Source organism: Salmo salar, chromosome ssa09 (assembly GCF_905237065.1).
Source record: "Salmo salar chromosome ssa09, Ssal_v3.1, whole genome shotgun sequence".
Taxonomy (NCBI): Eukaryota; Metazoa; Chordata; class Actinopteri; order Salmoniformes; family Salmonidae; genus Salmo; species Salmo salar.
This window is the reverse complement of record NC_059450.1, coordinates 979,071-1,123,249: the sequence shown is the minus strand read 5'-3', so window position 1 is coordinate 1,123,249 and position 144,179 is coordinate 979,071. Positions and strand designations below refer to the sequence as shown.

General features: G+C 42.8%; 1 protein-coding gene across 6 annotated transcripts; it reads left to right on the top strand.

The window, feature by feature from the left end:
• Positions 1 to 28,543: 28,543 nt before the first annotated feature.
• Positions 28,544 to 140,121, top strand: LOC106610626 (echinoderm microtubule-associated protein-like 1). 6 transcript variants are annotated; one of them, XM_014210048.2, is made up of 24 exons: positions 28,544 to 28,744; positions 88,988 to 89,170; positions 93,152 to 93,287; positions 95,091 to 95,147; positions 96,425 to 96,556; positions 96,850 to 96,878; positions 98,320 to 98,346; positions 100,633 to 100,762; positions 103,793 to 103,942; positions 104,915 to 104,984; positions 105,100 to 105,210; positions 105,356 to 105,451; positions 105,655 to 105,789; positions 106,109 to 106,208; positions 106,761 to 106,912; positions 107,307 to 107,432; positions 107,726 to 107,857; positions 113,051 to 113,118; positions 113,320 to 113,408; positions 114,526 to 114,623; positions 135,699 to 135,786; positions 135,916 to 136,011; positions 136,798 to 136,928; positions 137,027 to 140,121. In XM_014210048.2, exons 1-24 carry the CDS (start codon positions 28,711 to 28,713, stop codon positions 137,150 to 137,152), a joined length of 2,496 nt encoding a protein of 831 aa, XP_014065523.1. In that variant the 5' UTR covers positions 28,544 to 28,710; the 3' UTR covers positions 137,153 to 140,121. The 6 variants fall into 6 exon arrangements, with proteins under 6 accessions (XP_014065523.1, XP_014065519.1, XP_014065518.1 ...); XM_014210044.2 differs by lacking the exon at positions 28,544 to 28,744 and adding an exon at positions 44,809 to 45,385 and having other exon boundaries at positions 105,103 to 105,210; XM_014210043.2 differs by lacking the exon at positions 28,544 to 28,744 and adding an exon at positions 44,811 to 45,385.
• The last annotated feature ends 4,058 nt before the right edge of the window (positions 140,122 to 144,179 follow it).

Here is a 144,179-nt window from a genome sequence, read left to right as displayed (position 1 = left end):
AATTTGAACTAATAGCATATTCTATTCTTGTTGGTGTCACTATAGGAATTAATCTGCTCTATACCCTACTCCAACCAATCACACATCACACAATGTGTGGGCATGTGTATGCACTCCTTTCAGCCCTCTCTTCCCACAACCTGTTACCCATTTCAAAGGGGGGAGATCCCAAGCCATACTGTGCTCTGCAAAGTTTACAAAAGCCCAGGGAATGCATGCCAATAATCACTTGCCGGGTCATTATGGGGCTTAATTAATAGATGTAAATGTTACTTGTTTTCAAGCTCTTTCTCATGGAACAGGCCCATAATACAAAGGAGCACTAAGAACAATTCAAGTAAATCTCCTTTTAGCACACGAATGGGACCAACCATCTGCCCTGTTTCGGGGAGCTCCATTGAGTTCTATTGAGGTGTGTAGGTATTGATGATATTGCAGAGCCAGAGATAAGCTAAAATAGCTACAGCCTGGGGTTGGCCTGGTAGGTCAGGTTCTGGAGGGCTAAGGTGGGGGACAGGAGTGTCTCATTGTACCCAACCCTGGCCCCCTACTGTCTAGGTCAGAGGTGGTTGAATTGATAAGGCCTTGGGGAGATAAGCTTAATTGAATGACTGACTGGGCCACTGCTATCTGGACTGACCTGAATGTAAAGTAGTACTCAATATACTGTAGTACTTGGCTGCGTTCAGCAGGGCACAACATTGTTGACGTGAGGTCTCAAACTCACGGAGGAGATGGCTGCCATTTTACAGTGTCCTAACCAATTGAAATGTTATTGGTCACATACACATGGTTAGCAGATGTTAATGCGAGTGTAACGAAATGCTTGTGTTTCTAGTTCCGACAGTGCAGTAATATCTAACAAGTAATCTAACAAAAATCACAACAACTACCTTATACACACAAATGTAAAGGGATGAATAAGAACATGTACATATAAATATATGGATGAGTGATGGGCGTGCGGCATAGGCAAGATGCAGTAGATGGTATGGAATACATTATATACATATGAGATTAGTAATGTAGCATATGTAGACATTATTAAAGTGACTAGTGATACCTTTATTAAATCCATTTATTAAATTGATTAAAGTGGCCAGAGATTTGAGTCTGTATGTTGGCAGTAGCCAATCTATGTTAGTGATGTCTGTTTAACAGTCTGATGGCCTTGAGATAGAAGCTGTTTTTCAGTCTCTCGGTCCCAGCTTTGATGCACCTGTACTGACCTCGCCTTCTGGATGATAGCAGGCAGTGGCTCGGGTGGTTGTTGTCCTTGATGATCTTTTTGGCCTTCCTGTGACATCGGGTGCTGTAGGTGTCCTGGAGGGCAGGTAGTTTGCCCCCGGTGATGTGTTGGGCAGACTGCACTACCCTCTGAAGAGCCTTGCGGTTGTGGGCGGAGCAGTTGCGTACCAGGCGGTGATACAGCCCGACAGGATGCTCTCGATTGTGCATCTGTAAAAGTTTGTGAGTGTTTAAGGTGCCAAGCCAAATTTCTTCAGCCTCCTGAGGTTGAAGAGGCGCTGTTGCACCTTCTTCACCACGCTGTCTGTGTGGGTGGACCATTTCAGTTTGTCCATGATGTGTACGCCGAGGAACTTGAAACTTTCCACCTTCTCCACTACTGTCCCGTCAATGCGGATGGGGGGGGGGGCTCCCTCTGCTGTTTCCTGAAGTCCACGATCATCTCCTTTGTTTTGTTGCCGTCGAGTGAGGTTATTTTCCTGACACCACACTCCGAGGGCCCTCACCTCTCTGTAGGACGTCTCGTTGTTGTTGTTAATCAAGCCTCCCACTCTAGTGTCGTCTGCAAACTTGATGATTGAGTTGGAGGCATGCATGGCCACACAGTCATGGGTGAACAGGGAGTACAGGAGAGGGCTGAGAACACATCCTTGTGGGGCCCCAGTGTTGAGGATCAGCGGGGTGGAGATGTTGTTTCCTACCCTCACCACCTGTGGGCGGCCCGTCAGAAAGTGCAGGACCCAGTTGCACAGGGCGGGGTCGAGACCTAGGGTCTCGAGCTTAATGACGAGTTTGGAGGGTACTATGGTGTTAAATGCTGAGCTGTAGTCAATGAACAGCATTCTTACATACAGTAGGTTGTCTCTTGTCCAGATGGGATAGGGCAGTGTGCAGTGTGATGGCGATTGCGTTGTCTGTGGACCTATTGGGGCGGTAAGCAAATGGAGGTGATATGATCCTTGACTTGTCTCTCAAAGCACTTCATGATGACAGAAGTGAGTGCTACGGGGCGATAGTCATTTAGTTCAGTTGCCTTAGCTTTCTTGGGAACAGGAACAATGGTGGTCGTCTTGAAACATGTGGGCACAGCAGACTTGGGATAGGGATTGATTGAATATGTCCGTAAACACACCACCCAGCAGGTCTGCGCATGCTCTGAGGACACGGCTAGGGATGCTGTCTGGGCCGGCAGCCTTGAGAGGGTTAACAGGTTTAAATGTTTTACTCACGTTGGCTACGGTGAAGGAGAGCCCACAGGCTTTGGTAGCGGGCCATGTCAGTGGCACTATATTGTCCTCAAAGCGAGCAAAGAAGTTGTTTAATTTGTCTAGGAGCAAGACGTCAATGTCCGCGACGGGGCTGGTTTTCTTTTTGTAATCCGTGATTGACTGTAGACCCTGCCACATATGTCTTGTGTTTAAGCCGTTGAATTGCGGCTACACTTTGTCTCTATACTGACGCTTTGCTTATTTGATTGCCTTGTGGAGGGAATAGCTACACTGTTTGTATTCGATCATGTTTCTAGTCACCTTGCCATGATTTAAAAGTGGTGGTTCGCAGTTTTAGTTTTGCGCGAATGCCAGACCACATCACCCATGCACTTGCTAATAAACTCGCTCACCGAGTCAGCGTATACATCAATGTTATAGTCTGAGGCTACCTGGAACATATCCCAGTCCACATGATCGAAGCAATCTTGAAGCGTGGAATCTGATTGGTCAGACCAGCATTGGATAGACCTGAGCATGGGCGTTTTCTGTTTTAGTTTCTGTCTATGGGCAGGGAGCGACAAAATGAAGTCATGGTCAGATTTGCCAAAGGGGGGGCGGGGGAGGGCTTTGTATGCATCGTGGAAGTTAGAGTAGCAATGGTCCAGAATGCTATCAGCTCGTGTCCCGCATTCAATATGCTGATAGAATTTTTGAAGCCTTGTTCTCAGATTAGCTTTGTTAAAAGCCCCAGCTACAATAAATGCAACCTCAGGATATATGGTTTCCAGTTTACATAGAGTCCAGTGAAGTTCTTTCAGGGCCGCCGGGGTATCTGCTTGGGGGGGGGGGATATACACGACTGTGACTATAATCGAAGAGAATTCTCTTGGTAGATAATGCGGTCGTCATTTGATTGTGAGGAATTCTAGGTCAGGTGAACAAAATAACTTCCTGTATGTTGTTATGATTATACCATTAGTCGTTAATCATAAGGCATACACCCACGCCCTTCTTCTTCCCGGAGAGATGTTTACTTCTGTTGGCGCGACGCACAAAGAATCCAGGTGGCTGTGCCGACTCCGATAGCATATCATCCCGAGTGAGCCATGTTTCCGTGAAAAAGAGAATGTTACAATCTCTGATGTCTCTCTGGAAGGCAACTCGTGCCCTAATTTCATCCACCTTGTTGTCTAGAGATTGGACATTGACGAGTAATATGTGGTGGATGATGTGCTACCTTCTAAGTCTGACCAGTAGGCCACTCCGTCTGCCTCTCCTGCGGCGACTGCGTTGTTTTGGGTTGGCCTCTGGGATAAGATCCCATGTCCAGGGTGGAGGTCCGAACGAAGGATCTGCTTCGGGAAAGTCGTATCCTGGTCGTACTGTTGGTAAGTTGATGTCGCTTTTTTATCCAGTAGTTCTTCCCGGCTGTATGTAATAACACTTGAGATTTTCTGGGCTAACAATGTAAGAAATAATGCATAAAAAAAACAAATTACTGCATAGTTTCCTAAGGACCTAAAGTGAGCGACCATCTCTGTGCTATTTTGTGTGTTTTTCTGCGTTATTTGTAACTTATTTTGAACATAATGTTTCTGCCACTGTCTCTTATGACCGAAAAGTGCTTCTAGATATCAGGACAGCGATTACTCACCTCGTATTGGACAAAGATTCGTCTTTAGCGAGTCGGATGCGAAGGATTTACTAAGACACCCAACGAGGCCCAAATCCCTGTGATTCATATGAGAAAGAGACGTAGGTCAGGGTGCCTTGTAACGATCCGACGGCAAGTGAGTAATCTGCCTCTACCATCAGTCCTACTGTATTAGCCAACGTACAATCCTTGGATAACAAAATAGAAGAACTACGATCACGTATATCCTACCGACGGGACATTAAAAACTGTAATATGTAATGTTTCACCAAGTCGTGGGTGAACGACGACATGAGTAACACAGTTGGCGGGGGTTACACTGCATCGGCAAGATAGAACAGCCGCCTCCGGTAAGACAAGGGGTGGGGTCTGTGTATAGTTGTAAACAACAGCTGGTGCATGAAATCTAATAGTAAGGAAGTCTCGAGGTTTTGCTCGCTTGAGGTAGAGTATCTCATGATAAGCTGTAGACCACACTATTTAGCAAGAGAGTTTTCATCTATATTCTTCGTAGCTGTCTATTTACCACCACAAACCAATGCTGGCACTAAGACCACACTCAATGTATACGGCCATAAGCAAACAGGAAAACGCTCATCCAGAGGCGGCGATCCTAGTTGCCTGGGACTTTAATGCAAGGAAACTTAAATCAGTTTTTCCTCATTTCTACCAGCATGTTAAATGTGCAACCAGAGGAAGAAAAACTCTAGACCACCTTTACTCCACATACAGAGATGCGTATAAAGCTCTCCCTCGCCCTCCATTTGGCAAATATGACCATAATTCTATTCTCCTGATTCCTGCTTAAAAGCAAAAACTAAAAGGAGGAAGCACCAGTGACTCGCTCAATAAAGAAGTGGTCAGATGACGCAGATGCTAAGCTACAGGACTGTTTTGCAAGCACAGACTGGAATATGATCCAGGATTCTTCCGATGGCATTGAGGTCACTGGCTTCATCAATAAGTGGCTTCATCAGTCACTGGCTTCATCAATAAGTGCATCGATGACGTCAACTGTACGTACATACCCTAACCATGGATTACAGGCAACATCCGCACTGAGCTAGAGGGTAGAGCTGACACTTTCAAAGAGCGGGACTCTAACCCGGAAGCATATAAGAAATCCCGCTATGCCCTCCGACAAACCATCAAACAGGCAAAGCGTCAATACAGGACTAAGATTGAATCATACTACACCGGCTCGAACACTCGTCGGATGTGGCAGGGCTTGCAAACTATTACATACCACAAAAGGGAAGCACAGCTGCAAGCTGCCCAGTGTCACGAGCCTTCCATCCGACGAGTGTCTGAGCCAGTGTAGTATGATTCAAGGCAAGCAACACTGAAGCATGCATGAGAGCATCAGCTGTTCAGGACGACTGTGTGATCACACTCTCCACAGCGTGATCACACAGTTGACCTGTTTAAAGTAAGACCTTTAAACAGGTCAACATTCACAAGGCCGCAGGGCCAGTCGAATTACTAGGATGTGTACTCCAAGTGTCTTCACTGACATTTTCAACCTGTCCCTGACTGAGTCTGTAATACTAACATGTTTCAAGCAGACCACAATGGTCCCTGTGCCCAAGAACACTAAGTGACTACCTGCCTAAATGACTACCGACCCATAGCACTCACGTCTGTAGCTATGAAGTGCGTTGAAAAGCTGGTCATGGCTCACATCAACACCATTATCCCAGAAACCCTAGATCCACTCCAATTTGCATACCGCCCCAACAGATCCACAGATGATGCCATCTCTATTGCACTCCACACTGCACTTTCCCACCTGGACAAAAGGAGCACCTATGTGAGAACGCTACTCATTGACTACAGCTCATCGTTCAACACAATAGTGCCCTCAAAGCTCATCACTAAGCTAAGACCATGGGACTAAACACCTCCATCTGCAACTGGATCCAGGACTTCCTGATGTGCCACCCCAGGTGGTAAAGGTAGGTAACAACATATCTGCCACGCTGATCCTTAACACGGGAGCCCCTCAGGGGTGCGTGCTCAGTCCCCTCCTGTAGTCCCTGTTCACTCATGACTGCATGGCCAGGCACAACTCCAACACCATTAAGTTTGCAGACGACACAACAGTGGTAGGCCTGATCACCGACAACGATGAGACAGCCTATAGGGAGGAGGTCAGAGACCTGGCCGTGTGGTGACAGGACAACAACCACTCCCTCAATGTGATCAAGACAAAGGAAATTATTGTTGACTACAGGAAAAAGTGGACTGAGCACGCCCCCATTCTCATCGATGGGGCTGTAGTGGAGCAGGTTGAGAGCTTCAAGTTCCTTGGTGTCCACATCACCAACAAACTATCATGGTCCAAACACACCAAGACAGTCGTGAAGAAGGCACGACAAAGCCTATTCCTCCTCAGGAGACTGAAAAGATTTGGCATGGGTCCTTAGATCCTTAAAAAGTTCTACAGCTGCACCATCGAGAGCATCCTGACTGGTTGCATCAATGTCTCTTATGGCAACTACAGAGGGAAGTGCGTACGGCCCAGTACATCACTGGGGCCAAGCTTCCTGCCATCCAGGACCTCTATACCAAGCGGTGTCAGAGGAAGGCCCTAAAAATTGTCAAGGACTCCAGTCACCCTAGTCATTGACTGTTCTCTCTGCTACCGCACGTCAAGAGCTACCGGAGCGCCAAGTCAAGGTCCAAAAGGCTTCTTAACAGCTTCTACCCCCAAACCATAACACTCCTGAATAGCTAATAACATGGATACCCAGACTATTTGCATTGTCCCCCTCAGGTCTACACCTGTTGTATTCGGCACATGTGATGAATACAATTTGATTTGATTTAAGCCACATCAGGCCCACAAACGTTCTATTTGTGGCCTGCTGGTTTGAGACCACTGATGTTTGAGACCACACTGTGTTAACAAACCTCCAAACGAGCTTCAAAGCCATACAACACTCCTTCCGTGGCCTCCAACTGCTCTTAAACGCTAGTTAAATTAAATGCATGCTTTTCAACTGATCGCTGCCCGCACCCACCCGCCCGACGAGCATCACTACTCTGAACGGTTCTGACTTAGAATATGTGGACAACTACAAATACCTAGGTGTCTGGTTAGACTGTAAACTCTCCTTCCAGACTCAAATTAAGCATCTCCAATCCAAATTTAAATCTAGAATCGGCTTCCTATTTCGCAACAAAGCCTCCTTCACTCACGCTGCCAAACATACCCTCGTAAAACTGACTATGCTACCGATCCTCGACTTTGGCGATGTCATTTACAAAATAGCCTCCAACACTCTACTCAGCAAACTGGGTGCAGTCTATCACAGTGCCATCCGTTTCGTCACCAAAGCCACATATACCACCCACCAGTGCGACCTGTATGCTCTTGTCGGCTGGCCCTCGCTACATATTCGTCGCCAGACCCACTGGCTCCAGGTCATCTATAAGTCATTGCTAAGTAAAGCTCCACCTAATCTCAGCTCACTGGTCACCATAACAACACCCACCTGTAGCACGCTCACCAGCAGGTATCTCACTGGTCGTCCCCAAAGCCAACACCTCATTTGGCCGCCTTTTCTTCCAGTTCTCTGCTGCCAATGACTGGAACGAATTGCAAAAATTGCTGAAGTTGGAGACTAATATCTCCCTCACTAACTTTAAGCATCAGCTGTCAGAGCAGCTTACCGATCTCTGCAGCTGTACACAGCCTATCTGTAAATAGCCCATCCAACTACCTACCTCATCCCCATATTGTTTTAATTTGCTTTTTTCTGCTATTTTGCACACCAGTATTTCTACTTGCAAATCATCATCTGCACATCTATCACTCCAGTGTTCATTTGCTAAATTATAATTACTTCGCTACTGTGGCCTATTTACTGCCTTACCCTATTTGCACACACTGTATATAGATTTTTCTATTGTGTTATTGACTGTACTTTTGTTTTTTGTCGCACTGCTTTGCTTTATCATCTTGGCCAGGTCGCAGTTGTAAATGAGAACTTGTTCTCAACTAGCCTACCTGGTTAAATAAAAGTGAAATAAAAAAAATACAAAATAAAAATTGTAAATAAGAATTTGTTCTTTACTGACTTGCCTAGTTAAATAAATGTTAAATAAAAAAATAAAAAATGTAGAACGAATATGCCTCTCTGACATACAGGAATTATGTAAGCTCTATTCATGACTTATCAATCGCAACGTTCCACAACGTTTGCCTATTTTTATTTAACCTTTATTTAACAAGGCAAGTCAGTTAAGAACAAATACTTTTTTTTACAATTACGGCCTACACCGGCCAAACCCTAACCCGGACAACGCTGAGCCAATTGTGCGCCGTGACAACAGTACATGGGCCTGATCTTCTGGAAGGAGAGCCCTGAATCTGATATAGTCAGGTGTTGTTCGTTGTTGGGCAGATGATGATCATGCCTCAATGTCTTCACTTTCACCAAATGACAAGAAAAATGCATTTTAAACTCAAGCTGTAAACCATTGAATTTTAGGACCCCTTTAAAAATACAGTGCATTCGGAAGATATTCAGACCCCTAAATTTTTTTTTTTTAAATTATCTATCTACACACAATACCCCATAATGACAAAGCAAATAAAGGTTTTTAGAAATGATTGCAAATGTATTACAAATAAAAAACAGAAATACCTTATTTACATACAGTACCAGTCAAAGGTTGACACACTTACTCATTCAAGGGTTTGTCTTTATTTTTTACTATTTTCTACATTGTAGAATAATAGTGAAGACATCAAAACTATGAAATAACATATATGGGATCATGTAGAAACCCCAAAAAGTGTTAAACAAATCAAAATATATTTTATATTTGAGGTTCTTTATAGTAGCCACCCTTTGCCTTGATGACAGCTTTGCACACTCTTGGCATTGTCTCGACCAACTTCATGAGGAAGTCACCTGGAATGCCTGGACTCTGGGATGCTGGCCTTCTAGGCAGAGTTCCTTTGTCCAGTGTCTGTGTCCTTTTGCCCATCTTAATCTTTTATTTTTGACCAGTCTGAGATATGGCTTTTTATTTGCTACTCTGCCTAGAAGGTCAGCATCCCGGAGTCGCCTCTTCACTGTTGACGTTGAGACTGGTGTTTTGCAGGTACTAATTAATGAAGCTGCCAGTTGAGGACCTGTGAGGCGTCTGTTTCTCAAACTAGACACTAATGTACTGTCCTCTTGCTCAGTTGTGCACCGGGGCCTCTCACTCCTTTTTCTATTCTGGTTAGAGCCAGTTTGCGCTGTTCTGTGAAGGGAGTAGTACACAGCGTTGTATGAGATCTTCAGTTTCTTGGCAATTTCTCGCATGGAATAGCCTTCATTTCTCAGAACAAGAATAGACTGACGAGTTCCAGAAGAAAGGTCTTTGTTTCTGGCCATTTTGAGCCTGTAATCAAACCCACAAATGCTGATGCTCCAGAGACTCAACTAGTCCAAAGAAGGCCAGTTTTATTGCTTCTTTAATCAGACAACAGTTTTCAGCTGTGCTAACATAATTGCAAAAGGGTTTCTAATGATCAATTAGCCTTTTAAAATGATAAACTTGGATTAGCGAACACAACTTGCCATTGGAACACAGGAGTGATGGTTGCTGATAATGGGCCTCTGTAGATATTACATTAAAAAAATCTGCCGTTTCCAGCTACAATACTTATTTACAACATTAACAATGTCTACACTGTATTTCTGATCAATTTGATGTTATTTTAATGGACAAAAAATGTATTTCTTTCAAAAACAAGGACATTTCTAAGTGACCCCAAACTTTTGAATGGTAGTGTGTGTGTGTGTGTGTGTGTGTACTTAATTATTATTTATTTTTTACATGAACCGCCCCAGGAGAAGGCTGCATTTTTTGTATTCTCCTTAGGGATTGTCTGTTTCCTCCCTTTTTCTGCTTGTTGTTTGTTTAGCTTGAATTATACATGGTTTCAAGGTCGAGCTCTGCTCTTTTGGGGTAGAGCTTGAAAAGTGACTTTTCATTTTAGGAGTTTTTTTGGCTGGATCATGTCCACAAAAAAAACAAAGATAACGATTAATTTAAACCCCTGTCACATAACATACAGAACGTCTCTGTTCCTATGTTCGAAACTGACAAATTTGTATTTTTCAGGGAGATTGCTTACTTTCCTCCATTGCTGCTGCTTCAATTTCCAGTTCCACTCACCTTGTTTTTATTTATGACCTCCATCTGGACATAATACGTTCAGATAAACAACTCATCAGCAGTCGTGAGATGTGTGAAAGGCATCAGTGAGCCTCGTTCGTTTTGGGTTTTGTCTGTTCTGAGAACTGCTAGTGAGGGGTTGAGTGAGTAGCTCTGAGGGCTATGTACTGAGTTCTCAGATCGTGTTGTTATGTAGAGAGTATACGCTTTGAAATGGAGTGACACAGGGATGTACATAGCTGAACTTTTTCCAATAAGAACACAGATTTTTGTTTTCAGATGTAAAATGTTTTGCAACATTGTGCCCTCCTGAACGTGACCCTGGGCTATCTGCTGACAGAGCTGTTCCTTTGGGTAGCCATAATGAACTTCACAGGCCCGGGGAGAGAGAGAAGGGCCATGGATCATGTTTTTAAAGCCCCCAAGTTTATTCCGCCTCATATACCCATGGAGCTACCATGGAGCCAAGGTAGCGTTTCACCATGGCGTCCAGTGACTATGCCCGTGGACCATGGATGGACTCAGTCCACCAAAGGTTCAAAACCTAGCTCTTAAAATTTCTTGAAACTGAGATGGCTGGGACTCAGTCAGGACAGCCCTGAATCTCATTCAGTTAACATATCCCCATGTGCACTTCAGTCCGTGCAAGATCAGAAGTTTGGGCCTGGATCAGCTTTCCTTTTGAAGCTTCTCACCCCCATCTTCCCCTGAGCCCATCCATCACACTGGAGCTCCAGCAGCCTCTCCTACCCACCCTCCACCTCTCCCCAGTCCAGCACCTCTGTAAGTCATCCGTGACTGCCTGGCCCTTTCTGCTGCAGCCTGAGGGCAGGACTGGGGGAGGGGGAGTGGAGGGGAAGGGATTCTGGCTACAGGAGTGGCCCGGTCTTGTCACTGCTGGAGTTCAAATCAAAGGCCTTTGCCTTTTGTTCTGGGGTCTCATATCCATCCTCCTCTTGTATCTTCACAGCTATTTCTCAGTGGAGCTAAACCTCCAGGAGCCCAGGACAGAATTAACATGTTCCAATATCCACACTAGCGTATCCATTACAATGCATGGCCACTAGCTGCATAGCTTAGTAGTATGCAAGTCTAGATATTGAAACAGTCACAGTCAGTTTCAAATTGATTAGGGTCTTTTGGTTAATTAAATGTGTTATTCCAAACTAAAAGGCCTACATACAGGCTAAAAAGGCATTGTCTACTTGATTTCACTTGTCTGCTCGAGAGTTTGCAGTATGACCTTTAGCAAGTGCAGTTTACTACTCTATAAAGATACTTTTCATTCCTTTGACGCAAAGCGTAACACCTGGAACCTAATCATCAGCTTGGCTTATTTGTTACTGTTTTAAAAGCCATTTTACATGCCAAGAAACTGAAAACACAACCAGAAGAATACATTAAAATATTCTAGACTGACATACAGTAGGTGCGTATTCATATTCATTTATTTACTTGTTTTGTTTGTGATTGTGCTCTGACACGCCAAGTGCAGGGTTCAGGAACGCAACCTTGTTGACACCGTTAAACCAAGGTGAGACCTGTGAAATGCTGTGAACAGCCACAAGTCCCTAATTAGCGTATTGCCTCATAAAACAGTTAAGGGAATCATTGTGGTGCTGTAAAAGTTAGCACCATTAGGAGTTAATTAGGGCATACAGTGCTGCATCATTAACATATTGCCAGTAAATGTCCGTCAGTAATATCAATTCAATACAAATCCTTGGCTGGCTACCTGTGGTAATGACTTATGGAGCTGGCTTACTTCAGGCAGACCATTAGAAATGTAAACTAGTATTTAGGCTGTAACTATGATGCAGTAAACACACAGTTTTACAGTTCCTTTACAAACCTACACTGTAATTCCCCTTTAAAGTGCAAGCCAACATAATAGTGAGAAAAACAAATGAGAAGAATCATTCCATATATTACACAGAATTATATTTTTGCTGGGTGCCCAACTAAATTCTGCCCCAAAGTTAATTTGCACAGCGTCATCTAATAACTTTGATATTTGTAAGATCAAATGTATTTTGCATAAGTGGAGGAAGAAATTTGGGGTTGTGGAGTACATTACTTCCAGTGAAAGTAATCTTAAACAATTCGAGAAGTAAAAACAGTCAACGCCGATCCAAAACTTTTTCAGCAAAAAGGGTTTGAGGTGGGGATTATGTTTGGGAGAATTTTTGTAAACAGGGGTTGGAGATCAAAGAAGAAGGCTGATGTGGGGTGGGGATTTTGGTCAGGGTCTTAGCAGGGCCTGGAGAGAGGGAGCCAAGCTAGGAAGAGACAGAGCTGCCCAGAGCGGTCACAACCGACTGCCCCTTCCCCTTCCCCTTCAAAACACAACTCAACCTCCAGCCAGCCTAGAGAAAGTAGGCTACTCATTCTCTGCTGTCGTTTAGGGTCACAGAATTGGTTTGAAGTGGTTGACAGACTGTATTCCTTTCCTGTCTCTCTAAACGTTATCTTTGGCAACAGCTCTCCCCTGGCCTCCACAGAAGTGCTGACGGAGAACTCTCTGATCCTAGGAGTACACGTTTGAACTTCCTCAAAAATAAACATCAAGGTGACAGACCAAACACGGCGACCATTATTTAACACAAGACATCAAGTCAGCTGAATGCACCAAAAATCATTGGGTGCTATGACCTACAAGTGACACAGCAACATACTTTTGTAGCTCAAAATAGAAGTAGTTAAGTGCATAAGGACTTATCAGGGTTAGACAAATCTTCATATGATTTTGACTCGATTGACTGATAAGATTTTGTGAGTACATTATTGTAAGTCACCAGTGAAATATATTGCAGTGTCAATCTCTTACTAACCCATTTCACTGCACCTATTCGGTGTATGTGACAATATATATTTTTTTACTAGGTTTGTCTGTCAGCACTGGGCTGTGATCACCTCAGTCCAACTTAGGCAGCCCAGCCTGGATAGAGTCCAGATCTAGGTCTAGGTCTCCAGGTCTTAAAGTGTCAGGTAATATGTAAAGCTTCACCTAACCTCATATCAACACCTCCTCCCTTGCACTCTTGAATATGCTGCAGTAGACTGGTGATGAAATGTGATATGGGGCCTGAAGGAGTCCTAGGTATGTTACCTATCAAATCAAAGCCTATTGGTCCCGTACACAGATTTGCAGATGTTATCGCAGGTGGAGCGAAAGCTTATGTTTCTAGCTCCAACAGTGCAGCAATATCTAGCAAAACAATAACAATACACACATAGTGGGATTAAAATGGATTTAATAGTAATTTTTTGTTAACGATCTACAGAAAACACTCTGTAATGTCAAAGTGGAAGAAAAATGAACATTTGTAAAACATTTATAAAAATAAAACCCTAATAAGCATGTATTATTATTATTATTATTATTATTATTTTATTATAGTTTTTACCACTAATATCTTGATTAGATAAGTACATGTTAACACTTTTTGGTTACTACATGATTCCATGTGTTATTTCATTGTTTTGGTGTCTTCACAATTTTTCTACAATGTAGACGTGGGTCTAGGGTGTCAGGTAAGGTAGAGGTGATATGATCCTTGACTTGTCTCTCAAAGCACTTCATGATGACAGAATTGAGTGCTATGGGGCGATAGTCATTTAGTTCAGTAACCTTTGCTTTCTTGGGTACAGGAACAATGGTGGACATCTTGAAGCATGTGGGGACAGCAGACTGGGATAGGGAGAGATTGAATATGTCCGTAAACACTCCATCCAGCTGATCTGCGCATGCTCTGAGGATGCGGCTAGAGATGCCATCTGGGCTGGCAGCCTTGCAAGGGTTATTAAAACTTCTTCGGGATCGGTGTCCCTTCCACCGGACGGTTGAGCTAATGTAGACTAATGCAATTAACATGAGGTTGTAAGTAACAAGACACAGACATATCTGATATTGGCAGAAAGCTTAACCTCTCTGGGCTAGGCGGGACGAAATCGTCCCACCTACGCAACAGCCAGTGTAATCCCGTGGCGCGATTTTCAAATACCTTAGAAATGCTATTACTTCAATTTCTCAAACATATGACTATTTTACACCATTTTAAAGACAAGACTCTCGTTAATCTAACCACACTGTCCGATTTCAAAAAGGCTTTACAACGAAAGCAAAACATTAGATTATGTCAGCAGAGTACCCAGCCAGAAATAATCAGACACCCATTTTTCAAGCTAGCATATAATGTCACAAAAACCCAGAAGACAGCTAAATGCAGCACTAACCTTTGATGATCTTCATCAGATGACACACCTAGGACATTATGTTATACAATACATGCATGTTTTGTTCAATCAAGTTCATATTTATATCAAAAAACAGCTTTTTACATTAGCATGTGACGTTCAGAACTAGCATACCCCCCGCAAACCTCCGGTGAATTTACTAAATTACTCACGATAAACGTTCACAAAAAACATAACAATTATTTTAAGAATTATAGATACAGAACTCCTTTGTGCAATCGAGGTGTCCGATTTTAAAATAGCTTTTCGGTGAAAGCACATTTTGCAATATTCTGAGTAGATAGCCCAGCCATCACGGCTAGCCATTTAGAAAAAAAATTCTAAATATTCCATTACCGTACTTCGAAGCATGTCAACCGCTGTTTAAAATCCATTTTATGCCATTTTTCTCGTAAAAAAGCGATAATATTCCGACCGGGAATCTGCGTTTAGGTAAACAGAGGAAAGAAAACAAAGCATTCGGTCAACGCGGGCACGCGCCTAAGTCTCACAGTACTGTAACCAGCCACTACCCAAACGCGCTACTTTTTTTCAGCCAGAGCCTGCAAAGCCACGATTCAGCTTTTTGCCGCCTTCTGAGAGCCCATGGGAGCCGTAGGAAGTGTCACGTAACAGCAGAGATCCTCTGTAATGGATAGAGATAATCAAGAAGGGGAAGAAATTGTCAGACAGGCCACTTCCTGCATGGAATCTTCTCAGGTTTTGGCCTGCCATATGAGTTCTGTTATACTCACAGACACCATTCAAACAGTTTTAGAAACTTTAGGGTGTTTTCTATCCAAAGCCAATAATTATATGCATATTCTAGTTACTGGGCAGGAGTAGTAACCAGATTAAATCGGGTACGTTTTTTATCCAGCCGTGTCAATACTGCCCCCTAGCCCTAACAGGTTAAATTCTTGTTAATCTAACTGCACTGTCCAATTTACAGTAGCTATTACAGTGAAAACATACCATGCTATTGTTTGAGGAGAGTGCACAATTTTGAATATGAAAAGTTATTAATAAACAAATTAGGCACATTTGAAATGCAATAGTTCATTGGATCAGTCTATAACTTTGCACATGCACTGCTGCCATCTAGTGGCCAAAATCTAAATTGCACCTGTGCTGGAATAATACATTATGTCCTTTCTCTTGCAAAACAAAGATGGTACAAAAAAATACAAAAGAACGGTTCGTTTTTTCTTTGTATTATCTTTCACCAGATCTGTTGTGTTATACTTTCCTACATTCCTTTCACATTTCCACAAACTTCAAAGTGTTTCCTTTCAAATGGTACCAAGAATATGCATATCCTTGCTTCAGGGCCTGAGCTACAGGCAGTTAGATTTGGGTATGTGACTTTCAGTGAAAATTGGGGAAAAAAGGGGCGGATATATTTTTTATATTTGAGATTCTTCAAATTAGCCACCCTTTGCCTTGATGACAGCTTTGCACATTTTTGGCATTTTCTCAACCAGCTCCATGAGGTACCTGGAATGCATTTCAATTAACAGGTGGGCCTTGTTAAAAGTTAATTTGTGGAATTTCATTCCTCCTTAATGCGTTTGAGCCAATCAGTTGTATTGTGACAAGGTAGGAGTGGTATACAGAAGATAGCCCTATTTGGTAAAAGACCAAGTCCTTATTATGGCAAGAACAGCTTGAATAAGCAAAGAGAAACGACAGTCCATCATTACTTTAAGACAAAGGTCAGTCAATCAGGAACGTTTCAAGAACTTTGAAAGTGTCTTCAAGTGCAGTCGCAAAAAACATGAAGTGCTATGATGAAACTGGCTCTCATGGGGACCACAATAGGAAAGGAGCACCTAGAGTGACCTCTGCTGCGGATGATAAGTACATTCGAGTTTAGCCCACACAAATGCTTCACAGAGTTCAAGCGACAGACACATCTCAACATCAACAGTTCAAAGGAGACTGTGTGAATCAGGCCTTGATGGTCGAATTGCTGCAAAGAAACCACTACTAAAGGATACCAATAATAAGAAGACAGTTATTTGGGCCAAGAAACACGAGCAATGGACATTAGACCGGTGTAAATCTGTCCTTTGGTCTGATTGAGTCCAAATTTGAGATTTTAGGTTCCAACCACTGTGTCTTTGTGAGACGCAAAGTGAATGGATGATCTTCGCATGTGGAAGTGTGCTGGTGTGGGGTTGCTTTGCTGGTGACACTGTCGGTGATTTATTTAGAATTCAAGGCACACTTAACCAGCATGGCTACCAAAGCATTCTGCAGCGATACGCCATCCCATCTAGTTTGCGCTTAGTGGGCCCATCATTTGTTTTTCATCAGGACCATGACCCAAAACACACCTTCAGGCTGTGTAAGCGCTATTTGACTAAGGAGAGTGATGGAGTGCTGCATCAATGACCTGGCCTCCACAATGACCCGACCTCAACCCAGTTGAGATCGTTTTGGATGAGTTGGAACGCAGAGTGAAGGAAAAGCAGCCAACAATTCCTCAGCATATGTCGGAACTCCTTCAAGACTGTTGGAAAAGCATTCCTCATGAAGCTGGATGAGAGAATGCCAAGAGTGTGCAAAGCTGTCATCAAGGCAAAGGATGGCTGCTTTGAAGAATCAAAAATATATTTTGATTTTGTTTAACAGGTTTTAACACTTTTGGTTACTACATGATCCCATTTGTGTTATTTCATAGTTTTGATGTCTCCACTATTATTCTACAATGTAGAAAATAGTAAAAATAAAGAAAAACCCTTGAAAGAGTAGGTGTGTCCAAACGTTTGACTGGTACTGTAGGTATTCCCACCTATGTACAGGCACGGGAGACAGTTAAGTATGTAAGATGATCTCTGTATGTGTGTGAGATCATCAACAAAAAACATGTAGCCTTAAAGAATGTTCTCAGTTAACTTTTATTGAATTCCCTTGAGGAAATGTTTCTTGTGTCTCCCTCCAAACAGCATAGTGTGTCTTCTCTCATACCATTGACTTTTGATAAGAAACATGATCAGATAATATGATAAGCTGAAAAACTAATTTTATAAGAAGATGAGGAGATGAATGTGTTTGGAATATGATATCTTACAAATATGTTAATAATGCATTAATAAGGACTTGTTCAGATCATGTGAGAAGATTTACTATGTCCTCTTAGACTCATTGGAATGCACACCTTCCACTATACTTACACATTCCATCATGAATGTACCCTGCAAATTGTGAAGATTCCATCATTGTATCTGTATATATTATTTAGGTATTTATATTGCCTTCCTCAAGACAATTTGGCTCTTTCTCAATTGTCTAAGAATCCATCCTCACCTACTTATTTTATTTTACCTAGCCTCCTCTCCTTCGTTGAACTGACCAGGTTAAAGACGGCCTAATGATGAGCACCATATTGTATTCACCTATCAAATATGTTCTATTCAGTGCAGATAAAGGGTGGGAGACAAGGAGATGAGAAGATTTTTAAGCAATTGAGATAAAGCCTTTGCTGTGTTGCGCATGGAGACCAATACAGTGTTCAATGAAACATGACCGCCCTCTAGCAGCAGAAAGACACTACTACTACTACTACTACTACTACCGATGTGGACACAGGAGCATGTATTTGGTGGAGCTGCCCACCTGCCTTTCAGCCTTCAACCAGTTGACAGATTTGTGCAGGAGTCTTTTAGACTGAGGAGGTAATAATCATAGAGAAGGATAGAGATCTCTACTTGGAAATAACAGCTACACAGATGAGTCATCTAACTAAGTCTATGGTAACGATCAGGGTCGTCATGCACCCCAAAAATCTGAGGGGGCACAAAATAAGTGAGGTTGGCTGGAGTGTGGCACATTAATTTGAAGAATTTAAACATTTTCAAACACCTGAAACAGCTTTTCCTCCAATCTAGAGCCAGGGTTCTAACTACATATGACGACACCGAGGTCCAGACAGTGGCGTGTATTCATGGATGCCAAGGGATGTCTTGCTTCCCACAAAAAATTCACCAATACATTTTTTTATAAACATGAAATAATTTATCTTCGTCTCTCTGTTTCATAATTTTCCTTCAATTCGTAAGAGGCTGAATGTATCTCACAGGTGAAAGTATTCGAGCGAGTGAAACAGCGCCCCTCTGTCTTTTTAAGTGTAGGCCAGCTAACTGATGCTGTCTGGTCCAATGAGTATGATGTTGTTGCCGCCCGTAGCATTGAAGGCAAGGGAAGCCAGCGAGCATCAGGTCTCCCTTGACAAAAAGTATAAAAAAATAATGTGCCAATGAGCGTTGAGCTAAACTGAGCGAGCTCAACTGTGAATGGTCCTGGCGCACCAAAAGAAAGTGTCAAGGGAAGACAGCTTGGATTTGGCATCACTCCTGTAAAATCCCATTGAGAGCATACGTCATTGACAGAAAAACTTTAATTGTTGCATCTCGTTGTGTTGTTGTCCTCCGGTGGGTAGCTAGCCAGCTAGCTAAAATGGTCCCTTTCCTAAATTAGCCGTGGATGGAGATTGGGATTTTGACTTTTTGCTTAATTCTCTGTACTGGCCAGTGATTATAACAGAGATTCTGATCCAACCATTAATTCATACATTGTTGTGCCCCTGGCCTGAGAGGATGGAAGTTCAATATGTAGCTAGATGTAGAAGGCTAACGTTAACTAGGTAACGTTGCCCATGAATGGAAGTTGGGCTAGCGAGCAAGCATTTTAGCCAGGTAGCCTAGGACCACAAAAAATACAAGCGTGTACTCTATGACAGAGTGATAGACCGTTTTGTCCACATGATAGAGAGGAGGATGGCATTGGCGTTTTTCTACAAGTAGGGTTAGTCAACATGTTTTTCTACATGCATGAACGTGCGCGCACACACACACACACACACACACACACACACACACACACACACACACACACACACACACACACTTAGAAATCAGAACCATGGACAGCCACATATTTAGCTTACGCTGATTGGACTAAATTGTATTTGGTATCTTTTAGTTGTCACTATTTGACTAAGCAGAAGTGATTTGATGATGTTGAAATGGTGCTGGAATAGTGGCGGCAGGGTCTCAACTTACTGTTGAGATTTAAAATACACAAGGTGCTTAGTTGTGCAGCAGCAGTTTTCCTCTTGTTATGTTACTCACTGACAGTCACTCAATTAGCCCATGTCAGTTAAAACATTTTAGATTGGCAAATTAGTCTAGCCATATTTCCGAACAGACACAAAAAACAGACATTGAATATCCCTTTGAGCATTTTGAAGTTATTAATTACACCCAGTCCCTACAGGCGTCCTTCTTAACTCAGTTGCCAGAGAGGAAGGAAACCGCTCAGGGATTTCATCATGAGACCAATTGTGACTTTAAAACAGTTAAAGAGTTTAATGGATGTGATAGGAGAAAACTGAGAACGGATCAACAACATTGTAGTTACTCCACAATACTAACCTAATTGATAGAATGAAAATAAGGAAGCTTGAGCAGAATACAAATATTCCAAAACATGCATCTTGTTTTTTATTTAAAGCAACCCCACATACAGATTCCAATCTGAGTGTATTCCAATTTAGCCACAGGCTTTTCTCAGACAATAGTCTTGTGTTTTTCAACTGAGGGCATCTAAAGGAAAGGAATATCATTAATTTTTTTTACCTTTATTTAACTAGGCAAGTCAGTTAAGAACAAATTCTTATTTACAATGACAGCCTAGGAACAGTGGGTTAACTGCCTTGTTCCGGGGCAGAACGACAGATTTGTTTATCTTGCGGGGATTCAATCTAGCAACCTTTCGGTTACTGGCCCAACGCTCTAACCACTAGGCTACCTGCTGCCCCCCTGTTTGCAACAAGGCACTAAAGAAATACTGCAAAAAAATGTTGCAAAGCAATTAACTTTATGCCCTGAATACAACGTGTTATGTTTGGGGCAAATCCAATACAATGAATTACTAAGTACCGATCCATATTTTCAAGCATAGTGGTGGCTGCATCATGTATGGTTGTAATCGTTAAGGACTGGGGAGTTTTTCAGGATAAAAAAAAATAAATGGAATAGAGCTAAGCACAGGCTATATCCTAGAGGAAAACCTGGTTCAGTCTGTTTTCCACCAGACACAGAGATGAATTCACCTTTCAGCAGGACAATAACCTAAAATACAAGGCCAAATTTACACTGGAGTTGCTTAACAAGAAGACAGTTCCTGAGTGACCGAGTTACAGTTTTGACTTAAATCTTCTTGAAAATCTAAAGGCAAGACCTGAAAATGATTGTCTGGCATTGATAAACAACCAATTTGACAGAGCTTGGAGAATAATGGGAAAATTGACACAATCCAGGTGTGGAAAGCTCTTACTTACCCAGAAAGACTCACAGCCAGTGTAGTGTTCGAGACCACCTAAAGCGAGACTGATTCAAGACCAAGGGGGGGTGGAGACCGAGACCGGGAAGGGGGAAGGGGGACAAGGGGTCCGAGACCGAGTCAAGACCGAGACCAGAAAAATGCGAGTCCAATTCAAGACCATGATTGTAATTTTGTCAAATCCCCACCATAATACGAGTTCAAAATGTCCAGTATTTGAAAAAAATGCATGCTGAGGGAAAATAGTGCCACTCTACAAATTATTGCTAATCCAAACACATTGGGGAACAATGGGCCTTCTACGCCATCAGAGAAGGGCTAAGGATTATAATAATGATAATTATATTATTATTTTCAATTCGGTTCTGATTTAATCTTTTCAGTTTTTGTTGGAAAGGAAAGGGTTACCACTGAAGAGAAAAAAAGATCCAATCAGGATTTTTCTTTGCTGGTCTCTGTGGAGATAAATCTAGCTAGCCAACTCAGCCATTGGCTAAGCCATCAGAAGCTAGATTAAATGGCATCTACCATTCAACGGTATTAGGGACATTCTTTAGAGTGACAGTTGAATCATCCAATCACATTTTGACTTAATGAGTGGGACCGTTTTTACAAAAATGTATTGAAACTTCTGCCTTCTTGAAGGCCAACCGGTCACTGCTCAGGTTATGTGCATGAGTATATATTTCACGTGCTTCGCAATTGTGTATTTGTATTTATTATGGATCCCCATTAGGGTGCTGCCAAAGCAGCAGCTACTCTTCCTGGGGTCCAGCAAAATTAAGGCAGTTTATACAATTTTAAAACATTACAATACATTCACAGATTTCACAACACAATGTGCCCTCAGGCCCCTACTCCACCACTACCACATATCTACAGTACTAAATCCATGTGTATGTATAGTGCGTATGTTATCGTATATGTCTTTCTAAAATTATCCGCCGAAATTGTTGCAACCCCTATTACTAGCCTGTTCAACCTCTTTCGTATCGTCTGAGATTCCTAAAGATTGGAAAGCAGCCGCAGTCATCCTCCTCTTCAAAGGGGCAGACACCCTCGACCCAAACTGCTACAGACCTATATCTATCCTACCATGCCTTTCTAAAGGTCTTCGAAAGCCAAGTTAACAAACAGATAACCGACCCTTTCGAATCCTACCGTACCTTCTCCGCTATGCAATCTGGTTTCCGAGCTGGTCATGGGTGCACCTCAGCCACGCTCAAGGTCATAAACGATATCATAACCGCCATCAATAAAAGACAATACCGTGCAGCCGTATTAATCGACCTGGCCAAGGCTTTCGACTCTGTCAATCACCGCATTCTTATCGGCAGACTCAACAGCCTTGGTTTCTCAAATGACTGCCTTGCCTGGTTCACCAACTACTTCTCAGACAGAGTTCAGTGTGTCAAATTGGAGGGCCTGTTGTCCGGACCTCTGGCAGTCTCTATGGGGGTGCCACAGGGTTCAATTCTCGGGCCGACTCTTTTCTCTGTATACATCAATGATGTCGCTGGTGACTCTCTGATCCACCTATAGGCAGACGACACCATTCTGTATACTTCTGACCCTTCTTTGGACACTGTGTTAACTAACATCCAAACGAGCTTCAATGCCATACAACACTCCTTCTGTGGCCTCCAACTGCTCTTAACTGCAAGTAAAACTAAATGCATGCTCTTCAACCAATCGCTGCCCACACCTGCTCTCCCGCCCAGCATCACTTCTCTGGACGGTTCTGATTTAGAATATGTGGACAACTGCAAATACCTAGGTGTCTGGTTAGACTGTAAACTCTCCTTCCAGACACACATTAAGCATCTCCAATCCTAAATTAAATCTAGAATCAGTTTCCTATTTCGCTAAAAAGCATCCTTCACTCATGCTGCCAAACATACCCTCGTAAAACTGACTATCCTATAGCCTCCAACACTCTACTCAGCAAACTGGATGCAGTCTATCACAGTGCCATCCATTTTGTCACCAAAGCCACATATACTATCCACCATTGCGACCTGTATGCTCTCGCTGGCTGGCCCTCGCTTCATATTCGTCTCCAAACCCACTGGCTCCAGGTTATCTATAAGTCTTTTGCTAGGTAAAGTCCTGCCTTATCTCAGCTCACTGGTCACCATAGCAGCACCCACCCGTAGTACACGCTCCAGCAGGTATATTTCACTGGTCACCCCCAAAGCCAACTCATCCTTCTGCCGCCATTCCTTCCAGTTCTCTGCTGCCCATGACTGGAACGAACTGCAAAAATCACTGAAGCTGGAGACTCATATCTCCCTCACTAGCTTTAAGCTCCAGTTGTCAGAGCAGCTCATACATCACTGCACCTGTAAATAGCCCATCTGTAATTAGCCCATTCAACTACCTCATCCCCATACTGTTATCTATTTTATTTATTTTGCTCCTTTGCACCCCAGTATCTCTACTTGTCCACTCATTTTCTGCACATCTATCACTCCAGTGTTTAATTGCTATATTGTAATTATTTCGCCACTTTGGCCTATTTATTGACTTACCTCCGTTATCCTACCTCATTTGCACACACTGTATATAGATTTTTTCTATTTTATTATTGACTGTATGTTTGTTCCATGTGTAACTCTGTGTTGCACTGCTTTGCTTTATCTTGGCCAGGTCGCAGTTGTAAATGAGAACTTGTTCTCAACTAGCCTACCTGGTTAAATAAAGGTGAAATATATATCCTTTTTATTCAAAAGTGTGTGTGTGTGTGTGTGTGTGTGTGTGTGTGTATATGCATGCATGTCTGTGCCAATGTTTGTGTTACTTCACAGTCCCCACTGTTCCATAACGTGGTTTTTTAAAATGTTTTTTAAATCTAATTTTACTGCTTGTGTCAGTTACTTGATGTGGAATAGAGTTCCGTGTAGTCATGGCTCTATGTAGTACTCTGTGCCTCCCATAGTCTGTTCTGGACTTGGGGACTGTGAAGAGACCTCGTGGGGTATGCATGGGTGTCCGAGCTGTGTGCCAGTAGTTTAGACAGACAGCTCGGTGCATTCAACATGTCAATACCTCTCATAAATCGCTGGACCAGACAGGACTGGCAAAAACTGCTCTTCACTGACAAGTCGCAGTTTTGTCTCACCAGGGCTGATGGTCAGATTTTTTATTTTACCTTTATTTAACTAGGAAAGTCAGTGAAGAACCAATTCTTATTTTCAATGACAGCCTAGGAACAGTGGGTTAACTGCCTTGTCCAGGGGCAAAACGACAGATTTTTTTTACCTTGTCAGCTCTGGGATTTGATCTTGCAACCTTTCGGTTACTAGTCCAACGCGCTAACCACTTGGCTACCTGCCGCCCCGATTAGCTCAGTGGTCGCGTTTATCGTTGAAGGAATGAGCGTTACACCGAGCGTTATGCTAAGATTTTGAAAGTATGATGTTGACACGATCAGTCCAGTCAAAGCTAATGACGTCATTTTATGGGCACTTCTAATGTAAATCTATGGCAGCACCCAAGGGGGCTTGAACTTTCTAGCTCTCCCTGTAGATTTTGTGATGACTTAGTGTCCCCATGAGTGACAGAACACTTAGCCAATCACGGCGCAACTTGGGAAGATTACCAACCCCTACAATGTATTTTCCGCTAGCTGCCCAGTGCCTGCCAAGAATGACGGGTCGCCACTGATGCCCACTGAAATAAAGTGGGTATATGGCTTATACCTGCGTATACCCTCTACTACACCACTGGACCTTTGTGTTTTACAAAAAGTGCATTCTCCTACATGAGTGTGCAGGTATTAAGGTTGCTGTCTTTTCAGAGTCACAACCTGAAGGCCGATAGGTTCGCCACTGCACAAACATGTCTATAATAGATATTAAGGCTGTTAAGATATTGTTTCAAGAAAGGAGTGTATATATTTGGCCGGGCGAAGCGGTTTTATGTGCTGACTGAATGGAAGCTGATAATTATTTGTTTTTTACTCCGCTGGTCTGGACTGGTCTCTGGAAGAGTCCTCACTGTGCGAGACCTGAGTCAAGACCGAGTAAATGTATCCAACACCAAGACTAGACCGTGTCTAGACCGAGACACTCAATATGTGGTCGTCTTGAAAAAGAAATACCTCATTTACATATGTATTAACACAGCGATTACACTGTGAGCGGTGTACTATTTGAGACGGTCTCGAGTACTACACTGCTCACAGCTGTAATCGCTGCCAAAGGTGATTCTAGCATGTATTGACTCAGGGGTGTTAATACATAAGTAAATTTGATATTTCTGCATTTCATTTAACACATTTGCAAAAATATCTAAAAACATTTTCACTTTGTCTTTATGGAAAATTGTGTGTAGATAGGTGAGATGTTTTTTTATTTAATCCATTTTGAATTCAGGGTGTAACAACAAAATAAAGAATACATTAAGGGGTATGAATACTTTGACGGTACTGTATCATATTAACATGGCATAAGTCATGGCATTTGTTAACTTTTTGTTCATAAAATACTTTTCTACAATCAGATCCCACTGTACGTATCAAAATATAGTTTTAATCCCCGTGCTGAGTAAATGTGAGGTAATGTTTTAATTGTGTAGATAACAGGTTATGTGTTTGTAAATCGACTGAGGTGAATGAAGTTACAGCATCCCACATGATAACGGCTGGGGTAATTGTTTTGCCTATTTTTGCTATTCTCCCAATAGTATTTTAGTTTTAAATTGTATGGAAATGCAGTAAATGAGCTTCAACTTTCTTAACATTTCTTGGATGGGAGGGATCATCCCTAAAACTCAGAACCTGGTTACGACCATGTCTAGAGCCATAATCATTTTGCTAAAATTCTATGTAAAAACAAAAAGTATATTCTTCTGCTTCCTCTTGAGCTGTCTGTATCCTCTCTGAATCAATGCATCTCTGATAAAATCTGGGTAAAAGATTGAAAGGAATGCGAGTCTTATTCAGTGCATTTAGTTATTGCTTGCTTTAACAAAGTCTACCAACCTTGCCATCATGCATGCCAGCTGAGATAGTAGCTAGCTTGTCTAACTCTTACTTGATTGAGAGCCTGAAACAGTTTATTGGTAGCTAGTTCTGAGGTTGGGAACCTATCTGGGCTAGCTAAAGCCAACTTCATAAAATTGCTAAGTGGCTAGTAGAATTACAAAGAAAAAAAACAAAGAAAAATGTTAAGTTTTTTTAAAACAGGACAGATCGGAGGTGGCACATGCCCATGTGTCCTCTATGGACATGACACCTCTGGAAACAATCCATAAAGGAACAGCTGTGCTCCAGGATGAAATCCTCTCTCTGTCACGACTTCTACCGAAGTCGATGCCCCTCCTTGCGCGGGTGGTGCTCGGCGGTCGACGTCACCGGTCTTCTAGCCATCATTGATGAGTTTTTCATTTTCCATTGGTTTTGTCTTCCTACACACCTGTTTCCAATCCAATTAATCATGTGTATTTAACCCTCTGTTCCCCCTCATGTCCTTGTCGGTGATTGTTTGTGATGTTATGTGGGTTTATGTATTGGTGTGCGACGGGTATACTTTACCCATGTATTTTGTACTTTGGTTTTGTAGTTTACTTTTTTAATTAAATACTCCATATTAACCAACTTGGTTTCTCCTGCGCCTGACTTCCCTGCCACCTACATACACGAACATGACACTCTTCTGGGTTGCTGCTTTCAGTTTGAAATCGTTTCTCCACAGATGTTCCAGTATGAAAGAACATTAATCTATATATTTGTTTATGTACAGTTAAAGTCAGACATTTACATATACTTAGGTAGGTGTCATTAAAACTCATTTTTCAACCACTCCACAAATGTATTGTTAACAAACTATAGTTTTGGCAAGTTGGTTAGGACATCTACTTTGTGAATGACAAGTAAATTTTTCCAACTATTGTTTACAGACAGATTATTTCACTTATAACTCACTGTATCACAATTCTAGTAGATCAGAAGTTTACATACTGGAGTTGACTGTGCCTTTAAACAGCTTGGAAAATTCCAGAAAATGATGTCAAGGCTTTAGAAGCTTCTGATAGGCTAATTGACATCATTTGAGTCAATTGGAGGTGTACCTGTGGATGTATTTCAAGGCCTACCTTCAAACTCAGTGCCTCTTTGCTTGACATCATGGGAAAATCAAACGAAATCAGCCAAGACCTCAGAAAAAAAAATGTAGACCTCCACAAGTCTGGTTCATCCTTGAAAGCAATTTCCAAATGTCTGAAAGGTACCACGTTCATCTGTACAAACAATAGTAGGCAAGTATAAACACCGTGGGACCACGTGGCTGTCATACCGCTCAGGAAGGAGACATGTTCTGTCTCCTAGAGATGAACGTATTTGGTGCGAAAAGTGCAAATCAAACCCAGAACAGCAGCAAAGGACCATGTGAAGATGCTGGAGGAAACCGGTACAAAAGTATCTATATCCACAGTAAAAACAAGTCCTATATCGACATAACCTGAAAGGCCGCTCAGCAAGGAAGAAGTCACTGCTCCAAAACCGCCATAAAAAAGCCAGACTACGGTTTGCAACTGCACATGGGGACAAAGATCGTACTTTTTGGAGAAATGTCCTCTGGTCTGATGAAACAACAGAACTGTTTGGCCATAATGACCATCGTTAGGTTTGGAGGAGAAAGGGGGAGGCTTGCAAACTGAAGAACACCATCCCAACCATGAAGCACAGGGGTGGCAGCATCATGTTGTGGGGTTGCTTTGCTGCAGGAGGGACTGGTGCACTTCACAAAATAGATGGCATCATGAGGACTGAAGATTCTGTGGATATATTGAAGCAACATCAAGATATCAGTCAGGAAGTTAAAGCTTGGTCGCAAATGGTTCTTCCAAATGGACAATAACCCCAAGCACACTTCCAAAGTTGTGGCAAAATGGCTTAAGGACAACAAAGTCAAGGTATTGGAGTGACCATCACAAAGCCCTGACCTCAATCACATAGAACTTTGTGGGCCGAAAACCTGAAAAAGCATGTGCAAGCAAGGAGGCCTACAAACCTGACTCAGTTACACTAGCTCTGTCAGGAGGAATGGGCCAAAATTCACCCAACTTATTGTGGGAAGCTTGTGGAAGGCTACCCACATTTTTTTATCCAAGTTAAACAATTTAAAGACAATGCTACCAAATACTAATTGAGTGTATGTAAACTTCTGACCCACTGGGAATGTGATGAAAGAAATAAAAGCTGAAATAAAATCACTATTATTCTGACATTTCACATTCTTAAAATAAAGTGGTGATCCTAACTGACCTAAGACAGGGATTTTTTTCTAGGATTAATTGTCAGGAATTGTGGAAAACTGAGTTTAAATGTATTTGGTTAAGGTGTATGTAAACCTCCGACTTCAACTGCATCTTTGTTTCTTAAGAGAATTGATTACTGGTCTAGGAAATTAAATGTATGGACGTTTAAAATCTAAAAGAAACCTTTGAGCTTCAGAAAAAGTTGGAAAAAAAACAGGAAAGGATAAAACATTAGCCTTGTCTATATCATAAGGTGGCGTATCAATATTAATGAGATTAAATTAGTTCAGTCATCCTAATGGGGAGGGCTGCTAACAGATGTACTATCCAATAGCAGCCTGGACATTAATGTTTGATAGTTATGCTTAGCGTCCTGTTGTCATAACACACTCAGAGGGACAGAGTCAGACCCACAGCCTGTTAGATGGTAGCCACTCCACTCAAGGGTCTCACACAGCCAGCAGTGTAGAGGAGGAGCAGTAGCACACACAGTCTGGGAGAGGAGGAGAAGCAACAGGAGTCATCTGACACTGCGGGACGGGAGAATGCCGTTACTAACTGTCCCTCGTCACCATGTCGGACTGCGGATGCGAAGGACGGCCTATTGGTGAGCGTCGGACAGACAGACAAGCAGGCAGGAAGACAGGCACAAAAACAGAGACAAACAGAGAGAGAGGGGAGGCAGAAAGACGAGCAGGAAGGCAGGCAGAGTTGATCAGCTCCATCCTGTGTTGGCCTGAGACCACTGGGACAGCTCGCCCTGCAAATATTCAGCCAGAGGAGAGCTTCACATGAGGCCATATATGGAGATTTATGTTTTCAGGATTTCTGTCACATTTCTGTGACTTATAACTGTGTGTATGTTTGTATTAGAGAGGGAGAGAGGGGGGAGGGTGAGACAGAGTGGAGATGGGTCTTAACAATGGGTTTCTGCTCGACAGTGCTTCACAACGAGTGGCAGATAGTGATTTATGTGCATAATGTGTCACTGAATCTACTCTAAGCAGTGTCCTATTCCAGAGGGCATCTAGTTTTCCCGACATGGGATCAGCTATAACTGGTAATGAGCTGTTCCCAGATGGGGTTGTGCGCTTATGTGTGCCCACATATCTAGTGTGACCGACGGGGCATTGAGTGACGGGTAATTACTTACAAGTAGAGTCAAGTACTGAGAAGAGCTGAAGGTTTCCAGCAGCTCTGGCAGGGGAGGAGAAACAATCAGATATAAATAGGTTAGCACCCCTCCCCCTGCTGTCTGGGACAGTCTCCCACTCGCAGCACACTCACTCCCTAGCTAAGATTAATACAATTGTGTAGCACTTAGGCCCCATCACCACTATAAGAGATGAAGGAGAGTCTGAGGAGCGGAGTGGCTTTCTACTTTTCAATTCACATCCTTGCCTTACCTTTCGTTGTTGCTGGCAAGATGAGAAAGAAAGTCTTTTGTTCTCCATTTTTTCATTTCACCTTTACTGAACCAGGTAGGCCAGTTGAGAACAAGTTCTCATTTAAAACTGCAACCTGGCCAAGATAAAGCAGTAGGACAAAAACAGAGTTACACAAATGTATTGGTCCTCTATTGTTCCTCAAGCAAAAGGGGGGTACAAACAAGTCCAAATGACTATATTGTAAAAATGTATGAAAACAAAAAGTAGCTGTTTGTCTTAATTTAAGGTTAGCATTGTCATTAAGGTTAGGTTTAAAATCAGATTTTAAGAAGATAAATTGTAGAACTAGGCAGGGCTTTGACTTTTGGAACTTGGCCAGATAGTGATGACCAGAGAGACTCATGTGTTATAACTTCCTACCACTAGCTGCCAGTATGCACACATATTTACAATGTTTATACTCCTTCAGTAAGAGCAGAGGCAGGATATAATGACGAGATGATTGAGTCTCCGTCCTAAGAATGGGATTCGTTTTCCACATGGCGGAACAGCGGCCTGTCAAGCACCCACCTATTCCTCTTTGGATTGGTGGATGCATCTCGTTATTTGGATATTCGATGAGGGGTGTTGACATCAACCGCCTGTATTCAATGGAGCGTGAGATGCTAGCCTCATGAATATGCATAGACCGTCTCAAATTTCAACAGGGACAACTGAGCACAGGAGGCTCATAATGTCTGGAATGGAGCAAATGGAAACTATGCGTTTGACGTATTTGATACCATTCCACTAATTCCGCTCCAGTCATTAACTGTTCTCCCCAATTAAGGTGCCACCAACTTCCTGTGCAACTCAGATATAAATGTTTCTCAAAGTTGGCAGGATGTCACGTGCATCACATATCAGTACACTCTTAACCTAAGAATTACAAAACTTCTATTAGATTAAGTGTATCATGTATCAAAATAGCAACACATTTTTATTTTGACAGAATTCGACATTCATTGCCCCCCATACAAAACGCCTAATAATTAATGACCTACCTAACATGGACAAATTTTGGCCGGAGTAAACCCTCTCTGGTATAAGCAAAGGCTGGAAACGCTTGTAGTGACAATCCATAAGAACGAATACTAAACTCAGCAAAAAAAAGAAACGTCCCTTTTTCAGGACCCTGTCTTTCAAAGATAATTGCTGAGAGAGGTTGGACTGAGGGCTTGTAGGCCTGTTGTAAGGCAGGTCCTCACCGGCAACATCGCTTAAGGGCACAAACCCACCGTCGCTGGACCAGACAGGACTGGCAAAAAGTGCTCTTCACTGACGAGTCGCGGTTTTGTCTCACCAGGGGTGATGGTCGGATTCGCGTTTATCGTCAAATGAATGAGCGTTACACCGAGGCCTGTACTCTGGAGTGAAATCGATTTGGAAGTGGAGGGTCCGTCATGGTCTGGGGCGGTGTGTCACAGCATCATCGGACTGAGCTTGTCATTGTAGGCAATCTCAACGCTGTGCATTACAGGGAGGACATCCTCATGTGGTACCCTTCCTGCAGGCTCATCCTGACATGACCCTCCAGCATGACAATGCCACCAGCCATACTGCTCATTCTGTGTGTGATTTCCTACAAGACAGGAATGTCAGTGATCTGCCATGGCCAGCAAAGAGCCCGGATCTCAATCCCATTAAGCGTGTCTGGGACCTGTTGGATCGGAGGGTGAGGGCTAGGGCCATTCCCCCCAGAAATGTCAGGGAACATCTCACAGCAAGAACTGGCAAATCTGGTGCAGTCCATGAGGAGGAGATGCACTGCAGTACTTAATGCAGCTGGTGGCCACACCAGATACTGACTGTTACTTTTGACCACCCCCCCTTTTGTTCAGGGACACATTATTCCATTTCTGTTAGTCACATGTCTGTGGAACTTGTTCAGTTTGTCTTAGTTGAGAAATCTTATGTTCATATAAATATTTACACATTAAGTTTGCTGAAAATAAAAAAGTTCATAGTGAGAGGATATTTATTTTTTTGCTTAGTGGATTTCAAAATTGTATAGATCTTAGGCAAGTAAGACCTGGAAAAGCATCAGAAGACCACAAATTCAATTTAGTGAAATTTAAGGCTTTCAAGAACTGCAATATGAACAGATTGTTTAAGGTGTGCCTTCAAGATTGCTTTTATAGACATATCTTGTCACAGGAATTGCCTGTGACAATTCCTGTGTGTTTCGCCTACTCACCAAAACATGACAACCATTTTAGGCTATAATCATGTCAGCTACATTGAGTGAGAAACCACAGCACACCATATCTACCTTTACACCATGTCCAAGATACATTCTCCATTTGATGCAATACTGTAACGGCTGTCGTAGGAGAGAGAGGACCAAGGCGCAGCGGGTTGCATGTTCATCATATTATTTATTGTGAACACGAGAAACAGAGAACGACAGTTTCACAGGCTACATAATAACAGCAGTGCGAAATACAACTACCCACAAATCCCCAGGTGAAAACAAGCATCTAATATATGACTCCCAATCAGGAACAACGATGTACAGCTGTTCCTGATCGGGAGCCACACAAACCACAGAAATAGACAGACTAGAAAACCAACACTAGAACAATTACTCAAACCCCAGACTACATAAACCAAACACCCCTTAAATAAACACACACAACCCGAACCATATGAAACAAATACCCCTCTGCCACGTCCTGACCAAATATAATACAATTACTCCCTCTGCTGGTCAGGACGTGACAAATACATTAACTCTCAATTATTTGCAGGGCAAGCCCATACCAGTCATCCTGGGGCAAGAAACAAAGCATGAAAAGGTAGAAGAGGTGCAATATAGAGGTGAAGCAGGTTAACTATACCGGTGATGAAACAGTTCTGCATGAGTGACAAATAGCCATCAACTTTAACACCGAGCTGCAGACATTAGATGGGGATGGACATAGGTTCCGGGCCACTGACGTCAGCCAGGCAGCCCTCTATATGTCTTGAAGATGTGAACAATTACCCCTAGCGGTATGATGTTAATTTTAGCCTAGGTTCACCTTACCCACATTTGACTAGTGAGGATTCCCAAATCTTTGGCTGAATTTTGCTTTTAGTTTAGGTATTAAATGGGAGATCCTCAAATTAATCTGACAGTAGTATTTGAGCAAGGTACAGTATTCGACAATATATACAGCACATTAGGATGTCCTCAACTGTTTTCCCATGCGTGTATATTCTTGCCTGCATTGATTAAGTACAGAGTGTGTCATTGATTTTAATTCTAGTTAAGATGACTTAGATTGCTTGCCAAGTGATGGATTCAAAGCCTGTTTCAGATGCAGAATAAGTATTTCTTAGTTATACAGTATGCATTATCAGACTTGGAAGTGGGTGTGCACACATGCCCTTGTAACATGGGGAATGCACCATAAATAACTTTTCCTATAGCCAATACTATGCCACCATTTTTTTTATATGTAAGGTGACGATCTAAACATACGTTTCTTTCTATCAGGGAGTGGCAGCATGGGAATTACCAGTCAGATAAACAAAAATATGGGCTTTATTCACAATTCTGAAGAAACTCAATGAGATTGTTCTCAGACAGAAACTCTCATGGCTTTGCGTTTAATACTCTGTCAACAGAAAAATGTTTTCAGCTCATTATCATAGATCAGCATCATCACAGACAAGTATTCAATCTCAATTATCAGGTAGTTTCAATAAATAGGATGTTCAATCAGAATTAAACATACCTAGCAAGGTACGCCATGGGAGAAGGACAACCAGTGGCTACAGGCACATTTGCCACAAACATACTCACAATCCATTCTCATCATCAATTTGGTCTGGGTCACAGCCATCCGCCCAAGGCACGCCAGCCTGTACACAGTAAGAGAGATCCCTGAATAGGCACAAACAGCACAGCTTGTATACATGGGCATGGCAGCCACGCCCCTAATTGACAATTACAGACATCTGGTGTTGAAAGAGGGTGCGTTCAACAACTTCTTCAGTTTCACCCTGTTACACCCTCGTTCACTGCATATGTGTGTGTCCTGCTATCTCTGTGTGTTCCTATCTGCACAGGAAGTGGGGAGGGGATGGACATGAATTCAAAGCGGCCAAGTCAGATGTGATTATTGTTGTAGTCGCTTCACAGAGCATGAAGCATTGCATGCGTCAGAAAATACAAATGGTATGGACCCATTGGATTCCATTCTACACAGTAATGAATTATAGTGTCCACTGGACTGTAGGAAACATACACACTGTAGTGAGTTTTAAGTCATAAGGTGAAAATGAAATGCATGCCACATGATAGTTGTTGTGAGGTTGAAGTCAGACATCTCTCTCATAATCCAACCCCCACACTCTTAGAAAAAAAGGTGCTATCTAGAACCTAAAAGGGTTCTTTGGCTGTCCCCTTAGGAGAACCCTTTGAAGAACCATTTTTGGTTCCAGGTAGAAGAACCCTTTTGAGTTCAATGTAGAACACTTTATACAGAGGGTTCTATATGGAACCAAAAATGGCTCTTCTATGGGGAACCCTTTTGGAACCCTTTTTTCTAAGAGTGCACTGTTCATGATTACCAGCTCATTTCTTCATCAAATTCTGTGAAATTGGCAGAACTGTGACCAAAACATGATTACACATCCTAGCGATTTAGTCTTTAGAGTTCTTCAGAACATACCCAGGACTATGTGGTGCTGTACCCCATTCTTTTTCAATGAATCTTGTGCTCCATACTCCAAAATATGTGTGGTCGTTGCTATCCAAACTATAGTTTCCCAACTGTCTATTGACCCTCAGTTGTATGCACACTGAAGCTATGCATTGTAGGTAACCAGCCTCACTGCTGAAAGCCTGGCTTAGTGTATGGCCTCTAATCCACACCTCAATGACATCATCATCCAGCTCAGTTGGCCTAAATGGGGAGAGTTCAGCCAGTGACGGGTAAGGTGTGTGTGTGTGTGTGTGTGTGTGTGTGTGTGTGTGTGTGTGTGTGTGTGTGTGTGTGTGTGTGTGTGTGTGTGTGTGTGTGTGTGTGTGTGTGTGTGTGTGTGTATGCACTCCCACATGTGTGTGTGTGAGTTCATTTGTGCGCATGTTGAGCACAGGGGCGGAGAGAACTCTATGATGTTATTGGCTGACTAGACGTACTACACTGATCCACAGAAGCCCAGCCCAGAAGGTACTGTGGAAGTAGGAATTACCTATGAAGGTCAAGACGATGAGATGTGGTGAACAGCAGATACACATTGAAGTTACCCAGTTAAAATAATTGTGTATTGTATCTATGATATTGGCACTCAAAGGGAGATACAGTAGTTGTTATAATTGCCCCTGAGAGATTAATACAGTTTATTCAGTTTAATTGAATTGAATATGACTTCTCAGTACTGCGATTACAGCCAAATCACAACAACATTTAGTGCTTTGAACTTCTTGCTATTTATCACTTGTGATTTGGAGAGATCATCAACCCCATTAGCACATACACAGTCAGAGCCAGACACATGCCAGTGTGGTGTGCTGTGTCTTTGACTACATACCAAATTACACCCTATTCACTACTGATCAAAATAAGTACACTACTAAGGCTGCGTTTATACAGGCAGCTCAATTCACTAGTTAGTCTTTTGACTGATCAGATAAACTCTGAAAAAGACCTGATATGAATATATCTGATGTGATTGGTCAAAAGACCAATTAGTGGGTGAAAAAAGGTCAGAATTGGGCTGCCTGTCTTTTGGGACGCCATTTGGGACGCATTCCTATGCTTTTGGCTGTGTCAGACAAGGCTAATGAGGCTTGTTGGTTCCTGTGGTGGGTCCGTACCAGCCTGACCGACTCACACTATAACAATCTCATCTTCAGAGCTAGAAGATGCTTCAGAGAGCCAGATCAATTATTTATGTTTTCTTCAAAGACCTAATCAATTTCAATTTGTCCATTTTTTTGGACAATTTTTCTTTAAAGACTGAGCTTCAAAGTTGACTTTCAGAATAGCCTAATAACTGTGTTTCACACCCAGATCTTGCTTTGATTGGTGATTTACTGAATCTTACTTTAAGTAGCTCCATTTACAGTAAACAGTATGACGCCTACTGTATACATTAAACGGCCAATATGCAGTTCAAACAATAACAACGCTGGGACACTACCACTGTTTTGCTAAATAGCTGAGAGATGGGTCTTGAGAACCACTCTCAAATTCATGGTGCTATACATCATTTGTTTGCAATTACATTGTTTACAAACAAAAGAGTAAAACAAGCTTATATTTTGTGTTCTGATGGGGTACAGCAGTTGAAATAAACTCATGAGACATTTATAATTGATATTCTTCAAGTATCAATGTGTATATATCATTGATTTATATGTCCAAAAATGGATGTAGCAGCTGCCCCTTTAAATGTTTGGTGATGGCTGCATTGCATTATTGCTGGAGCTAGAGGTAGAGCAGGTAATAGGCCTACCTATCCACAGCCTCTTCAGGATTACCGTCTATTTCCATCCCAGGTTCCTCCTTCTCCATATGCCTGTGGCTGCATCTCAGCGGGGACACTCTTCGGCTACATCTCAATAGTCTTAATAGCAATTTCCTGTTCTCGTCTCTTCATCCCTTCTCCTTCATCTCCACTTATTAAAAAATCCAAAGCAGATAAAAGCTATATGGTGGATCCCTACAATTAACTTTTTGTATTGTTACGGGGAATTGGCATCCTCCTGTCCAATTTCTATCCCATCATTGGAGTTTAAAGAAAATAGAGGAGAAAAATAAGCTATTGAGATACAGCCGAGGACTGTTGTGACAAAGAGCTCACGTGAGAGAGAGAGAGAGAGAGAGAGAGAGAGAGAGAGAGAGAGAGAACCAGCAGGAGACAGGAACCTCTGTTTGAAGCCTCCGAGACGAGAACAATGGCTCCCCCAAAACAGATTTGCTTAACCTTGAATTAGAGAGAACAATGTTTTACTACATAGTCGAACTGTTGGCAGCAGTAGCCATTTTGTTGGTGTTAGTAATAACCACCCGAATCAGGGACAGACATCATGATAGTGAGATAGTAGTAAGATAGTATGAATATGAAATATGAATATGAAATATGCACATAATGCAATTATAGACTGTGACAAAAGACTAAGCCAGAACAAGGGCTGTGACCCAGATTCATAAATCATAAGAACCTTAGCTTCTATGATGAGGCACTATATGTGTACACACAGTACAGGGACAATGTTGCTGTGCTGAAGCTGTGACATTAGAATAAGAACCGATAGAATGAAATCAATAAGAATAAAATGTTCTTATTGATTTCCTCTGTTGCCAGTCCCTTTGTTTGTGACACGAGGCACTGTGGTGTGTAACGATTCTGGCTGGTCATATTGTAATATTGTCTGGTCATGTTATAATACTGTCTGGTCATGTTGTGATACTGGATGGTCATGTTATGATACTGGCTGGTCATGTTTTGATACTGGCTGGTCATGTTTTGATACTGGCTGGTCATGTTGTGATATTGCCTGGTCATGTTATGATACTGGCTGGTCATGTTGGGATAATGGCAAGTAATATTTTGATATTGGCTGGTCATGTGATATTGGCAAGTCATGTGATAATGGTTGGTCATGTGATATTAGCAGGTCATGCTATGATAATGGCTGGTCATATAGTGTGACAGGAATGATACTGGTTGGTTATGTTATGATACTGGCTAGTCATGTTATGATACTGGCTGGTCATGTTATGATACTGGCTGGTCATGTTGTGATACTGGCTGGTCATGTGATATTGGCTGGTCATGTTGTGACAATGGCTGGTCATTTTGTGATATTTGCTGGTCATGTTGCGATATTGGCTGGTCATGTTATGATACTGGCTGGTCATGTTATGATACTGGCTGGTCATGTTATGATACTGGCTGGTCATGTTGGGATAATGGCAAGTCTTTTTTTGATATTGGCTGGTCATGTGATATTGGCAAGTCATATTGTGATAATGGTTGGTCATGTGATATTGGCAGGTCATGCTATGATAATGGCTGGTCATATAGTGTGACAGGAATGATACTGGCTGGTCATGTTGTGATACTGGCTGGTCATGTTGTGATATTGGCTGGTCATGTTGTGACAATGGCTGGACATTTTGTGATATTTGCTGGTCATATGATATTGGCAAGTCATGTTGTGATAATGGAAGGTCATGTGATACTGACTGGTCATGTTATGATACTGGCTGGTCATGTTGTGATATATGCAGGTCATGATATGATAATGGCTGGTCATATAATGTGACAGGAATGATATTGGATGGTCATATTGTGATATTACACTGTAAAAAAATGTGTTGATTTGATTCAACGTACAATTGTAAGGCAACCAGCTGCAATAGGATTGTGAGTTTGGCCAACACAAATTTTCTTCAGCAAACTCACAATCCTATTGCAGCTGGTTGCCTTACAATTTTACATTGAATCAACATATTTGTAAAAGAAAATGTACAGTGTAGCTGGTCATGTTATGGTCATGTTATGATTCTGGCTGGCCATGTTGTATGATAGTTCCACCAGTCACATGCCACTCCTATTATAGATAAGGAAGGTGGCTTTAGCGCAGCTTTAGTCTTTAAATCCATCAGCCTTACGCAATATTCAACTAGTATCTCAGAATCTTTATATATCTGATGGGGAGGTTCTATCTATGGAATTTAAGCCATTTTTGAAAAAGTATATATTTTCAGATTACAACCAAATTACAACCAACATATTCATTTTGTTGTAGTAGGTAGTTTCAATTTAGCTTGTGGGTGGATGAACCCAAAACATGAGAGTGACTGTACAACTGAGCATTAACAGTCCATCATCACATACTGTGACTTCTGTGTCTATGTAGGGCATGATATTTTGCTTGCCGATATTCCACAGTGACAATTATTCTGAGTAATGATTTTAGTATTTATTTTGTTGCTGACGCTAGTTGGTGAGACTTACTGCAAAAAGGGCTTGCCTGGGGCAATATGGATCCAGTCGTGGAGAGATTCAGGCAGGCTCAGGATTTCATTTTCAAAAGAGGCTAAATATAGTAGTCTGAATAACGTTCATAGCACTTCTAAATGTGCCATTCTTTGTTGGAGAATGTACCATTAGGCTTCTCCACTGGATTCCATAGGCATTGAAAACAATGCAATGCACTATCTTTCAAGTCTGTTCTGGACTATTTGATTCTTATTATAAATGTTTCAGTCATAATAGTGAAGTACATGGTGTTTGGTTAATTCTGTTTTTATATTCCTTTAAGTAGTTCATTCTTCTATCCATCATTGGTATAAGTAGAGTGTTCGGTATGTGTCTTGTAATAGTGTCTTGTGATTATACCTGGCCTATATCGTGCAGTATGCAGTATGCATATTGTGGCACAGAAAGAAGGTTATTTTCTCCAATATACACACGCACGTACGCACATGCGCATGCACACACACCCACACACACACTTCTCTCCACCACTATTTCCACTCTCCCATCCATAGATCAGAACATTATGAAGAAAAGAGGTGCTGACCTGCTGTCACCCATTCTATTTCTATGCTGTCACCAACCTTATCATTTTCACACTATCCGACTCTCACAGTCAGATGAGCCAGCGTTAGAACAGAGCTCTATTCTGAGGCTCGTGTGCTGGTGTGCTGCCCAGACCACTGATTAGCCCTATATGAACCTTGGCCCTCTCTTATCGCTCATGAATAAGCACTTGGGGAAAACCCATCAGACTGACTAAAATCACATTGGCTGCCTTTAACACATTTGTGCCCTAAGATCTGCAAACAGCACACTGTTTGACTAAGGCGAGAGGGGTGTGTTGGTGTGACACACCCCAATAACACCCTAATACCTGGGGAAAAACACATCACACAAAGACAGACCATTTTGGCTGCAATCAACCATCTTTTTTCTCCAACTCATTTGGAACACATATTGAGTGCCCTCAGATCTCTCCAAAGCAGACAAATTGGGGTTTACCCCAATGTTTGACTAAGGCTTTGGGGACCTATTTGTGTGTCCCATTGGAGTCATCATCCCCCAGGCAGATGGTAGGTAGATCTTAGAGAGGGATTAATCCTCTAGGATACCCATAACTCTTTTGATTGTGGCTTAAACCCTGGCCCACTGGCAGACTGGCAGGCCCTCTATAATACTGCCCCAAAGCTGCTGTGTGGTTTAAGATGTGCTTCTGTTTCCAGCGGGGCAATGGAATGCACATCTGGAGAAAGCAGTGGTATCATAGAAATAGAATGACTAGAGCAGACATTCCCATTCAAGTCAACGTTGAATGTTCTAGTAATTATATTACAATGACTGGGATATCTTCCACAGAGCAGCATGAATGGATGGAAGCACGCTTCAGGTTAAGTTCCCTGTGAAGGGTTCCTCCGGTCACTGCTGGTGGGTTGTTGTGTGTAGTGTGCTGTCTACCAGTACCTACCCCCTGAGGCCTGAGTATGTGTCTGACTGTGAGTGTGTGCTGGACCGCAGCCAGGGGCGGTGGAGAACAATGAGATTAGTGGGAGGGGGATGGGGTGAGGGAGAAGAGCCCTCCTCCAGCTGCCACCCGCGGGAGGCCCCTGCCTCACGCCCCTCATCCAACCCCCGTATTGCCGCACCCTCTCCAGCCCTAATCTAGAGCTCCAATCTGCCCTCATACAGATTCCAATCTGAGTGTATTCCAATTTAGCCACAGGCTTTTCTCAGATAATAGTCTTGTGTTTTTCAACTGAGGGCATCTAAAAGAAAGGAATATCATTTTTTTTTTACCTTTATTTAACTAGGCAAGTCAGTTAAGAACAAATTCTTATTTTCAATGATAGCCTAGGAACAGTGGGTTAACTGCCTTGTTCAGGTGCAGAACGACAGATTTGTACCTTGTCAGCTCAGGGATTCGATCTTGCAACATTTTGGTTACTAGTCCAACGCTCTAACCACTAGGCTAGCTGCCGCCCCATAACTAGCCCTTTCATAAATCAATCATAACATTGGCATTATAATTTTTTGTTGGTGTGTGCAAATTTGTATTACATACCACTATTCCAGGAGAAAAACAGATCAATATGAATTTGAACAGACAGATAAACACGTTTTTAAAGGGCGTCCCCATCATTCATATTTACTATGATGCAGAAGGAATTTCATGGACAAGTGAAAGCAGAACTGCAACATTGTGATACAGACAGATATATTCCAGTAATATTTCCACTGTCTCTGATTTAGAAGCATTACAAAGGAGAGCCTTGTCTGCTCCTGTAGGTCACTAGAAAATAGGAGTCTTAGGGGGCCTTCATGCTGTTGTGTAATAGGCTAGCTAGATGGAACAGCGCTGAGTGCAGTATAATCCCCTGAGGGGAAATAGAGGAGAACGCTCCACCACCAGTACCCACCTGGGATTACCCTACCTCAGCTGTTCTGTAGGAATCAGTAGGAAAGCCCCTAACACATCACCGCCATGCTCTGAGACAAAGCGGTCTAGGTTGAATCAGATCTGAAATCTGCCTTAACAAATTATTGCCATGCTCCAAGACAAAGCAATCCAGGTTGAAGCAGACCTGAGATCTGTCCTTTCTTCCAACAATCATTAGAGCATTCTTTGTTGTGTTTTTGGCATTGTTTCCTTTCATGAGCCAGAACAGTGCGAGGAGTGTTTGAAAATAAATAAATATAGACCACAGAGTCATCTTTGTGCATATTTTTTTCTTTCCATCCTGCGCCAGGCGCATGAATACTTGAAAGATGTTTTCCACCATGACAGCTCCAGTCAGAAGACCCACAGTAAAAATGAAGAGGCAGTTTCTCTCTCTCCCTCCCTCCCTCCCTCCCTCCCTCCCTCCCTCCCTCCCAGAAACAAATAACTTTCTTCTGAAACTCATCAGTCTATTCTTGTTCTGAGCAAATGAAGGCTATTCCATGTGAGAAATTGCCCAGAAACTGAAGATTTCGTACAACTCCATGTACTACTCCCTTCACAGAACAGCACAAATTGGCTCTAACCAGAATAGAAAGAGGAGTGGGAGGCCCCGGTGCACAACAGAGTAAGAGGACAAGTACATTACAATGTCTAGTTTGAGAAACAGACGCCTCACAAGTCCTCAACTGGCAGCCTCATTAAATAGTACCTGCAAAACACCAGTCTCAACGTCAACAGTGAAGAGGCGACTCCGGGATGCTGGCCTTCTAGGCGTAGTTCCTCTGTCCAGTGTCTGTGTTCTTTTGCCCATCTTAATCTTTTATTTTTATTGGCCAGTCTGAGATATGGCTTTTTCTTTGCAACTCTGCCTAGAAGGCCAACATCCTCGAGTCGCCTCTTCACTGTTGACGTTGAGACTGGTGTTTTGTGGGTACTATTTAATGAAGCTGGCAGTTGAGGACTTGTGAGGCGTCAATAGTCATTGACAATAGTATTTACAACATTAACAATGGCTACACTGTATTTCTGATCAATTTGATGTTATTTTAATGGACAAAAAATGTGAATTTCTTTCAAAAACAAGGACATTTCTAAGTGACCCCAAACTTTTGAACGGTAGTGTGTGTATATATAAAATAGACAACAATAGACAATATAACGCTAATGTTACATCAGAATTTAAATATAGCTTGGTCCTACAGTATCTGACATCTTAAGAGTCAGAATGTCTTAATGTTAACATGACTGGTTTACCTTCAGCCACCTTTTCAGTTTTGCCTTGAAGCTAGCAAAGGTATTGCACTCTCTCACACTGGTTGGCAGGTTGTTCCATAATCTAGACGCTCTGACTGAAATAGCTGTCTGGCCAAATTTAGTGGACCTAAACTGAGTTGAGCAGCCCCCTCTGGTTGAAGCTCTTGTTGTCCTGGTATTGTCCTTGCAATATGTAACAAACTGTTTAAGAGGTGGTGGGGCTAGGTCATGAGTGATCTGAAACAGCAGAGAAGTGTCATCAAGGCATAAAAGCTATCAAAGCTCAGTAGGTATTATGTCTTTGTGATATTGCAGTGGTGATAAGTGTTTGTTTTTTAGTCCAGCACTTTCAGAGTTTGTTTACAAAGCTTTTCGAGTGGTTTCATTTCTGTGATACTAGCATGTGACCCGGTTGTGACACAGTACGAGAGATGGGACAGAATCATTGAGTGCATGTGCAGTTTACAGCATCTGCTGACATTTGGTTTCTGATAAATTAGAAATTCACCAGGTTGTGTTTTGCTGTTCCATGCACTTTTTTAATTGTTTTTTTGAAGGAAAGGTTAGAGTCAATAATTATTCCTAAGTATTTAAAATGTGAAACCACCTCAATCCTCTGTTCCTTTACAGTTCCCTCAGGTTGATGGGTCTCACTGTTCCTGATGGAGAAATACATGCAGAGATTGCAGACAGTTTTTGTTATGTTCAATTTTAGACGTGAGTGGTCCAACCAGTCATCTATTTTGTCAATTGCTGCTGTAAGTTTACGAGCAGTCTGTTGCTTTGTCTTGGCATGGACATAGAAGACTGTGTCCTCTGCATGCATCTGCATTTTGATCTCCGGACATCAAGTCATTTATGTATACATGAATACTTGAAAAAGGTGTTCCACCATGACAGTTCCAGTCAGATGACCCACAGTCTCTTTCAATTTTCCCTCCATTTCTCTCCTTCTCATCCTCTTCTATCACGTATTTGATGGCTGCTGAAAACCCCCAGTCAAAATGAAGAGGAAGTTTTTCCCTCCCTCCCTCTCCCCCTCTTCGTCTTCTTTGATGATTACACTGTCTGCTAAGACAGATAAGGCTGAGAATAATAATGTTTCGCTTCAACACTGATTGTGTTCAACCGCCTTCTTGTTTAGCTTCTTGGGATGATAGAGCAGGAAGATGTGATGTCGCATTGTTTTGTGACTTCGTGGTCCAAATCCCTCTCTGCCCCAGTCTGACTCCAGGGCCAAATGTTGCAGATAAAAATGTCTTGAATAGGGTTGACATTATTCAATGTTCTGCTTGTTAGAGAGGCATGTTTGTTCTACATCATATATCAAATCGTTGAAATGTTGACTGGTAGACTGGGTCAAATCAAATCAAAGTGTATTTGCTGTGTACACAGATGTTAAGGCAGGTGCAGGGAATTGCTTTTGTGTCTAGCTCTAGCAGTGCAGTAAATATCTAACAGTACAATAATAATACACAAATAATCCCAAGAAAAAAAAGAAGAAACAAGAGATTAAGACATATCAGATTGAGCAATATCAGAACGAGCAATGTCAGAGTCCTGATATAAATGTGGTTTGTATAGACAGTATGGACAATATATAAGTAGGAAAAAGGTATGTACAGCTGTAGTTATATAGGATGATGGTGTAAGGTTCTGGGTGTAGCTGGTGCAGAGGAGTCAGGCGCAGGATAGCAGAGATGAGTAACACAATGAACTTTACTCAAAATGTCCAAATACATGAAGTAATACCAAGCCCACAAACACCGGACCGAACTTACAATAAAACAATCACTCACAAAAACCATGGGGAAAACAGAGGGTTAAATAATGAACATGTAATTGGGGAATTGAAACCAGGTGTGTAAAACAATGACAAAACAAATGGAAAATGAAAAGTGGATCGGCGATGGCTAGAAGGCCGGTGACGTCGACCGCCGAACGAACAAGAAGAGGGACCGACTTCGGCGGAAGTCGTGACAGATGGCTCACTGTTCTGCAATAGAAACCCATTTTCTTTGCTAGCCTCAGCATCCCTCTAATCTCTTCTCTGTGTTCCCTCTCTCTATTATTTTTCTCCTGAATGGATTGATTCCTCTCTTCTCTTGGATTCCTCTCCTCTCTTTGAGACTGAGAAAGAGCTTTATTCTATATATATTTATTCATTTCTGTTTCTCTCATATCTGTGGCTCTTTGGGATTATTATTGTCACAAAAAGATTTCTGGCATCATGCCAGAAGAGCTGAACAAGAATATGGTGACTATATCAATATATAATCCCATTCATTTCATTTTATTCCTTCTACCAGCTGCAATCTTTTTTCTTCCTTGTGACCGTTCTATCCCCTTCCTGGTGATCAGAGCCTCTCTCTCTCTCTCTCTCTCTCTCTCTCTCTCTCTCTCTCTCTCTCTCTCTCTCTCTCCTAGGCAAAGGGGATGATCTGTCTTTTGAAAGAGGCCCAACCCCCTCTGCACTTGTCCACAGTTAGTGAAAGTCTGGGGCCGGGGAAGGCTGTCCAAGGTATTATCCAAACACTCACACGCATACACGCGCTCTCGCTCTATTTTTCTCTCTCTCTCTCTCTCTCTCTCTCTCTCTCTACACACACACACACACACACACACACACACACACACACACACACACACACACTGCTGCCAGCCCTCCACTTACAGCTCCAGCCTTTCAAAGCTGTTTTTCTTCTGGAGATGAGCACACGGTTTAAAACCACACAGCTGCCACTGAAGAGACTGAGGGAAGGAGAGAAGAGTGAGTAGGGGAAATAGGAAGCGAAAAGGAGAAGCAGAGCAAGAAAGCCTGTGTTTTCAAATACTCCAGGTTTTTTGAGTTTACTCCTCGGGACCATTCAAAGAAGAGAAGAGAGTCTGAGTTCACATGATATTATCAGAGTGAATGGGTTGCCATGGTAACTGACACTGGCAGCCTGACACGAGAAAACTCGATGTTGAATGGAGGAAGATCCTCGGTGGTGGCAAGCAAGCGAAAGTAACAGGGATTTGAGGGAGGCGAGAGGGAACAAGAGAGGAGTGAGTGGAGGAGCGCGGTGGAAGTCCAGAATGGAGGACGGGTTTTCCAGCTACAGCAGCCTCTATGACACATCTTCGCTGCTGCAGTTTTGTAACGGTAAACTCAACCTCATCCCTGGTTATCATTATGTGTGCTTGACATGACATGTCACCACTGCCTGGTTAAACTAAACACCAAAGAAGTAGTCCCTGCCCGCAGGGCTGTTGCATGTAGGCATGAGGCTATTTTGGAGCTCAAGCTGGACTTGATGAAAGTGAAAGTTTATCCTTTGTGCTGAAAAGATGCAATCTTATGTGACAGACACAGATGGGATCATAGGCTATAAGCTACATGACCCTAATTTAGACATAGCAGGTTACAATATTAAATGTAGAGTTGAACCATGCAGAGATGCAGAGATTTGTCTTTCAAAACCTCCTGAGGAAATGTTTCTGCCAAGAATCTCCGTTGAAGGTCTCTGTGGCTGTTGTGTTCTTATGAAGCATTGTGCCTAATAATAATATGCCATTTAGCAAATGCTTTTATCCAAAGCAACTTACATTGTACATATGGGTGGCCCCAGAGGGAATCAAACCCACAACCCTTGGTGTTGAAAGCACCATGCTCTTCTGACTGAGCCACACAGTCTTCTCCCTGGTGTGCTAATTGTCATCAGTATCTAGTGATCAGTTCAAGTGTGATTTAACCTTTTACTGCAGTGGGCTAAATCAGGGTCACACAGAGTGTTTCTTGGTAGTCTTAAACAAATCTACTTTGAAACAAAAGTACACACCTCACACACATGGTTATAGGCTTAAATAAAAGAAGACACTTCTACCATGTCAGATATAGAGTTGAAATGTATTCAATTTTGAGTTGCATCACAATATTACATTTTATATACATCACAGAAGACTGAAATATAACAAAACCGTTTGAAATAGAAACATCAGATTTTCTGTGTAAAAAATGTAATGTTTATAAATTATGAAAAATATTAATAACATTCCACCTATGATGCCACTAGAGGGCAATTTGGACATTTGACTGCAGAAAAGGGTTTTAAATGCCGAAGGGTGGAAGTGGAGTTGGGGTTGCAGGTTATTAGTGGAGTGAGTGAAGGTGCAGCGTGACACATGACTTTGTCACAACTAATCAATCTATTATCAACAAAGCCTGATGTCTGCTCGGATACAGGAAACACTGTCTGACACTTATTTATAGCTCTGCTGAGCCAAAGGAAGTAGGGTGAGATGCTGGAATTTGGATAAGGAAGCTGATCTTAGATCTGTACCCTGGAGCAAAACAAAGAGAATACTCAAATTGTCTAACGATGTGGCCGATTAGTGAGTTATAGAAGGTTGGCAGTATAAAACTTAATTTCCATGGTTGGGAAATGAGAAAATCTATGACATTTACAAAGTCATGTCCTGAACATGAACTAATAGTGAAGTGTGCTGTGTGGTGTGCAGACATGCTGATAATGTCAATGATGTCACGGATATTCTCTCGGGCATGTTGGATTACCTGAAAAACAGATGTAGGCTGAATGTCAGGTTGGATCAAAATAAATAAAGCTTCATTCTCCAAGGATGAGTTGACCTTTTAGAGTGTTACGAATGATACTGTAATTTAAAGAAAGAAAAGAGGCTACTGCAACATGTCATATTGTTTAATTGCTGTCAACCTCAAGGGTGTTAATTAAAGAATTCACACACATACAGGAGTATTGGGTCAAATTGGTGCAAGGGCCAAGACAAAATCCCTTTTCCCACTGTGTTGTCAAACATAAAAATATTGACTAAAGTCTCTAGGTTTTGAATGTTCTGAAGTCCCCCAATTGGCACCTACATGCATGCCCTAGTCTGACATGGTTGACATTTTGTAATTATGTAGCGGTTAATGATTTTTCTGTGCAAGCGAAAGGCCAGTGAGTGCCTCAAATCACTGCCTTACACTGTTTGTTATTACTTCAGAAAGTCCGGTTAGCTCTTACAAGCCAGAAGACGAAACACGCCAATCTGTTGTGACTCTTGCCAGGGATTTTCAAATGTTCTCTCACTAGAATGACTAAGACTGTCATATCAAGCGAGAGGACCTCATTGTTCCAACATACAACTTAATTGTGTGAGTGTGTAGTCTGGAAGCTCTGAAATCACCCAGTGGTGTGTTGGCCAGCTGTAGCTCTGCCTGTAAAAGTGATGTCATTTGTTCTTGAACGCTTCATGTGTTAGTGATCAGCCAACCAGACTAATGGCAGGGGAGACTGGGTCAGCGACTCAGCAAACTGGAAAAGCATGCTTTTGTCCCGAGGAGATCGGCTACTAAGGGAAATTATCCCCATTAGTAGCCTAGTAGTCCAATTATCAGGGAGTTGCATCTTTAGCAGAGGATCTACAGTATTGAATATATCCACCACACCTTATGAGTGCCTTTAATGTATTTTTTTGTTGCTGTCCCTATCGCTAGGTGTCTGACTTAATACTGACAGTGGACAGTGGATGATCTGGTTGTATTCACTTAGTGTTATGACTGATCAATAGATTATGAATCAAAACAAGGTGGTCAATCCAGAGAATTCACTGTTTTACCCTTCAGATTTAACCAGACATCCTTATCACTTCCCCTCTCCTCTAGGGCCTGCAGGGCTGGCACTACCCGCTACATCACCAATGTCACCAAGAGACTGGTAGTTGGCACACAAACAGTGTGACACGGTTCCCTCTCCTCTTTGTTTTCTGTAAAGCCATTAATTGAAGCACATGCAAAGGGATTAGGGTTTAAATCCTGCTCACGTTACAAACCAACAAAAACAGACAAACAAAAGGTTGGGCCAGGTCGGGTCAGCCCATGCCTGCCCACATTCAAGGAATCCTGACCTGTACCCAAATGTGCTCTCTGAGATTTCAAGTTTTTTGGTTTCCAAAAATTCCTGTTTTGTTGGCCTCTCCATGTTGGAGTAATGTTGACTAAACCAACAGCACTGATCCTACTCTATCTTCTAACAGAGGTGGTTCAGTGACCACACTCTTGTGATGAGTAACCTTGCCAGAGACCTGGGGCCTCATTTATAACCGTTGCATACATTTCACACTAAATATCCTTTACCACATTAAAAGAATGAAGGACAGCTTTTTATTGTTGAGCGAGTATTTCAGTTCTGTGGGTAAGATAACTCATCACTGCTGATCAATTTTAAGGTTGGCCATTGATTCCCTTTAGTTGCATTGGGCTCCCTTTCTGACTCTTCTGGTGATTTGTTTTCTCTGTTTGCTTAGTTGAAGCCAGACTACACTGAAGGATAAAAGTCATTTTCTCTCTTGAATGGAGAGATATTCACAGAGGCAGTTTGGGCTCTTGTGGCACTGTCATGCTGCACTCCTCTGCCAATTTATCTAACCCCCTTTCTCCTCCTCTTCGGAGATAAGAGATCACCGTTAATGTTCTATGCTGTCATTTCTGTTGTAGAATACAAAGCATAAACAGTGGAACTGACAGTTTGAACTACTTTGCAGATATGAAACAAACAGACACTCATAATATCAGTCAAAAATATAAAATTCCTAGTTTATGCTGCAAAAGCAACTTTGTAAGATGTTTAAAAAATAGGTTCTATTTGACTCAAAATTCCATTACGTAGAGTAAGGCATTGTTGGCTGAATAGATGGATGCAGTTCAATAGATGATTAATAAATAGTGAAAATAAAATCCAAAAAGTTTCCACATGCACAAAAAACCTATTTCTGTCAAATTTTGGGCACAAATTTGTTTATATCCCTGTTAGTGAGCATTTCTCCTTTGCCAAGATAATCCATCCACCCTGACAGGTGCGGCATATCAAGAAGCTGATTAAACAGCATGATCATAACACAGGTGCACCTTGTGCTGGGGACAATAAAAGGCCACTCTAAAATGTGCAGTTGTGTTACACAATGCCATAGATGTCTCAAGTTGAGGGGGCGTGCAACTGGCATGCTGACTGCAGGAATGTCCACCAAAGCTGTTGCCAGAGAATTTTATGTTAATTTCTCTACCATAAGCCGCCTGCAGCGTCATTTTAGAGAATTTGGGAGTTGGTCCAACCGGCCTCACAACCGCAGACCAGGTGTAACCATGCCAGCCCAGGACCTCCACATGTGGCTTCTTCACCTGCGGGATCATCTGAGACCAGCCACCTGGACAGCTGATGAAACTGTGGGTTTGCAAAGCCGAAGAATTTCTGCACAAAATGTCATAAAACGTCTCAGGGAAGCTCATATGTGTGCTCGTCGTCCTCACCAGGGTCTTGACTTGACTGCAGTTCGGCGTTGTAACCGACTTCAGTGGGCAAATGCTCACCTTCGATGGCCACTGACATGCTGGAGAAGAGTACTCGTCACAGATGAATCCCGGTTTCAACTGTATCCGGCAGATGGCAGATGGCGTCGTGTGGGCGAGCGGTTTGCTGATGTGAACGTTGTGAACAGAGTGCCCCATGGTTGCGGTGGGGTTATGGTATGGGCAACGAACACATTTGCATTTTATCAATGGCAGATACCGTGACAAGATCCTGAGCCCCATTGTCGTGCCATTCAGACACTGCCATCACCTCATGTTTCAGCATAATAATGCTCGGCCCAATGTTGCAAGGATCTGCACACAATTCCGCATACTCATGCCAATTTGTGCACACAATTTGAGAGAAAGAAGCTTTTTGTGCGTATGGAACATTTCTGGGATCTTTTGTTTCAGCTCATGAAACATGGGACGAACACTTGACATGTTTATCTGGGCACAAGGCGAGACTCAGATGCAGACACTGTAAAGGGGTACGTAACTGGTGGCAGTGAAGTCAGACGCAGGAGAGCAGAACTAGGTAATAGCCGGAGCAGTTTAATATCAAAACCAATGGCATTAAGTAATAACCAATATGGGTACAAAACCCGACACGCACCAGTAAACAAGTGCACAAGCACTTAAACAATTCTGCACAAAGACATGGGGGGAACAGAGGGTTAAATACACAACACTTAATGAGGGAAATGAGAACCAGGTGTTTAGGAAAACAAGACAAATGGAAAATGAAAAGTGGATCGACGATGGCAAAAAGACCAGTGACGCCGACCGCCGCCCAAACAAGGACAGGAACTGACTTCGGTGGAAGTCGTGACAGACACAGGAAGCAGATGGTTGGAGTCTTAGATGTTTATTGATCCAGAAAGGGGTAGACAAGAGAATGGTCATGGACAGGCAAAAGGTCAAAGCCAGTTCAGAGTCCAGGAGGTACAGAGTGGCAGGCAGGCTCGAGGTCAAGGCAGGCAGGTACAGAGTCCAGAAACAGGCAAGGGTCAAAACCGGGAGGACTAGCAAAAAGAGAAGAGAAAAGGCACGATCACAGGAAAAACATGCTGGTTGACTTGGACATACAAGACAAACTGGCACAGAGAGACAGGAAACACAGGGATAAATACACTGGGGAAAACAAGCGACACCTGGAGGGGGTGGAGACAACAAGAACAGGTGAAACAGATCAGGGTGAGACAGTACACCCCCCCCCCTTAGGGGTGGATACCTGGTTGACCGGGGTGAAAAATTGGCGATGAGGGCCAGGATGTCTTTAGCAGGGACCCAGCACCTCTCCTCCGGGCCATAACCCTCCCCGTCAACCAGGTAGTGGAAACCCCTGCCCCATGGAGGCATCTCACCGTATATGCTGGCTGGCTATCGATGACCCGGAGGGGGAGGGATGGGCCTAGAAATAGAAGACAAAGGACTGAGGCACGGGATTAATCCTAGACACATGGAAGGTAGGGTGAATACGGAGGGTACGGGGTAACACAAGACAGACAGCAGTGGAACTAAGCACTCTAGAGATGGGAAAAGGACCAATGAAAAGGGGGGACAGTTTGTGGGACTCCACCCGAAGGGGCAGGTCCCTAGTGGAAAGCCATACCCTCTGCGCAATGCGGTAGCGGGGAGCTGGGGTCCGACGAAAGTCCACTTGTCGACGATACCTGGAGTTAGTCTTGAGAATTACTGCCCTGGCTCTTCTCCAGGTACGTTGACAGCAGTGGACAAACATCTGGGCCGAGGGTACACTAACATCCTGCTCTTGTTCTGGGAAGAGTAGAGGTTGATACCCCAAAGAACACTCAAAAGGAGAGAGTCCTGTGGCCAAACAGGGAAGGGTGTTCTGTGCATACTCCACCCAGACCAGTTGTCAGCTCCAGGTATTGGGGTTGGTTGAGACCAGGCATCTCAGGGTGGTTTCTAGGTCCTGGTTGGCTGGCCGTTGGATTGGGGACGGAATCCGGAGGACAGGCTGGCCGACGACCCAATAAGGGTGCAGAACGCCTTCCAGAACTGAGACGAGAACTGAGGACCCCAGTCGGAGACCATGTCCACCGGGAGTCCATGGATCAGGAAGACGTGCTGCACCATAAGCTGGGCTGTCTCCTTGGCAGAATTTAGTTTGTGGAGAGGGATGAAATGGGCGGCCTTGGAGAATCGATCCACTACCGTCACACGGAACCCAAACCGGCTGTGCGCGTGCGCCATCGTGCAGAAATGTATTTTGTCCCCCTACACCAAACGCGATCACGACACGCAGGTTAAATCTAGACGTTCCGCTAGCGGAACACCTGCTCCAATATCCAATGATAGGCGTGGCGCGAATGACAAATTCCTCAAAAATACAAAAACTTCAATTTTTCAAACATATGACTATTTCACAGCATTTTAAAGACAAGACTCTCCTTTATCTAACCACACTGTCCGATTTCAAAAAGGCTTTACAGCGAAAGCAAAACATTAGATTATGTCAGCAGAGTACCAAGCCAGAAATAATCAGACACCCATTTTTCAAGCTAGCATATAATGTCACAAAAACCCAGAAGACAGCTAAATGCAGCACTAACCTTTGATGATCTTCATCAGATGACACACCTAGGACATTATGTTATACAATACATGCATGTTTTGTTCAATCAAGTTCATATTTATATCAAAAAACAGCTTTTTACATTAGCATGTGACGTTCAGAACTAGCATACCCCCCGCAAACTTCCGGGGAATTTGCTAACAATTTACTAAATTACTCACGATAAACGTTCACAAAAAGCATAACAATTATAGATACAGAACTCCTCTATGCACTCGATATGTCCGATTTTAAAATAGCTTTTTGGTGAAAGCACATTTTGCAATATTCTAAGTACATAGCCCAGCCATCACGGGATAGCTATTTAGACACCCAGCAAGTTTAGCACTCACCAATATCAGATTTACTATTAAAAAAGTTTGATTACCTTTTGTTGTCTTCGTCAGAATGCACTCCCAGGACTGCTACTTCAATAACAAATGTTGGTTTGGTCCAAAATAATCCATCGTTATATCCGAATAGCGGCGTTTTGTTTGTGCGTCCCAGACACTATCCGAATGGTAAAGTAGGGTCGTGCGCATGGCGCAATTCGTGACAAAAAAATGTCTAAATATTCCATTACCGTACTTCGAAGCATGTCAACCGCTGTTTAAAATCAATTTTTATGCAATTCATCTCGTAAAAAAAGCGATAATATTCCGACCGGGAATCTCCTTTTCGGCAAACAGAGGGAAAAAAAATCACAAAGACGGGGGCGGCCAGGGCACGCGCCTAAGCCCACAGTCCCTTGATCGGCCACTTGAGAAAGGCGATAATGTGTTTCAGCCTGGGGCTGGGATGACGACATTCTGTTTTTTCCCGGGCTCTGAGCGCCCATGGAAGACGTAGGAAGTGTCACGTTAGAGCAGAGATCCTTTGTAAAAGATAGAGATGGCAAAGAAGTTCAAGAAATGGTCAGACAGGCCACTTCCTGTAAAGGAATCCCTCAGGTTTTGACCTGCCATTTGAGTTCTGTTATACTCAGACACCATTCAAACAGTTTTAGAAACTTTGGAGCGTTTTCTATCCAAAGCCAATAATTATATGCATATTCTAGTTACTGGGCAGGAGTAGTAACCAGATTAAATCGGGTACGTTTTTTATCCAGCCGTGAAAATACTGCCCCCTAGCCATAACAGGTTAAAATGTCAAAACAAACTCTGAACCAAATGATATTAATTTGGAGGCAGGTCGAAAAGCATTAAACATGTATGGCAATTTAGCTAGTTAGCTTGCACTTGCTAGCTAATTTGTCCTTTTTAGCTAGCTTGCTGTTGCTAACTAATTTGTCCTGGGATATAAACATTGAGTTGTTATTTTACCTGAAATGCACAAGGTCCTCTAATCCGTCAATTAATCCACACATAAAACTGTCAACCGAATCGTTTCTAGTCATCTTTCCTCCTTCCAGACTTTTTCATCTTTGAACTTATACGGTGTTTGGCATCTAAACTTTCATAGTATTACCACAACAACCAGCAAAACAGTTCGTCTTTCAACCACCCACGTGGGTATAACCAATGACTAGATGGCACCTGCTTCTATAAACCAATGAGGAGATGGAAGAGGCAGGACTTTCAGCGCGATCTGCGTCAGAAATAGAAAGGAGTTCTATTTTAGCGCTTGGCATCGCAGACGCTCGTTGGCGCGCGCGGGCAGTGTGGGTGCAATAATTGAATAACATGAATTTCTACATTTATTTTGCGACGCTCGCGCACGCGATGTGTCCGGTCTGGTCAGCATGACAGTGTTGCCATCAGATGGAGGGAGCCCAGAGACAAAGTCCAGAGAGATATGGGACCAGGGACAGGTAGTTGCTGAAGGAGGCCAGAAGGAGCTTGCCGTGGAGTCTTGTTCTGAGCACACACTGTGCATGCGGTGACGTAGGCAGAGACGTCAGGAACCATTGTGGGTCACCAGAAACGTTGTCGGATGAAGGCTAGGCTACGACGGGAACCTGGATGACAGGTCAGCTTTGAGGAATGAGCCCATTCCAGGACCAGACTGAGTTAGGAACAAATAACCGGTTAGCCGGGCCCCCTTCAGGTCCAGGCTGGGAACGTTGGGCCTTGCGAACCAAGTTTTCAATACCTCAATCCAAGCAGCAAGACATGAGGTAGAGAGAATGGTTTCGGAGACCGAGGGTTTGGCAGAGGAACTGTATATGTGGGAGAGGGCATCCGGCTTCACATTTGTGGACCGTGGGCAGTAGGAAATGGTGAAGTTGAATCTGGTCAACAATAAAGCCCACCGGGCCTGCCTGGAGTTAAGGCGCTTGGCTGTACGGAGATATTCCACATTTTTATGGTTGGTCCAGACCACAAAGGGCTGTTCTGCTCCTTCCAGCCAATCCCTACACTCCTCCAGTGACAACTTGACATCCAGGAGTTCGCTGTTGCCAACTAAATAGTTCCTCTCAGCCGGACTGAGACGATGAGACAGGAAGGCACAAGGATGGAGCTTCTGGTCCTGTGCAGATCGCTGGGACAGAATGGCCCCCGCTCCAACATCAGAAGCATCAACCTCTACCACAAATTGACCGGATGGATCCGGATGGGTGATGTGGTGAACCAATGTTTCAGGTCCACGAAGGCTTTGTTGGAGACCATGTGAACGGTACTTTGGGAGAGGTGAGTGCCGAGAGGGGGGCTGCCAGAGTGCTGTAGCCCCAAATGAAACGGCGGTAGAAATTAGCAAACCCCAGGAAACGTTGCAACTGCACCCTGGACGTTGGCCGAGGCAACTCCACCACCGCTTTCACTTTTTCCTGATCCATTTGGACATTTCCATCAGCGATGACATATCCCAGAAAGGAGATTGTTGAGCGATGAAACTAACATTTCTTGGCCTTCACAAACAATTGGTTCTCCAGCAGATGCTGAAGGACTTGTCTGACATGAAGAATGTGTTCTTGGGCAGACCGGGAAACAAAACAGGATGTAGTCCAGGTAAACGAACACGAAACGGTTCAGCATGTCCAAATGGCATGACCTGGTACTCAATGTCCACTGGCTGTATTAAAGGCTGTCTTCCACTCATCTCTTCGCGTTTCCGAACCAGGTGGTAGGCATTCCGAAGGACCAGTTTGGAAAAAAATGGTGGCTCCCTGGAGCGGTTTAAAGGCCGAGGAGAGGAGTGGTAGGGGATAACAATTCTTGATCATTATATCATTAAGACCCTGGTAGTCAATGCACAGTTCAGGATCTTGTCCTTCTCCACAAAGAAAAACCCTGCGCCGGCAGGAGATGCAGACGGTCGGATGCCTCCAGTAGCCAGAGATTCCTCAATATACTCTTCCATGGCCTTGGTCTCCGGGCCGGATAGAGAATGTAGATGAGCACGAGGTGGTGTGGTGCCTGGGAGGAGATCAATGGCACAATCATAAGGACAGTGCAGAGGAAGAGAAGTAGCCCGTGCCTTACTGAAAACCTCCAAGAGGTCATGGTACTCAGTGTGGACGACAGAGACATCCGTGGCTTTGCTCACGTCCTGAGGGGAACGTCTCAAGGATGGCTGTGCCGTTTTAAGGCAATGAGAATGACAAAACGGACTCCAAACCTGGATGGAGCCCGTGGTCCAGTCAATAACCGGATTGTGTTTCTGGAGCTAAGAAAACCCCAAAACCACAGGAACATGGGGTGAATCGATGAGGAGGAGCTGTATAGTCTCACTATGGTTTCCTGACACCCGTATATGAACGAGCACAGTGCTATGGGTGACTCTTCCAATAGAACGACCATTCAGTGCCCTTGCATCCATGGGGACAGAGAGAGGTTGAGTGGGAATACCCAATTCAGAAACTATGGTAGCATCCATAAAACTTTCATCAGCCCCAGAGTCAATGAGCACTCAGTGAGGCTTAGATTGGTCTCCCCACAGCAAAAGCACAAACAAAGGTGTGCATGTGATGGGAATAAAGGAATTCCCAGTCGGGCTAACCAGAGTACTTGTACCGACCAGAGACAGGGGTTTCCTAATAGGGCAGTTAGCTATATAATGTCCTGCCTCACCACAGTACAGACAACAGTTAGAACTCAACCTTCGTGAGCGTTCCCTAACTGATAACCGAGATCTTCCCAGTTGCATTGGCTCAGGAGTATCCAGCTCACCTGTTGTAGATGATTCACGAGGGGGCTCGGGTGGCTTCAGATCCTCTCGGAAAAACTGCCTTCGGAAACTACCGGATTCCTTCGACGGTGAGCCAGCCCTAGCAAATGAACGTGTGTGCCCGAGGCCAGACCTCTTCTCACTCCAGCGTTCCTTTAGACACCCATCAATTCTAATGGTGAGAGCGATGAGGGAGTCGAGGTTCACCGGTAACTCCCGAGCAGCTAGCTTTTGACGTAATTCAAGAAGCTTACTGGCCGCCTCTCTTCCAAATACCGGAGAATCGAATACCTTCCTCACCTCTGCCATGAACTCCTCCAGATGACAACAAAGGGTGGATTATTGCTCCCAAACAGCCGTGGCCCAGGAGAGCGCCCTTCCCGACATTAGCGTAATAATATACGCTATATTCGATCGATCCGAAGGGAATGAAGATGGCTGTAGCTGAAAAATATGAGAACACTGAGAAAGAACCCTGACAGGTACCAGGATTCCCAGAATATCTCTCCGGAGGTGGTAAGCGGGGTTCTCGAGGAACCGGGGTAGGCTGTACCAACTCACCACTAAAAGGAAAAAAATGTACCGGGAGATTGGGGTTTCTCAGGGATGGCAGACAGCCTAAGATTGTAAGTAACAAGACAGACATATCTGATATTGGCACAAAGCTTAATTAGCTCCATGGTAGACTTAAACCTTTGGTCGTGGCATTCCGTCAGGGAACAAAGCCCTTCCAACAGGTGCTGTAGTAGTTCCTCATGCCTCCCAATAGTGGCTCCCTGCAGGGACATACTATATACTATAAGGGCAGAAGGCGAGACCCAGATGCAGACACAGGAGGCAGATGGTTGGAGTCTTAGATGTTTATTGATCCAAAAAGGGGTAGGCAAGAGAATGGTCATGGACAGGCAAAAGGTTAAAACCAGTTCGGAGTCCAGGAGGTACAGAGTGGCAGGCACGCTCGAGGTCAAGGCAGGCAGAATGGTCAGGCAGGCGGGTACAAAGTCCAGAAACAGGCAAGGGTCAAAACCGGGAGGACTAGCAAAAAGTGAAGCGAAAAGGCAGGAGCACGGGGAAAAACACACTGGTTGACTTGGACATACAAGGCAAACTGGCAGAGAGACAGGAAACACAGGGATAAATACACTGGGGAAAACAAGCGACACCTGGAGGGGGTGGAGACAATCACAAGAACAGGTGAAACAGATCAGGGTGTGACAATGTTGCGTTTATATTTTTGTTCAGTATAATAACAGTTTTATTCATCAGTGTCTAAGCGTCCAGTCAAACAGATAACCTAGACTTGAAAAGTGAACATCTGTTTCATCAAACATGGGGCATGATGTGTAATATTATACATTCATACTTACAGAAACAGCATAGCCATGATTTTCCTTTTATTTTTGCATTCTGATTCTGCCTTTTCTTCCGCTGAAAACCAATGACCCATAAAAACAATGAAGCATATATAGAACAGCATAAGTCACGGGGTAAATATATGTCTGAAAAACATTGTGTAAGTAATATTCCCTGTTGTGCCCCACGGTGAGGATGAGTAGTGTGTGTGTCTGTGTGATCGTGTGCGTGTATGTGTGTGTGTACATATGTAAGCCTCTAGCACTGTGAATATATAAGATAAATACAGATAGCGAGGTCATAACACATCCAGGAGAATACAGCTCTTCCACAGATCCTTGAGCTGCATTTGATGCGTATGAATACCAATGGAAGAGAGTGATAAAAATGCTGCTTTCTATTGAATGTGTGGAAGTGTTGGTACGAGAGGTATACTGCTGAGGCTTTGTACTTCAGTACAGGGAGCAGGAGGGGTCATAAATCATCAAACTTTCAGCAGCAGGATTCCAAGGAGAAGCTGTTTAGTGCTCTGGTTAACGTCCTCGGATGGGTGGTGTTCATTAGGCACCTATGGAAGAAAACGGACCGAAACTGAGAGAGACTACCTGGTCCAATAAGAAACTACAATTTTCCATGCACCACTAGGTGCATGTTTTGGTTTGTGCCCTAGCACTACACCAGTGGTGGCACCTTAATTGGGGATAACAGGCTCGTGGTAATGACTGGAGCGGAATTAGTGAAATGGTATCAAATACAACAAACACATGTTTTCCATTCGTTTGATGCCATTCCATTTGCACCGTTCCAGACATTATTGTGAGCTGTTCTCCCCTCAGCAGCGTCCACTGCACTACACAGCTGATTCAAATAACCAACTCATCATCAAGCTTTGATTATTTGATTCAGCTGTGTAGTTGCAAAAACAAAGGCAAAAAACAAAATGTGCACCCAGGGGGGGCCCCAGGACCGAGTTTGGGAAACCCTGTCCTATTGAACACAACCCTGATGTTGAAGATATTCAGCACAACTCTCAAGAGTAGGACAATCAAAGGTGTTTTATAACTAAATCTGGAGCTATCAGGATTATTCAAATCTGGTATTTGGATTTAATATGCAAGTATGCAAATTATTAGACCAGTAGGCCAACTGTGATGTATGTTTCACTGAAAATATTATGACATGTGGATGAATTAAATGAGTATGACAAGCTGAACAACGAGCGGTGAGGGCAATTATTTAATTCTAGTGTAATTATATGTATTTGCATATTTCCCCACCCCAAAGCCATGGCCCATCATATGGCCTGGCTTGCATTTATAATTCAATGCCATGTTTTCAATACCCAGTACTAATCACACTAGATATAATTAACCTTATACTGATGAGAGTATCTCCCTTAGCTGATTGGTTGAATTCTGTTATTAAAGGGGGGAAATGGGGAAAAGCCCAGTTTAGCAGATGGCTAAGAGATATGATTCCTAATTAGATTGTGTGTATATTCACATGATGGAGAAATCTATCAAGATAGAAAACATTCACTATCACAGGTAAGGGAATAAAGAGAATGAGATCAATTAAATTAATTTTCAAAAGCATTTAAGTAGCTCAGTTCACTCTTTCTCTTCAAAGAATAGTATGTTTGACTCAGCTTTTATGCATTCCTTGTGCCCCTATAGGGAAAGTTTTTTTCAACAAGGTTGCATTTCTTACATGAATATGTCACTTTGATTTCTTACCTTCCAGGTCACCTACTTGGTCATTTTGTGAATATATATATTACTTTCTGGAACTACTACATGTACCCATCTCATTGTTATTAAATTATTAGAGATACACATTGTTTTTGCACCCACCATGAGTCATGTCCACAATGTTCATGTGAGGTTAAATGTGTATATTTTGGGAAGTTAGCACTCAGTTTGTTTGACCTGACGAAGATCCGTTTCGGATCGAAACTGTTAAAGTTGCGTCAATTCGTTTCTGGTATCAGAACAAAATAGTCAGCACATAGTAACTTCTGATTTATTTGTACTTTAATTAATGCAAACACGTGTGTGGTAAATAGGTGGTTCGTATATATACGGTCTCTCTGTGACACCTCGCAGGGCAGACAGAGAAGAGAGCGACACATCCTATTGTTCTCTCTTATATACTCTGACAAAGAGTTCCTGCTCAATGCTGGCCTGTCAGAGGGAGGAGGAGCGTGGTTTAAACTTGCTCATCCTATCGTCGGCGTGCAGGCTGGTCCCAGCCTCGTGACGCACTTCCTGTCGCCGGTTGTAGTTCTTGTCTTCAGCAGTTGACTTATCCGTAGTTTATATACTTAATATTGTAGCATAGCTTCCCGGTATATTATATAAGTTATGCAAACAAATAGCCAGTTCAACCCTAACAAAACGTTGTCAATAATTGGGAGCTTTAACAGTGTGCGGGCCTTCTTGTTCTTTACTACCATTCTTCTAAGCCAACACTAATGGAAAACTGTCATTTATATGGTTATTTGGGGTATTATCAACAGCAAAATACTCTGAAACGTTTTACTGCAGCTGTAACGGCTGTCTTCAGGAAAGGACCAAAATGCAGCAGAGTTAGTATTCATCATTCAATTTAATTGGAAAGAACACTATACAAAAACAAGGAAACTGACAGCCAACAGTCCTGTCAGGTGCAACCACACTAAACAAGAAACAATTACCCACAAAACCCAAAGGAAAAACATTCCTTATGTGTGACTCCCAATCAGCAGCAACGAGCTTCAGCTGTGCCTGATTGGGAGCCACACACATGGCCCAAAACAAAGAAATACCAAAACATAGAAAAAGGAACATAGAACGCCCACCCAATGTAACACCCTGGCCTAACCAAAATAAAGAACAAAAAACCCCTCTCTATGGCCAGGGCGTTACAGCAGCATACTGTAAATGATGGTGCATTCTGGGAAAATATATAATGTATTTCCAAATAGTACTGTAATTCAACCCCACAGAATACAGTCCTGTACTGTGTCTTTGGAGCGCCAACAATCTTTTGACCACTAGTGGTGCATGGTATTGTTGTTTCTGGCTCAATAGCATATTTTGAGGCGTGCCTTGTAAGAGGCTATATTTGTTGCACCTGTGAGTGAGAATGCTGTTACAATTTAACTCTTATGTGGTTATAGTGCCCCATCAATTTAAAATGTATAGAGGACAGAATGGAATGGCAGCAAGTCTTAAAACCTTGAGTGCATGATCATTTTGCCATGTCTCTTTGGTCTGTTTTGCCCTGTGGTCGATGCAAGTTTGGAAGCCTTTGTTAAGGCCTCTAGAAGAGCAACTGATATAAAACACCAAGTATTCATTAATATGTTGTAATGTGTAAACACTTTAACTAGCAGCCAACCTGCTTGCACTAATCCCCTGTAATTACAGTAAAACACTGTGAAATTTAAACCCCTCTCGTCAATGAATTTCATTCATCCATTCTTTCATTCATTCATCACGATTTTTTTACAGTATAATACAGTCAATTTTACGGTATTTTACTGTGTCATTACACAGTACTTGCTTTGATACCATAATTATATTACAGTAGGTGTACTGTAATATGAAATACAGAATGTGACTTACCACCGAGCTGCTTGTAAAAGACTGCCAAATTCACTGTAAATTCATATGCTTGACATATGGTCCGCCTCATACACAGTATCTGGCTCGGAACATCCCTGATTGTCCAGTGTTACCCTTCTCATTTGGTTTACACACCATATGTAAATCCTAACTCTTGCAACAATGCTGTCACTTGTCTGAACAACTGGACTGCCCAACGTTCCTAGCTGTTTGTTATTTGTGCACAAGGCCTTGTTTGTGGGAGAAAAGGTTAGCCAATCATGCACACTGAAAAGAGCATTGTGTCAGGGTATGGAATGCCGTTTGGGTCTTTACGTGTCAAAAAAGATACATGTCAAATAACACTATTTGACGTATTAAATAAGCTTTTAATTTGACACGTCAAATAACACAATTCTATTACAATGTTGTGTGTGATGAATTTGCATGTGTAAGCCAAGCGCCACCACTATCAGTAGCACTGTAAAAGCTGTACAAAAAAGTCTGCATACAAGCACACGCTAGCCACGAACGATGTGTTTACAATACCGCAATGGTAATAAGGTATTACTTGTTCGACCGCAACTTCTGGGGTAGCTAGCTAGCTTTAGCTTGGTACCTAGCTAGCACCAATACAACCAGCCTGAAAACAATGACCAGTAGAAACTGCGTCATTTTCATTATCCTTAACAATGATTTAGGAATCCTTGTGAGTAAGTATTAGCTATGTAGCCACTTGTTGTTTGCCTATTGAAATTGAACTTCAGTTCATGAAAATAAACAGCTAGCTAGCTACTTAACCCTGTTGCTCAAAGCTAACGTTATAAGCAGCCAGCTAGCTTCATCTGGCTAGTGACGCTCGACCTGACCGGGTTATGTGTTGTGAAGCTTTTGCGGTTTGCCTTCAAAATAAAAGTACCACTTTAAAAGTGATGCAGAAAGTTACAATTGGTGGAATCATGCCATGTTTAGACTAGATAATGTTAAACAAGGTTGGATTGTGAAGCAATGAAATGGGGTATCAGTCTACTCGGTGACACCCACAGAACACAACTATGAGGAGTTTACGCAAATATTAGGGTTGTAGCTCTTATCGTGGGACTGTGACTGTGTGAAATCACCTCCCAGTCAGCCTATTGTGTGTATTGACATTCATATTGCACTGTACAGCTTTACCTAAGGATTGGGGATCAATGAAATGGGATATCAGTCTACTCAATACCCAAGATATTTTTTCCCAACGTCCTCCTCAGACTCCAAAACATCCACGCAGTATTGTTTTTCCTCAGGAATGGTGTTCAATACACATGGGTTGACAATAAATGTGGCTCAATTCACAGTTGTTTCAGAGTCCCGCAATAAGAGCTATGATGCGAATGTTTCTCTGGGTGTCACTGAGTAGACTGATACCCTATGTCATTGATCCACAATGGACAAAATACATTTATGCACGATGGCGCACGATGGCAAGCGACATCGTGCATAAATGTATTTTGTCCCCCCACACCAAACGTGATCACGACACGCAGGTTAAAATATCAAAACAAACTCTGAACCAATTATATTAATTTAGGGACAGGTCGAAAGCATTAAACATTTATGGCAATTTAGCTAGCTAGCTTGCACTTGCTAGCTAATTTGTCCTATTTAGCTAGCTTGCTGTTGCTAGCTAATTTGTCCTGGGATATAAACATTGAGTTGTTATTTTACCTGGAATGCACAAGGTCCTCTACTCCGCCAATTAATCCACACATAAAATGGTCAACCGAATCGTTTCTAGTCATCTCTCCTCCTTCCTGGCTTTTTCTTCTCTTGACTTCATATTGCGATTGGCAACTTTGATAAATTAGGTGCATTACCGCCACAGACCTCGTTCGTCTTTCAGTAACTCACGTGGGAATATCCAAATCCAATGAGGAGATGGCACGTGGGTACCTGCTTCTATAAACCAAGGAGGAGATGGGAGAGCCAGGACTTGCAGCGTGATCTGCGTCAGAAATATAACTGACTTCTATTTTAGCCCTTGGCAACGCAGATGCTCATTGGCGCATGCAAGCAGTGTGGGTGCATTAATTGAATAATATAGATTTCAAAATGTATTTTGCACCCGACGCGAGCGGTGTAGTCAGCCTGTAAGGCTGTACAGTGAAATAAGTATGCCCCCAATGCAATTCGAAAGTCTAATGCTTCCAGTGTGATTTCAACAGCTTTTTGTCAAATGAACAAATTGTTGTCTTTTGTTGATTTTATATAATAACATTTCAACCTCGTTTAGCATGAACTATTCAATTATGGCATAATTCTATGTGTATTCATTTGCATCACTGTCAATGACTTTTATTTTGAAGGCTAACCGCAAAGTCCACTATTGTGGCTAGCTTCACATAGATGGGTCCAACCACCATTTATCAAATAAGAACTGTTTTATAAATGAGGGGTATTTTAGATGATGACACCTAGCTATATAGTTAGCTAGCTAACTATATAGCTACTGAAACAGATTATGTCATTTTGCTGTGTTTTTGGGGAAGAACATTGTTTGCATCCATGAGCTAGCTAGCTTTCTTTTATGACCAGCACTGTAGGTGCGTGAGACAACTTTACCAGCATCATAGCATGTGTATCGATGAATCGTTGTGACATATGAAATACGAGTTATAGTGTAATCAAGGTGTAATAACTACGTAAAAAACTATGAGCACGTAAAATGATTATGTGACGTGAAGGTATATTCAGGTCCTGATTGGTCAACAAGCTTGTTTGACACATCAAATAGTGTTATTTGACTGTGTCTTTTTTGACACGCAAAAGCCCCACACGGCGCTCCATAGAGGAGAGAGTCGAGCCGACCATTAGTTATAGCACTGATGCTATGCCCCACTTCTTAAAAATCAAAGCGGTGTGTGTGTGCGTGTATCCTTCACAGTGTTGCCATCAGGGTTCTGCTGTACCCTCCTCCCATAGAAACGAGTGATGTTGCCTAATTTATGTGCTGTGGTCTCTCTGTTCTGTCTGGGTTCCATGAGGGAGTGAGTAACTTACCCTAAACTGTGGCCTGGCAAGGCTTTGAGCAGGTCCTAGCGGATGCAGGGCTGATGTACAGTATGTAGAAAGGAGGGAAGGAGTTCTTCATCTTGTTAGAGACAGGATCCCAATATTGTACAATGTTACCAATCCCAGAGTAGCAATTGTAATACATAGTATTAGCTGTGCCTATTTTTGTTGGTGTCCAGTTTTACTAGTCAACGGGACAATTTTTTTCCTTGTTTAATTGGTTGGCATACAGATTCGTTTTTTTAGTTGGTGGCTTTACACCAGTCTGATAAATGTCTCTTCTCAGATGAAACCATATTGCTTTTACACACAATGCCTATAAAACGTGTATTTACTCTTAATAGGCAAGGATAGTAAAATAATTGCATTATAATGTCCTAGCACAGATGTGATTTAGCTTGACCAGTAATCAAGCGAGAAAGCGAACATTTTGTAGCATCTTGCCATTGAATCTTAACCCTTCATAAAGATGGTGCTGCAGCTGATAGTGGCCGTTTTATGGCTCCTGACCAATTCTGCTATTTTGTGTGTTTTTTACGCTAATCTGAACTTTTTTGTACATGATGTCTCTGCCATAATGTCCCATGGACGAACACAGCTTCTGGACATCAGAACATTCAGGAGGCTGAAGAAATTGGCTTGGCCTTTAGACCCTCACAAACTTCAACAGTTGCATCGTCGAGAGCATCCTGTTGGGCTGTATCACCTCCTGGTACAGGAATTGCACCGGCCGCAACCTCAGGGCTCTCCAGAGGGTGGTGCGGTCAGCTCAACGCAGGCAGTGGGGGAACACTGCCTGCCCTCCAGAACATCTACAGCACCCGGTGTCACATGAAGGCCAGAGAATAACATCAAGGACCTCAGCCAACCAAGCTACGGCCTGTTCACCCTAATACCATCCAGAAGGTGGACACAGAACAGGTGCATCAAAGCTGGGACCAAGAGACTGAAAAACATCTTCTATCTCCAGGCCATCTGTCACGTTCGTGTGTAGACAAGGACCAAGGCGCAGTGTGAGTATCGTTCCACATCTTTATTAATATGTGAAACTATGCAAGACATACAAAAAACTATAAACAAAACAACAAACCGTGATGACAGAGGTGCACCATGCACTAAGTCAAAATAAGATCCCACAAACAACAGGTGGGAAAAGGCTGCCTAAATATCATCCCCAATCAGAGACAACGATAGACAGCTGCCTCTGATTGGGAACCATATCAGGCCAACATAGAAATAAGTAACATAGATTTCCCACCCTAGTCACACCCTGACCTAACCAAATAGAGAATAAAAGGGATCTCTAAGGTCAGGGCGTGACACCATCAGACTGTTAAATAGTCACCACAAGCTGGCCTCCACCCAGTACCCTGCCCTGAACGTAGTCACTGTTACTATCTGGCTACCAACCAGTACTCTACCCTGCGCCTTACAAGCAAGGTTTGAAATATGTTCTACCCTCTTGTGGCTTTGAGTCAGTGATTCTTATCACAGCATTATTCTAAAATTGATTGAATTGTTGTTTTTCCTCGTCAATCTTCACGCAATACCCCATAATGACAAAGCAAAAACTGGTTACATTTTTTATTGATGACATTTGCATAAGAATTCAGATCCTTAACTCAGTACTTTGTTGAATCACAGTGATTGGCAGTGATTACAGCCTCGAGTCTTCTGAGGTATGATGCTACAAGCTTGGCACGCCTGTATTTGTGGAGTTTCTCCCATTCTTCTCTGCAGATCCTCTCAAGCTCTGTCAGTTTGGATGTGGAGTGTCGCTGCACAGCTATTTTCAGGTCTCTCCAGAGATGTTAGATCGGTTTAAGTCTGGCTGGGCCACTCAAAGACATTTAGGGAATTGTCCTGAAGCCACTCTGTGGAGTGGTTGAAAAACAAGTTATAATGACTCCAACCTAAGTGTATGTAAACTTCCGACTTCAACTGTAATAGAGTTGAAGTCGGAAGTTTACATACACTTAGGTTGGAGTCATTAAAACTAGTTTTTCAACCACTCCACACATTTCTTGTTAACAAACTATAGTTTTGGCAAGTCGGATAGGACATCTACTTTGTGCATGACACAAATCATGTTTCCAACAATTGTTTACCGACAGATTATTTCACTTATAATTCACTGTATCACAATTCCAGAAGATTACATACACTAAGTTGACTGTGCTTGTTAACAGCTTGTAAAATTCCCGAAAATGATGTCATGGCTTTAGAAGCTTCTGATAGGCTAATTGGCATACTTTGAGTCAATTGGAGGTGTACCTGTGGATGTATTTCAAGGCCTACCTTCAAACTCAGTGCCTCTTTGCTTGACATCATGGGAAAATCAAAAGAAATCAGCCAAGACCTCAAAAAAAAATGTAGACCACAAGTCTGGTTCATCCTTGGGAGCAATTTCCAAATGCCTGAAGGTACCACGTTCATCTGTAAAAACAATAGTACGCAAGTATAAACACCATGGGACCATGCAGCCATCATACCGCTCAGGAAGGAGATCCGTTGTGTCTCCTAGAGATGAACGTATTTGGTGCGAAAGTGCAAATCAATCCCAGAACAAAAGCAAAGGACCTTGTGAAGATGCTGGAGGAAACAGGTACAAAAGTATCTATATCCACAGTAAAACGAGTACTATATCGACATAACCTGAAAGGCCGCTCAGCAAGGAAGAAGCCACCGCTCCAAAACTGCCAAAAAAGAAGCTAGACTACGGTTTGCAACTGCAAATGAGGACAAAGATTGTACTTTTTGGAGAAATGTCCTCTGGTCTGATGAAACAAAAATAGAACTGTTTGGCCATAATGACCATCGTTATGTTTGGAGGAGAAAGGGGGAGGCTTGCAAGCCAAAGAACACCATCCTAACCGTGAAGCACGGGGGTGGCAGCATCATGTTGTGAGGGTGCTTTGCTGCAGGAGGGACTGGTGCACTTCAAAAAATAGATGGCATCATGAGGATGGAAAATGATGTGGCTATATTGAAGCAACATCTCAAGACATCAGTCAGGAAGTTAAAGCTTGGTCGCAAATGGTTCTTCCAAATGGACAATGACCCCAAGCATACTTCCAAAGCTGTGGCAAAATGGCTTAAGGACAACAAAGTCAAGGTATTGGAGTGGCCATCACAAAGCCCTGACCTCAATCCTATAGAAAATTTGTGGGCAGAACTGAAAAAGCATGTGCGAGCAAGGAGGCCTACAAACCTGATTCAGTTACACCATCTCTGTCAGGAGGAATGGGCCAAAATTCACCCAACTTATTGTGGGAAGCTTGTGGAAGGCTACCAGAAACATTTGACCCAAGTTAAACAATTTAAAGGCAATGCTACCAAATATTAATTGAGTGTATGTAAACTTCTGACCCACTGGGAATGTGATAAAAGAAATAAAAGCTGAAATAAATTCTTCTCTCTACTATTTTTCTGACATTTCACATTCTTAAAATAAAGTGATGATCCTAACTGACCTAAGACAGGGAATTTTTACTTGGATTAAATGTCAGGAATTGTGAAAAACTGAGTTTACCTGTATTTGGCTAAGGTGTATGTAAACTTCCGACTTCAATTGTATTACCTCAACTAACCGGTACCCCGCACATTGACTCTTTACCGGTACCCCCCTGTATATAGTCTCACTATTGTTATTTTACTGCTGCTCTTTAATTACTTGGTACTTTTTTTTGTTATTCTTATCCGTATATTTATTTTTTTTTAACTGCATTGTTGGTTAGGGGCTCGTAAGTGAGCATTTCACTGTAAGGTCTACACATGTTGTATTCATGTGACTAATACAATTTGATTTGAAATTTTGATTTGATTAATCCGTACACCTATATGAAATCCCGCTAAAACCTCCAACGAGCCATCAAACAGGTAAAGCATCAACATAGGACTAAAATTGAATCCTACTACACCGGCTCTGATGCTCGACGGATGTGGCAGGGCTTGCACACTATCACGGATTACAAAGGGAAACCCAGCGACGCGAGCCTACCAGATGAGCTAAATGCTTTCTGTGCTCGCTTTGAGGCAAGCAACACTGAACCATGCATGAGAGCACCAGCTGTTCTGGACGACTGTGTGATCTCACTCTCTGTAGCAGATGTGAGTAAGACATTATAATACAAGTTAATTTTTGCAAGGCTGCAGGGCCACACGGAATACCAGGACGCGTACTCAAGGCAAGCGCTGACCAGCTGTCAGGTGTCTTCACTGACATCTTCAACCTCCAACCTATCACTGACCCGGTCTGTAATAGCAATGTCACAACCTGATCTGTTTCACCTGTCTTTGTGATTGTCTCCACCCATCTCCAGGTGTTGCCCTTTCTTCCCCATTATCACCTGTGTATTTATACCTGTGTTCTCTGTTTATCTGTTGCCAGTTCGTCTTGTTTGTCAAGTCAACCAGTGTTTTTGTTCTCAGCTCCTGCTTTTCCCAGTCTCTCTTTTTCTTGCCCTCCTGGTTTTGACCCTTGCCTGTCCTGAATCTGAGCCCGCCTGCCTGACCACTCTGCCTGCACCTGACCATGAGCCTGCCTGCCTGCCGACCTGTACCTTTGCCCCACCTCTTTATTATTGACCTCTGCCTACCCTGACCCTGAACCTGCCAGCCGTCCAGTACCGTTGCCCCACCTCTGGTTTACTGACCCCTGCCTGCCTTGACCTGTCTATTGCCTGCCCCTGTTGGATTATTAAACCATTGTTCATTCAACGTTGTCTGCATCTGGGTCTTACCTTCATTCCTGATAACCAATTTATTTCAAGCAGACCACTTGCCCAAGAACGCTAAGGTAACCTAGCACTGATATCTATAGCCATGAAATGTTTTGAAAGGCTGGTCATGGCTCACATCAACACCATCATCCCAGACACCCTGGACCCACTCCAATTTGCATACTGCCCCAACAGATCCACAGATGACGCAATCTCCATTGCACTCCACACTGCCCTCACCCACCTGGACAAAAGGAATACCTATGTAAGTGTGCTGTTCATTTACTACAGCTCAGCATTCAACATCATAGTCCCCTCCAAGCCAATCACCAAGCTCAGGACCCTGGGACTGAACACCTCCCTTTGCAACTGGATCCTGAACTTCCTGAGGAGCCACCCCCAGACGCTGAGGGTAGTAAACAACACATCTGCCACGCTGACCATCAACACGGGGGCCATCAGCTGTATGTGCTTAGACCCTCCTGTACTCCCTGTTCAACCACGACTGCGTGGCTGCACATGACTCCAACACCATCATCAACTTTGCTGATGACACGATGATGAGGCAGCCTATAGGGAGGAGGTCAGAGACCTGGCAATGTGGTACCAGTACAACAAACTTTCTCTCAACATCAGCAAGACAAATGAGCTGATTGTGGACTACAGGAAATGGAGAGGTGAGCACACCCCCATCTACATCGATGGGGCTGTAGTAGAGCGGGTCGAGAGCTTCAAGTTCCTCTGTGTCCACATCACTATGGAATTAACATGGTCCACACCCACGCAGTTGTGAAGAGGGCACAACAGAGCCTCTTCATCCTCAGGAGGCTGAAAAGAATTGGCATGGGCTCTCAGATCCTCAAAACGTTTTACAGCTGCACCATTGAGAGCATCTCTTACTGGCTGCATCACCACTTTGTACAGCAACTGCAAGGCACCTGACCGTAAGGCGCTATAGAGGGGGGTGAGTACAGCCCAGTAGCAACGGTCATCAAAATTGTTAAAAACAATTCTAACAAATGCAACAGTTGATGAAGATACTCCAAACGTTTTGAATTTAGAAAATCCATCAGATATTGACTGAATTATAACACATAAAACATTTTTGAATGGTGTTCAGGGATTTTGGTGGGAATTCAGGTACATAAAGGGGTGAAACAGGGCTGCAACCACCAAAAGGCCGCTCCAGTCATTACCACAAGCCCATTCTCCACAATTAAGGTGACATTAACCTCCTGTGATCTAGGCCTACATGCACTCACCTGCGTTGTCTAGACTGCCTCATTAATTACTGTTGTTGTCATGGTCTGTTGTGTGTCAATTGCAGGATACCCTCAGATAAAAAAATCAAGACGCTTGGCTCTAGATTATACCTATCTAGTGTATATATACTCTACATTGTTTACAAGATCAGACATATATCACTATAAGCTGAGTGTTCATTTTCAGAAGTTGCATTCACTTCAGTGCATCTAATTTGTAAACATTTCAACTGTGTTAAATTAACAAAATGTACACTGATTAATTAACAAAAAATGTACACCGATTAAATAAAGTTATCTTTCTTCTCTTTCTTGTGATGTAAGTGTTGAGACGATGTGTTAAATCCCAGACAAAGCTTCAGCATTCTTATAGATGCAACAGGAAGACAATGTATTCCATTGAGCCCATTTCAGCCATTTACCGGGGTGTGTTTGACAGGTCATTACAAACATTTCCACTGTGCTAACGTTAATGGGAATAAATGACAGACACAAGCAAGAGTATGAAAGAGTCATACATTTTTGTGCACTAACTCTCCTGCACTGACTCTATGCACATACACTGGACTCTACACACACACACACACACACACACACACACTACATGCGCACACACACACACACACTGACAGACACACACACACTCCCATACACGCTTTCACACTCACCACATACGCTGTTGCTACTGTCTATTATCTATCCTGTTGCCTAGTCACTTTACCCCTACCTACAGTGCCTTCAGAAAGTATTCATACCTCTTGACTTTGTTGTGTTACAGCCTGAATTCAAAATGGATTAAATAATATTTTTTCACTCATCTACACACATTACCTCATAATGACAAAGTGAAAACATGTTTTTTGAAATGTTAGCAAATTTATTGAGAATGAAATACAGTATCTAATTTACATAAGTATTCACACCCCTGAGTCAATACATGTTAGAATCACCTTTGGCAGTGATTACAGCTGTGAGTCTTTCTAGGTAAGTGTCTAAGAGCTTTGCACACCTGGATTGTACAATGTTCGCACATGATTCTTTTTAAAATTCTTCAGACTCTGTTAAGGTGGTTGTTGATCATTGCTCGACAGCCATTTTCAAGTCTTACCATAGATTTTCAAGCGCTTTTTAAGTCAAATCTGTAACTAGGCCGCTCAGGAACTCCTGTGTATTTGGCCTTGTGATTTAGGTTATTGGCCTGCTGAAAGGTGATTTCATCTCCCAGTGTCTGGTGGAAAACAGACTGAACCAGGTTTTCATCTAGGATTTTGCCTATGCGTAGCTCCATTACATTTATTTTTTATCCTGAAAAACTCCCCAGTCCTTAACGATTACAAGCATACACATACTAACATGATGCTATGCTACTATGCTTGAAAATATGGAGAGTGGTACTCAGTAATGCATTGTATTGGATTTGCTCCAAACATAGCACTTTGTATTCAGGACAAGAAGTTAATTGCTTTGCCACATTTTTTGCAGTATTACTTTAGTGCCTTTTTGCAAACAGGATGCATGTTTTGGCAGAGCTTGAGAGGATCTGCAGAGCTTGAGAGGATCTGCAGAGAAGAAATGGGAAAAACTCCACAAAAACAGGTGTGCCAAGCTTGTAGTGACATACCCAAGAAGACTCGAGGCCGTAATCGTTGCCAAAGATGCTTCAACAAATTACTGAGTTAAGGGTCTGACTACTTATGTAAATGTCATATTTCAGTTTTTATTTTGAATACATTTGCAAGAATTTCTATAAACCTGTTTTCGCTTTGTCATTATGGGGTATTGTGAGTAGATTGATTTGGGAAAAAAACAATTTAATCAATTTTAGAATAAGGCTAACGTAACAAAATGTGGAAAATGTCAATGGGTCGGAATACTTTCAGAATGCACTGTATATTTATGTATTATTATATATTTTTTCTATAGTCATTAAAAAAAGTAACCTCTTTAATTGGAAAACTCGTTTTATATGAATTTTAACATGTACTCTTTATGACAGAATGATAAAATTTTGTGAAATCAAACGTTTTTTTATTTTTGGCTTAATGGCCTAAAAAACTATCTCCATTGATCAATATGTAAAGAGTCATTTAAGAGTCCTCTGAAGGGCCAAAGTATTTCTTATGCTGAATTAGGAACCCCTTGACCACCCAGTAGACAAGATTAGCAAAGATACAAATGTACTGTATGTACAGTACCATTCAAAAGTTAGGACGCACCTACTCATTCCAAGGTTTTTTCATTCTTTTTCTATTTTCTACATTGTAGAATAATAGTGAAGACATCAAAATTATGAAATAACACATATGAAATCATGTAGTAACCAAAAATAAAAATAAAAAATCTAAATATATTATATATTTGAGATTCTTCAAAGTAGCCACCTTGCCTTGATGACAGCTTTGCACACTCTTGGCATTCATGAGGTAGTTAATTGGTATGCATTTGAATTAACAGCTGTGCCTTGTTAAAAGTTAATTTGTGGAATTTCTTTCCTTCTTAATGCGTTTGAGCCAATCAGTTGTGTTGTGACATGGTAGGGGTGGTATACAGAAGATAGCCCTATTTGGTAAAAGTCCGTATTATGGCAAGAACAGCTCAAATAAGCAAAGAGAAATGGCAGTCCATTAATACATTAGAGTTACCAGCCTCAGAAATTGCAGCCCAAAAAAATGCTTCAGAGTTCAAGTAACAGACACATCTCAATATCAACTGTTCAGAGGAGACTGCATGAATCAGGCCTTCATAGTTGAATTGTTGCAAAGAAACCACTACTAAAGGACACCAATAAGAAAAAGAGACTTGCTTGGGCCAAGAAACACGAGCAATGGACATTAGACCAGTGGAAATCCGTCCAAATTTGAGATTTTTGGTTCCAACCGCCGTGTCTTTGTGAGACGCAGAGTAGGTGAACGAATGATCTCCGGATGTGTGGTTCCCACTGTGAAGCATGGCGGAGAAGGTGTGATGGTGTGGGGGTGCTTTGCTGGTGACACTGTCAGTGATTTATTCAGAATTCAAGGCACACTTAACCAGCATGGCTACTACAGTATTCTGCAGCGATACGCCACCCATCTGGTTTGCGCTTAATGGGACTATCATTTGTTTTTTAACAGGTCAATGACCCAACACACCTCCAGGCTGTGTAAGGGCTATTTGACTAAGAAGGAGAGTGATGGAGTGCTGCATCAGATGACCTGGCCTCCACAGTCACCCAACCTCAACCCATTTGAGATGGTTTGGAAAGAGTTTTACCGCAGAAAAGCAGCCAACAAGTGCTCAGCATATGTGGGAACCAGTGGTGACCCATCATTCTGGGCAGGTGGGGCTTTGAGACCCACATTTTTTTGCTGAAATACAAAATAAAAATACATATTTTTTGGGGGGGTTGCATGTTATTTTGGCATTAATACGTGTCACATATCAGATTGCAAACAATGTTAAAAAAATATATATATATAATTGAGTTAATAAAGCCGCATACAACCACGTTCTCCTTTTTGTTTTCTTGAGTAAGGCAGCTCCAAAATGCAGGTGTTTCAGCCTAGCTCAGTGCTTTCTGTGGTGGTGGGGCGAACCAGCAGAAAATAGGAGCAGTATTCCGTCACTCATGAGGTCCTTGCACAATCGCCTAGCTTCAGTCCTTTAGTAACCCTTTGGGTCCTACCATACAGTTATATTACAAGTGCCTTTCCAAAAAGGCTCAAGGTCATTGGCCACAGAAATGATGACAAATCACGTTATATTTACAGTAGCTTTGATTGGACTGATCATGTCAACATCTTACTTTCACAATCTTAGCTAGCAGTCATCATCGTGAATCAAGTCTACTGGCAAATCCTTTTTAATCCTTGTCATATGAAGATAAATAATGAAGCGAAAATATAGATAAAACGTATCGGTGCTCGTCGGGCATTGGACATAAACATTACACAACAAGTTGAAAATCACAAATTCAACAATGAGTTGTTTGGAAGGAATCGGTGACAGTGGCTAACCGCAAGCATTGCAACTGGGAAGTCAGACTGGGAAAATACAGTCTGAATGGTCATCAAACTCGGAATTGTTAATATTTTTCTTTGATGACAAAATTTGCCAACGAAGGGCCGACACACACAAGAAGGTTAGTCCAAACGTCTTATATGCTGCTGCATAAATGATGCACTATGCCAGGGAGATATGGTCAACCATAACAGCTATGTTTTTTAAAAAGGCAGTAAATGAGGTTGAATGAATTGTTTCGCTGCCAGACAAGGCTCCGCTGATAGCCAGGTGTAGCGGTGGTAAGGATTCACTCCATTTTGCTGGAAAGAAAGCTCTGCTGTTTGGACAGCTTTATGTAGGCCCAAAACATTTGTGGGCACCACTTGTCACCGTTATAGTGCAATTAATGTATTGTTTAGTGTTGTGTTGTGTAGTGGCTTTGCTGGCATGCATATAAAAAAATATTGGGGGAGTTTGCAACACCAAGATTTACATGCTACAATCGCCACTGGTGGGAACTCCTTCAAGACAGTTGGAAAAGCATACCACGTAAAGTTGGTTGAGAGAATGCCAAGAGTGTGCAAAGCTGTCATCAAGGCAAAGGGTGGCTACTTAGAAGAATATCAAATATAAAATATATGTTGATTTGTTTAACATTTTTTGGTTACTACATGGTTCCATATGTGTTATTTCATACTTTTGATGTCTTCACTATTATTCTACAATGTAGAAAATATGCAAAATAAAGAAAAACCCTTGAATGAGTCGGTGTGTCCAAACTTTTGAATGGTACTGTACATGTACTTGAAATACATGTTAAATATATTGCCATGTATTTTTTTCCATATGGGAAGCACAAAGCCTGAGCTCTGATGTCCAATATAGGAGCTTATCAGTGCCCAAATCTGCCATTTTTAAACTGTATACAGGTACGAGTGTAAAGGGCTACAACCCTTGTATCTAGCCATCCCCCACAATCACCCAACTGTTAGTGTTGTCCCAGAGAAGTAGAAGCTACAATGTCAGTTGAAGTAAACAACACCTGCATCAATGAGAACACAAATCCAGCCCCTCAACCCAACTTGAGCTTATAGGGATAACCAGTGAGCAAGATCAGCTTAGTATCCCCCTACTTAATCCTCTTCCTGCAGTGTGGCCTCTTGCTCTTTGACAGAAGCTTTGGAGAGGAATGCTATTCTCTCCTGTGTTCCTCCTCTGGTCTTGTGCCACTGAGTCTGGTGGGAAAAGGTGTGTGTGTGTGTGTGTGTGTGTGTGTGTGTGCGGGGAGAATGATTGTGTGTGCGTCTTTATATATATATATATATACAATGCCTTGCAAAAGTATTCATCCCCCTCTGCGTTTTTCCTATTTTGTTGCATTACAACCTGTCATTTAAATGGATTTTTATTTGGATTTCATGTAATGGACATACACAAAATCTTCCAAATTGTATGTATTCACCCCCTTTGCTATGAAGCCCCTAAATAAGATCTGGTACAACCAATTACCTTCAGAAGTCACATAATTAATTAAATAAAGTCCACCTGTGTGCAATCTAAGTATCACATGATCTGTCACATGATCTCAGTATATATACACCTGTTCTGAAAGGCCCCAGAGTCTGCAACACCACTAAGCAAGGGGCACCACCAAGCAAGCGGCACCATGAAGACCAAGGAGCTCTCTAAACAGATTAGGGACAAAGTTGTGGAGAATTACAGATCAGGGTTGGGTTATAAAAATATCGGAAACTTTGAACATCCCACGGAGCACCATTAAATCCATTATTAAAAAATGGAAAGAATATGGCATCACAAAAAAACTGCCAAGAGAGGGCCGCCCACCAAAACACACGGACCAGGCAAGGAGGGCATTAATCAGAGAGGCAACAAATAGACCAAAGATAACCCTGAAGGAGCTGCAAAGCTCCACAGCAGAGATTGGAGTATCTGTCCATAGGACCAGTTTAAGCCGCACACTCCACAGAGCTGGGCTTTTACGGAAGAGTGGCCAGAAAAAAGCCATTGCTTAAAGAAAAAAATAAGCAAACACGTTTAGTGTTCGCCAAAAGGCATGTGGGAGACTCCCCAAACATAAGGAAGAAGGTACTCTGGTCAGATGAGACTAAAATTGAGCTTTTTGGTCATCATGGAAAACGTCATGTCTGGCGCAAACCTCTCATCACCCTGAGAAAACCATCCCCACAATGAAGCACGGTGGTTGCAGCAACATGCTGTGGGGATGTTTTTCATTAGCAGGGACTGGGAAATTGGTCAGAATTGAAGGAATGATGGATGGCGCTAAATACAGGAAATTTCTTGAGGGAAACCTGTTTCAGTCTTCCAGAGATTTGAGACTGGGACAGAGGTTCACTTTCCAGCAGGACAATGACCCTAAGCATACTGCTAAAGCAACACTCGAGTGGTTTAAGGGGAAACATTTAAATGTCTTGGAATGGCCTAGTCAAAGTCCAGACCTCAATCCAATTGAGAATCTGTGGTATGACTTAAAGATTTCTGTACACCAGCAGAACCCATCCAACTTGAAGGAGCTGGATCGGTTTTGCCTTGAAGAATGGGCAAAAATCCCAGTGGCTAGATGTGCCAAGCTTATAGAGACTTGTAGCTGTAATTGTTGCAAAAGGTGGCTCTACAAAGTATTGACTTTGGGGGGGTGAATAGTTATGCACGCTCAAGTTTTCTGTTTTTTTGTGTCTTATTTAAGGTTTGTTTCACAACAAATAATATTTTGCATCTTCAAAGTGGTAGGCATGTTGTGTAAATCAAATGATACAAATCCGCAACATATCCATTTTAATTCCAAGGGGGTGAATACTTTTGCAAGCCACTGTATATTATCATGTTTGTGGTAGTGTTGGGAATAGGAGTCTGCTGTGGAGGGTTCTGCCTCAGAGAGCACACATCTTTTGACTCCTCTGGCTGAGATTGGGGGATTAGCCTAATAGCCTATATACAGTAGCTTTAACAACAGTCCGCCAATCTCCCCTGTGCTTGCTACTGGCTCAGGTTTATGGCTCCTTGTACAGACAGAGCGGTTTGACAGAATGGGTGGGGGACAATTAATTGTGCTCCTGGCACTGTATTAAAGATATGCACATGCAAGGTGCACTTTGCATGCTAATAGGGTTTCCTGGCTTTTGGCCTTTTGGCTTTAGCCGCTCTATGGGGGACAGATGCCAAAATTAAGTGGTTCCAAGGACAGCCTGTCAGCCTCTCTTGGTTTTCATCATCAAACCGATTACCTGTTTGTTGTATCCCTTCAGCCAGACCTTTTAAACACCACATAATGCTTCCCTTATCTATTTCATCTCTCCAGACGCACCAATATCCATCTGTGAGGTGACCTAGCCTTGAGTTCCCGGCTTCCTCACGTTCGTCTTGGGAGGTCAAAACCGACCAGTTCCTTATTAAACCCCCAAACCGGCAGGGTGGGAGAGGGGGTGTTCGCGAACGCTTTAACATGTTGACCGCTGTTTGACCTGAGGAAGGATTTGGCAGATGTCAGGAGGATGCTTGGGTAGTCCTCCAAGGACATGTAGTGGGGTCCCAGGAGGGTAGTTAGCCCCTTGATCATCTAGAATCTATATCTCTCTCTCCGTTTTCCTCCTTTCTTTCCTACTTTCCTCTTTTACACAGGTCATCTCTGATCCACCCTGCATGTTAAATCAAATCAAAATCAAATCAAATGTATTTATATAGCCCTTCTTACATCAGCTGATATCTCAAAGTGCTGTACAGAAACCCAGCCTAAAACCCCAAACAGCAAGCAATGCAGGTGTAGAAGCACGGTGGCTAGGAAAAACTCCCTAGAAAGGCCAAAACCTACGAAGAAACCTAGAGAGGAACCAGGCTATGAGGGGTGGCCAGTCCTCTTCTGGCTGTGCAGGGTGGATATTATAACAGAACATGGTCAAGATGTTCAAATGTTCATAAATGACCAGCATGGTCAAATAATAATAATCATAGTAGTTGTCGAGGGTGCAACAAGCACGTCCGGTGAACAGGTCAGGTTTCATAGCCGCAGGCAGAACAGTTGATACTGGAGCAGCAGCACGGCCAGGTGGACTGTGGACAGCAAGGAGTCATCATACCAGGTAGTCCTGAGGCATGGTCCTAGGGCTCAGGTCCTCTGAGAGAAAGACAGAAAGAGAGAAAGAGAGAAAGAGAGAATTAGAGAGAGCATATTTAAATTCACACAGGACACCGGATAAGACAAGAGAAATACTCCAGATGTAACAGACTGACCCTAGCCCCCCGACACATAAACTACTGCAGCATAAATACTGGAGGCTGAGACAGGAGGGATCAGAAGACACTGTGGCCCCATCCGATGATACCCCCGGACAGGGCCAAACAGGCAGGATATAATCCCACCCACTTTGCGAAAGCACAGCCCCCACACCACTAGAGGGATGTCTCCAACCACCAACTTACCGTCCTAAGACAAGGCCGAGTATAGCCCACAACGATCTCCGCCATGGCACAACCCAAGGGGGGGCGCCAACCCAGACAGGAAGACCACGTCAGTGACTCAACCCACTCAAGTGACGCACCCCTCCCATGGACGGCATGGAAGAACACTAGTAAGCCAGTGACTCAGCCCCTGTAAAAGGGTTAGAGGCAGAGAATCCCAGTGGAAAGAGAGGGAACCGGCAAGGCAGAGACAGCAAGGGCGGTTCGTTGCTCCAGCCTTTCCGTTCACCTTCACACTCCTGGGCCAGACTATACTTAATCATAGGACCTACTGAAGAGATAAGTCTTCAGTAAAGACTTAAAGGTTGAGACTGAGTCTGCGTCTCTCACATTGGTAGGCAGACCATTCCATAAAAATGGGGCTCTATAGGAGAAAGCCCTACCTCCAGCCGTTTGCTTAGAAATTCTAGGGACAATTAGGAGGCCTGCGTCTTGTGACCGTAGCGTACGTGTAGGTATGTACGGCAGGACCAAATCGGAAAGAAAGGTAGGAGCAAGCCCATGTAATGCTTTGTAGGTTAGCAGTAAAACCTTGAAATCAGCCCTTGCCTTAACAGGAAGCCAGTGTAGGGAGGCTAGCACTGGAGTAATATGATCACATTTTTTGGTTCTAGTCAGGATTCTAGCAGCCGTATTTAGCACTAACTGAAGTTTGTTTAGTGCTTTATCCGGGTAGCCGGAAAGTAGAGCATTGCAGTAGTCCAGCCTAGAAGTAACAAAAGCATGGATTAATTTTTCTGCGTCATTTTTGGACAGAAAGTTTCTGATTTTTGCAATGTTACGTAGATGGAAAAAAGCTGTCCTTGAAACAGTCTTGATATGTTCTTCAAAAGAGAGATCAGGGTCCAGAGTAACGCCGAGGTCCTTCACAGTTTTATTTGAGACGACTGTACAACCATCCAGATTAATTGTCAGATTCAACAGAAGATCTCTTTGTTTCTTGGGACCTAGAACAAGCATCTCTGTTTTGTCCGAGTTTAAAAGTAGAAAGTTTGCAGCCATCCACTTCTTTATGTCTGAAACACAGGCTTCTAGCGAGGGCAATTTTGGGGCTTCACCATGTTTCATTGAAATGTACAGCTGTGTGTCGTCCGCATAGCAGTGAAATTTAACATTATGTTTTCGAATGACATCCCCAAGAGGTAAAATATATAGTGAAAACAATAGTGGTCCTAAATTGGAACCTTGAGGAACACCGAAATTTACAATTGATTTGTCAGAGGACAAACCATTCATAGAGACAAACTGATATCTTTCCGACAGATAAGATCTAAACCAGGCCAGAACTTGTCCATGTAGACCAATTTGGGTTTCCAATCTCTCCAAAAGAATGTGGTGATCGATGGTATCAAAAGCGGCACTAAGATCTAGGAGCACGAGGACAGATGCAGAGCCTCGGTCTGACGTCATTAAAAGGTCATTTACCACCTTCACAAGTGCAGTCTCAGTGCTATGATGGGGTCCAAAACCAGACTGAAGCGTTTCGTATACATTGTTTGTCTTCAGGAAGGCAGTGAGTTGCTGTGCAACAGCTTTTTAAAAAAATTTTGAGAGGAATGGAAGATTCGATATAGGCCAATAGTTTTTTATAATTTCTGGATCAAGATTCGGCTTTTTCAAGAGAGGCTTTATTACTGCCACTTTTAGTGAGCTTGGTACACATCCGGTTGTTAGAGCGCCGTATATTATGTTCAACATAGGAGGGCCAATCACAGGAAGCAGCTCTTTCAGTAGTTTAGTTGGAATAGGGTCCAGTATGCAGCTTGAGGGTTTGGAGGCCATGATTATTTTCATCATTGTGTCAAGAGATATAGTACTAAAACACTTTAGTATCTCCCTTGATCCTAGGTCCTGGCAGAGTTGTGTAGACTCAGGACAATGGAGCTTTGGAGGAATACCCAGATTTAAAGAGGAGTCTGTAATTTGCTTTCTAATGATCATGATCTTTTCCTCAAAGAAGTTCATAAATGTATTACTGCTGAAGTGAAAGCCATCCTCCATTTGCGAAGGCTGCTTTTTAGTTAGCTTTGCGACAGTATCAAAAAGAAATTTCGGATTGTTCTTATTTTCCTCAATTAAGTTGAAAAAATAGGATGATCGAGCAGCAGTGAGGGCTCTTCTTTCCAAGCTAGTCGGAAGACTTCCAGTTTGGTGTGGCGCCATTTCCGTTCCAATTTTCTGGAAGCTTGCTTCAGAGCTCGTGTATTTTCTGTATACCAGGGAGCTAGTTTCTTATGACAGATGTTTTTAGTTTTTAGGGGTGCAACTGCATCTAGGGTATTGCGCAAGGTTAAATTGAGATCCTCGGTTAGGTGGTTAACTGTTTTTTGTCCTCTGACGTCCTTGGGTAGGCAGAGGCAGTCTGGAAGGGCATCAAGGAATCTTTGGGTTGTCTGAGAATTTATAGCACGACTTTTAATGCTCCTTGGTTGGGGTCTGAGCAGATTATTTGTTGCGATTACAAACGTGATAAAATGGTGGTCCGATAGTCCAGGATTATGAGGAAAAACATTAAGATCCACAACATTTATTCCATGGGACAAAACTAGGTCCAGAGTATGACTGTGGCAGTGAGTAGGTCCAGAGACATGTTGGACAAAACCCACTGAGTCGATGATGGCTCCGAAAGCCTTTTGGAGTGGGTCTGTGGACTTTTCCATGTGAATGTTAAAGTCACCAAAAATTTGAATATTATCTGCTATGACTACAAGATCCAATAGGAATTCAGGGAACTTAGTGAGGAACACTGCATATGGCCCAGGAGGCCTGTAAACAGTAGCTATAAAAAGTGAGTGAGTAGGCTGCATAGATTTCATGACTAGAAGCTCAAAAGACGAAAACGTCATTGTTTTTTTTTTTGTAAATTGAAATTTGCTATCGTAAATGTTAGCAACACCTCCGCCTTTGCCGGATGCACGGGGGTATGGTCACTAATGTAACCAGGGGTGAGGCCTCATTTAACACAGTAAATTCATCAGGCTTAAGCCATGTTTCAGTCAGGCCAATCACATCAAGATTATGATCAGTGATTAGTTCATTGACTATAACTGCCTTGGAAGTGAGGGATCTAACATTAAGTAACCCAATTTTGAGATGTGAGGTATCACAATCTCTTTCAATAATGGCAGGAATGGAGGAGGTCTTTATACTAGTGAGATTGCTAAAGCGAACACCGCCATTTTTAATTTTGCCCAACCTAGATCGAGGCACAGACACAGTCTCAATGGGGAAAGCTGAGCTGACTACGCTGACTGTGCTAGTGGCAGACTCCACTAAGCTGGCAGGCTGGCTAACAGCCTGCTGCCTGGCCTGCACCCTATTTCATTGTGGAGCTAGAGTAGTTAGAGCCCTGTCTATGTTCGTAGATAAGATGAGAGCACCCCTCCAGCTAGGATGGAGTCCGTCACTCCTCAACAGGCCAGGCTTGGTCCTGTTTGTGGGTGAGTCCCAGAAAGAGGGCCAATTATCTACAAATTCTATCTTTTGGGAGGGGCAGAAAACAGTTTTCAACCAGCGATTGAGTTGTGAGACTCTGCTGTAGAGCTCATCACTCCCCCTAACTGGGAGGGGGCCAGAGACAATTAATCGATGCCAACATATCTTTCTAGCTGATTTACACGCTGAAGCTATGTTGCTCTTGGTGACCTCTGACTGTTTCATCCTAACATCGTTGGTGCCGACGTGGATAACAATATCTCTATACTCTCTACACTCGCCAGTTTTAGCTTTAGCCAGCACCGTCTTTAGATTAGCATTAACGTCGGTAGCCCTGCCCCCTGGTAAACAGTGTATAATCGCTGGATGATTAGTTTTAAGTCTAATACTGTGGGTAATGGAGTCGCCAATGACTAGGGTTTTCAATTTGTCAGAGCTAATGGTGGGAGCCGTCAGCGTCTCAGACCCCACAACGGGAGGAGTAGAGACCAGAGAAGTCTTGGCCTCCGACTCCGACTCGCTTAATGGGGAGAACCGGTTGAAAGTTTCTGTCGGCTGAATAAGCGACACCGGTTGAGCATTCCTGCAGCGTTTCCCTCCAGAAGCCATGAGAAAGTTGTCCGGCTGCGGGGACCGTGCGAGGGGGTTTATACTAACGTTACTATCTGTACTTACTGGTGGCACAGACGCTGTTTCATCCTTTCCTACACTGAAATTACCCTTGCCTAATGATTGCGTCTGAAGCTGGGCTTGCAGCACAGCTATCCTTGCCGTAAGGCGATCGTTCTCCTGTATATTATAAGTACAACGACTGCAATTAGAAGGCATCATGTTAATGTTACTTAGCTTCGGCTGTTTGAAGTCCTGACGAACCATGTCCAGATAAAACCTCCGGGGTGAAAAAGTTGAATGAAAAAAGTTGAGTGAGGGAAAAAGTAAAAATATACGGTAATGAAAAAGTAAAAAACCGTCAGGTAGCAAAGTAAGATCGGCAACAAAACGCACAGCAGCGTAAACAAGTCTGCAAGTTGTGACCGGAAACAGGAAACCCCAACCTACGTAAAGACGACACAAAACACACCTCCAGGCTGTGTAAGGGCTATTTGACCAAGAAGGAGAGTGATGGAGTGCTGCGTCAGATGACCTGGCCTCCACAATCACCAGACTTCAACCCAATTGAGATGGTTTGGGATGAGTTGGACTGCAGAGTGAAGGAAAAGCAGCCAACAAGTTCTCAGCATATGTGGGAACTCCTTCAAGACTGTTGGAAAAGCATTCCAGGTGAAGCTGGTTGAGAGAATGTCAAGAGTGTGCAAAGCTGACATCAAGGCAAAGGGTGGCTACTTTGAAGAATCTGAAATATAAAATATATTTTGATTTGTTTAACACTTTTGGTTACTACATGATTCCATATGTGTTATTTCATAGTGTTGATGTCTTCACTATTATTCTACAATAACCGTTGAATGAGTAGGTGTGTCCAAACTTTTGACTGGTACTGGTATATATATTGTATTCATGTACATTTTTTAAATTCCTTCTTCCTGCAGCTATGGCTACAGCGGTGTTTGTCAACCAGGAGACATCCCGAAAATCGGTCTTCTCAAGAAAATGTCTGTAGTGTCCGAATGGTTTGGACTACAAACTAACATGACCACTCTATGGAAAGATGAGACTCTCACGAACACTATGGTGTTATTTTGCTCTATGGCCCCCACAAGCGTCACAGGACTTGTTGCAAGTCGATACCGCTGATCTGCCAACTTCTGTCTGTAGTGTCCAAACAGTTTGGGCTACACACTAATATGACCCCGCCAACGAAAGGTGAGACTCTCACAAAAACATACATCTCGGTTGTTTTGCTCTAGGACACCCACAAGCTTCACAAGACTCTGAAGACTCTGAAGGTAGCCCAGTACCAGTTAAAACAAACTATGAAAGTATATACTGTATGTAAGTACTTTAGTGACAAAAAAATGGTTAAATATGGGTAAACAATTATACAAATGATTTCCTGATCTTTCTTATATCTCTCAGACATAAGACAAACACTTAAAAACATACTTCCTTTTCATTTATTTTTTGACTACCTGTTGCCATGCATGAATATGTTATTCAATGCATTTCTATGGTCTAATAGCAGTAAGGCCAAATTCAATGTTTCATCAAATAATAATAAAATCTTTACTTGTGTCTTTACTTGGCTCATCCCGCTCTAGCGACTCCTTGTGGCGGGCCGGGTGCCTGCAGGCTGACCTCGGTCGTCAGGTGAACGGTGTTTCCTCTGACACATTGGTTTGGCTGGCTTCCGGGTCAAGTGGATGGATGTTACGAAGCAAGGTTTGGAGGGTCATGTTTTGGAGGACGCATGACTCGATCTTCGCCTCCCGAGCCCATTGGGGAGTTGCAGCGATAAAACAAGATCGAAATTGGGGAGAAAAAGGGGGTAAACATTTTTTGGGGTGATAATTTGTGATATTGAATTGTGTTTGGTTGTCAACGCAACCAAATTTCAACATTTGAAGGAGATGTTGAATTCACGTCTCCTTCTCATCCAAAAATGTAAGTTAAAGAATGGGACTAAATCAAATAAAACTTTATTTCAAGTGCATTTAAAGTTAGTTTTTATTTCATTTCATCCTTTTCTTCAACTTAGATTTTTGAGTTGAGATGGAGACGTGAATCCAACATCTCAATTATTAATTTGAAGACAAACTGACTTAGTCAATGGCACAGATGGAACTCTCCAAGCAGAAGAAAATCTCCTTCAAATGTTGATATTTGGTTGCAATGACAACCAAACACAATTCAATATCACTTTTGAAATAGCCCAATAAATAGCCTATAAACTTGTTGTAACAAATGATATGTTGGATTCACATCTCCAACTCAACCAAATGTTAAAGAATGGGATTAAGCCAGTTGCTCAGATGGATCTACCCAAGTAGTAGATACATCTCCTTTAAATGTGGATATTTGGTTGTGTTGTCAACCAAACACCATTCAATATTACTTTTGTAATACAGTAAAAATAATGTAACATTCAACCTTAAAATGAGTAACACATCCATGGCCACATTGAGGTTACTGTAACTAAACATGTATTCTCATGTAGAGCATCTATAGGTTTACTTAGACATTTTGTGCATTCTTTTCTCATGTGCTGTCTGCTTAACCTCTCTTGGTTAAGCAGTATTTTCACATCCGGATGAAATTTGGATTTGGATAGAAAACACTCTAAAGTTTCTAAAACTGTTAAAAGTATGTCTGTGAGTATAACAGAACTGATATGGCAGGCGGAACCCCGAAGACAAACCACCCCATCCCCCAAAAAATTCAGCCTACCACTGTTTTCAATCGCTGTCACTTTTATTATAAGGTGAAATCCTACCAGATTGCAGTTCCTAGGGATTCCACTAGATGTCAACAGTCTTTAGAAAGAGTTTCATGCTTGTTTTTGGAAAAATTTGCCAGAAATTGTTGTTTTTCTAGGTGGCTCCCATTTTGGCTGTTCTTTGGTATTTTTCTCCGGTAAAGACAATAACGATTCTCCGTCTTAAATTTGATCATTTATTTAGGTATTAGGGTACCTAAGGTCGGATTATAAATGTTGTTTGACTTGTTTGGAAAAGTTTATTAGTAACGTTTGGTATTCATTTTGTATGCATTTTGATGGAGGGAAACTGGGTGGATTATTGACTGAAGCGCGCCAGCTAAACTGAGTTTTTATTGATATAAAGAAGGACATTATCGAACAAAAGGAACATTTATGATGTATCTGGGACCTTTTGGAGTGGAAACAGAAGAAGATCATCAAAGGTAAGGCATTTATTAAATCGCTATTTCTGACTTTCGTGGTGCACCTGCCTGGTTGAAATATGTTTTTCATGCTTTTGTTTGCGGGGCGCTGTCCTCAGATAATCACATGGTGTGCTTTCGCCATAAAGCCTTTTTGAAATCTGACACAGCGGCTGGATTACATTTACATTTACATTTAAGTCAATTAGCAGACGCTCTTATCCAAAGCGACTTACAAATTGGTGCATTCACCTTATGATATCCAGTGGAACAACCACTTTACAATAGTGCATCTAAATCTTTTAAGGGGGGGGGGGGGGTTAGAAGGATTACTTTAACCTATCCCAGGTATTCCTTAAAGAGGTGGGGTTTCAGGTGTCTCCGGAAGGTGGTGATTGACTCCGCTGTCCTGGCGTCGTGAGGGAGCTTGTTCCCTCATGGTGCCAGAGCAGCGAACAGTTTTGACTGGGCTGAGCGGGAACTGTGCTTCCTCAGAGGTAGGGAGGCGAGCAGGCCAGAGGAGGATGAACGCAGTGCCCTTGTTTGGGTGTAGGGCCTGATCAGAGCCTGAAGGTACGGAGGTGCCGTTCCCCTCACAGCTCAGTAGGCAAGCACCATGGTCTTGTAGCGGATGCGAGCTTCAACTGGAAGCCAGTGGAGAGAGCGGAGGAGCGGGGTGACGTGAGAGAACTTGGGAAGGTTGAACACCAGACGGGCTGCGGCGTTCTGGATGAGTTGTAGGGGTTTAATGGCACAGGCAGGGAGCCCAGCCAACAGCGAGTTGCAGTAATCCAGACGGGATATGACAAGTGCCTGGATTAGGACCTGCGCTGCTTCCTGTGTGAGGCAGGGTCGTACTCTGCGAATGTTGTAGAGCATGAACCTACAGGATCGGGTCACCGCCTTGATGTTAGCGGAGAACAAGAAGTCAAGCTTTATTTTGATGTATTACACTTGTGATTTTCTGAAAGTTAAATATTTACAATTCTGTAGTTTGAATTTCGCGCTCTGCAATTTCACCGGATGTTGGCCAGGTGGGACGCTACTGGCAATGGTCCTTCCTCCTTGGGGACAGCTTACATTACAAATATCACTTGAGAAGAGCCTAAATCAGTGTCAGCTAACCTTCTCAGGAACTGGTCAGCATCATCACAGGGAACGGTATCGGTCCGTGGGCTGGATATTGAGAAACAATGAATGTACTGTCATCTTTCACGGAGGAGAACAACATGAGGTATATCACCAAGGTGTGTTTACTCTGATTCAATTGCCTGACTTATTCTCTGTTATTCAGCAGCCTGTTGTGTGTATAAGGAATAGTCAATTCCAGTGAGAGCCCAGGTGACATGAGTGAGCGGTACAATCGGCTAACCAATCGCAGTGGTATCAGGGCTATGACAGGCAGTCATTGTATCCATGCTCGTACCGAGCCCTAAGCAGCTGCTAGCACTGAGACTAGGGCTTTGTACTCCTTAGAGAACATCGCTGTAGTAGCAGCTCTGGCTTTACAGATTAATCTAAAAAAAGGTCCATCAAATGAATCATTTATAACCTTAAAAAAAGCCTTCACATTGGGTTAGGCGACCATTTGTTTGAGTACTGTATATTTAAAAGCCCAGTAAGTAAGATAGGCTTCTTCCTCTGTAAATATTTGTCATTGTGATTGATTCAGCATGCAGAATCTAACCTAGCTACTCAGTGGATGACAGTAGTGCAGATCCAATTGAAATGGACAAGCCATGAAAGAAGACCACACCATCTTGATCTTGATGTTAATTCCCAGATCTATCTATCTAACCATGTAGTCAAGGCTATCTGGCAGTATGGGCCAGTATGAAGTGGTATTGCATTAAGTGGTTTAGCCTGGCCTATCTCTCCAATGGAGCATTAATCAAGAGGGTACAGTAATGGCTGCAATCATTACTTTAGAGATGCCAAGTGAATTTAAAGTGGGGTGACTGGAGGCCACGGGAGGGCATTGGTTCGGTGCGGGGTTGGGGGGATGGGGGGGTGACTTTGTGTGTGGGGGGGGGTGACTGCGTGTGTGTGTGTGTGTGTGTGTGTGTGTGTGTGTGTGTGTGTGTGTGTGTGTGTGTGTGTGTGTGTGTGTGTGTGTGTGTGTGTGTGTGTGTGTGTGTGTGTGTGTGTGTACAGCAAAAGGGTTGGAGTATTTGGTCATTAGCAACCCGCTCATTTAGATATATTTAGTCCAGATTAAAAATGCAAAAACCGTATGACCGAACATATATCTCTACACTGTCTATATGCTTAATTGGTAATGCTCTCCTTAATGCGTGCACCTATTATATTTACCATTACATTACCAGCCATATTAGATTGAGACTGAGATTTAACGTTTCCATATTTTGTTTATTTATAAGAATCTCTGTCTCGACTTAATTCAACACAGATAAAAACACTATTTTGGTTGCCTTATTACCAGCTGCTTCATCCCTCTGCATAATTCATAGGGCGGTTGTTATCAATCTCCAGGGTAACACAACACTGATTCCCATTAATATTTAATCTCACTGACTTCAAAGTCTCAGCAGAGCAGACCCCTGGACTAGGCCAATACATTGGACATGGTTACTATGGTGGTGTTAAGCTCATTTGAACAGACAGATGGACAGACAGACAGACAGACAAACAGGCCGGGAGGATAATAGATGGACTTACAGAGGTATGGACATGTACTATAGACAGAAAGACAGACATGACAGAGAGCTCATTAATAAAAATGTCTTGTACAGAAAGCATTTGCCCATTGTGTTTGAGGAGCGACGCTAAAACCAAAATCATTCAAGGACACAGAGAGAAAGCCATAATCAATATTTCTACAGATACTACTGCAAATTGTACATATTGCAACACTGTAGGTGTTCCACATCCATTGAGCCTGTGAGATACGAGAGCTCAGGCAAGACCACCAGTGTATTTGTGTGTGTTCAACCCATGGTATGTGTGCTCATTCCATGCTAAATTTGTGTCCAACCCATATTAATTGTGTCTTTCTCTCCCATCCCCAGATGACAGTGCGTCGGCAGCCAGCAGCATGGAGGTCATGGACCGCATTGCCTCCCTGGAGCAGCGTGTCCAGATGCAGGAGGACGAGATCCAGCTGCTCAAGTCAGCGCTGGCCGACGTGGTGCGCCGCCTCAACATCTCTGAGGAGCAAAACGCCATGACTAACAGGAGGGGACCCACTAAAGGTAACTGATGTGTCACACAAACAGGCACAGACAGATACACACACGTACATGTGTATGCACACACGCATGCACACACATACAGGTATACACACATCCCAGGGAGGTTTAATTAGCGTTTTGAGAATGGAAATGATAGTTTATTTGAAGGTAATTAAATAATGTTCTGAGTAATAAAACACTGCTGGCTTAGGTTAACTTTTGAAAAACTCCAAGCACAGATAGGACACATGGAAATGAATTTGCTTTCTTTTTTTTTTGTGGCACAGCATCAGTGCGATCCAAACCTATGATCTTCTATCCATGGAATTATTCCACTGGCCACCAGGATGGAGATAGCATGCCATTTTGTTTTTTACTCATACAAAGCTGTTTATTTTAGTGTATTCAATTAGTGGGTGTGGCCAACACACCTGAACACACTTAACAAGAGAGACAATAGAGAGAGTTTTGTTGATGCTTTTTTTGTGTTCTATGTTTTTAAATAAAAAAAATTGAATGTTCTTTAAACGTTACTAATGTTTTTTTAATGTTCTGATAACATGACGTTTAATAAACCCAGAGAAAACCTGCAGTACTGTACTTCCCACAGAAGAACATTAATTTGTAACATTCTCTGAACTATTTGAGAACATTCCCAATGTCAAACCAGTTGGAGAATGCTCATAGGATATTACCAATAATTTTATTAAATGTTACCATGTCTGAACTTTTAGGAAACGTTCTGTTAAAGTAATGAAATACCAAGAAAATATGTTTTTTTGTCAAGTTCCTTAAATGTGCTGAGAATGTTCCAAAGCTAAGCAACTATTCTGCACCATTCTCAGAATGTTGTGGGAAGGTTGTATGCAAAATAACCATAGGACAACCACACTCTCACCAAGCGCTAAGAAACATGTGGTTCTCAGAACGTTATGTGCTAGCTGGGATAGAACATATGATTCTCACACACCCACACACACGTGTAACCTTTTGGTTCCCTCCCATTCCAGTCCCATCTTCTCCTATTGTGTTTCTCCATCTATGGTATCTCACTGTTTACGCTACTCATCCTTTCCTGGACTCTATTGTTGTGGTATGTGTATGTACGGCTGTAGACCCAGCTTTGATGAAAAGGTCCCCATCGTCAGACAGCAATGGTGGAAAGCCAGGTAGGCTCTGTCCCTTTTAAATGGCCTGTCAGGTAGGCTCTGTCCCTTCTAACATCGCCTGCTTTGTGCAACTCTACTGAGCACTACTGTGTCTACTGTGTCTTTTTAGTACGGTTTACATTTTAGGACATCCCTACTCCCTATGACAAAAGTCCATAGTCTCTATGACAAAAGGGAGTAGGGATGTCCTAAAATGTACATGATACTACTGTGCACTAGTGTCTACTAAGCACTACTGTGTATACTGTCTGAGTACTAGCGTCCACTGAGTCTACTGACACTGAGCACATTGTCAATGAAGGACTTTCTGATGTTGTTGCACTAGACTACATGCCACTCAAGTCCCCTTAACTCAGAGTGGGTGAGAGGTGGTATGCTGTGGAAACACTTGCATGGTTTTTCCTTAATTCTAGCATGTCCTGACACCCACACTAAATATCACATTATGTGTCTACAATTCACAGACAAACGTTGAGATGCTAGTTACTTAGGTCAATTTTGTCACACAATGTATATTTTGACTGTACCTCAGTGAGATACAGGGTAAGTAATCGCTCCTCTGCTCTACACAGAGCCGAGCCATGGCACTCAAACACAGTGGTTCGTTTGAAATACACAGTCCCCACTCACTCTGTCACTCTCTGACTGGTGCCCCTGTTTGATCTAATTCTGCTGTATCACACACACACACACACACACACACACACACACACACACACACACACACACACACACACACACACACACACACACACACTCACACTCACACTCACACTCACACACACCACACACACACCAGCTGGCAAAGCAAGCATAACAAACCCCAGCTTCTCTGCAGTGATAAATATTTCAAAGCCACTGTTCTGCAGTCCATACAAATACAGGCCTTGCTACCCTTATCAGTGCTGTTAGCAATTATGCTGAGGAGGTAAAGTGGGCCCCTAATGGCATTAGAATGGAGCGCAGGGAGTCACTCGAGGTGTGAGTGATGGTCTAGCAGTGTGACTGCACATATAGAGGCATGTGTCTATTGAACTGTTGTTTCGATTAATCTCAAATCAATGTTATACCAAATAAAATATAATTGTATTTGGCACATGCTTCGTAAAAACAACAGGTGTAGACAGTGAAATGCTTACTTAAGGGCCCTTCCCAACAATGCAGAGAGAAAAGAAAGATAAATAATAGAAAAAGAATAACACAAGGGATAAATGGTTCCAGACTTGGTGCATCGGCACCACTTGAACAGACTATGACCTGGGTGGCTAGAGTTGTAAAACAATGTTTAGGGCCTTCCTCTGACACTGCCTGGTATAGAGGTTCTGGATGGCTGGGAGCTCGGCCCCAGTGACGTACTGGGCTGTACGCACTACCATCTGTAGTGGCTTGCTGTCAGAGGCCAAGCAGTTGACATACCAAGCGGTGATGCAGCCAGTCAAGATGGTCTCAATGGTGCAGCTATAGAAATTTTTGAGGATCCGAGGGCCCATGCCAAATCTTTTCTGCCTCCTGAGGGGGATGAGACGTTCTCATGCCTTCTTCACGACTTTGTTGGTGTGTGTGGACCATGATAATTCTTCAGTGATGTGGACACCGAGGACCATGAAGCTCTCGACCTGCTCCACTACAGTCCCATTGATGTAGTTGGGGGCGTGCTTGGCCCTCCATTTCCTTTAGTCAGCTCCTTTGTCTTGCTGACATTGAGGGAGAGATTGTTGTCCTGGCACCACACTCCCAGGTCACTGACCTCCTCCCTGTCTCATCGTCGTCGGTGATCAGACCTACCACCGTCCAGTCGTCGGCAAACTTAATGATGGTGTTTGAGTCATGCGCGGCCATGCAGTCGAGGGTGAACAGGGAGTACAGGAGGGGACTAAGCACACATCCCTGAGGGGCCCCGTGTTGAGGGTCAGCTTGGTGGCCGTCAAGAAGTCCAGGATCCATTTGCAGAGGGAAGTGTTGATTTCTAAGGTCTTTAGTTTAGTGATGAGCTTGGAGGGCATTATGGTGTTGAACGCTGAGCTGTAGTCAATGAACAGAATTATCACGTAGGTGTTCCTTTTGTCCAGATGGGATAGGGCAGTGTGGAGTGCAATAGAGATTGCGTCATCTGTGGATCTGTTGGGGCGGTATGCGAATTGGAGTAGGTCCAGGGTGTTTGGGATGATGGTGTTGATGTGAGCCATGGCCAGCCTTTCAAGGAATTTCATGGCTACAGATGTGAGTGCTACGGGGCGATAGTCATTTAGACATGTTACCTTGGCATTCTTGGACACAGGGACTATGGTGGTTTGCTTGAAACATGTATGTATTACAGACTGGTTCAGGGAAAATCTATGTGGTCTCTTAAGTTCTAATCAAGAAACAAAAGCCTTCACACGGTATATGCAGCTCGAAGGGTAACGAACACCATAGCAGCTGAAAAGTTGTATATGTGGGTGCAGTTGTGAATTGACCATTTCTGAAGGCAATGTTCAATACAGTTCGTCGAATGCTTCAGCTCAGTCCCATGAATTTTCCATCAGCCTATTACTCATACACCTCTTGTGGAGGGCAGTTTATTGATTTCCATATATTTTCAAGATTATAGAGGGCGTCTGAAGAGTTTCAAAATGTTGGACACTTTTCCAAAGTTCCCAGGTTTTTCAGAAAAACCCAGGATTTCAGAAAAACCCAGGAACTTTGGGAAAGTTTCTAGCATTTTGCAACCCTATATCTGAATTTGAAAATTCCCAAAAGCTGACCACTGTGAAAAGTGTATTTTCTGCATGTTCCAGCTAGTTCATTGCAAAGCACCATTCACCCTGTTGTACTGTGTGTGTTTGTCTTACAGCCAGACCCATGATGGCTGCCCTGCCTCTAAGGCACACTGTCAGCAACGACACTGTCCTGCCCAAGAAAAGCTGTGGCATGGTGACACCGTCCCTCACCGGCTCCAGGAAGGATGCTGCTGCACCAGCAACCAAAAGGTAAACACAGCTCAAATGCTCCCCGTTACCTTCCCTTACGAAAAAAGATTGCAGTCAGAGAGCAGTATAACTCCAGTACACTGCAGTATAAATACAGTATGCTGCAAATAGTGCGACCAAAATATCTTTTTTTTACGACAGTAATTTTGCAGTGTAACTGCAGTTTTGTAAGGGTTATGGTAAAGGGCTAAGGCCAGGAGTTTTCCTGACCATGTGACCTGACCAGTAGGGCCAGTTTATGAGATATCTCTCAACAGTATTTTTATGTTCTGAGTAAAACCAACTCTGTTTTAGTTTGGGCTTACTAAACCTAGGGGCTTAAAAAAACTGGAGCAGTAATGACTGTGTTTTCTACATTTTGGGTATTAATATTGTAATGTAGTCAGAGTAAATTGTACCCTAAAGCTCAATAAGTGCACACTATTTAAATACACATTTCTTCCTCAACTAAAAATTCCTACAACATAGGAAATCATTGCACCGTTGGTGTGTTTATTTTATTAGTCCGCACAAAGTCAACACATTATTTGATTCCTGCAAACAGGAATCTGTGTGTCTTTCACTGTATTACTACTATCTCCTCTGTGGCCTGTCTGCCTGTGCTAATTTCCCCCTCGCATAAGTGTACCCTCCTCTGAAGGGAGAGCCATTGACATTTTACATGAATAATAAACACAGGTACAGTGCTGTCACAGGCATCCCCATTTACACCACGGTGGCATTCAGAGACGGCATTGATTTACTGATTGGGGTTGACTGGGGCCAAGGGAGTGCAGTTAATAAATCACAACTGGCAAGGGAACAATAGGCACTCCTCCAATGATGTTCATGCCTGGAGTCTAATTATCATAATCCAGGACTGAGGAATGGATGGTATATGGATGAGACTATAGAGTAAATAGGTACGAAGGGGAGGAGAGGGAGGGTGGGAGGGATGGATGGAGTTCCTAACATGGATGCAGTATAGGTGAACCTTCTCCAGACTGAAGCAATAGATATAGAGTGAAATGGAGCCGACCAGGCTAGACTCGGTAACACACTAAGGCACAGGGGAAATGTCAAAGGTCTGTTGTGTATTAATAGGACTAGAAGTGTAAATGGTTTGTCCATGCATGAAAGATAACAATGAATCCCTGGTCGTGTGCACATAGAGGCCACATTGATTCGGCCTCCTTCAGATCTTGACTCCTGAACTTTAAGTCTTTGCACAAAGGAAAGCTCACCCACCCATACTTCCTAACTCTGTGTTATTTTAGGATGAGAAGGAAGGAAGTCTGCAGGAAGCAGAATTGTTTACATTGGAGACTATTATTTGTATTTGTGCTGTGTGCCGATGTTTCCACAAGAGATCCCTGGATACAGGTAGACACACGCATATACTCATATTTGATAATAGACATACGGTATGTATTCCTTTTCATCACAAAACCGTTTTCACCATACCTCCATTCATGCCAGTTGATCTCTATCTCATTTATATGGCACTTTTGCAGTCTTAACCACGGCTCTGTTCTGTAAAGATAATATCTATCAAACGGACAATTTGGTCCAAAACCAGACATGAGACAACCTCTTTGAACAAACTGGTATTGGCAGTTTGTATCCACTAGCCACAATACTGAACTTGATTCAAGTGGATGCAAATGTTATAGTCAACTACTGTATCTACACATCAATTCTCCTAAAAATCACAGAGCGTGATACTGTAAATCACCAGTATTTTTTTGTCTTACCACCATTCACTGTTTCCTTTTCCACTTCCCTGTTTCCCTTCTCGGTCATGCATGCCCCCTGTCTGTCCAGTCTCTCCAGTCTGTCTGGCATACCCACCAGACTTATCTACATCACTTCTCCTTACAGGTGAGAGGGTGGCCAAACTGTGACACCATCACCATCCTCAAAGCTCATAACGTTACCTCAATGTTACCCATCCCTCATAGATCCATGAATCATTGAATTAACAGATCATTTCTATGAACAATGAATAACAACACTCATCACAAAAAACATCTCTCTCCCTGGAAAGCAGTGGCAATTGTTATTGTTACTGAGAGGACTATCCTGGTTAAATATTGATTACTGCATTGTTGGGTTTAGAGCTTGGAAGAAGTGAAACTTGAAACTTAAATGAAATGAATGAATATCTCTCTCTCTCTCTCTCTCTGTCTTTTCTCTCTCTCTTTCTTTGTGTGTGTGTGGTGGGAATTAGATCAACTACAGAAGGTGCTGCTCCCATGCCAACCCAAGTTGGCAAAGAGACCAAAGGTTTCAATAAATCCCCCATTGCCTAATTAACTCCATTCCTGATCTAGGTATGCCTGCTGCATGGCATACACCAACTAACAAAGGTCCCCTCACAAACAAACACACGCACGAACACACACACACACACACACACAAAGATACACATCCCGAACCCTGTTTCAGGGGGATAACATCAGCCACAAACGGGAGGATTGAATGGACTTTGGACTCGCAGGCTGGATTAGACCTGGTAGCCATTCCAGCCAATGAACTGCTGATTGGGCCATTCTTTTGTGAAGGCATTTTAATGGCCCGCTTTTTAACATGTTTCAACCATCTCCTCTAATACCATCATAAATGTGGCCATGAATGAGTCACAGGGGAGAGAGAGGGAAAAATCTCTCTCTGTCATGGATCAGTCATCTGGTTTCCTAGTATAGGGCCTTCTTTGGTGTATTATGATGGTCTGTACTTACAGTGTCATATGAGGACTTGTAGTAGATAGTGTTATTTATAGGTTGCTGGTATGATCTTTGCTTGACCTTACCCCTACACTCAAAATCAAGTTTGAAGTCTTTGATAGTTCCGATGATAGATGATATTTATTATAAGGATTTGCAACTGAAAAATCTCTGAGGGGATACAGCTAAATAACAGCCTATTTGAACACTATTCCCCGGACAATTAAGGCTATGCTTCTTTCTTTCACCATTAGGTAATTGCATCATCCATTTTACTATCTCTCCCACAGAGAGATAAATCTTGGGTACTTATTTTATGAGATTACAAGTAAATAATCAGAATTCCTTAGACAATTTCTTTTAAGCACCTTTATTTATTCAAAATGCACCATTAGGTAGATTTATCCTCCATTTTACCATCTATTCCTCCAGCACTGTGAGGAGAACCAACTCCAACGAAACGATGGGTACACTGACGCGTAAAGACAGCAGCGACTCCAAGAGCAACCGCACCCGCACCGGCTCTACCGGGAGCAACTCCAGCAGCAAGAGAGCCAGCGAAAGGTACAGCCAGCCTAATAGCAATAACTCATCCTACACAGCCATACCCGGGTAGTGTTCAGTAGACCACACCGTAGCAAAATGTTTTAAAACAGAAAACGAAAACAAGCATTTCTTATTGGAAACCTATCGGTTATCGTCAGTTCGTTCCATAATGATTCACCCTACTGCACATGACCCTGGGATCAGGTAGTGTTTGTTTTATTTCAAATACTTTATCTGCACTTGATTAAACCTATCTGGTACAATGCCTGGTTCAGTGTTGACAGTTTTTTTTTTTTTTACTCACTCCGCAGCAAACTTAAGGAGCCCGTTTTCAATGCAGGTAAGAGCCAACTATATCAGTGATGCCATGAACTCAGTGGCTCCCTGTAAATTAGAGATTTAAAGATTTTGAGAGACATACCATAACATAACCCTTGAAAATGTCCTTGCTTTTGTTTTGCATGATCTATAGACATATGATAGATGTTATCAACTGACCATTTGATCCATTGTTCGGTTAAATGGTTGGATTCATACAATTTGTCAGCATTGTTTGTCAGATGTGCAAAATAAATGCAAGGTATGTTACAGGTTAAAGCCAGGCTAAAGCCAGGGCCTGTGTCCCAGCAGGCAAAACTGGTTGCAATGATGTCTTAGTCACATCATTTTTGGTTATAATGATGTGGTAATGAAATCATTTAAACCACTTTTGCCCACTTGGTCAATTCCCAGCTCACAGAGTACCACTCAAGGATGTTCCGTGATGTGCTGTGATGTATAGTGGTGACGTTTGTCTTGTAACGTGTTAAAAATGTTCATCCTTCAACCAATAATCATCCATCCCTCCATAACCACTTCCATCCTCCCATAAGTTCTTATGAAGTATTTCAACCTCCATTGTCATCTATGATTTCCTTTTTCCTTTCCATAACAGGAGTCATGCACATGTGCTATTTATTTATTTTACTGTATGAGTTTGTATACTGCAGTAGTAACAATAAACACCATGAGATAAGATTAATTGTGATGAGAAAGAAGCATCTCCAGAATGGTATTGATCGCTGGGCAAATTAGACTGCTGTAACCCATTAGGTTGATTTACCTGGTGTAATTCTCCCTGATAGATCATCACCCCTCTGAACCTTACTTTGGCTGGGGGTTACTTTGGCTTGAGTGCTGATAAGCAGAGAAAATGTACTGGAACCACGATTAACGTAGTCTTGTTGAAGATTTTAATTCATTATTGTCCTATAATAACCTGATCAAACCAGCATAGTCCCAGGGTACTGTCATCAATGTTCAACCCTAAAGAGAAGTCATTCAGTCAATGTAAATAACTGATTAGACATAACAGCTATTGAGATGATACCTAAATAGTACTCACATATAATATGTGAAATTGTTTACTGTTTCTTAGAATCTATTTATAGATTCTAAGCTAAGCTAATCATAAACTAATCTTCCAATAATCCTTAAAGAAACAAACATGGGACGCAAACGGTACATGCTTAGCCTATGGGAAATCACTAGCTGCTCCTGTTCAGACTGGTAGATCAGATAGATAGATAGATCGATCGATACATAAATAGATAGATACAGAAAAGACTTTAAGCACAATAGCCTAACTGTTGCCAAGAAAAGGCTGAGACAAGGCGCTTGCATAAAACGGAGGCGACACGAAAAATTAAATGGAAAAAGTCACAATGCTGAGTAAGTCCAGGTCAGGAACCAATGCAAAACCTCACCTGGTCCTTCTGTCCCCTTCTCTGTGAACTCACAAGGGATGCGACGAGTGACACACTGCAAAGGTAGGCCTTGGTCCTCAAGCCCCCTTACCTTAGCAGCTCTCTGGACATTGTTCTCCTAAGGCCTTAGAAGAAAGCATTAATATACACATAAATTAGCCATATGTGGCATGGAGGGGTTTTAGCCGACAGACTATCCCACCATCATGGGAATTGTGCCCAAGGATATTGTCTGGTAGCTAAAATCTCTCCATGCCACAATGTGGCGTAGTCGGCCAGATATTACGTTGCACATATCTGCTGCTATTAGTTAGACTACCAGCTATTGTTCTTTTCTCATGCGAGAACGTATAGTAAAGGCTACTGACTCAGAATCCTTTTGCCTTAGTGATTCATAGGCTCAATTCACAGAGAGCTGCCCCATGGTAGGGATGGGGTTGGGTTGACAGTGAGTGTGATAGTAGCCCTTCCCAATATGTCAGCCAACAGTGGACTAATAAACACTCTCTAACACACTGAGAGTTTGAACTGTGTGTGGTTGATTGCAGTGCTGCTTTTACACTAGCTGTCAACCATATTGTGGAATTGCCACTTTCTAGATGTGTTTGCTCACAGCCATGCAGCGCTCTTTTGTCCTTGTCACCATAGAAACCCCACCAAATATTTCCTGCAGTGCACACTGATCTTCTAAGAGGCCCTTTTCAGAGCACAACGAGACGGTTTTATTGTGCTTGTATTATGTATCTTCAAAAGGGCTGTTTGCATTACCAGCCAATGCAATGTCTTTACTTTATAGCTTTTGAAATCTTTAGCCATCTCTTGCATGGCCTTCAGTATGGGGTTTTGATGCACAGCTTGCGGATAATTTCCATAAGCTTGGCTAAAGAAAGATGAATTGAGAAAGAGACATGTTTAGAAGCAGAGTGTTGTGAAACTCATGGTCCTTTAGCCAGGCTGTCATCTTTCACAGTGGAAAAATAAAGAAAAAAAGAAAAGAAATGGCATGTCCATGGTAAATGCTGGGTCAAGTGAAGTGAACATATTTCAATAATTCATGTTATTCACCTTGATGCCAGCAAAAGTAGACCAAAAAGTGTCACTTCATTATGTCAGATTTATCATAGACAATAGTTATATGTTGAGCTACTGATGCACTCTTTTAGTAAAAGTCTCAAACTTGACTTAGAGTTAGAGCCCCAGTAGTTTAGCCCACCTGCGGTTGTTACCCAGTAGATACTGAAGCTTGTCTTGTACCAGTCCCGTGTTTTGTGGTCGTCCATTGTAGCATAGCAGCCAGTTGTCGATCACATCTAACTTGGATATATTCTACCAACCCCTCCTACCCATTCCTTCTGGCCCCTCTCCAATTCTACTACCTCACCTACCTAGTAACCGTGCAGATATATCTGGCCCATCTGTCAAAAAGGACCGGAACCGCTGAGGCGCCCAAATCCACCGCAGCAGCCATGTCTGGCCGCTCCTCCGCTCCCCCCACTGCGCCTGACTCCAAGAGCGCGTCTGTCAAGTCCAATGGAGTCAGGAAGACCCCGACGTTTGCTCTCCCCCTGAGAAAGTCAGTCAGCCAGTCGTCCTACACCCCCTACTCCCCCTTAGACAAGCCAAGCTACAGGAGCCCCATCAAATCCCCCAGCCAGTACTTCCAAATCTGTTACTAAGCTAGGCCTATACCAGCTTTTGGAATTAGGTTGAAAGAGGTAACCGTGGATGTAAAAATGGACTTCAAAAAACATTCCTCTCATGACTGTCATGTTTCAGGTTTCTTTTGTGTGTTTTTCCGTCTTTTTTGTTGTTTTTGGTCACACATTGACATGGTTTTGACTTGTTTGTGTGTCCTCTGGTTGGTTTGTTCAGATTTTGTTTTTCATTCCCCTGCTGTGGCACCATAAGCCTATGTTTTTGCTTGTTTTGTCTTCTCTTGTTTACTTGTGTGTTGTACTGTACGTTAAACAAATGCTATGATGCTACATAACAATGCAAACTGACTGCTTTTCATTTTGCACCATTCATTGTTATTATTCTGAATGTATTTGAAATTACTAATAAAAGGGAATCAAAAGCCTATCCATCTCTGTGTTTGCTAATCTATACTTTTCCTTACTAAATGAATTCACTCCTTTGCAACAAAAAAAGGTGTTGTACGTCAACATCTCATAACCATAACTGTTGATACTTTCTTTCTCTTTGCATCTTCCTCTCACGCATGAGTCTCTAAACCACACTTTCATTGTCACTCCTCTCAAACACTGTTCTCACCATCACAAACACTCCTCCTTGTTACCAATGAGTCATAACAAATTGTCCACTGAAAATGTCTGTTGCTTTTTTTAGAGGAAGGGTATGTGAAAATGTATTTGAAGGGACGACCCATCACCATGTACATGCCCAAAGACCTTGTGGAGACCTACTGCCTGGAAGCCAAATCGGACCTGCCAAACAAAAAGCTCAAACTGGACTGGGTGTATCCTTTTTCCACTGTTGTAGGTTCAGTACTTTTCAGACAGCTAGGTGTATATTTCAATAGATAAGAAACTGTTTGTTACGTGGCATTACAACATTTGAGTTATGTTTATAACAATAGGCTTGAAAGTCCATGCTTTCAGGACAGAGATGTATTGTGACTCGCAAGTGGTATCCCCCTATGTATTGTGAGGTTACACATTCGCCAAAGTTATATTCTTATTGCATTCTATTGCACAGGTGTGAAAGTCACATCTGGATGTTCCAATAAATCTTTTTCCCTAATCAATAAAATGTAATCAATCAAATGTATTTATAAATCCCTTCTTACATAAGCAGATGTCACCAAGTGCTTATACAGAAACCCAGCCTAAAACCCTAAACAGCAAGCAATGCAGGTGTAGAAGCACGGTGGCTAGGAAAAACTCTCTAGAAAGGCAGGAACCTAGGAAGAAACCTAGAGAGAAACCAGGCTATGAGGGGTGGCCAAATCTCTTCTGGCTGGCCGGGTGGAGATTATAAGAGTACATGGCCATTAAGACCAAATCTTTCGTCAAGATGCTCAAATGTTCATAGATGACCAGCAGGGTCAAATAATAATAATCACAGTGGTTGTAGAGGGTGCAACAGGTCAGCACCTCAGGAGTAAATGTCAGTTGGCTTTTCATAGGTTTGTGACAGGTAGAGAGAGAGAGAAAGAGAGAGAGAGAGAGAGAGAGAGAGAGGGTGTCGAAAACAACCGGTCCGGGACAAGGTAGCACATCTAGTGAACAGGTCAGGGTTCCATAGCCACAGGCAGAAACGTTGAAACTGGAGCAGCAGAACGACAAGGTAGCACATCCAGTAAACAAGTCAGGGTTCCATAGCCACGGGCAAAACAACAGAAACTGGATCAGCAACACGACCAGGTGGACTGGGGACGGGGACAGACAGGTACTCCTGAGGAATGGTCCTAGGGCTCCGGTCCTCCGGGAGGGAAGAGATTGAGAGAGAGAGAGAGAGATGGGAGAATTAGAGGGCGCATATTTAAGTTCACACAGGACACCAGATAAGACAGGAGAATTAAACCAGATAGGACAGACTGACCCTAGCCCTCCGGCACATAGACTATTGCAGCATAGATTCTGGAGGCTGAGACAGGGCAGGGGGGGGGGAGCCACAGACAGTGCCAATCAGGCAGGATATAACCCCACCCACTTTGCCAAAGCACAGCCCCCACACCACTAGAGGGATATCAACAGATCACCAACTTACTACCCTAAGACAAGGGTGAGTATAGCCCACGATGATCTTCTCCACCGCACGTAAGTGACTCAACCCACTCAAGTCGAGTATAGCGAAAAAAGCCTGCCACAAAGTGATGCACACCTCCTAGGGACAGCATGGGAGAGCACTAGTAAGCAAGTGACTCAGCCCCCGTAATAGGGTCAGAGGCAGAGAGAGGGGAGCCGGCCAGGTAGAGACAGCAAGGGCAGTTCATCACTCCAGTGCCTTGCCGTTCACCTTCGCATCCCTGGGCCAGACTACACTCAATCATAGGACTTACTGAAGAGATGAGTCTTCAGTAAAGACTTAAAGGTCGAGACTGAGTCGGCGTCTCACATGGATAGGCAGACCATTCCATAAAAATTAAGCTCTAAAGGAGAAAGCCCTGCTTGTGACCGTAGCGTACATGTAGGTATGCAGGACCAAATCGGAAAGATAAGTATGAGGAAGTCCATGTAATGCTTTGTAGGTTAGCAGTTAAACCTTGAAATCAGCCCTAGCCTTAACAGAAAGCCGGTGTAGAGAGGCTAGCACTGGAGTAAAATGATCACATTTTTGGGTTCTAGTCAAGATTCTAGCAGCCGTATTTAGCACTAACTGCATTTTATTTAGTGCTTTATTCAGGTAGCCGGAGAGTAGAGCATTGCAGTTGTCTAATCTAGAAGTGACAAAAGCATTGATTAGCTTTTCTGGAGAATTTTTGTACAAAAAGTTTCAGATTTTTGCAATGTTTCAAAGATGGAAGAAAGCTGCCCTTGAAATATACTTGATATGTTCATCAAAAGAGAGATCAGGGTCCAGAGTAACGCCAAGGTCCTTCACAGTTTTATTTGAGACGACTGTACAACCATTAAAATTAATTGTCAGATCAAACAGCAGATCTCTTTGTTTCTTAAGACCTAGAACTAGCATCTCTGTTTTTTCCGATTTTAAAAGGAAAAAATGGGCCGCAATCACCTCCTTATGTCTGAAACACAGGCTTCCAGGGTAGGCAATTTTGGGGCTTCACCATGTTTCATCGAAATGTACATCTGTGTGTCATCCGCATAGCAGTGAAAGTTGACATTGTGTTTCCGAATGACATCACCAAGAGGTAGAATATATAGTGAAAACAATAGTGGTCCTAAAACGGAACTTTAAGGAACACCGAAACTTACCATTGATATGTCAGAGGGCAAACCATCCACTGAAACCATCCTAATCATTCCTAATGCACACTACAGCACCAACCCAGCTCCCTGCATACAGCAATTGCTCAAGTCCAGAAGCCAGCAGGCTGAGCTGAAAATGTAGTCAGCTCCCTCTTTTCTCCTCTCTTTCCCTGATGGATTCAACCCCCATTTCAGCAAACAGAGGAGATTATAATGCGTATAAAAAAAAGCATATTTTTTTAATCACCAGGATCAGGATGAAATTATGAGTGTTCTGTGCTGTCTAGTGTTTCACTTGAGTTGACTGTAGATTTTCCAACAAAGGAAAGATAAATAGAACTGACTTTCAAATAACGCCACCGTAGTCTATATTTACAACCTATCACCCTCTGTGACCTTTCTGAGTTCCAAATGGAAAATTCAGTAAGATACGATTGGTAAAGGTCACAGAGGGTGCCTGTATGATAGGTTGTAAATATAGACTACAGTGATGTGAGGGGGCAAGCAGCTTTTATTTAAGTGCCTCACTGAATTCAATCAAACTATATTGGTTAATATGTAGGCTAAAGTTGATGTCCTATTGAAGTTATGTGGATCTTGACCTAGATGCCCAGTTATGGGTACAGGGGACGTGACTGTCGCTCTAACCTGTACCTGCTACCCACGGGAGAGACGGTCTACTTCATTGCATCTGTTGTGGTGCTGTACAACGTGGAAGAGCAGCTCCAGAGACACTACACCGGGCACACTGATGACATCAAGTGGTGAGAAGAAACAGAATGTGACAACACTATATTTCTCCTGTACTGTACAACCTTTATCTGTGAAAGAATTTTGACCTGAGCTGGACGTGTGATGCTGTCCTAATATGGACACTGCACTCATCAAACACTGCCCTATTTCACCTAGCTACAGTATAAATCATTTTCACTATCATCCATGTATTCTCAGACCAACAGTACAGTCGAGTAATTTATTAAGCAATACATTTAAAAAAAAATCTACAGTATGTTTCTGGTATCCAAAGTTGGAAGGGCTTTGCAACCCACCTTGTTCCACAACTGTGTCACGCTACCTTTGATATATAATCCTCCCTATTTCAGTACAGACAGAGCTACCGTGACACCACTGTTTTAATCAGTATTGTCGTATAGTCCCATGGAATAACTCCTTCATAATAAGGCAGGCTAGGGTAAACAGGTGGCTGGTCTGCAGCTGCTTTGTCCTCAATGATAGTGTTGGCCAGGTAATTATCTCAGACAGAAAGGGTGGTCCGTAATATAATAAGCTGAAACTCGAGGGGTCGCCCTGGGGTCATGCTCATAATGAATAATTAGAGTTGAGTCAAGACTAGGCATAGAAAGACGTTAGCTTCCTTTTCACTGTAGTACAGATATTCTTGACTTTCACTTATCTCTGTAAGGCATAGTGCCCCTCTGTTGTGCCCTTCTATCAGAAGCTGTCAGTAACAGAAGGGGAAGAAGGGGATAGTCTTGTCAACATCAGTAAGAATCAATCACACATGACTTAGGCTACTGTAACTGAATCCCATAAGCTTCAGTCTGACAGACTAGAACAACATCTATGATATATTAGCAACTCATAGATTCATACTACACAAAACACTTCTCTTTGATATGCTTTGAGGTCTCTGTGGTTTTTCATCATTGTTCAAATCGGCTTTCAGATGTTCAAAGTGTTTGCCGTCTCTCTGTTCCTCTGTTTGTGTTCTATAGTCTGGCTGTCCATCCTGATAAAATCACCATAGCAACAGGACAGGTGCCAGGCACCTCTTCTGAAGGCAAAGTAAGTGACCTCTCATCCTCACATAACTTTGAATCTATGAACAGTTCACGTATTTAATAATAAGAAATAATGTGTGTGTACGTGTGTGTGTGTGTATGTGTGTGTGTACTGACAGCAGTTGGCTCCTCATGTGCGGGTTTGGGACTCTGTGAGCCTCAACACCCTCCACATTCTGGGGACAGGTTTTTTTGACCGCGCCCTGGTTTGTCTTGCCTTCTCCAAGTCGGTAAGCAATGGATCTTGGCCAAAAAAAACATGAATACATATCATATCTCATATGTGAACCAGATTTTGAGTGTGCCTTTACTGGTCAGAAAAGCTTTGCTAAATAACCGAGGACAGGGCTGATCCATCTCTGTTGGTCTGTGCAGAACGGAGGCAACACGCTGTGTGTAGTAGATGACTCCAACGACCATGTGCTCTCTGTGTGGGACTGGCAGAGAGAGGAAAGACTGGCTGATGTCAAGGTGAGTGTCTATGTGTCCGACTGGGGTATTAACCTGTGCGCATCGAGACTTTGTTAGCCCTCTAAACTAAAGCCTAGGCATTAGCTCGGGGATTCAATGCAAGTCTTCAGGTCTCGGGAAAGCTTACCTGGCTTTGGAGTTGCTCTATTGATCCTCATAAACGTTTGACACGTGTAACGATAATTGTTTCTGTCCCATTACAGTGTTCCAACGAGGCAGTGTTCGCTGCCGACTTCCACCCCACTGACACCAACATTATAGTCACGTGTGGGAAGTCACACCTCTACTTCTGGACACTGGAGAGGGGTACCCTTACCAAGAAGCAAGGCTTGTTTGAGGTATGACATGAGACTTCTCATTTATACTGCCTGTTGACTTGCTTGATTAGAGGAAATGTATTTGCCAAAATCAATATAATTTATGCCATTTTGCAGAATGTTTTATCTAAATTCAATGTAGCTTGAACAGGCTGTGTTGCTTTTGCTCTTTAGTTCTTCACCCAATGTTAGAGAATGTCATATTTTCAGGTTTTCAGTAGTTCGTTTCTCTGTCGTGTTATTGAAGCTGCATGTCTGTCTCTGTCTGTTTTCTGACAATACAACTCTGTTTTATCTCTGCTCCCCCAAGTAAATAAAGCCATATTTATGTTCCTTGCAGAAACAAGAGAAGCCCAAGTTTGTCTTGTGTGTGACTTTTTCAGAAAATGGAGACACCATAACTGGAGACTCAAGTGGAAATATACTGGTGTGGGGAAAAGGTAAAACTGTCATTCGATAGAATGAACCATCAAACTCAGAAGGGTTCTACCTGGAACCAAAAAGGCTTCTTCAAAGGGTTATCCTATGGGGACAGCCAAAGAACCCCTTTAGGTTCCTTTTTTCTAAGAATGCAGGTCCCTGTTCAGTTGTGTTTATTACATTTACATTTTAGTCATTTAGCAGACACTCTTATCCAGATAGACTTACAGGAGCAATTGGTGTTAAGTGCCTTGCTCAAGGGGGAACATTGACAGAATTTAAAATTATATAAAAAAGAGCACATGGACAGATTTTTCAGCTAGTTGGCTTGGTCATTCAAACTAGCGACCTTTTGGTTACTGGCCCATTGTTTTTCCCCATTTTGGCTCATCAAAAGACTCTTTATTATGAGAGAGTTGTCAGGTGGCTGGGGTCAGAATATGGTCATGCCTAGGATAGAACAACAAGGCCTGTCTTGTGAGTGAACCGCTCCTGACCATGTGTTGTAGAACAAACAGCTAGCTATCTTCTGCCTTCTCCAATGGTGTTTTGTCTTTCTCTCTGTTTTACAGGCACTAATCGAATTAGCCACGCCATTCAGGGTGCACACGAGGGGAGCATCTTTGCACTGTGTATGTTGAGGAACAGCACACTGGTGTCAGGGGGAAAAGATCGGAAACTCCTCTCTTGGGATGGGAGCTACCAGCAGATCCAATCGGTTGAGGTGAGACACATGCGGATTCGTGTACATACACCCAAAAAAGTAGTCCCATGATATATGCCATTTCCATAGTACACTTTTTATTAATGCATCTACAGTATAAGTGCTTTCGAAGGAGACTGATTCTGCATACTGCAGCCCTGGCAAAAGATGATGCTAGCTTTTTCAGAAATATGGGGTTTTTGGTTGATGCATGTACACAGAAGGTATTTATGTAAACAGTAATACCAATGACTTGTACAAGGAAAACAATGTTCTCTATTACAATTTCCCTTCTCTGTACCCCCCACCCAGCCATCTGTAAAAATCAAACATGGATAAAATAAAGAAAACAACCCTCAAATTTACGGTGGGAGGAAGCTTACCACAATAATCTTTATTTTCCCACCTTTCCCAGGTTCCTGAGTTATTTGGCCCCGTCCGCACTGTTGCCGAGGGCAAAAGGGAGAGTGTGCTTATTGGGACCACCAGGAACTATGTTCTACAAGGCAGTTTATATGGCGAATTTACCCCCATCACACAAGTGGGTAAAATCAGAGCCATATATATATATATATATGGCTGCTGGTATAATTATCTGACATTCTAGTTCATGCAGACCTAGGGTGTTTTCAGTTCATTCAGACATTCTTTAAGCCCATTAGCTGGTTATTTAGTAATGTCCAGCATCTCCTGGCTATCGTGTTTTGTGCATGTAATGGAAACAGATGGACCCAGTTAGAGGAAAGTACAGAATGGGGCTACATTAAGCAAGTATTTGACTCTTTCTAGCAACTGATTGCCAACGATGCTAACTATGCTCCCTAACTCTTCCAGGGTCACACCGATGAGCTGTGGGGGTTGGCCGTGCACCCTTGGAAACCCCACTTCCTCACCTGTGGCCACGACAAGCATGTCAGCCTGTGGGATGCCTCCTCGCACCAGCCTGTCTGGACCAAGACTATGGAGGTAGACAGGCAGGCAGTGCTCCCTGGGGACAACTCTGAGCCTCACACGTTATACTCAGTTAACATGAAATGTATGAGTAGAAGGGCCACAAGCTCAGCTTGTTCCCTGATATGTTTATGCTGTACAGCCAACAACTGTCACTGTATATGCATTCGTAAATCAAGTACTTTCAACCATCGAGCATCTGAGCTTCTGATTGATTGTGGGGGAAAGGGATTGAGTGTGTGTGTGTGTGTGTGTGTGTGTGTGTGTGTGTGTGTGTGTGTGTGTGTGTGTGTGTGTGTGTGTGTGTGTGTCCCACATCTATTGCTAGGGGATAAGGATGTTAGCGACAATATAGGATGAATCACAAAAATAATAATTGCTTCACAAAAATGTAATGCAATGGCAATCCAGGTTATAGGTAACAATCATTTGCATAAACTGTCAAAATTATTATGCATATTAATTGTTAATGATGGAAATTAAGATACGCAAGATTTTAGAATATACTGTATATAGTTTTTTAATGGCCATATACAGTTGAAGTCGGAAGTTTACATACACTTAGGGTGGAGTTATTAAAACTTGTTTTTCAACCACTCCACACATTTCTTGTTAACAAACTATAGTTTTGGCAAGTCGGTTAGGACATCTACTTTGTGCATAACACAAGTCATTCTACCAACAATTGTTTACAGACAGATTATTTCACTTATAATTCAAGTGGGTCAGGAGTTTACAAGTTTACACCCTGGAGTTGACTGTGCCTTTAAACAGCTTGGAAAATTCCAGAAAATGATGTCATGGCTTTAGAAGCTTCTGATAGGCTGGTGTACCTGTGGATGTATTTCAAGGCCTAACTTCAAACTCAGTGCCTCTTTGCTTGAAATCATGGGAAAATCAAAAGAAATCAGCCAAGACCTCAGAAAAAAATTGTAGACCTCCACAAATCCGGTTCATCCTTGGGAGCAATTTCCAAATGCCGAAGGTACCACGTTCATCTGTACAAACAATAGTATGCAAGCATAAACACCACTGGACCACGCAGCTGTCATACCACTCAGAAAGGAGACACATTCTGTCGCCAAGAGATGAGCGTACTTTGGTGCGAAAAATGCAAATAAATCCCAGACAACAGCAAAGGACCTTGTGAAGATTCTGGAGGAAACAGGTACAAAAGTATCTATATCCACAGTAAAAAGAGTCCTATATCGACATAACCCGAAAGGAAGGAAGAAGCAACTACTCAGCAAGGAAGTAAGGAAGAAGCCACTGCTCCAAAACCGCCATACAAAAGCCAGACTATGGTTTGCAACTGCACATGGGGACAAAGATCGTACTTTTTGTTCAACAAAAATAGAACTGTTTGGCCATAATGACCATCGTTATGTTTTGGAGGACAAAGGGGGATGCTTGCAAGCTGAAGAACACCATCCCAACAGTGAAGCATGGGGGTGGCAGCATCATGTTGTGGGGGTGTTTTGCTGCAGGAGGGACTGGTGCAGTTCACAAAATAGATGGCATCATGAGGACGGAAAAGTATGTGGATATATTGAAGCAACATCTCAAGACATCAGGCAGGAAGTTAAAGCTTGGTCGCAAATGGGTCTTCCAAATGGACAATGACCCCAAGCATACTTCCAAAGTTGTGGCAAAATGGCTTAAGGACAACAAAGTCAAGGTATTGGAATGGCCATCACAAAGCCCTGACCTCAATCCTATAGAAAATCTGTCGGCAGAACTGAAAAAGCATGTGCGAGCAAGGAGGCCTACAAACCTGACTCAGTTACACCAGCTCTGTGTAACGATCATCTGAAAGAGGGGACCAAGATGCAGCGTGGTGAGTATTCATATTGAATTTTAATAATACAAAACACTTGAACATAAGACACAAATGACCGCCAACAGTTCTGTCGGTGCAAACCACACAACAGAAACAACTACCCACAAAACCCCAAAGGAAAACAGGCTACTTATGTGTGACTCCCAATCAGCAACAACGAACTACAGCTGTGCCTGATTGGGAGCCACACACGGCCCAAAACAAAGAAATACAAAAACATAGAAAAATGAACATAGAACGCCCACCCAATGTAACACCCTGGCCTAACCAAAATAAAGAACAAAAAACCCCTCTATGGCCAGGGCGTTACACTCTGTCAGGAGGAATGGGCCAAAATTCACCCAACTTATTGTGGGAAGCTTGTGGAAGGCTACCAGAAATGTTTGACCCAAGTTAAACAATTTACAAGCAATGCTATCAAATACTAATTGATAGCATTGACCCACTGGGAATGTGATGAAAGAAATAAAAGCTGAAATAAATCCTTCTCTCTACTATTATTCTGACATTTCACATTATTAAAATAAAGTGATGATCCTTACCGACCTAAGACAGCTAATTTTTACTAGGATTAAATGTCAGGAATTGTGAAAAACTGAGTTTAAATGTATTTGGCTAACGTGTATGTAAACTTCCAACTTCAACTGTATATGTAACGGCTGTCGTGAGAGAGAGTAGACCAAGGTGCAGCGGAGTTAGTGTTCATCATTGAATATTTAATAAAGAAAGAACACTATACAAACAAAACAAGAAAACCGACAGCCAAACAGTCATGTCAGGTGCAAAACACTAACAGAAACAATTACCCACAAAACCCAAAGGAAAAACATGCTCCTTATGTGTGACTCCCAATCAGCAACAACGAACTTCAGCTGTGCCTGATTGGGAGCCACACACACACACGGCCCAAAACAAAGAAATACAAAAACATAGAAAAAGGAACATAGAACGCCCACCCAATGTAACACCCTGGCCTAACCAAAATAAAGAACAAAAACCCCTCTCTATGGCCATGGCGTTACAGTATATATATATATATATATATATATATATAACCCCTCTCTATGGCCAATTTTTTTAATAATTGTATTTATTTATTTGTAATAATGACAATTACAACAATACTGAATGAACACTTATTTTAACTTAATATAATACATCAATAAAATCAATTTAGCCTCAAATAAATAATGAAACATGTTCAATTTGGTTTAAATAATGCAAAACAAAGTGTTGGAGAAGAAAGTAAAACTGCAATATGTGCCATGTAAGAAAGCTAACGTTTAAGTGCCTTGCTCAGAACTTGGGAACATATGAAAGCTGGTGGTTCCTTTTAACATGAGTCTTCAATATTCCCAGATAAGAAGTTTTAGGTTGTAGTTATTATAGGAATTATAGGACTATTTCTCTCTATACGATTTGTATTTCATATACCTTTGACTATTGGATGTTCTTATAGGCACTTTAGTATTGCCAGTGTAACAGTATAGCTTCCGTCCCTCTCCTCGCTCCTACCTGGGCTCGAACCAGGAACACATCGACAACAGCCACCCTCGAAGCAGCGTTACCCATGTAGAGGAAGGGGAACAACTACTCCAAGTCTCAGAGCGAGTGACGTTTGAAACGCTATTAGCGCGCACCCCGCTAACTAGCTAGCCATTTCACATCGGTTACACCAGCCTCATCTTGGGAGTTGATAGGCTTGAAGGGGTGGGTATAATTTGTGGAACGTCCCAACCTGGAATCTGTTCCAAAAAACGTAAAGTAAAAGGTTGCCAACCAACAACGCATACAAAGTAGCAACGCATACAAACCTAGCTAACTAGCTGCCGAATAGGCATCAACTCACCACGTAGGTTATTCTTAATGTTTTTCCATAGGCAACCAGAGTGAGGACAGACATTTTTCGGAATAAACGTGATGAGTGAAAAACGCAATGAAATAGACCACTCCCATTCCCGGTATCTTATTCTGCCGCTATATAACTTTGTATGCGTTGTTTTTGGCAACCTTGTTATTTACGAAGTTTTTGGAATAGATTCCTGTTGGAATGTTCCACAAATTATACCCACCCGGGTTGAAGTCAAACAGTGCAATGCTTGAAGTACAGCGAAGGGCTGCTGGCAAAACGCATGAAAGTGCTGTTTGAATGAATGCTTACGAGCCTGCTGGTGCCTACCACCGCTCAGTCAGACTGCTCTATCAAATCATAGACTTAATTATAATATAATAAACACACAGAAATACGAGCCTTAGGTCATTAATATGGTCGAATCCGGAAACTATCATCTCGAAAACAAAAGTTTTTTCTTTCAGTGAAATACGGAACCGTTCTGTATTTTATCTAACGGGTGGCATCCCTAAGTCTAAATATTAATGTTACATTGCACAACCTTCAATGTTAAGTCATAATTGCGTAAAATTCTGGCAAATTAGTTCGCAACGAGCCAGGCGGCCCAAACTGTTGCATATACCCTGACTCTGCGTGCAATGAACGCTAGGTGACACAATTTCATGTTAGCAGGCAATGTTAATTAAATATGCAGGTTTAAAAATATATACTTGTGTATTGATTTTAAAGAAAGGTATTGATGTTTATGGTTAGGTACATTGGTGCAACGACAGTGCTTTTATCGCAAATGCGCTTGTTAAATCAACACCCGTTTGTCAAAGTAGGCTTTGATTCAATGAGAAATTAACAGGCACCGCATCGATTATATGCAACGCAGGACACGTTGGATAAACTAGTAATATCATCAACCATGTGTAGTTAACTAGTGATTATGTTAAGATTGATCGTTTTTTATAAGATAAGTTTAATGCTAGCTAGCAACTTACCTTGGCTTCTTGCTGCCCTCGCGTAACAGGTAGTCAGCCTGCCATGCAGGCTCCTCGTGGAGGGCAATGTCAGGTAGGTGGTTAGAGCGTTGGACTAGTAACCGAAGGTTGCGAAAACGAATCCCCCCTGAACAAGGCAGTTAACCCCCGTTCCTAGGCCGTCATTGAAAATAAGAATGTGTTCTTAATCTGACTTGCCTAGTTAAATAAAGGTGTAAAAAAAAAATAATAATAATAATAATAAAAAAAATCGGCAAATCGGTGGCCAAAAATACCGATTACCGATTGTTATGAAAACTTGAAATCGGCCCCAATTAATCGGCCAGTCCGATTAATCGGTCGACCTCTAGTTATAATAGTGGAGAAATGCGTAGGGTACTATCTAAACCCTTTGTGTTTATAAATCTCTCATAAAGCTTCATTCTCTCTGTGTTGTAATAGATCTTCACTGAGGCTGGTTATTTCGGTGCGGTAAAATGTATTAGGATGCAGTACTGAAATTAGACATCCTTTGTTTCTTTCATTTACAGGACGCAGCTCAGTCTGCTGGATTCCATCCCTCTGGAGCAGTGGTTGCTATAGGAACGCAGACTGGCAGGTGAGAAAGTACTGCTCGAGGAGAATATTGTTATGACAATTAAATCACAAAAGCCATAGAGCTCTGCCAATAATAATAATGACACATGTCATTTGTATAGTGCTTTTCATTTACAATATGAATCTCAAAGGGGTGTTGAGAAAGTACAGGAGTGATGTGATGTGGATAATCATGAGAGGATGGATAACTTTCATCATACAGGTGGCTGGTGCTGGATACTGACTCTAAGGATCTAGTCACAGTGCACACAGATGGGAATGAACAGCTGTCTGTTATACGCTTTGCACCGGGTAAGTGACCTTAAGGCTCTTATATTGCTTTATTGCTTGTTCTAAGCATTCATGAGGCTTTATTATGACTTATTAGAAGTATTATAAAAGGTTACGTCTCTCTATGTAGTAAATCTTCTAAATAAAAACAGCTGTAATTTAGTCAGGATCATTATCAGATGATAGTTTAAATTAACGTGTTGTGAAATTTATGACGCTGTTAATCTCATTTCCATTTCTTTACCGCGTAGACCTTTTTTAAGTGCATGTGTTTCCGCATGGACCCTATTCCTGGGGCGGGGGGTTCTACTAAGCTAACATATGGAATTGTTTTAAGATGCTCATACCAACAATAATTTAGCTATTTGATTTTGAATTTTAGGACCCCTTTAGGTATCAAAATATATATAAAAAAAATCTTTGCTAAAACATTTAATTTGACCTTAGCCCATAGAAACACATTGAATAACAGATTAATACAGTAAAAAACTAATCTAAATTAAGTTTGTTTTGAAGTGTCTGTCCTATATCTGAAAGATCAGGAAATTATTGTTTTTTGTTTTTTTTTTACACATATTTAACATATTTAACACATATTTTAGGCAAACTAAACTAAACTACTTCCATATGAACTGAGTGTGTAAAACACATAAAACACTCTTTCCATGACCAGGTGAATCCAGTAAAAGAAAAAATAGGGAAGTATACAAAACATTAGGCACAACTTCCTAATATTGAACAGCTTCAATTCGTCAGGGCATGGAAGCGTTCCACAGGGATGCTGGCCCATGTTGAATCCAATGCTTCCCACAGTTGTGGCAGCAACTTCCCACAGTTGTGCCAGCAACATTCACCCTCGGAATAGCACACAATCACAATCTGTGTCTCAACTGTCTCAAGTTTTAAACATCCTTATTTAACCTGTCTCCTCCCCTTCACCTACACCGATTGAAGTGGATTCAACAAGTGACATCAATAAAGTATCATAGCTTTCACCTGGATTCACCTGGTCAGTCTATGTCATGGAAAGAGCAGGTGTTCTTAATGTTTTGCATACTCAGTGTAGATTGACTGTGCCATTTAATTTATGTCGGGGACATTATCTGTTCTAACCTACATCTCCTGTCCCTATTCCTAGATGGCGATTTCCTGGCGATCGGCTCTCACGACAACTACATCTATATCTACGCAGTGGGGGAGAGCGGCAGGAAGTACAGTCGAGTGGGAAAGTGCTCGGTGAGCACCTTTTATTTTTAGTACACCCCTCTTCTCCTCAGCATCACATCAGGAAGGCGTGCTAAATTATGCGCATTCACAGCATAGTGTATTATGGTTTAAATAGGTATTCAAAGTCAGGGTCGAAAGGGGAATTGCAGTGAGATTGCCAAAATAAAAATAAATAAAAACTTCATCCCCAAAAATGTTTTGGGGGAACAAAACATTTATTATTCTATAATAATAATTATTATTGTATGGGACAATATACAATGTTTTTGAGAAAGATAATTTTAGTACATTGAGTAAATGTATTTATTGGTTCTCTTAATTTTTATGAGAGATGAAAATGTAATGGATGATTATTTGTTGATATTATTATTAAGTTTATTTGAACAAGGACAATGTACAACAGAACATACTTCTTAGTACATTGTACCCAGTGGCGATTTTAGCATGTAAATCTTGGTGGGGCAAACTCCACAAAAAATTGTAGATGCATGCCAGGAAAGCCACTGCACAACATAACACAACAATAAACAATACATGAATTGGACTATAGCGGTGACTAACGGTGCCAACAAACTGTTATGGCCTACATCAAATCAAATCAAATGTTATTTGTCACATGCGCCAAATAAAACCTTACTGTGAAATGCTTACTTACAAGCCCTTAACCAACAATGCAGTTCAAAAAATAAAGTGAAGAAAATATTAACTAAATAAACTAAAGTAAAAAATGTAATACAAAGTAACACAATAAAATAACAATAACGTGGCTATATACAGGGGGTACCGGTACCGAGTCAATGTGCGGGGGTACAGGTTAGTCAAGGTCATTTTTTACATGTAGGTAGGGGTAAAGTGACTATGCATATATAATAAAAGTGGGGGTCAATGTAAATATTCCAGGTGGCCATTTGATTAATTGTTCAACAGTCTTATGGCTTGGGGGTAGAAGCTGTTAAGGAGCCTTTTGGACCTAGACTTGGCACTCGAGTGCCGCTTCCCATGCCATACTTGGGTGACTGGAGTTCTTGACCATTTTTTGGGCCTTCCTCTGACACTGCCTAGTATATAGTTCCTGTATGGCAGGAAGCTTGGCCCCAGTGATGTACTGGGCTGTATGTACTACCCTCTGTAAAGACTTATGGTCGGATTACGAGCAGTTGGCATATCAGGCGACGATGCAACCAATCAGGATGCTCTCGATGGTGCAGCTGTAGAAATTTTTGAGGATCTGGGGACCCATGCCAAATCTTGAGGGGGTCTCCTGAGGGGGAAAAGGGGTTGTCGTGCCCACTTCACAACTTTCTTGGTGTGTTTGGACCATGATAGTTTGTTGGTGATGTGGACACCAAGGAACTTGAAACTCTCGACCCGCTCCACTACAGCCCCGTCGATGTGAATGGGAGTGAGTTCGGCCCTCCTTTTCCAATCAAGTCCTTTGTCTTGCTCACGTTGAGGAAGAGGTTGTTGTCCTGGCAACACACTGCCAGGTCTCTAACCTCCTACCTATAGGCTGTCTCATCGTTGTCGGTGATCAGGCCTACCACTGTTGTGTCGTCAGCAAACTTAATGATAGTGTTGGAGCCTTGCTTGGCCACGCAGTTGTGGGTAAACAGGGAGTACAGGAGGGGACTAAGCATGCACCCCTGAGGGGCCCCTGTGTTGATGATCAGCGTGGCAGATGTGTTGTGGCCTACCTTTGCCACCTGGGGGCGGCCCGTCAGGAAGTCCAGGATCCAGTTGTTGAGGGAGGTGTTTAGTCCCAGGGTCCTTAGCTTAGTGATGAGCTTTGTGTGCACTATGGTGCTAAACGCTGAGCTGTAGTCAATGAACAGCATTCTCACACAGGTGTTCCTTTTGTGCAGGTGGAAAAGGGCAGTGTGGAGTGCGATTGAGATTGTGTCATCTGTGGATCTGTTGGGGCGGTATGCAAATTGGACTGTGTCTAGGGTTACCCGGGATGATGGTGTTGATGTGAGCCATGAACAGCCTTCATAAAGCTGTCCCAACAGCGGAGTCCCAATAGCAGTCCCTACACCTTACCACTGTTACACCTGGCTATCAGCAGAGCCTTGTCTGGCAGTGAAACAGTTCATTCACCCTCATTTACTGCCTTATAAAAGAACATAGCTGATATGGCTGACTTGCTTACACAAATGTGGTTTCTACTGACTATTGAGATGTACAAACTATGGCATAAGGGAAAGATGAGTGGATAAAAGGCAATCCGTAATTTTGATTAAGACATTAATGAGCGAGCTAGGACGGACGTAGTCAATGAAATGTACAGCGACAGAATTCAGAACATGGGCCATTCTTACAATATTCTGCCTGTACAAGAAGTCAGAACCTTAGCATAAATAAAGGGGGCATATAGGCAGACAACGAAAGCTCTTACAATATTCGATGATGGCATTTCTCTGAAACAGACTATAGGCTACATGTGCACCACCAAGTCAGTAGGCTAAATTATGAGGGGAAAAGGGACCACATTATTAGGGTGATGCACATGGGCTACTAACAGTTTACTACAAAACATACACTTAGTATTATTTTCTTAGCTACAGTATACATATCTCCCTGGCATATTACGTCATTTATGCTGCAGCATACAATACATTTTTGGACTCACCTTGTTGTGTTGTGCTCACTTGGACAGGAAGGTGGAGCGGCGGTCCTTCGTGGGCAAATTTTGTCATCAAACTTTGTTATCAAAGACTGGCATTCTCTGGATTTATGGTGCTTTCAAGACAACTGGGAACTCGAATCATAACCTCAGTGAACTTCAGGTCGGAACTCTAGAAAGAGGCCCGAGTTCCTGACTTGGATTTCCGAGTTGGATGACCGTTCAAAATGTATTTTCCCAGTGAGGAGCTCATTTTTTTTCTTCGAGTTCCTAGTTGTCTTGAACTCACAGAAGTCTGAGATTTACTCGTTCCGAGTTTCCAGTTATTTTGAAAGCGGCAGAAGTCATGCTGTATTGACAGCATTGCTAATGTTGAATGTTTATCCTTTTAAGCTTGGAAAAGAGACCCTTAAACCCAGACTTGGACCACACATCCACTCCACTGAGTAGCAGGCTAGTGATTGCTTTGCAATGGCTAGTGATTGCTTAGCCACTGATTCCTTCCAAACCACTCATTGTTAAATTTGCGATTTACAACTTGTAATGTTGTAACTTCCAACTTGTAAAACATTGTAATGTTTATGTCCAATGGCCGATGAGCACCGATACCTTTTATCTATAATTTCTCTACATATGACAAGGATTGAAAAGAATTTGCCAGTAGTTTGTTGACTTGATTCATGATGATGACTGCTACCTTGCTAGCTCAGTCCAATCAAAGCTACTGTGGATATAACGTGATTTGATGTAATTTTATCTGTGGCCAATGACATTGAGCTTTCTTCTAATGTAACTCTATGGCAGCATCCAAGGGGCTTGAATTTTTTTGCTCTCCCCGTAGATTTTGTGGTGATGTATTGTCCCCATGAGTGACAGAACACTGAGCCAATCACGGCGCAACTAGAGAACATTACCAACCTCTACGCTAATTATTTTCCACTGGCTACCCCAACACCACAGAAAGCACTGAGCTAGGCTAAAACATGTTTTACATTGTTTGCAAACTGATATGTGACACGTATTAATGCTAAAATAACATGCAAAACAGGCACCACATTTTTTTTTTCTTTAACTAAACAGGTGGGCTAAAAACAGGTGGTGCTCTTCGATGACTGAAATGGCCATGGCATATGGTTTACGTTGTTTTCATGCTCATCAAACCATTCAGTGATCACTCGTGCCCTGTGGATGGGGGCATTGTCATCAAATGGGGCATAGCCATGGTAGCCAAAATAATAGCCAAAATAATGCATTTTTATACATGATGGGATGTTAATTGCTTAATTAACTCAGGAACCACACCGGTGTGGAAGCACCTGCTTTCATTAAACTTTGTATCTCTGATTTACTCAAGTGTTTCCATTATTTTAGCAGTTTCCTGCACTGTATATTCAGACACAATAAAGAGGTCAGGAATGGTGACATGCTTTGTCCTTATGGAAAAATGCATACCAACAGTTTTGTTCACATTTAAACTAAGACATAACTGCTCAAACCACTGTGATACATGAGCCAAAGCTTCAGTTAGCTTAGATGCAACTTCTTCTGCAGTTGTGGCATGTGTGTATATAACAGTATAATCTGCATACATGTGTATATCAACACCATGACACACATGAGGCAGGTCATTTATATATAAACTAAAGCGTAAAGGCCAGTTGCCAGACAATGAGACGTTCTGTTTGATTCTAACACACTATTCTGTCAGATAAATATGAATCCATCCATTTTAAAGCATTGGGGGAGAAATTACATTCAGCTAGTTTAGAGAGTAGAATTCTGTGATTTACAGTATCAAATGCTTTTTTGCAAATCTAAAAACACAGATCCTACCACTCCCTCTTTGTCAAGTTTAAATATAACCTTCTCCAAAAAATAACAGTTTTCTGACTGTAATGAGAAATCACTAGTATTCAAGTGATCAGTCAATTACCCAGTTGTCACGTCCTGAACAGTGTAAGAGCTCATTTTCTATAGTAGATGGGTCAGAGCATGACAGGGGTGTGTTTGTTTGACAGTCTGTGTTGTTATTTCTATGTTGTGGGTTCTAGGTTTTCTGTTTCTATGTCGGGTATTGTTTGGGGTTGATCTCCAATTGGAGGCAGCTGTTTCTTGTTGCCTCTGATTGGAGATCGTATTTAGGTAGGGGGTTTTCTTATTGTATGCTGTGGTCCAATCCTCCTGAAAGCCCTGACAGAACAACCCACCATAAAAGGACCAAGCGGCGTGAGGAGAACTACTTGGAGTCGTGGACTTGGGAGGAAATATTAGACGATAAATGACCCTGGAGCCAGGCTGGGGAGTATCGTCGCCCGAAGGAGGAACTAGAGGAAGCCAAGAGGGAGCGACGTTACTATGAAGTGCTATATCCACCAATAATCAAGGTGGAGAGGCAACCCCATACATTTCTTGGGGGGGGCCATAAGGGGAGTTTGTCAACATCAGGGGGGAGCCCTGATCAAACTTCCCGTGCCTATCAGAGAGAGCCATGGAGCAGACAGAAGCCAGTACAGGAGTCAAGCGCGGAGCTCGACGCGAGAATCCGAAGGGAAGTACTGGCAGAAAGAGCACGGCGGAGCGGGCGTGCGGAGGAGCGAGCGATGAGTTACGGTGTGGTGTGCACTATATCGCCCATACGCACTCACAGCCCGGTGCGGTCGGTGCAAGCTCCTTGCCAGTGTAGGGTGAAGATGGTCATTGACCAGCAGCCCAGATCCTCCAACGGCTTGTGTTTTGGTTGTTGTGTTGGGGTGTTTGTTTTTTGTTTTTGTGTGCAGTCGGGGTCTGCACCTTTGGGGGGGGGGTAGTGTCACGTCCTGACCAGTGTAAGAGGTCATTTTCTATAGTAGATGGGTCAGGGCGTGACGGGGGGTGTTTGTTTGACGGTCTGTGTTGTTATTTCTATGTTGTGGGTTCTAGGTTTTCTGTTTCTATGTATTGTTTGGGGTTGATCTCAGCTGTTTCTTGTTGCCTCTGATTGGAGATCGTATTTAGGTAGGGGGTTTTCTTATTGTATGCTGTGGGTTGTTAATTGTGAGTAGTGTGTTTTCCTGCTCTGCGTCACGGCTTTTTGTTTTGTATTTTCAAGTTTATTGTATATGGCATTCGGTTTCACGATTCAATAAAAGATGTGGAACTACGATCACACTGCGTATTGGTCCGATCCTTCAGAAAGCCCTGACACCAGTAACTATCCTCTTTCCAGCCTTTGAAGTGATTGGCAAAATACTTATAAGTCTATAATTATTGACCATAAAACAATCAGCAGACTTGAATATAGGGGTAACAACAGCTGACTTCCATTCCCTTGGGAATTTATGGGAAATTAATCAAATCTGTTATTGGCAGGGGCGCAACATTCTGAAATCCCCCCCCCCCCACACAGTTTTGTAATTGGAATGTTATACAAACGAGGCAACGGTGTGCTTTAGGATAATGCGGGTGTCTTAGAGTGGTCGGGTAGGCTATTTGGAGTGTTTATCCGACTGGATTAAAAAAAGAAACAAATATATATCAAAAATATGCCCCCCCCCCACTTCTAAAACCAAAGATGTGCCCCTTGCTATTGATAAAATATCTTTGTGTTTTAAAGAACGCATTATCAAAACCATAGACATCTTTGGCTTTAGAGGTTTTCAAGCTGCTTAAGATTTTGTTTACTTTCACCTCAATAGTTGGAATCGTATCAAACATTTTAAGGGAGTCATCACGTCGGGTGATACATAACTCGCTCACTGTCAACTTTTGCCTCAGATCTTGTACGGACTGAATAAAGAAATTGTTAAAAGTAGAGGCTATAGAGTAGCTATCCTCGATTAATCTTCCATTAACTTTCTGTTTTATACCTCCTTTAATTTGTCTTGCCTCTTGCCTGTTGAAATGTCTATTTTTTTCAAAATTTGTTTACAATCACCTTTCGCCTCATTTATGATGTTAATGAAAAAGTTGGTTTTGAATTTCTTAACTCAGAGATTAACTTGTTCCTCAGCACTCTGAATATCATTCTGTCACCATCTAGTCCAGTTTTGGGCTAGTGCAGCATACATTTTTTTAGTTAACTGCCACAGGGTGTCATTTAACCAAGGTAGGCTATTATTTATATTTTTCTTTCATGTAATTGTCTTAGTATAATATGTTTTCAAATTAGTGAGCGTTATTTTATATCAATTATTTTCTAGGTCCTTGGATGTCAAGACTTCATCCCACTTGATTCTCTTTAAGTCATTTTGAAAATGGACCAAGTCTCTTTTTGGTATACAGTAGACAGAGGTTTGCCTTCTTGAGGGGTTTAAATTGAATCTCTGTTTTGAAAGCTTTCTTGCAATCAGAGTTAAATTATGATCTGATAGCCTAGTTATCAAATTGTATTTAGAGCAGCTGCTCTTAGCAACATCAATGTATTTACATACACTAGTGTTGCTTTAAATTGTATTCGGTTGCACAAAAACAGTCTGCGGGAAACCAGAAGTTAAATACAATTCCATTTCAACTTACTGTGCCAGTCTGCAGGAAGCCAGAAGTTAAATACAATTCCATTTGAACTTACTGTGCCAGTGGAAAGGAAGGTTGGTCATTAAGACAAAGGGAATTTTAGACAAAATATATCTAAAGGATCGTATTTTTAAACTGACTTTCCAAACCTGGGTCTGTTGTAGACCTACTTCCTCTCTGCTTACCTGATGTCAATATAGGGGGACGTACATTTTCTCCTTTCCTTCACTCTTGATTGCATGTGCTGCCATAGAAATAGAATGATTGAGCTATATCTGTCTTAATTCACTAAATCCTGGCATTGTATAAATACTAGCAGAAGTTGTAGATTGTGTTTTCAGAAAGAAAAAGAAAATTCAGATTGGAATCTACCAGAAGTTGCTCGAATTGGCCACGTTATGGTGTAAGACTTCTGATGTTCAGGTGCCCTCCAAAAATTCCATTAGGTTTTAATTTAGGGTCCCACAGGACCTTAGAATGGTTCACTGTTTGAAAGGTCTTAAAGGGCGACTGCACCTCCTGATTTGGCATTGTTTTGAAGATTGCTCATTAAGAAAAGCTAGTGTCCATGACTGAAGCCAAACAAGTCGTCTTGGGGTGTGGTTTGATGTGAGTGTGATATGTTCGCATATCGTACCCTGGCAGGCACTGTTGTTTGTCCCTCCAGAGTTACTGTAGCAACAACATAGCCACATCCTCAAAATAGTAATTTCTTTAAAATAGCCAGAATTAATGTAAGACAAATCAATAAATCTGTAATTAATTTAAAACGTTTTTTCAGAGGAGTAGTGCAATTTTACATCTAGCTTAGGTGTTTGGTGCAGTATTTCTCAAGTAAAAAAATGTGCACTGCATACAGTCTATCGAGTCGGCAAAGTCTGACTGCGTGCTCTGGACTGATTTCTAAGAACAATAACATGCCTACAACTTCATCGTCTGCAAGCTGTCAAACTATCGTGAATAAAGCACAAACTTCACGCTGTTTATCAGTGCCCGAAATCACTAAGTTCCAACTCTGTGTTTTTCAATGAAGCTAGCAAGTAGTAGCTGGCAGGCACATTGAGCAGCCAGGCCACAATCAGCTTATCAAGTCACTGAGTGGCTACGTGTGTGCTTCAGTGCCGTTTAGACTACATTGGCGAGTGGATAAACCGCCTCTGCCCTCCGTTCTATTGGCGAAAGTGCAATCACTGGAGAATAAACTGGAAGAGCTCCGTTTGAGACTATCCTATCAATGTGATCTGAAGAACTGTAATATCCTATGTGTGTCCTATGTTTCTCTGAGTTGTGGCTGAACAGCGACATGGAAAATATACAGTTGAAGTGGGAAGTTTACATACACTTAGGTTGAGTCATTAAAACTCATTTTTCAACCACGCCACAAATTTCTTGTTAACCTCTCTCGGGTATGTGGGTGGAATCGAGTGGCGCGATATTCAAAAACCTTAAAAATGCTATAACTTCAACTTCTCAAACATATGACTATTTTACACCATTTTAAAGACAAGACTCTCGTTAATCTAACCACATTGTCCGATTTCAAAAATGCTTTACAACGAAAGCAAAACATTAGATTATGTCAGGAGAGTACCCAGCCAGAAATAATCACACACCCATTTTTCAAGCTAGCATATAATGTCACAAAAACCAAAACCACAGCTAAATGCAGCACTAACCGTTGATGATCTTCATCAGATTACACTCCTAGGACATTATGTTATACAATACATGCATGTTTTGTTCAATCAAGTTCATATTTATATAAAAAAACAGCTTTTTACATTAGCATGTGACGTTCAGAACTAGCAAACATACCGAAAACTTCCGGTGAATTTACTAAATTACTCACGATAAACGTTCACAAAAAACATAACAATTATTTTAAGAATTATAGATACAGAACTCCTTTATGCAATCGCGGTGTCAGATTTTAAAATAGCTTTTCGGCAAAAGCACATTTTGCAATATTCTGAGTATATAGCTCGCCATCACGGGCTAGCTAATTTGACACCCACCAAGTTTGGCGTTCACTAAACTCAGAATTACTATAAGAAAAATTGGATTACCTTTGCTGTTCTTTGTCAGAATGCACTCCCAGGACTTCTACTTCAACCACAAATGTTGTTTTGGTTCAAAATAATCCATAGTTATGTTCAAATATCTTCTGTTTTGTCCGTGCGTTCAGGTCCCTATCCGAACGGTGACGCGCGGACGCATGTCGTGACAATAAAATTCAAAATATTCCATTACCGTACTTCGAAGCATGTCAAACGCTGTTTAAAATAAATTTTTATGCGATTTTTCTCGTAAAATAGCGATAATATTCCGACCGGGAGACGTTTTCGTTCAAACACTGAAAATGTAAAATGGACTCTTCACGTGCACGCGCGCACCCGTTTCAATGTTCTCAGATCGACCACTATCCAAATGCGCTACTGTTTTTCAGCCAGGGACTGCAGAGTCATCATTCCCCATTCTGGCGCCTTCTGAGAGCCTATGGGAGCCTTAGAAAATGTCACATTACAGCAGAGATCCTCTGTTTTCGATAAAGAGGCTATAGAAGGGCAAGCAATGGTCAGAGAGGGCGCTTCCTGTATAGAATCTTCTCAGGTTTTGGCCTGCCATATGAGTTCTGTTATACTCACAGACAACATTCAAACAGTTTTAGAAACTTTAGGGTGTTTTCCATCCAAATCAGAAAATTATATGCATATTCTAGTTTCTGGGCAGGAGTAATAACCAGATTAAATCGGGTACGTTTTTTATCCCGACGTGAAAATACTGCCCCCTACCCAAGAGAGGTTAACTTCTATGGGCTAGGTAGCGTCCCACCTGCGGGACACAGCCAGTGAAATATCAGGGCGGCAAATTCAAAAACAACAAAATGTCATAATTCAACTTTCTCAAACACAACTATTTTACACCTTTTTAAAGATACACTTCTCCTTGATGTAACCACATTGTCTGATTTCAAAAAGGCTTTACAGCGAAAGCAAAACATTAGATTATGTTAGGAGAGTACATAGACAAAAATAATAACACAGCCATTTTCCAAGCAAGGACATGTGTCAATAAAACCCAAAACACAGCTAAATGAAGCACTAACCTTTGACGATCTTCATCAGATGACACTCCTAGGACATTATGTTACACAATACATGTATGTTTTGTTCGATAAAGTTCATATTTATATCCAAAAACAGCATTTTACATTGGCGCGTGATGTTCAGAAAATGTATTCCCACCAAAACGCCCGGTGAATGTGCACATCAATTTACAAAAATACGTTGACAAAATATATAACAATTATTTAACCTACCTGGGGCAGGCGGGACGAATTCGTCCCACCTACGTAACAGCCAGTTGAATCCTGTGGCGCGATTTTCAAAACCTTTGAAATGCTATTACTTCAATTTCTCAAACATATGACTATTTTACACCATTTTAAAGACAAGACTCTCGTTAATCTAACCACACTGTCCGATTTCAAAAAGGCTTTACAACGAAAGCAAAACATTAGATTATGTCAGCAGAGTACCCAGCCAGAAATAATCAGACACCCATTTTTCAAGCTAGCATATAATGTCACAAAAACCCAGAAGACAGCTAAATGCAGCACTAACCTTTGATGATCTTCATCAGATGACAACCCTAGGACATTATGTTATACAATACATGCATGTTTTGTTCAATCAAGTTCATATTTATATCAAAAACCAGCTTTTTACATTAGCATGTGACGTTCAGAACTAGCATACCCCCCGCAAACTTCCGGCGAAATCACTAATAATTTACTAAATTACTCACGATAAACGTTCACAAAAAGCATAACAATTATTTTAAGAATTATAGATACAGAACTCCTCTATGCACTCGATATGTCCGATTTTAAAATAGCTTTTCGGTGAAAGCACATTTTTCAATATTCTCAGTAGATAGCCCAGCCATCACGGCTAGCCATTTAGACACCGACCAAGTTTAGCCCTGATCAAACTCCGATTTACTATTACAAAAGTTTCATTACCTTTGTTGTCTTCGTCATAATGCACTCCCAGGACTGCTACTTCAATAACAAATGTTGGTTTGGTCCAAAATAATCCATCGTTATATCCGAATAGCGACGTTTTGTTCGTGCGTTCCAGAGCTATCCGAAATGGTAAAGAAGGGTCGCGCGCATGGCGCAATTCGTGACAAAAAAATTCTAAATATTCCATTACCGTACTTCGAAGCATGTCAACCGCTGTTTAAAATCAATTTTTATGCCATTTTTCTCGTAGAAAAGCGATAATATTCCGACCGGGAATCTCCTTTTCGGCAAACAGAGGAAAAAATCACAAAGACGGGGGCGGTCAGGTCACGCGCCTAAGCCCAGAGTACCTTGATCGGCCACTTGAGAAAGGCGATAATGTGTTTCAGCCTGGGGCTGGGATGACGACATTCAGGTTTTTCCCCGGGCTCTGAGCGCCTATGGACGACGTAGGAAGTGTCACGTTAGAGCAGAGATCCTTAGTAAAAGATAGAGATGGCAAAGAAGTTCCAGAAATGGTCAGACAGGCCACTTCCTGTAAAGGAATCTCTCAGGTTTTGACCTGCCATTTGAGTTCTGTTATACTCACAGACACCATTCAAACAGTTTTAGAAACTTTAGGGTGTTTTCTATCCATATATAATAAGTATATGCATATTCTAGTTACTGGGTAGGATTAGTAACCAGATTAAATCGGGTACGTTTTTTATCCAGCCGTGAAAATACTGCCCCCTAGCCATAAGAGGTTAAACAGGTTAACATTCACAAGGCCAAAGGGCCAGACGGATTGCCAGGACATGTACTCAGAGCATGAAAGCACGCCCCCATTCATATCGACGGGAGTTTTGGTGGAGCGGGTTGAGAGCTTCAAGTTTCTCGGTGTCTACATCACTAAGGACCCATCATGGTCCAAACACAATCGTAAAAAGGGCACGACAACGCCTCTTTCCCCTCAGGAGGCTGAAAAGATTTGCATTTCCCCTCAGATCTTCAAAAAGTTCTACAGCTGCACCATTTAGAGCATCTTAATTGGCTGCATCACCACTTGGTATAGCAACTGCTTGGCATCTGACTTCAAGCGCCACAGAGGGTAGTGTGTACGGCCCACTATATCACTGGGGCTGAGCTCCCTGTCATCCAGGACCTCTTTACCAGGCGCTATCAGAGAAAGACCCTTAAAATTGTCAAAGACTCCAGCCAGCCAAGTAGACTGCTCTCTCTGCTACCGCACTTCAAGCGGTGCCGGAGCGCCAAGTCTGGGACCAAAAGGCTCCTGAACAGCTTCTACCCCCAAGTCATAAGACTGCTGAACAGTTAATCAAATGGCTATCCGGACTATTTGCATTGCCATTATTTTTTGCACTGACCTTCTTGCATGAGCTCTATGCACACTCACTGGACTCTACCCACACACTCACACATACTACACTTTAACGCACACATACACTCACACAAACACACTACATACGCTCACACACACAAAACACACACATGCATATTGTCGCACTGTCTGGAGGATCTGGCTGCTATGATTGGATAGAGCAGGTGTCACGGGCTGGCTCGGAAAAACAGGAGAGGTAGAGTCAGGCGCAGGAGACAGAGAGTTCTTGACCACACTTCTTTATTCAAGAAAAACTGGAGGTGGTCGCCAAAAAATATATAGGGACGCAGCCCTTAAATTATTCTGCGATGGTGTACACAATGAAATCAACCACAGGCAGAGGAAAACCAACATACGTTCCTATAGCACATGAACCGGACAGGAAACACAATCACGCACAAACACAGACAATCTACGCTAAACTAAATAACCCCCCCCTACTAATGACTAACCCAAAACAGGTGCGTGTCTACCTAGACCTAACCAACAGAAAGTGAAACAAAAAGGGATCGATGATAGCTAGTAGGCCGGCGACGACGACCGCCGAGCTCCGCCCGGCCGAGGAGGGGCGCCACCATCCGTCGGTGTCGTGACAGTACTCCCCCCCGACGTGCGGCTCCCGCAGCGCGCCGACGCCGGCCTCGAGGATGCCCCGGAGGGCGAGGCGCAGGGCGATCCGGATGGAGGCTGTGGAACTCCCGGATGAGCGCTGGGTCCAGTATGTCCTCCACCGGTACCCAGCACCTCTCCTCCGGACCGTACCCCTCCCAGTCCACGAGGTACTGCAGGCCCCTCGCCCGGCGTCTGGAGTCCAAGATGGACCGGACTGTGTACGCCGGGGGCCCCCCGATGTCCAGGGGGGGTGGAGGGACCTCCCGTACCTCATTTTCCTGCAGCGGACCAGCTACCACCGGCCTGAGGAGAGACACATGAAACGAGGGGTTAATACGATAATAAGAAGGAAGTTGTAATCTGTAACACACCTCGTTTATTCTCCTCAGGACTTTAAATGGCCCCACAAACCGCGGACCCAGCTTCCGGCAGGGCAGGCGGAGGGGCAGGTTCCGGGTTGAGAGCCAGACTCTCTCCCCTGGGGTGAACACGGGGGCCTCGCTGCGGTGCCGGTCAGCGCTCGCTTTTTGTCGCTCCCTGGCTCGTTCCAGGGATTCCTGCCCAGCGTCCCAGGTCTCCCTTGAGCGCTGAACCCATTCCTCCACCGCAGGGGCCTCTGTCTGGCTCTGATGCCATGGCCCCAGGACCGGCTGATAACCCAACACACATTGGAATGGTGACATGTTGGTGGAGGAGTGGCGCAAAGAGTTCTGAGCCATTTCGGCCCATGGCACGAACCTTGCCCACTCCCCTGGCTGGTCCTGGCAGTAGGACCGCAGAAACCTGCCCACCTCCTGGTTTACCCTTTCTACCTGCCCATTACTTTCGGGGTGAAACCCCGAGGTCAAACTGACCGAAACCCCCAGTCGCTCCATAAACTCCCGCCACACTCGGGACGTGAACTGGGGGCCTCGATCTGAGACGATATCCTCGGGCACCCCGTAGTGCCGGAAGACGTGGGTGAATAAGGCTTCCGTGTTCTGCAGGGCCGTAGGAAGACCGGGTAACGGAAGCAGACGGCAGGACTTAGAGAACCGGTCCACAACGACCAAGATCGTAGTGTTGCCCTGAGACGGCGGGAGATCGGTCAGGAAATCCACCGCCAGGTGGGACCATGGTCGTTGTGGAACTGGGAGGGGCTGTAATTTCCCTCTAGGCAGGTGCCTGGGAGCCTTACTCTGAGCGCACACCGAACAGGAGGAGACATAGTGCCTCATGTCCCTCACCAAGGTGGGCCACCAGTATTTCCCACTAAGACCACACACTGTCCGCTCAACCCCTGGGTGACCAGAGGAGGGAAGCGTGTGAGCCCACCAAATCAGACGATCGCGAACACCGAGCGGAACGTACTTACGACCCACTGGACACTGCAGAGGAGTAGGCTCCGTCCGTAACGCCCGCTCGATGTCTGCGTCCACCTCCCAGACCACCGGTGCCACCAGGCAGGAGGCTGGAAGTATGGGCGTGGGATCGGTGGACCGTTCCTCGGCGTCATGGAGACGAGACAGTGCGTCGGCCTTAGTGTTCCGGGAACCTGGGATATACGAGATGTTAAACTGAAATCTCGTAAAGAACATCGCCCACCTGGCTTGACGCGGGTTCAGTCTCCTCGCCGCCCGGATGTACTCCAGATTGCGGTGGTCAGTCCAGATGAGAAAAGGGTGACGCGCCCCCTCAAGCCAATGTCTCCACACCTTCAGGGCTCTGACCACAGCCAACAGCTCCCTGTCCCCCACATCATAGTTACGCTCCGCTGGACTCAACTTCCTCGAGAAGAAGGCGCAGGGGCGGAGCTTGGGGGGGGGCGCCCGAGCGCTGGGACAGCACGGCTCCTACCCCAGCCTCGGATGCGTCCACCTCCACTATGAAGGGCAAAGAGGGGTCCGGGTGCGCTAGCACCGGAGCGTCGGGGAACAAAACCTTCAGACGACTAAAGGCCCTGTCCGCCTCCGCGGACCACCGCAACCGCACCGGGCCCCCCTTCATCAGTGAGGTAATGGGAGCCGCCACCTGCCCAAAGCCCCGGATAAACCTCCGGTAGTAATTGGCAAATCCCAAAAACCGCTGCACCTCCTTCACCGTGGTGGGAGTCGGCCAATTACGCACGGCTGAGATGCGGTCACATTCCATCACTACCCCTGATGAGGAAATGCGATACCCCAAGAAAGAGACGGCTGGTTTGGAAAACTCACATTTCTCAGCCTTGACGTATAGGTCATGCTCCACCAGTCGCCCAAGCACTTTACGCACCAGAGACACATGCTCGGCGCGTGTAGCGGAGTAGACCAGAATGTCATCGATGTACACCACTACACCCTGACCGAGCAGGTCCCGGAGAATCTCGTCCACAAAGGATTGGAAGACTGCGGGAGCATTCTTTAACCCATCCTGCATGACGAGGTACTCATAATGGTCAGATGTGGTACTAAATGCAGTTTTCCACTCGTCCCCTCCTCGGATACGCACCAGATTATATGCACTCCTGAGATCCAATTTCGTGAAGAAGCGCGCCCCGTGAAATGACTCCATCGCCGAGGCGATGAGAGGTAGTGGGTAACTGAAACCCACTGTGATGGCATTTAGACCTCTATAGTGAACGCACGGGCGCAGACCTCCCTCCTTCTTCTTCACAAAAAAGAAGCTCGAGGAGACGGGTGAGTTAGATGGCCGAATGTATCCCTGCCTCAAAGACTCAGTGACGTATGTTTCCATAGCCGCTGTTTCCTGCTGAGACAGGGGATAAACGTGACTACGAGGAAGTGCAGCGCCCACCTGGAGGTTTATCGCACAGTCTCCTCGTCGATGAGGTGGTAATTGGGTCGCCTTCGTTTTACTGAAGGCGATGGCCAAATCGGCATACTCTGAGGGAATGTGCACGGTGGAGACTTGGTCTGGACTCTCCACCATAGTCGCACCGATGGAAACTCCTATGCACCTGCCCGAGCACTCATTTGACCACCCCTTAAGAGCCCTCTGTCCCCACGAAATCTTAGGGTTGTGAGTGGCTAGCCAGGGAATCCCTAGAACCACTGGAAACGCTGGGGAATCGATGAGGAAAAGACTAATCCGCTCCTCATGACCCCCCCGCATTACCATGACCAGTGGCACAGTGACCTCCCTGACCAGCCCTGACCCTAGTGGTCGACTGTCTAGGGCGTGCACGGGGAAGGGTTGGTCCAACTGGACCAGGGGAATCCCTAACTTAGCCGCGACCCCACGGTCCATAAAACTCCCCGCCGCGCCTGAATCGACTAGCGCCTTAAACCAGGAGTGAGGGGAGAAACAAGGAAAAGACACTGACACATACATGTGACGGACAGGGGGCTCTGGGTGAGGCTGGTGCTGACTCACCTGAGGTGTCAAAGGAGCGCTCTGCCTGCCTTCTGGACTCCCAGGTGAGTCTCTCCAGCACCGGTCCACAGTGTGCCCTCTGCGACCACATGAGGTGCAGGAGCGAACTCCCCCTCCGGTCTTCCTGGCTGCTGCCCCCCCTATCTCCATAGGCGTGGGAGCAGGAGGGCTGGAGGGTGGAATGAGCAGGGCCCGGGTCGGACGTCCGCGGGCGGCCAGCAGATTGTCCAGTCGGATGGACAGATCCACCAGTTGGTCCAGTGTGCTGGTCGTGTCCCGACAGGCTAATTCCCGGCGGACGTCCTCCCTCAAACTACAACGGTAGTGATCTATAAGGGCCCTCTCATTCCACCCTGCTCCCGCGGCCAGGGTCCGGAACTCGAGAGAAAAATCCTGCGCGCTCCTCGTCTCCTGCCTCAGGTGAAACAGCCGCTCACCCGCCGCTCTCCCCCCGAAAGCGGCGGGTGAACTCTGGGTAGTTGTCCCTGGCTGAGTCCGGACTGTCCCACACGGCGTTTTCCCATTCCAGGGCCTTACCCGTGAGACAGGAGACGAGGACGCTGACGCTCTCCTCCCCCGAGGGAGAGGGACGAATGGTCGCCAGGTATAACTCCAACTGGAATAAGAAGCCCTTACACCCAGCGGCCGTCCCATCGTACTCCCTGGGGGGAGCGAGTTTCACCCCACTGGTACTGGGTGCTGATGGGGGCGCAGGCTGTTGACCTGCCGCGTTCAGGGGGCCGAGAGCGCTTCGGTCCCAGCTCTCCATGCGCGCCAACACCTGATCCATGGCGTTCCCCAGACGGTGGAGCAGGGTGGAGTGTTGGTCAACTCTTTCCTCCATGGACAGGGTTGGCGCTGAAGCTCCTGCTGACTCCATCAAGTTTTGGTGCGTGATTTCTGTCACGGGCTGGCTCGGAAAAACAGGAGAGGTAGAGTCAGGCGCAGGAGACAGAGAGTTCTTGACCACACTTCTTTATTCAAGAAAAACTGGAGGTGGTCGCCAAAAAATATATAGGGACGCAGCCCTTAAATTATTCTGCGGTGGTGTACACAATGAAATCAACCACAGGCAGAGGAAAACCAACATATGTTCCTATAGCACATGAACCGGACAGGAAACACAATCACGCACAAACACAGACAATCTACGCTAAACTAAATAACCCCCCCTACTAATGACTAACCCAAAACAGGTGCGTGCCTACTTAGACCTAACCAACAGAAAGTGAAACAAAAAGGGATCGATGGTAGCTAGTAGGCCGGCGACGACGACCGCCGAGGTCCGCCCGGCCGAGGAGGGGCGCCACCATCCGTCGGTGTCGTGACAGCAGGACTCCCCTATTGGTGGCCCATGGGCTGAATTTGGCCAGCTGGTGGTTTTATTTCTTAAAAGACTGTAAAAACACCAGGAAGCCAACTCCAAGTGATTTTTATTTAAGAAATCTGCTCCCAAGTATTCCCCCACATAATAGAGAGACACTACATGTGATCATACACAAATGTAAGCAAGGTTTGAAATGATTATGTTTAGTCAAACATTATATCTGTTTGGGCTTCTTGCGGTCAATTTGCAGTCTACAAATTATTTGTAGTTATGCTACCCCCGACCATCCCCTACAGAAAAAATTCTGTCTGCGACTGCTTTTAGATGATGATACCTGCGATAGAGCGTGCTCAGCTGATACAGCACAATCAGCATAGCTGCTTCTCTCGTGTTAGTGGGCACTGGGCAAGTGGGCACAACCGTAATCCATACCCAACCCTGCAGTAAATCATGACGAACTCACTAACAACACTCAGTTTTGGACAAGACTGTCTTTATGGCCAAAATTATCCTATTCACACTTTTGACTTAAATCAATACCACATAGGCCGTCTAAAACCAGAGAAGTTTGTTCTAAGCTTAGGGGTAGTTGACTTTTAAAGGCCCAATGCAGCTGTTTTTATCTCAATATCAAATAATTTCTGGGTAACTATTAAGTACCTTACTGTGATTGTTTTCAATAAAAATTGTCAACAAAAAAAATTGCTTCTTAGCAAGGAGCAATTTCTCAAATAATATTTTTTATAGTACTGTCAGGGAGTGGGGAGGGGAAAAACTGCAAAGTAGCTGTTATTGGCAGAGAGGTTTGGAACTCTCTTTCTTATTTGTCTATTAACACATTTAATAGACCACCCAACCAAAACAGGTTGACATTTCAGCGGGTCTTTTCAAACAGCTCTTACACTCAAAGTGCATTATCATAATTTTCACAATTTCACAGTATTATTCCTACCTCATAGTGTGGAAATATATATAGTACCAGTCAAAAGTTTGGACACACCTACTCATTCCATGTTTTTTATTTATTTTTACTATTTTCTACATTGTAGAATAATAGTGAAGACATCAAAACTATGAAATAACACATATGGAATCATGTAGTAACAAAACAAGAGTTAAATAAATCAAAATATATTTTATATTTGAGATTCTTCAAAGTAGCCACCCTTTGCCTTGATGACAGCTGTGCATACTCTTGGCATTCTCTCAACCAGCTTCATGAGATAGTCACCTGGAATGCATTTCAATTAATAGATGTGCCTTGTTAAAAGTTAATACAGTATGTGGAATTTCTTTCCTTCTTAATGTGTTTGAGCCAATCAGTTGTGTTGTGACAAGGTAGGGGAGCTATACAGAAGATAGCCCGATTTGCTAAAAGTACAAGTCCATATTGTGGCAAGAACAGCTCAAATAAGCAAAGTGAAACGACAGTCCATCATTACTTTAAGACATGAAGGTCAGTCAATGCGGAAAATGTCAAGAACTTTGAAAGTTTCTTCAAGTGCAGTCGCAAAAACCATCAAGCGCTATGATGAAACTGGCCCTCATGAGGGCCGCCACAGGAAAGGAAAACCCAGAGTGACCTCTGCTGCGGAGGATAAGTTAATTAGAGTTAACTGCACCTCAGATTGCAGCCCACACAAATGCTTCACAGAGTTCAAGTAAAAGACATCAACTGTTCAGAGGAGACTGTGTGGTCGAATTGCTGCAAAGAAACCACTACTAAAGGACACCAATAAGAAGAAGAGACTTGCTTGGGCCAAGAAACATGAGCAATGGACATTAGACCGGTGGAAATCTGTCCTTTGGTCTGATGAGTCCAAATTGGAACATTTTGGATCCAATCGCCGTGTCTTTGTGAGACACAGAGTAGGTGAACGGATGATCTCTGCATATGTGGTTCCCACCATGAAGTATGGAGGAGGAGGTGTGATGGTCTGGGGGTATTTTGCTGGTGACACTGTCTGTGATTTATTTAGAATTCAAGGCACACTTAACCAGCATGGCTACCACAGCATTCTGCAGCAATATGCCATCCCATCTGGTTTGCGCTTAGTGGGACTATCATTTGTTTTTCAACATAACAATGACCCAACACACCTCCAGGCTGTGTAAGGGCTATTTGACCAAGAAGGAGAGTGATGGAGTGCTGCATCAGATGACTTGGCCTCCACATTCACCCGACCTCAACCCATTTGAGATGGTTTGGGATTAGTTGGACCGCAGAGTGAAGGAAAAACAGCCAAAAAGTGCTCAGCATATGTGGGAAATCCTTCAAGGCTGTTGTAAAAGTATTCCAGGTGAAGCTGGTTGAGAGAATGCCAAGAGTGTGCAAAGCTGTCATCAACGCAAATTGTGTGTCACGTCCTGACCATTAAAGGGCTTATTTGTTATTGTAGTTTGGTCAGGACGTGGCGGGGGGTATTTGTTTAGAGTGTTTAGGGGTTTGTTATATTATGTGTTTATGTAGAAGGGGTATTTGTTTAGAGTGTTTCGGGGTTTATTGGGCTATGTGTTTATGTAGAGGGGTGTTGGTTTAGAGTGTACCGGGGTTTTAGGTTTAGGTTCTAGGTTAGTGTATTCTATGTTAGTTCTAGGTTGTTTATGTCTATGTTCAGTTTATTGATTTGACCTTCAATTGGAGGGAGCTGTTTCTCGTTGCCTCTGATTGAAGGTCCTATGTATAGGGGTTGTTTTGTATGGGGTATTGTGGGTAGTTGTAGTTGCGTAGCTTTGTGTTTAGCCTGCATCCTGTTCGTTCGTATGTTTTCTTGTTGTTTTAGTGTTCAAATAAAGTGAATTATGAGCACTCAATCCGCTGCGCCTTGGTCCAATACCTACAAAAGACGTGACATTGTGGCTTTTAAAAAAGAAAGTTTACACTTTTTTGTTTACTACATGATTACATATGTGTTATTTCATAGTTTTGATGTCTTCACTATTATTTTACAATGTAGAAAATAGTAAAAATTTAAGAAGAGCACTTGAATAAGTAGGTGTGTCCAAACTTTTGACTGGTACTGTATAAAACACAATAAAATAACTGTTTTGACTGCACTGGTTCTTTAACTGTTTGAAAACTGCAGGGTTTCTTCACATATGTGTTATACTTTTTATGTTCCAAAAATTAAATGTATTCAAGTTTTGAACAAATAATGTTCAGAAAATGTCTTATCTAGTGAAGTTCTGCTGCAGCAGGGTTCTCTTGCCTTTGTACTACAGCTGCATACTATCTCTCTCTGTCTCTCACTCTCTCTCTTTCTGTCTCTCAGGGCCACTCCAGCTTCATCACCCATCTGGACTGGTCAGTGGACTCTCAGTACCTGGTGTCCAACTCAGGAGACTATGAGATACTCTATTGTAAGTATGGTCATGTTCAGTAAAGCATACTGTAGAAAACTGTTTTGCAACTGAAAATGAAAATCTGTGTTCTTATTGGAAAAGTTCAGATAGCACCTCCACATTTCAATCCGCTGTGTGTCGTTCCAGGGATCCCATCAGTGTGTAAACAGGTGGTGAGTGTGGAGACCACACGGGACATCCCCTGGGCCACATCTAACTGCACTCTGGGCTTCCAAGTCTTTGGTGAGCAATGCAGCTGGATATGTATTTTCTGGACACATACTGTATAATGTCTCGTGGACAGATGGATGTAACATAGGATGGTAGCGTCTGTCAACAGACTGTGGGATGTGACGACTAATGAGGAACTTCCCGGTGCACAGATTTTTTTTGTCACTGGTCATTTGGACTAATCACTATTTCGCATCTTTCAAATTTCTGAAGGGAAGAGGCCATTTGACCCATACTTTGGCTGAGTGTCACGCCCTGACCATAGAGAGCCCTCAGGGTTCTCTATGGTGTAATAGGTCAGAGTGTGACTAGGGGGGTTTCTAGATAGTATATTTCTATGTTGGTGTATGTGTATGGTTCCCAATTGGAGGCAGGTGATAATCGTTGCCTCTAATTGGGGATCATACTTAGTGTGTTCCTTTTCCCACCTGTGTTGTGGGGTTTTGTTTTGTGTGAGTGTTTATGTGCGCTACGGTTTGCACGATAGTTATATCTTTGTTTTTGTTTTTTAAGTTTCACGAGCAATAAAATGTGGAACTCTACTCACGCTGCGCCTTGGTCCAGTTATTTAAACGACGGTCGTGACACTGAGAGATTAATTTATGGGGGTGGAAACTTTGTTTGTCTTGTCAGTACTTCTCCCCCCAGAACCTAATCGAGCATATGATGCAATTACAGTACGCAACATTTTTGTTCTGGGTTTCCAAGATTACATACTGTATGACCATTCACTTTGTACATTTTGTGTAGGGTATAACATAATGAGATGGATACTGTAACTCTGGTCCTGATCAACAGGGTTATGGCCTGACGGCTCCGACGGGACTGACATCAACGCCGTCTCCAGATCCAATGAGAAAAGGCTGCTCGTCACAGGAGACGACTTCGGAAAAGTCCACCTTTTCTCTTTCCCCTGCTCTCAATTCCGGGTAAGATTGACAATCTATTGAATATTTAGATGAGAAGAGCCTGTGAAGATGATGTGAGGCCATTGATTGCAGTTTTATTGATTTTCTTTTTCTTCCAGGCTCCCAGTCATGTTTATGGTGGACACAGCAGTCATGTGACCAACGTGAAATTCCTGTTTGACGATAGTTGCCTGGTTTCCACTGGGGGCAAGGACATGAGCGTCATGCAGTGGCGGGTAGTGTGAGGCGACCATTTTGGGGCAACAGACAGACAGTTTCTTTATGGATCAGGGTAGGGGAAGGGTTGTACTCCTAGAGGCTTCCCTGTACAATGAGCTTACAATGAAGTTGCCCCCAGAAGCTGATCTTGGATCAGTTTTGTATTTACCCCATTAATGGGTTAGGATTTGGGGAGGGCTGATTCTAGATCTGTTCCTAGGGTTGACTTCACTACAGAGTTTAGCTTTTTGGTGGGTGGGATGGGTCGTGGGTGGGTTGGGGACGAAGAGCATCACAACAAAAGGATGATACAACAGGGAGTACCTATTGTTTAGTTTTTTATCGTTCCGTCTGTCCTTTTTGTATATTTCACACCTCAGGAAACCAATAGAAAATTAGGAGTTGAATTTATTCCCTTTGCCATATCAATGGTAGCCTCTCTGGCCTGGTAGAGATGGCACTCCACATTGGAAAGTGGGTGGTTAAGAGTGTTGAGCCAGTGAGCAAAAGGTTGCTGGTTTGAATCCCCAAGCTGATTAGGTGAAAAATCTGTTGAGCAAGGCACTTCAGCCAAATTGCTTTGGGTAAGAGTGGCTGCGTAATGGAAGTTTTAATTTTTACTATATGCATTTGATCTACACTGAATGCACATACAACTGATGCTGACAGAGAGTAAATGACCAATATTCCAATGATTACACTCTTTCATATGATGTGTATTTTATAATGAATACATCAGGTTTACCCCAGGCAGTTTGTTACTAGGCCAAGTGTGCGGTTGAATAGATGTGAATTCTGTGAGGCTACATGGGAATATGAAGATATTAACTCTCTGCTGTCACTGTCTGGTTTCCTGAGGTATTGAATGGTGTCATAATGACTACTTCACTAATGCTCTGCAAACTATAATACATGATAAAGTTTCACACTGGCATTTCAAAGAGAGCCTTTTAAAAACTAATTAATAATTATTTAAATGAATAATCAATGATTATTTACACCTGTTGAAAAGCATCATTTTGGGACCCAAATGACTGAAGTTGAACTACATTTCAAACATATTTGGATTACACTGTTATATATCTGCTGCCGATGTCACGTCCTTCCTGAGCCTCCCTTATCTTCCTGTATAGTCCTCAAACTAGTTCTGTAAATAAGAGGTTTGTACTAATCAGACCATTGCACTGTAATTGTTTTCTCTCCAATACCCTTTTCACACTATAGTGCCGAACCAATCCGTACCGCGCTGACTCAATATTTTCTTTTCACATTGTCCTTTTCAGCACGGCTCCAGTAACTACGATGGAATCGTAACCAGACTAGCTCAGTACAGCTTGTTTGGCTCGGTTTGGCTCAGTAGTGTGAAAAGCCCTAATGTGTGCTCCCCTATTGTGCACTGTTTACCAAAGGCAAGTAATCACTACTCCAAGGCTTAAGGCCCACTCTTGATATTTACAGCTGTTTTTGATCTCTCCAAGGCTTAAAAGAACCTGTGATTTAGCTACCATACTGACCTTGTCACCTTGACTCATGCCTCTTGTTTACTAGGCATATCCATGAACAAAACATGTAATTCATATTGAAAGCTTTCCCAAAGCCAGGAAAAAGTAATCTCACCAAGAGTTATCTGTACCCACACTGCTAATGTCTGAAATGGACTGGTCATTCATCTGGCGTTTGCTTTATAGTGATGAAAAGTATCCAGAGCATGCATAACATTGGTTATACCTGGGCTGCATTCAAAAGGGCACAACATTGTGTAACGTTCATATAGAAATATACTACGAAGAACAAACATGCTTTTCTGACATGTAGGATGAAGAATCGCGTCAGCTCTATTCATGTAATTTCTTTAAAAAAATGTTGGCACTGAGCAAATTCCATGTCTGCTAAGCGCAAACTTGAACATTGTGAACATTTGGTGCAACTTCCAGCGCATGTTTACTGTGAACACTGAGGCTGTACCCACTTTAAGTTACAATTTTAGCAGTGGTCAAGTAGGCTAGTGGCTATTTGATCATAATATAGGCTTACCAGAGTGGCCTACCATCAAAAACAATGGAGAAAGTGCACCCCATAACATTTTAACAAAGAAATAGCTGTTCTATCATTCAGTCTACAGTAGCAGGCAATGTGTGGTGTTCCATGCAGGGCTTGACATTAACCTGTTTATCCACTTGCCCTTCAGACAAGGAGGTGCCTGAACATTTTGTGTTGTTTGATGCAAGAAACCACTTTACAAAATAAAATGCATTGTTATTCACATACTATTATTACAGAGAATCAGACAAATTATACTACCCTCTGCCTATTGGCTACTTGGCTTATTCAAGCCTGTCTCAAAATACAGCACTGCTCTTTACCTGACTCGCTTTTCAAAGATGTCTAGAAATGTACACGTTTTGTGCTATTGTAGGAAGCAATCACTCCCCTATTGCTGACTACAAATGATCTATAACTGTGCTAATAACTCACTAACTAACAAAGGATATGAACAAAATGTGCACACGTGGCTACATGCAGCTTTCGCTTTGATCTCAAAACAAGCGCATCCACTCATGACCGCCCACGCTGTAAACACAGTCCAGTTCAAAGTAAATGGCACAGATCCATATATGGCAATGGTATATTTGCATATAGGTCTACTACAGCTCTGATTGTTTATGCCGGACCAGGATGAGTAGTGCGTGTCAATGCAATAGAATCCTACTCTGATGCGTTCTGCCTACAACAACATGTCTTGCATAATTGGTTTTGTTTCGGTATATTGCATTGAAAGTGGCTAATATTGAATTAATTAGATCACAATTGCCACATTGAAGAGATAGTGTTAACAGGGAAAACTCTAAAACAGTGGTCACCAACCTTTTCTGAGTCAAGATCACTTTCTGAGTCAAAATGCAAGTCGAGATTTACTGCTCAGATTCTTTTTAACATGACTTAAAAAACATAAGCCAATGCAACATTAACCAATTAAAAACAGTACTGTAGCAAGGAGGTTTGTGCAGTAAGTTATAGGCCCAATACATTATCACCTCATATTGGCTTTTCTCGAATTGCCCTGCTAATGCATTGTTGTTCGGGACATTGTTTTAAATTAGATTAAAACATTTGAGGTAGGCTATATAATCACTGGTAATAGATCCGTTGTTTTATTACTTATGAGGCACAGCTGAGTGAGCATACCTTTAAATAATTTGCTTTCTATTTTTATTTTACTGGGCTGATGTTGCCTGCATCTGATGGTCAGTCTCAGCGGAGGAGAGAGCAGCACAGGCATGATACACTAGCACAGGATGCCGCGTGGTGAAACACCACTTCCCATTCATTTCAATGGAAGGAAAGCTGTGAGAAAAGGAGAGGGCGGGGGGACCTTTGGGCGGTGCGAAGGTGGCGTGGGAGTCGGTGAAAAATATAAACTTTTACCAACTTCATGCAAATCACCAGCGGCGACCGCTGGATGATGACCAATCATATCGAGTGGTTCCCATGACGAATGTGACACTATGTGACCCAAGGCTGGAGACTTTCTTCAAATACTGGGATGGAAGCAAATGTAAGTGATTATAACATCCTAAGGAATCATGCAAAAAATGTACAGTTGACAAGAATACACCTGTATGCCTCTGGATGTGTAGCTAGCTATCTAGCCGATCTGTGTATGGACCCAAACGTTTGGTATACATATTAGTTCAGAACCTAGCTATGAACCTCAGCTATCATAGCCAGTTCTATCAACTTCAAAACAGTCTGAATGACATTAATGAAACCTATGGATTGAGTAGAATATAATATAACTTTGTGCCAAGGATGCAAGTCATATATACATGTAGTTATTACCCTGCATGAGATCCCCACATTGTTGCCTGTACATTTAATATATTCACTGATCATGTACTCTACCTTGGCAAATAAAGGCGCAGTTCAGGTCTTTGAGATTATTTTTCAGTCATACCAGGAGTATCAAATTCCAGTCTTTGAATGATGCTGTGTCTGCATGTATGTATTACAATTATACACTTCAACAGTGTTTACCAATCTTGGTCCTGGGACATCGTTGTAACTAATAGACTAGAAACAGGATTTAACTAATTAAAGGCTGATTTGCAATTCATATGTACAGAAACGAATTTAAAAAACAGTACACTACACTTCCTATGCATCATGTAAATACTCTAAAACTGGTTCACCTCAATATCTAATGCCCTTCATCTGCATTGATCTGATGAAAAGGACAGGCGTAGTATTTCATCAAATGAAAGGTTTAATTTCAACCAGTAGAGAATCTGAAATGCTTTATTGAAAGAAGTTCATTATCCAACTGTTATAAATACATGCATTATAAATATTATAACTGTAATATTATAAATACAAGTTCAATCTGTACTTCAATGCACATCTGTTGTGCATTATAAAAAGAGAGGAAAAGAGGTGGCGCGAGAGGTGTAAAAGACAGAAAGGGAAAGAGGTAAGAACATAGGAGCAGGGAAGGCAGCATATAATTAACGAATCACAGTGCAACCCAAATATTCTCTCAGTTCATCACAATTACATAATAGTGTCTCTAGTCGCCCAAAGGTTATCTTAAAAGCGGGTGAGGTGGCGATGATGGGACTGGGGGTTGGCATCCTCTCTCACATCAAAGCATATCTGCAGACGAGAGACAAATTGAGAGATATGGCATGTTGAAGCCTTGTGTTTTTAGTTTTTATTCTAACATTGTTAGTCATCATAATAATCAGGAGGTGAAATGCAAAACTGACCTTGGATCATTAACTCTGGGACTACTGCATCTCTATTTCAATGTAAAGCATCTCTTTAATAATACTTCCTGTTGACCTGACCAAGTGCCCTCTATGAAGCCAGTTCAGATGCGGGAGGGGTTCACCGACACAGCTGATATAATTTAGAGCAGGGCTGCCCAATCCTCTTCCTGGAGATCTACTGTCCTGTAGGTTCAGTCCAACCCTAATTTAGCATATCTGATTCAGCTAGTTAAAGTCTACTTTTTTTCTCTCTCTTCATCTTTATTTAACCAGGTAGGCAAGTTGAGAACAAGTTCTCATTTACAACTGCGACCTGGCCAAGATAAAGCAAAGCAGTTCGACACATAACAACACAGAGTTACACATGGAGTAAAACAAACATACAGTCAATAATACAGTAGAAAAATAAGTCTATATACAATGTGAGCAAATGAGGTGAGATAAGGAAGGTAAAGGCAATAAATAGGCCATGGTGGCGAAGTAAATACAATATAGCAATTAAAACCCTGGAATGGTAGATTTGACAGTAGATGAGTGTGCAAAGTAGAAATACTGGGGTGCAAAGGAGCAAAATAAATAAATAATTACAGTATGGGAAGAGGTAGTTGTTTGGGCTATTTATAGATGGGCTATGTACAGGTGCAGTGATCTGGGAGCTGCTCTGACAGCTGGTGCTTAAAGCTAGTGAGGGAGATAAGTGTTTCCAGTTTCAGAGATTTTTGTAGTTCGTTCCAGTCATTGGCAGCAGAGAACTGGAAGGAGAGGCGGCCAAAGGAGGAATTGGCTTTGGGGGTGAAGTGAGATATACCTGCTGGAACGCGTGCTACGGGTGGGTGCAGCTATGGTGACTAGTGAGCAGAGATAAGGCGGGACTTAACCTTGCAGGGTCTTGTAGATGACCTGGAGCCAGTGGGTTTGGCAACGAGTATAAAGCGAGGGCCAGCCAACGAGAGCGTACAGGTCACAGTGGTGGGTAGTATATGGGGCTTTGGTGACAAAACGGATGGCACTGTGATAGACTGCATCCAATTTGTTGAGTAGGGTGTTGGAGGCTATTTTGTAAATGACATCGCCAAAGTCGAGGATCGGTAAGATGGTCAGTTTTACGAGGGTATATTTGGCAGCATGAGTGAAGGATGCTTTTTTGCGAAATAGGAAGCCAATTCCAGATTTACCTTTGGATTGGAGATGTTTTATGTGAGTCTGGAAGGAGAGTTTACAGTCTAACCAGACCTAGGTATTTGTAGTTGTCCACATATTCTAAGTCAGAACCGTCCAGAGTAGTGATGCTGGACGGGCGGGCAGGTGCAGGCAGCGATCGGTTGAAGAGCATGCATTTAGTTTTACTTGTATTTAAGAGCAGTTGTAGGCCACGGAAGGAGAGTTATATGGCATTGAAGCTCGTCTGGAGGGTTGTTAACACAGTGTCCAAAGAAGGGCCAGAAGTATACAGAATGGTGTCGTCTGCATATAGGTGGATCAGAGACTCACCCGCAGCAAGAGCGACATCATTGATATATACAGAGAAGAGAGTCGGCCCAAGAATTGAACCCTGTGGCACCCCCATAGAGACTGCCAGAGGTCCGGACAACAGGCCCTCAGATTTGACACACTGAACTCTGTCGGAGAAGTAGCTGGTGAACCAGTCAAGGCAATCATTTGAGAAACCAAGGCTGTTGAGTCTGCCGATGAGGATGTGGTGATTGACAGAGTCGAAAGCCTTGGCCAGGTCAATGAATACGGCTGCACAGTACTGTTTCTTATCGATGGCGGTTAACCTCTCTGGGCTAGGTGGCACCAAATCGTCCCACCTACGTAACAGCCAGTTGAATCCTGTGGCGCGATTTTCAAATACCTTAGAAATGCTATTACTTCAATTTCTCAAACATATGACTATTTTACAGCTATTTAAAGACAAGACTCTCGTTAATCTAACCACACTGTCCGATTTCAAAAAGGCTTTACAACGAAAGCAAAACATTAGATTATGTCAGCAGAGTACCCAGCCAGAAATAATCAGACACCCATTTTTCAAGCTAGCATATAATGTCACAAAAACCCAGAAGACAGCTAAATGCAGCACTAACCTTTGATGATCTTCATCAGATGACACACCTAGGACATTATGTTATACAATACATGCATGTTTTGTTCAATCAAGTTCATATTTATATAAAAAAACAGCTTTTTACATTAGCATGTGACGTTCAGAACTAGCATACCCCCCGCAAACTTCCGGCGAATTCACTAACAATTTACTAAATTACTCACGATAAACGTTCACAAA

What these genes read in the sequence shown, in the direction of transcription:
- LOC106610626 (XM_014210043.2), top strand. Translation starts at nt 45,211, where the DNA reads ATGGAGGAAGATCCTCGGTGGTGGCAAGCAAGCGAAAGTAACAGGGAT. An exon ending in CAGGAGGGGACCCACTAAAG is followed by an intron (nt 89,171 to 93,151) that starts GTAACTGATGTG and finishes TTTGTCTTACAG; the next exon opens with CCAGACCCATGATGGCTGCC. An exon ending in TCTGGACCAAGACTATGGAG is followed by an intron (nt 107,858 to 113,050) that starts GTAGACAGGCAG and finishes TTTCATTTACAG; the next exon opens with GACGCAGCTCAGTCTGCTGG.